Raw genomic sequence first — 144179 nt, forward strand, 5'->3', positions numbered from 1 at the left:
TAGGCAACCTCTCCAGAGCCCACACTTGATGCTTTCAGGGGCTCAGGGTGACATGGTAACAGGCCACTATGCAGAGGACAGACTGGCACTGACTCAGAGCTGGTCACCAGGCAAGATATAGACTCACCCTGTTCTACTCATGAATGTCATATATCTTGGAGCTTCCAAGGAAGGGGCCAACCCAGCTATGAGGAAAGTGAAGGTCAGTTCTAAATTACTGGCTTTAAAGCCAGGACGAAGGTCTGATGCAGCCAGCCAGTGGCAGGTTTACAGACTTGGTCACTCCCGGGCTCCCTCTACTCCATAAAGGGTGGCTCTGGCCCATCCCATAAAGTACCTGCTGGGACAGGGCAACTTGCCCAAACACTTACACCACATATCCAGGCCAACCAAGGCCCAACTACTCCACAGGGGTAAAGCCTGGAGCCCCTGTCTGCTGATAACTGTCTACCCAGGGAGGAGCTTGAACCACACCCAGAGACAATTCTGGCTGGTAGCCAGATCATCTTTGGCATCCAATGGATCTCAGAAGTCTTAAGTCTTCCCTAGGTATCGAATCGCAACGTTCATCTCCCTACGGGTAGTTTTCTTCCTATTGGCCACTTAGGTAAACTGACCTTCCTTTTGCCCGCGTCACCCAGGAGCCAGATTAATAGGTCAGTAGACAAGCTTCTCATTTGGGCTCCAGGTCCAACAATAAGAATAGGCCCTTCGGCTTTTAATTTAGGGGAAAGTCTCTGTGCAGATACGTGTGCCTCCGATGAGCACCAGTGTTGAGGACCGTTGATTCTCTAGGTGTGAGCCTTGGAACGGAAAGCATATCCCACTCAGACATTTGTTTCCAGGAGGATGGGACTGCCACTGCTGAGAGGAAGTGGAAGTGGGGAGCCAGCCTTGCTTCCTGGTCCCCCGACAGCTCCATCTCCTTCTCCATCTTCTTCCTTTAGAAGAAACATTGCAATGACCATGGCCATGCGCAGAGTGGGGAGAAATCTGTATTTGGAAACACACAGGAGTTGAGCGGGTGGTTCCCTGGGCTTATCAGGTGCCCACAGTACAGCAAGGCACAGAGCTGATGATCTTCTGTCTCCTCTGTGCTGGACTTGGCTTCGTCCTCACACGAGGGAGGAGGACCTTGCCCTCTTATGTCTGGGCTCAGCATCAGTTTGCTCTGTTGACCCTACAGGCTTTCATGCTACCAGCAGCTGTAATGAGGAGCTGGATGCTTTTCCAAGCCAGGGGTTAAAGGAGGGAAATAGGGGCAAAAGAAGACGGAGGTGCAGCTGGAGGAGGCTCTACACCCGTGTGATGTCAGAAGCACATCAAACAGCTCTGTCAGAACTCATTCACCTTCATATGCTAATCTCATTTCTCTCTGGTGGCACAATGGCCTTGACTTAGAGAGTCAAAGCAGTAAGTTCTTGGAGATGCTCTGTTTTCCACTGAGGATGGGGGGAGGGTCTTGGGTTGACGTGGATGACATGCTTCTGGCACTGGTTATGACATTGAGCAAGCTCTTTCTCCTCTCCAGAACTCCACTTTCCTCATTCTGTGAATCCAGCCCCACAGTGAATACCCACAACTCAGCAGAGATCCTGCTTAGAGTGCCTTCTCTCCGCTCTGCTGTCTCCTAATGTCACTAATTGCTGATCTGAATAAGGATGGCCCCACAGGCTCATATATATGAATCCTTAGTCCTAATAGTGGCTCTATTCGAAAGGATTCAAAGGATTAAAGGATTAGGAGGTGTGGTCTTGTTGGAGGAAGCATGTTATTGGGGGTGGGCTTACATTTCAGAGGCCCACACCGGGCCCAGTGTGTCTCTGCCTACAGATTGGGATGTAGCTCTCAGCGGCTGCCCCAGCACTGCCTGCATGTTGCCAGGCTCTCCACCATAACAGACTAAACCTCTGAAACTGTAGGCAAGCCCACAGTTAAATACTTCCTTTTATGAGGATTGCCTTGGTCACGGTGCCCGTTCACAGCAATAGAACATTGACTAAGACAGACCCTAATCCTTTGACACTCTTCTCTCCAAATATAAAAACTAACATATCTAGGGGGCTAGGTGGCTTGCTTATCTTTGTTCTCTTTTCCCCCATTTGAGGTGGGATCCTTGCTATTTCGACCAGATTGGTTTCCAGCTTCAAGGGTCAACTTATCTTCTCACCTGAGTCTTCTGGGTAGCAGGGGCTACAGGTGTGTACTGTTCCAGCCAGCGCAAGGTCTTGCCATGGAAGCCGAGGCTAGCCTCCTAAATGCTAGGATTACAGGTATGCACTACTTAGCCAGTGGCTCATTTTGGATGGATAAAGCCTGACTGAAGTGAAGGCACAAGACAGCTTCCCAGGTGCTACGTTTTCCATTTCATTCTTGACTTACTCTGGGGACAACCTTGTCAGAAGGGCACTAGACAAGACCAGGAAAAGTCCACATAGGGAACACTTGCTGTCCACCATCAGCTAATACCATGCTCAAGCCTGGCCAGGTTCTCAGATGGCTCTGGCTGAAATACTGGCTGCAACGTCTACTGAGATGCCAAGCAATGCTCTTGACTTTCAACCTCATAGAAACCGAGATATAGTAGCAAGTGTGCATCAAGTGTGGCAGTGGGGACAGCACGTGCATGTGAGTGTGTCAATGAGGGTGGAAGAACCTGGACCTACAGGCTATTGTGATCTTCCCAGAGTGGCAAGTACTCTTAAGGACAGAGCCATCTCTTCAGCCCCCTCCAGGGTGCATTGTTTTTTTTTTTTTTTTAATTATTTATTATATATAAGTACACTGTAGCTGTCTTCAGACACACCAGAAGAGGGCATCAGATCTCATTACAGATGGTTGTGAGCCACCACGTGGTTGCTGAGAATTGAACTCAGGACCTCTGGAAGAGCAGCCAGTGCTCTTAACCACTGAGCCATCTCTCCAGCCTGGTGCATTGTTTTAAACATCTACATTTTGGAGTGATTTATTACCTAGCATTAGGGGACACTAGGGTGTCCCTAGAACACTCAAGAGGTGGAGACAGGAGCATCATAAATATAGAAATAGATGGTGGTTGTGGGTCTCCTGTACGTGAAGATGAAACACAGCTGTAAGCTCTGGAAGCTGGGACAAGCAGGATGCATGGCAGGCCATTCTCTTAAGAGGAAGCCGCTCAACACACGGCCTCTGGACAGAGCCGAGCACAGCAGGGCGGCTGATCTGCCTACTCAGGTCACATCTCCGAGGTGGCAAACACACGTTTCCTGACAGTTCCCAGGGACACGAAGCATTATAAAAAGAGGCACTGTGTCATGAAGACGTCACTTTAAATAAACTTGGGCAGCAGAGAGAAAACAGTAAGAACAAACAAGGGTTATTTGTGAAGGGCATTCCCAACCCTTCTTCTTCTGCTTCTTACTGAAGGCCGGTGTGATGTCCACCCTGTTTCTGGAATGTCCATGCACATGCAAACACATGATATCAACTGTCTCTGTTCATTACAGATGGTGGCGTCTCTGCAGTATCTTTCAGTTAGCATGAGTTTTGATTTTTTTAAAGTTTTCCCTCATCTAAAGTTCTTTTTGAGGCAGCATGTTGCTCTGCAGCCCTGTCTGGTACCCCGCAGGCCATCTTGGCTCCTGAGTGCTGAGGACATGTGTGAGACCTCATGCTGGCTGAAGAGTCAAGGATTAAGTCACACATCCTACCACCAAGAAAGCACCTTTTTGGGGGCCAGTGAGACAGGGGTCTCTCTATAGCCCTGGCTGTCGTGGAACTCACTATGTAGACGAGGATGGCCTCAAAGTCACAGAGATCCACCTGTGAGTGCTAAGATTAAAGGTGTGGTAGCACATGTTAAAGACATGTTTTCTCCCCCTTATACATACAAATGTGTAGAATATATTAAATTTCAAGACAAAGTTGGCACCAGACGGTAGGAAAGACTTTTTCAAAAAATTTCCCCATTCTATACACAACCATTATACTGACATACACATAAGTGTTGTGTCTAAAAAGCATAGGTGGAGGGCTCGGCATTGTGTACACACCTTTAATCCCAGTAGATCTGTGAGTATGAGGCCAGAACAGTCTACATAGTGAATCCTAAGACAGCTAGTCTACAGAGAGACTCTGTGTCAAAAACAGAAAAGCAAAGAAACCAAAACCCCACCCTTCCCCCAACAAAATTCAATAGAAGTAAACATTAAAAAAAAAAAAAAAAAAAAAAGGGCAGCGGTATACTTAGCTGCCTGGTAACATAGGCCTGTGACCACAACACTTTGGAAAAGGAGGAAGATCTGGAGTTCAAAGTTGTTCTCAACTGTGGATCTTAGGCTAGTCTGGGCTCTACAACACTCAAAACCAAAACCAAAACAGGAGGAAGAGGAGGAGGAGGAGGAAGAGGAGGAGGAGGAGGAGGAAGAGGTGGCTGAATCAGCAGTCAGCCCAGTACTGATGTGGACTTGCTACCAGTCTGCATTAGCTGGTCACCAGAGCATCTCCAAGAAGGAAACCAAATAGGCATGTGAGCCTGTTCACAAGACATTTTTAAAAAAGGATTTATTTTTTTTATTTTATGTATGTGAGTACACTGTAGCTGTCTTCAGACACACCAGAAGAGGGCATCAGATCCCATTACAAATGGTTGTGAGTCACCATATGGTTGCTGGGAATTGAACTCAGGACCTCTGAAGAGCAGCTGGTGCTCTAAACCACTGAGCCATCTCTCCAGCCCCTGAAGACTTCTTTTAAAGAAATATTATTTTAATTATAAATGTGAAAATGTCTTTGGCTTATGTACATGTTATTAACCTATAACCAAGGTGACTAATGTTACCAATCACGAGTGATAAAAGAGAGTCTATTTTTGGCCCAGCACAGTTGAGTCCCTGTTTTTCTGGGGCTGAAATTAATGGTGCTGACTGAGGACAGGCTGGTAACTATGTCCTCAAGTACTGCTCAAGTTTAGCAAAATCTCACTTTAAATTCTTATTTTTGGGTGGCTACTTTATTACTACAACTTTATTATAAAGAACTTACAAACAAAAAGCATCACAGAGTGAAATTATTCAGATCCAAAGTTACACACTGATGATCTCCTATCGTGTTAGACTTTACTTAAGCTTTTGCTTTTGAGCCACGGTTTCACTTGCCCAGGCTGGACTTGAACTTGAGATCCTCTTGATTCAGTATCAGAGTGACACCCAATGATAGAGTTGTAGTATGCACTCAGCAGGGCGAGGTTACCGTGGTGAATGCAAATATCTTTCTCCAGTAGGGCCGGGTGGAGAAGGTACCTGGAAGGCTGGGAAAATGCAAGCCTGTGGTGGCTCGGCCAGTGCCTGTGTGGACGCCTGCAGATGCAGACCTGCTCTTGCAGGGCAGCCTCTAACAGCAGGCCGGGGGAGTGAATGAGAGGTTATTATTGGGCAAGTGTAGCAACACAAGCCAGAGGTCTCTGACTCAGTGGCAGAAGCGGTGAGCACAGGCCGGTTATGAAGGGCAAGTCAGAAGAACCAAGGCTCCCTCGCGGGCACAACTGGAAGCCCTGGCCACACTCTGATTCTCCTCTGCCCAGCAGTGCTCCTGAGGGGCATTTTTGTGCTCTATGGGAAATGACCTCCAGACACTTAAAGCTAGTTAGATAAAAAGAGAAGAGCATCTCCACAGCCCTGGGTAGCATTTGGTCTTTGCTCAATTAGTATTTCCTCTTGCTCTAGGCAGCTTCTGTCGTAATACCCTCCTATAGCCCAGCCCTGAGTTATCACATAGGCCACTTCCTGTGACAACCCAATCAGGCCTTTTCTGCCTCTCAAGTACCTGGTCACCTACCTGTTCATCTGGCTGTGGTTTCCAGGACTATGGAATGTAGAAACTGAGGCACCTAGCTTCTCTTTACAGTACTCACATGAAGTCAAGTAAGACCTTGCTTTGGCTCTGAACAGTGACTGGTTGCTGGCTTCTCAGTGCTAACAGGATCCTCACAGGCTGTTTCCTTAAGTCTGAGTTCCAGGGACTGGGTGCACCCTGGTTCTTTAGACCTAAGGTCCTGCCTTGATTCTGACATTAGCCTGCAGAAAATAAGGGGGGGGGGGTGCTGTTCTTGAAGCTTCATCTGGCTGGGGCTCCTACTGCTGCAGCCCTGTGCTCTAAGACACTGACAGGGACTGCAGCATCCCCAAGGCAGGACACTTCACCAGATGCTGCTGGGTTTGCGTCTTGAGGTTCTAGGTCTCACTTGTTGGCCTCAACTTGCCAGTGGCTTTTTCACCTCAAGGTAGCCTCGTACCTGAGCTGCCCAGTGAGTGGGAACAGGTCCAGCACTGCCCCATCCAGTCTGCTCAGCTCTGCAGTTAATTGAGCCATGCTTGCTCTTTGGCAAGTCTATGTGCATATACTCTCTTGCTCAATATTAACCTAAAGGTCAGATGGAGCCAAAAAGCTTTTATGTACACACTCTTAGGACTCAAAGCTATTTAAGAAATATTTTAAACAAAGCCCCTATCATACTTTATATGTGTGCAGGAGACCCATGTCCCGTATGTACGTGTGCGCGCGCGCGTGTGCGCGCACACACACACACACACAAATATGTATTGTTTTAATTAAAAATACAGGATAGTCTCACAATGTATATAAGTAGAGAAGCCTACAAACCTGAGAAACTCAGAAGGAAAAGAGCCTTACTCCTCCCTACCGTCTGTGGATTAGTTAAATTATATTTGGGACACATTCTTGGGTTTCCTTTCCTCAAATGACCCTTCTTTCAGCCAACATTTCCAGTACCAAGCAGGTAGACAGTAATGTCTGTCCTTGTTAGTTTGTAAATGACTTTGCAAGTTTTGCCTGTGCTTGCAACAAGTTGGCTGTATCTCCGCGTTCTGTCATAAAACTGGGGCCATCGACTCTGCCGTGCCACTCACTGCTGCACTCCACCCCTGTTACCCAACAGGGACAGCCAGGGACAGCACAGGACTTCCCAGAGCCCTAGCTTGGTGGGGACCTTCGCAGGCAACAGCCGAAGGAGGAGGTTTGTTTGGATCCTGTCTATGAAGAAAAGGCCCCTCCCTCCATGGGCGACAGCCTGGCTGGCACTCACTGGAGAAGCCCTAGCAATAGGGCTGGGCTGCTAATCTTTAAGGTTTTTAATTGAAAATAAATTTTGTCACACGATATATTTAGATTAAGTTTTTCTTTTCTTTCAGGACCCTCCAGACCTTCTTACTAACACAACTTTGTTCTTTCTCTTAAAAAACAAAACAAAAACAAGCAAAAAGAAACACTTGTACACCACCTCCTCCTAGAAAATAATAATTCAAATAATAAGCAAAAGAGACCAATAAGACAAAAATGTCCAAACCCAACAGGACCGGCAAATAGATGGACAGAGACTGAGGCAGTGTGCAAAGCCTGCACAGGTTAAAGCCAGATGGAGTCAGAGTATCAGCAAGGGGAAGTAGGCATGAGCTCCCAACCCTAACCTCAGTTTCTTCCAAGGTAGGAACTCTTCTGCAGTGTTGGGTATTGAACCTAGAGCTGTGCACATTTTAGGTACAGGCCCCACCGTTGACCTTTATCCCCAGTGTGTTCTTGTTCTCTCTGTCTGTCTGTCTCATCGTGCTATGCACTAGGAATATCAAAATGTACATTTTTAATTTAAATCAGAAATGGTTTTTAAGTTCCACATGGAAAGAAAACAGCACTATGATTGACTGGAGAGAATACTGAGTATTTAAACAATTCAAGGAGAATCTTATAGCTTAAAAACATGTTAAAGTTTCCTTTTTCTATTAGATTTAAAATTTTTATTTTTATGTATATGAATGTTTTGCCTGAATGTATATCTGTGCACCACATGTGCCTGGTGCCCTGGAGGTCATAAAAGGACACTGGCTCTCCTAGAGTTGTAGATGGAAGCCATGGAACCCAGGCCTCTGGTGCTCCAAACCACAGAGCCACCTCTCCAGCCCCTAGTAAGTTTAAATGTTAAGAAAACAGTGAGTGATAAATAACATTCAGGCTTGCTCTTACAATTCATGTCCTTTGCCCGCCCATTCCTATTCCAAATGTTTGCAGGGATGTTTGCATTTACCCAACACCAAGTTATGTGCCTTGGGTTCCAACAGAGCCCCGTGTTACGGGAGGAGAGCAGGAGGCACAGATGTGGAAGACCCACACTGGAGTTCTGACTCGGTGCCCTGTGTGCTGTGTTAGGAAACTGCAGTGTCTCTGAAGAACTGGCTCTATACCAGACATAACCTGATATCTGTACATTTTCCTGAACTTTAGACCGTACCTACTGTATCCAGTTCTAAGTCAAAAACTAAAATAACACTTAGAGGCAGTTCCCCCGACTAAACATGGACTCTGGATCACCTTACAGTCATCTCCTGGCAACAAACCTTCTTTGAAAACCAAGTTTACCACATTTTCTACAGCCAGCCCCCCACACGTAATCATTCTGCACTCCAACATGTGGTTAGACATTCTCTCAATATTCGCTTTAATAAGTATCTCCCCTCACCTTGAACTCTACAGTTACGTCTAGACCAAGCTACCTCTGCAGGTTTTAAAACAGCCTCCGAGCACCTCTGAAGCAGATACAGACTGTCTTGCTCTGCTGGTGTGAAGATCCAAGAGCTGAGGCTCCAGACAGACACAGCACAGCGCAGCGCACCTCCGCGTCCACCGTGCTTCATTCTGAGGAAGAAAATTTCTTTCAAATCAAAAGTCAGTGTTTTATCTAAACATACTTAGCTGTGGCTGGACTTGGCTCTTTTCTAAAAACAAAACAGAACTAAACAACTCACTCGAGCCACCTGGAAAGAAGCACAAAGCTGGAACCGCAAATTCTGGGGATCTGAATCCACGGTCAAACCCCCAGGACTTCTGGTCTATTTTCTACAAAATGGGATACGACCTTCTACTTTATGGGATACAAAGACCATGTAAACCATAGCCTTTGGTTTAGAGACAGAAAAGGGACAGTCACTATCAGGCACTTCCTTAGTAAAGAGAAGGAAGTGTTGCATTGTCACAAGCATGAACCTGGGCCCGGCTCCTGTTACTGTCCAGGTCCCTCTCTCCACAGGCATCACAACTGCTGTGGGTGGTACGTGTCCTGGTGAACTAGGCACTGCTAAAACAACACAGCTGAGGAACATTCTCATGAGAATAAGTAACGAAAGAAACGTCATCCAAGTTCCTCACAACCAACATGGTAATCTACAGTCTAAGAAAAAGAAGTAGCTCACAAGACCTTGAAACTGGATTGTTAGGCCAGTCACACCACCTAGTGGCCACAGAGAAAAATGCCAGTCTGGCCAAGATCATTTGCATAGAAGCGTAGGATCAGGTTTAAAAAGTAGTCTAGCTAAGATAGACCAAGACGAGAGCACAGGTAACGAACGGTCTGTGCTGCTTCATGGAAGCAGGCCTTTTGTCTGAAACACTGTTTCCCCACTGGGCTCTTTACTAGCTGAGGAAACAAGTCATTATGCCCAAGACTATCAATCTATTCTTCTCTGAAGTCCTCTGTTTTTGTAAGAGGTGATTATAGGAAAAGCTCCGATGAACTAGAACCTCCAGTTATTCTTACGGCTTCCTCTTGCACTCCATTTCTAGGACAAAGTAAGAAAAAATTCAAAATAAATTATTCACGTGAGGGATTTGGTTGGCAGCCTTTGAGGGTGTGATTTTTTTCTCTGAAGATAGGGCCTCACAGAGTTGAGCCTCCATGCCTCTACCTCCAAGTGCTGGTGTCTCTAGGGTGGGCTGTTTTAAGTAGATAAAGCCAGGACACAAATGACATCCATGTTATGATGGTTGACATACAGGAAATGTAACTGGGCAAGAACTAGAGGGGAAGGAAAAACCCAAGCTTAAGGGAGAGCCGAGAGCGTTCCCTTTCCTGCTGTCTCCTACGCCGCTGTTCGTGTGCTTTTAATGCTTGACTGTAGTGCAGAACCATGTCTTTTATTCCATCAGCATCCTTAGTCCACCATACCTAACCAAAGCAAAACAGTCTTACACACACACACACACACACACACACACACACACACACACACACACATGCAAATACATGTAGTACATGGTGCATATATGTCTATAAAATATTTTAAGACTGTTTACTATTGTAGCCTTGGCTATTCTGGAACTAACAGAGATCTATCTGCCTCTGTCTCCTGGGTACTGGAATTAAAGCCATGTGCCAGCGAACCCAGATGTATGTATGACCTTTTAACTAACGTGAAAATGAACTTATCTCAGAGGACAGTTTTACCACTTTACTGTTTCACATTAAGTTTGGCAGATCACAGTCTAAATGAAGAAACCACTTCTGAATGGAAACCTCATTATACCAAATGCATATATTTAAAATACTGTTTATTGTGATTTAACATTAATTAGCATAACATCTAAGAGCAATATCAGATAACTTTTACACATTTTTCCACAGGACACTGAGTTCACTGGCTCATTCATTATGTCAAAGCAAGTAAAGAGAAGCATTAGCAAAAAGGTGCAATAGTTTACTATTGTGTTTAAAAATATTTATGCACATTGCATTCATTTAGATATATATATATATTCTTTTAAAGTTATGGAAAAGGATAGTTCACAGGTTACTGTGTCTACACACATTGTAATACAACAAAAATGATGTAGAACATAAAACAATCTTTAGATACACAGTTCAGCAACTCAAAGTTTCCACTACGAGATGAACTGGTTCCAGTAGTTAGTGAGATTTAGGAGGATGTCTGCAGCATCACACGGTCAGACAGAACCAGCCAGAGAGCTGTGCGGTCAACGTCACATCCGCATGCCAACTCAGCCGCCAGGGCACGTGCTTTATTTTCACTCACTGAGAATTTTGGGATCATCCACTTACATTGATCTGTGACATTACTTGGGAAAATGGAGAAAACTATATTAAATCTAGGTTTAATTTGTATTTACAGTAGAAAGGAAGTTAAAAGAAAATTTAAGTTGGTAAAAAAAAAAAATCAAGATTAAGTCTGCAAAAATCAAGATGTGATAGTTTTCTCGCTGGTAGGATTGGACCTGCTGATTTATTCTAGAGCCACCTTCTAAAAGGATGTACACTTTTAGCTTCTTTTAAAACTCAAATGTCAACTAAGACATTGATTTTGGCAGGAAATAGAAATTTAGAAGTTTGGGTCTCATGTTCAGGAAGTCAGTCTCCATGTTCTACTGTGGACACACGTCCCCGACAACCTCTCTTCTTTTCCGTCCTGTCCCTTACTCTCCCTTCCCTTCACCTTGGTACCTTATGATATGCTCTTCATCCACCAGCAATACTAAGAGAAAAATAATTATACGGTTCAAATACGACTCCAGACCTTTATGTGCCCTGTGGATGCCATGCCCCTGGACTCTTGAATTACACTCAGGACAAAGAAGCCTCAGGCGTGCTTTACTCTTAACTGCTTGGCTAAAATGCACATGACACCTTACACTGAAGGCGTACAAATGTTTTAACATACAAAAATTGTTTTTTGCAAGAGTTAAACTAAATAACTCATATTATGTGTACAAAATCCCCTCTATAAAAAATAAGGGGCTTTCTAAACTAATAAAAAAAGGAAGTTCTTCAAAAATTATAGTTTATTAAAATGACTTATTATTATTATTATTATTTTTTTTTTGGCAAACAGTTACTTCAGGTAAGGGAGTTTCATACTATGAGTAAATTCCAAACAAATCTTTTCTTAAAACACTAAAAAAATTATGTGCCAATGTATACTAATGTTCTAGCTTCTTCTTATAGAAGCTTTTAAAGCATCCCACTAACACCCATGGAAACAATAGGGACCCAAAAGACACAGCCAATAACCATGACAAAATTATAGTCTGATTAGCAAGAGAAGCAGCTGCTGAGAAGTCAAAATTCTCCGTCGTTCACTAGTGATTTCTCTGCAGCAGATACGATGGAGGAGGCCTGAAGTAACAGGCAGCATCTGCTGAGGACCAACAACAGAAGCGCTCCATGAGCGTAGGGCTGAGTAAAACTGGCAACGGTTGAAAAGTTCACTCACTTTGGACATATAAAAAGAGATGAATTTCAAAGGTTTTCAATAATGTTTTTGTTTTAGTAAAACCTCTTTCCAGTTTTTAAAGTCCAGTTTGCTGCATACCCCAATCTGATCTACCACCGTATATTAACGATTAACTAAAATATGGTATTTAACTGTGCAATGCCACAATGTAATATACAAATTACAAAAGGACTACTTAGGCCTCAACTTTCTCCTTTTTTTTGTTCTTTTTGAGAAAAGAAGGTGTGCGGAATTTCTTCTTTTTCTTGGACGGTGACTTTGAAGGTGAGCCATCAGGTGACAGAACCTCTTCAGCTCTGTCTGGGGACTTAATGGTGATCTCGATGTTGTCTGTGGTGGAGCTTGTGGTCAGCCGACCGACTCGGTGAGCAAGCTCGTCGTCTACATCGTGCATCTCGTCCTTGCCATTCACAACCATGACAGGCACATCCATGAAGCTCTTGGAAAACAGCTCGTGGTTGTCTACAGAAGGGGAGGGTGTGGGGTGGAAGATTTTACTCAGTCATCATTTCTGTTTCGTTTGCAAAACTGAGAAGTTTTAGCAATGTCCTAAGACATTCATTGCTTTAATTTGATTGAGAATAGATTATTATTTTAATAACATATGTATCTATTAGCATGAAGCTAATTTTCTTAAATGACACAAGAGGAAGAGAAGACAAGTGTTAAACACTGTTACAAAAATTGTAGTTTGATGACCTGCCTCCTTTATAAATCAAATCATTGTAAGTGAACACGATGGCAGATAGAGTTTCCTCAGTTTGAGGGCCTTTTGACATTTAAGACTGTAAGGAACTTCATGCTATTGATTAGTAGGTGCATGATATGGCAAATCAATTTTAATTCCACAAATCCGTAAAACCATGGGTTGGCCCAAACCAGGCCAATGTCAGCATTAGCAACAGTGAGTAAGGCAGCACCTAGCTCCTACGTGGGACGCACTGACAGAGGGACTGTGAGCAAGTGTCCGATCCCTTCCCTGGGACATGACAGGACTTACGAGGTGACGACTGGGGAATTACATTGAATACCTTCTAATCTCTCAGGGACACTTTGCGGTGACTGAGTTTGAGACTGAATTTGTGAAACAGATGCAGCATCATCTGAGAGTGACTCCTGCTCAGCATCTGTTGAATAAGATGTTCAGTTAAAAGCCATGCAAACAAAACAAAGCTTACGGTTTCAGAGAGGTTAGTGCGCACATCTACTGCCCGCTCATCAGCTACGAGCTGAGCATGCCAACTGCCATCCCACGTCAGTCACGTGATACTGAGGAGGCCGTGAATAGTCATCTGCACACTGAGATATAAGAAGCATGGACACTGGCAGCCCAGATGAAGAATATGTTTGCTTTAGCTTTTGCTAGTACAGGAAACCAAAGTACACAGTCACATGAAAAGACTTGCTTGCTCCATGACCGAGGCAGAGGCTCCACTGAGTCCCTAGCAATTTCCGGTTAGTGATTCTGGTTAGAGCAGTATTAGTGAGCTTATGCAGGAACGTGAAGGGAACTAATTACAGAAGAGTATGTGAAAGGTGACATCACAGTATGGTATCTGTTACCTGGCATCATTAGGCTTTCAAAAATAAAAGAGATTAAATAAAAACATTTTATAAAGTATAGAAGATATTTCCTTCCATCTTATGCTAGAACAAACAAGGTCAATATGCCACTTAGAACTACTTTCTGTAAGAACATTAATGAGTAAGGCAACTTGCTTTTGTGCTAAAGGCACAAATATATTAATAAAAATGGTTTCTTGGCTGGCCAAGATGTCAGTGGCCATTAGCTATCAGGTAGCCATGTATCTAACACAGACAATTCTTACTGACTGTTCTCCTTAGGTAGAAATGCTGATGCACCAACGCAGAGGCTCTTAGTGGATCAGAGCCCTCTCTTCTCGAATCCTTCTTGGCCAGACATTGTTATACACAATTCACTGTGTTTCAGGTGGCTTAATGCCCCAGCCCAACACCCCAGCCCCAACACCCCAGCCCCAACACCCCAGCCCCAACACCCCAGTCCCAACACCCCAGTCCCAACACCCCAGTCCCAACGCGCTGCTAGGTCAATCCTTAATTCTAGAGCAAAAGCAGAGCTAGGACTCAAGCACTAGCACTTCTTACTAACAATTTATTATTATTATTATTATTATTATTATTATTATTATTATTATTATTATTGACAAGTTCTCCCACTTAGCTTAGGTACTCTTCAAAAATGCCTCCTGGTTCAGCTGCAGGTGCTGGGGTCATACGCCTCTCTGGTTGGCTCTTTATCATCAGTTCCTAAGTAACCTACTTATAAACTTACAAAGACTTTCAAAGACAGAATAACTCCACTGCATTAGAGCAGCCATGTGTCCAGGAAAGTCAGTTCAAATTCCTAGCAGTTTATGTTAAATGTTGATTTTGAAATGACTATATTGGCAACCTGACACACCAGAAACAGATTTCACAAACATTAAAATCATGTCCTGGAGAACCTGTGACCAAAAATCCACATACCACGCAATGTTCAAAGCAAGACATGTATTTACTGTGTCTGGAGAGTCTTTATTCCTCTGGGCCTTGGTGTTATAAATCGTATGATAACACAGCCCATGTTCTAATTACGTTCTGAGAACAACAGCTTCCTCTGTCTGAACTGCAGAGTGGTTCTCTGTACTTGAAAGGTCTAGAGCAGAGGAGCTACAAGAGAGCGCAAAGCCCTGCCTTCTGACCTCCAGCTCGGGTGCTCTGTGTTGTCAGTGAGCTAACCCCAGACCTAACCTAAGCATGAACTGACCGTCCAGGCCTTGATGCTTTCTCTCGATTGTCTTCGTATATTCTTCGAGTTCTCCTTCCAGGAGATGACTGAACGGGTTAGGAGGAGCTGGTGGGCCCTGGTCATCGTCTTCAAACCGCAAGGTCTTACAAAGGGAAATTCCAACAGGTCAGATTCATTACCAAGTGCTCTACATATCTTTACTTACCTGTTACCTACACACACACACTACATACTCATATAAATGTTTGTATTACCCACTTCACAGCAACTGTAAGAAATGACAAAGCCACATGCTTTTTAACTTTTAAAATACTTGTATCAGATTATAAACAGAGCTACCATATGACCCAAGTACACAACTCCTGGGTAAATCTCCCTGAAGCAGTCAAAGTCAGCACACAACCGAGTTGCAGGGAAAAGATGAACAGTGAAAGAAAATCACACACACAATGAGTATTTCTCACCACAACCTACAGAACCACACTGTCTAGGGTCCTCTGTACTTCCAGGTGAATTCTAGTTTTGTTTTCACTTTAATTTTAAAAAAGATTTACTTCATGTATATGAGTACAGTGTCGTTGTCCTCAGACACACCAGAAGAGGGCATCAGATCCCATTACAGATGGTTGTTGAGGATTGAACTCAGGACCTTTAGAAGGGTAATCAGTGTCTTAACCACTGAGCCATCTCTCCAGCCCATTTCCCACAGCATTTTTCACAGCAGTGTCACAACTCCGAGTCCTAAGTAAGGCCTTTGGTACATTTTGCATTGACTTCTGTGCAGCTGAGAAGTAGGGACCTAGTTTTAGCTCTCTACAAGTGGGTTAGCAGTTAATAAAAAATGTACTTTTTCTTGATAGATATCTTTGGTACTTTGTCTCAAGTGTCATGGATATCTGTGTCTGGGCTTATTCTGTGCTCTCTAGTGCACCCACTGATTTTCAAGCAGGGCTTTGTGCCAGTTTTTGTTACTATGGCTCAGTAGTGTAATTTGGAGTCACATATCGTAATACTTCCAACCTTTCCTTCCTCCTTTTCTCTTTCTCTCCCGTGTGTGTGTGTGTGTGTGTGTGTGTGTGCATGAGAGAGAGAGAGAGAGAGAGAGAGAGAGAGAGAGAGAGAGAGAGAGAGAGAGAGAGAGATACAGATAGAGATTGCTTTCAGTAATATTGCTATTTTCTGAATAAGGAAAAGTGAATCTCTTCTCTCCTGTGTCCTTCATTCTCTTGCTCACTGCGTACATTGTTACAGGTCCACTATACACTGTCTTTATTATGTTGGTGTATGGAATGTCAGTTTCTAATTTTTTTTTTAGGATTTTTGTCTTTTGGTTTTAGAGACAGGATTTTCAATGTAGCCCTGGCTGTCCAGGAACTTACCCTGTAGACCAGGCTGGTCTCAAACTCAGAGATCCACCTGCTTCTGCCTCTCAAGTGCTAGAATTAAAGGTTTGTGCCACAATGTTTGGCTTCTTCATGACTTTTATCACAAAGGTATGCTGAATTTTGTCAAAGGATGTTTCTTGCATTCATTAAGATGAACATGTATTTTTCAGTGTTTTATGATGTCTGTTTATGTGCTGTATGTCTATTTATGTAATATATGTGCACGGATTTGCAGATGTCCAACTAGCTTTACATTTCTACAATGAAAGCAACTAGGTCACAATGTGTGATCTTTCAATATCTTAAATTTAACCTGCAAATATTGTATTGAGGATTTATGCATCCATGTTCATCAAGAAAACTGGCCTATAGTTTCCCCCATGATAAGTGTATCTGGTGCTGTGATTGAGGCATTCCTACTGTCCATGCAGTGAAGGAAAGTGTACCTCTTCTATTTTATGAGCTAGTAGTTTGAGGAACAATGGTCTTCTACAAGGTCTGATAGAACCCAACAGTGATGCTCCAGGCCAAGGGTTTGTTTGTTGGGAGACTGTTACTGCTTTGCTGTTGACTTTTGTTACTGACCTGTTGAGTTGATTTTGTTTGTTTGTTTTTAAAATACTTGACCCGATTTTGATAAGCCAAGCGTATGTAGAAATTTATCGATTTATTCTAGATTTTCTAACTTACTAGATTATACATTTTCAGAGTACTCCCTAGGGACTGTCTGAATTTCATCCCTTTCAGTCCCACTGTATTCCTCAGGTGTCCTTCCTTGTCTGTTTGGAATGGCCTGTGTGGTCAGTCCCCATAGACGTAGCGGCTGTGTGTGCATTGTGCCCACTGTGACCCTACTCTCTCCCTCCTGAATTGAAGCTGGCTCGTTATTCTCAGGTGAGTCACTAAGGCCGTTTATTTGCATAGTCTTCTGTGTGAGGTTCTGAGGGTCACACTAAAGGTCTGCGGAGAGCTCTGGTGATGTAGCCTTAAACACCAGGCTAAAGCTAACTCAAGCCTGTAAGTGTGTAAGAAAGGAAAGAAATGTAATCATGGGAGACCCACCTGGCTCAACAGTAAACACATAATAACATAAACCCTAAAAGCAGATTTATTAACAAGCAAACAAAAAACAAAATATGACACTCCTCCTAAGAGGTGTGGGGAGAACCGGAAGTATTCTGTGATCAGGCTGAACTAAATGTTCATCCACAAAAGTGTCACACACTTCTTATTTTTAAGATGAACTTTACTCCATGTTTTACAATCACTGAAGTCAGGAATCGTAAATTGATTGGCAGCACTGTTCCTCGTTAAGTGAGAAAGAAAGAACACCTGACAGCTGGTAACTGAATCACGGTTGAAAACCTAGAAACCTAGAGAAAGCAGATAACATTTTCTAAGATGGGTGTCATGCTATGCTGCCTAGGCTGCCCTTGAACCCGCAGTCCTCCTTCCTTGTCCTCTAGAGAAGGAACAGTTAGTTCATCTTTGCCTCTGAAAATTGGGGATGAAATGTAGCATTTAAGTTTTATGGATTCTTTTGATTTTTTTTAAAAAAAACTTTTACTTACAGCACCTTCAGTAAGGAAGAAGAAGATTAAAAAGCAAAGCATTGCTGTGGAGGATGGAACCCTGAGACGCAGTGTTCAGACTTACAGAAGGTGGCTTGTCCACAACGATCCCTGCAAGCAGCTGAGACTGTGGCCCTGCTGTCTTCAGGTCATAGCGATTCTGTTCCCGAATCTGGATGGAAAGAACAAGTTCTTGGGGTGACCATGCAGGCAGCGTCTGCCTGCTCTTTTCCTGAAAGCTTGTTGTTTCACGTTCTCAAGTAAGAGTCTTTTACGTTTCATGTCCACGAGCCTTTTCCACCTTCTGAACATTAGCATGCACTAATGCCCACCCCCTTGGCGTGCTGTCTCCTACTGTCTTACCTGTGAGAGAATCCTACTTCCCACAAATACAGGGACTTTAAAGCACAAAGGTGTTGAATATTTTCTTCTCATAGACCTGTTCACTAATGACTAGCACAGAGCTGGAGGTATCCAATCAAGCTAAAATTAATGCATTTAACTCTTAGGTTCTCAAACTTCTAAGCTTGTGACCAGATGCCACCCCTGGCGATTTAACCACTGAACAGGGTAAAAATTGTAGTGAAAATTTTGGTTTCTTAAAAACCCAATTATGTTATGTGAATGTGATTTTGTTTTAACACCACGTGTGGGATATGGGGGCTGTTTCAGATTGTCCATAGCCACTGACTATGACTGTCTCCTGCTCTAGGTGGGGCGTGATTTTTCCCATTTGCAGATAGTTTAGAATTCTGGGGACTCTTGAGAGGGTATAAATGTGAGAGCCTCAAGAGGGCCTGGGGTGGCTGCTGCAGCAGGCTCCACCCTCCCCTGCTGCTGGTTGCTGTTTTTATGTTTGCTATTGATGGCTGGCTGGTTGGAGATGTCCTGATGATGGAGATTAGACATGCCCCAAGGTCCTCGATGCCCCTATCTGCAGGAGGTAATCTAAAGAGGTCTATGCCCCATTTCCCCTATAACCTTTTTTTTCTCCTACCTAGTGTTGGAGGCTTGGAAGGGATTGGGGTGGAATGAGGGTTGGAAAAGTGGTAGCCAATAGAACCCAATAAAATTGCCCACAAACGTCCGCCTACAGGAAGTATCTCCTATGACCCCAGAGCTGTGTCTTACCTTATTTCTCTTTTCTAGCACCTCAGTTGGGTTTGTGTTTAAAGGAACAAACTGATTGGGATCTTCAATTTTGATAGGTGTTCCACTGCTAACTTTAGAGGAGTCCTCTGCTTTCATCCACTAAAGAATACACAACAAAATCATTTTTAGAGTGAAGCTTTGCACTGAAGAAGTATTAGACTCTGAGTAGCTGTGTAGGATCTCATGGGGACATATTACTGCCAATCATCTTTTACTAAGCAATTTCTTAGTGGTTAACTCATACCATGCTAGTTAGAGAGGCCTCACAAAAACATTCACTTAAGATGAAGGCAAGACCATTATAGTGCACAAGAGTAATTAATTACACTTCTGACCAAAGCTCTCTCGACAGCTGAAAGCAGGATGTGGAAATGACTTCAGACAGACATGCACATGACTGTGCATTGGTTGGCGTTTGGAGTTCTGACTCCTGCAGTGAATCTCATGGGGTAACAACATCCAAGGAGTCATAGAAAGACTTGAGAAGTATCTTTAAGGTACATGCCTTTTAGTTTTGGTTGACATTAGGACAAGGCTTGACGCATGTCGTCTAATGAACTGCAGGGGTCGAGGACCTCCTAGATTTCCTCTTGCTCCACACTCTCACCCTTGGAGAAGGGTAATGTAAGACCACCGGTGGCTGCCCGGCAATCTCTAGTTATTAAATAAATTCTAGGAAACTTATGAATTTAATTATGTATCTTTTCCGGAAGAAACCTTATAGATAGGTAAAGTAAATGTCTAAACATTTCCATATTGAGTTTATTTACTTATGACAGTTTGAACTAATCTTAAATAGCTAAGGAAGTTTTGGTGGAGGTGCACATTAGAGTACAGCCTTTAATACCAGCACTCAAAAGGCAAAGATGGGCAGGTTTCTGTAAGTTCCAGGACAGCCAGGGCTACGCAATGAGACCTTCTCCCTTCTCCCAACCCTAAGTAAGTTTGGTGGTATGTACTCCAAAACCAAACCAAACCAAATGGGAACCAGAAAATTTAAAACAGATAAAGAAACCCAAGCTCTACTTACAGGATCATACCTAAAAAGAACTACATATCCTATATGAACTTGTGCCACTACGACACAGTTTGGCATTGCAAGTGTTCATCTTTTAATGCTCTGAGCTGCATGAGCTCCACAGCAGTGGGCACCAAGAAGGTTCAAGGTAGTGTTGTCATTCAAACTGTGATTTTACCCTAAAAACCAGTCAGCCTCTTGATTTTTCTCATCTAAAAAGGGAGGAAAAAAGTATCCACTTTGTATTAAGAGAAGAAAGTGAGATTATCCATGAATGAGGCTTAGCACAGAGCCTTACAGTTAACAGCTGATAAAAGACAGTGGCATTATCTTTATAGTACCTCCTCGCACTTTCCTAATAACGCAGACGTGGAACATTCAACTCATGAGAAATTAGGTAGAACCTTCTGAGAAGGTGATGCCATGCAGAAGAGAGGCGTACCGTGACTTTGGTCCTGGGACTGGTTTCCCCGTTCCGAGACTCCTCGGGCACATTCACTTTCATGTAAGTATTTGGTGAATTCAGCCATCTTGTTTTCTCACGCTGCTGTCTTTGTGCCATGTACTTGAGGGGAGAGAGTGGCGCACTATCATCTTCAAAGGAGAATGCAGTCACAGTTGCTGGGATCTCCACATCACTCTTGTGCCTAGGCTTCTCTCTAACCAGAGGATGCCTGTATGCATAGCCTGTTCTGTAGCCCTGTGGGAGGGAAAGGTCACATTGAAGCAACCAAGCCTGTTCCAACAAAGCACTTGGTGCTAAATCATTAAACAAATGACTCACAAATAGTCCCCTATAGAAAGACAGAAGGGAAAATACACTGCACTTAGCCTCCATGTGACACTGGAGCTGAAATGAAGCCAGTTCCAAGACACCATCGAAAGTGACTGCAGCTGGAAGGCCAACTCCCCGCTCCCCTGAGGAACTGACTTCTTCACATCAAAGTGGTTTGGGGAAAAGGAGCTGAGAGTCTTTCTTCCTAGGTCTGAAGAGAACCTGTCACCTGACCCTCCACTGAAGATGGTAAACAATCTAAGATGACATCTTCCATGCCATATATCTTATATCTGAGAAGCTAAGTAGAAACTACAAACAAAAACACCTATTAAAGAAACACAAGCAAAGGACCTGGGTCCTGCAAGCTAGAAATGTGTTTTAAAATCAAACAGAGATGAGATTTACTGTTCATGAAGCCATAGACATGAAATTCAAGTCTAGGTTTAACCTACCAAGTTGTCCAGGGTCCTCATCAGTCCTTCAAACTCAATCTCCCCAATCTTCCACTTCTGATGGGAACCCATATTTACACCGCCTCCTCCAGACATGGCGACTCCATGAGTGAAAGCTTTATATTTCTGAAGATCCAGTATGAGCAGATTGTCTACTCCCCCTGCCCCCGCCACTGCCTGCACCTGTAACCAGTGGGAAAGACAGATACACAGTGGGTAAGGACAGTAACAAAGTCACAGTTTCAATCTAGCCACAGCTCACAAGACTCAACACCATGCTGCTCAGAGACTTCCCATGGCTAGCTACTTAATGTTTTGTTGAAAGGTGTTCTTTAGAAGGAATATGGATATATGTTCACATTTAAGGAGGAGACGCTCTTTGTCTTTGTTAAGATTCTCATAGCCCCACTAGGAAAGGATCTTAATTGCAAAAGAGAATTTGGCCAAGAGAAGTCAGTAGACAGACAGCCTGGTAGCACATTGCTGAGACTCTAACTATGGCTATGTCAGAAGGATGCCAAGTCTGAGACCAGCGCTGGCTACACAGAGACACTATCTCCTCATGTTAGAAACGGCTTTTCTCGTCCCTTTTTTCTGGCCTTGAAATAAACTTACTGTTATTTACTTCATGTGAATCTGCTTGATTTTAAGATGGATATCAGAGCCTTTGAATATATTCAGCATCTCTAAGGAAAGTGTCCAATGTTACAGCACAGAGTGGGAAGGCTGACGGCATGAGCTCAGAAAACTTGTAGCCTTGGTCTTAGCTCTCTACACAACACACCCAGCTCTTGAACTGTAGAGGCCTGTTTCCTCTCAGTCAGTGCCATAACTAGAGAGAAAACCAAATAAGACTATGGCGAAATCATGTTCCTCAGCCCTAAGGTTGTGGGCCTGTGGGTTTTAATTTCTTTTCCTTTTTTTTAGTTCAGGGATAACTGAGCTGACAAGCTTTGTCAATGAAATAGAGTAGAATTTCTATTAAAAGATAAAACAATAAGCCATTGGTCAAAAGGACTTTGAAAATAAACAAAATCCAACTACTGGCAAATGTAGAGCAATAGAAAAGAGGTCATGACCAGCTCCTACCTGAATCTCACAGGCCATCTGTACATTAAAGATGTAGTGGAAAGCCTCCTCAAGTGTTTCTCCAAGAGCCACCACGCCATGGTTCCTGAGTACGAGCACCTAGAACAGAGGCCCGGGCGAGCCTTTAAATGACCAGATGGCTCACAATGCTCTACCAAATACTGCAGCACCAAAGAAAGCCCTGGAGATACAGACCACCACATACCTTACAGCTTGGACCCAGAACTTTCTGAAGTTCAATTCTTTCCTCCTCTTCATCAAGTGACCCCTGGTAGTCATAATAGGCTACATCTCCCAGGATGAGAGACTCTTGGGAAATTGGAAGGATCCCACACTTCATGGAGGACACCTATTGATTTGGGCCCAAGATTCCATATTTTAGTTTTTATACACAATCAACAGAACATGACTCTCCAGGCATCCCCAGGAAGCACTGGTGACACTCAGTGCTCGCCACTGTGGCCCACCTCCCACTCTATTTACTTCTTCTGGAAAGAAGGGGGGGGGGGCAAGTTAAAGGGATACAACACAATTCAAATGTCTGTCAAGTATTATTAAAGATATAATTTCATATTCTCAATGACCCAATTATGTAAGTGCTTAGTTTTTTTAATACACACTTATTTCTGTGGGTGTTCCCTAGAGAGGTAGCCTTTGATTCCAAGAACCTTTTTCTTTCGGTACATGCAGAAGGGTTAGCAGGGCGTGGCCCAATGTGTGCCGTGAAGCACTGTGTTGGGGACTTTGTGTCGTCACTGTGGTCTGGCACAGGCTCACTTACAGCTGCTGTTGCAAGGGTGTGGATGTGGATCACACACTTCACATCAGGACGTGTTGAATAGATTGCAGCGTGGGGACTGAATCCTGTGTGGTCAATTTTCAAGTCAGTACTCCCCTGGTCCACCACTTCTCCTATTATGTTCACTTTCACCTGGAAAAATTAGAAAGATATATTTCATTGGTATATATGTGCCAGATTTCATCTACTCTTAAAAGTAACCCAGGAACTGGCAAATCTGCCCAGATAAGTGTTTTGGATGTTATGGTCCTCTGTCACAGCAACTGGACCCATCTTGCAGAACAAAGGCAGCCAGAAATAATTTGTCAAAGAAGAGGTACAGTTTTGTTCCCATATTTTATCTCTAAAACAAGTACTATGTAAAAAAAATGTTAGCACTTAATAAGAAGCACAGCTTCCAGGGAACTAACTCAAGCTCTTCATCAGAGGTTCGAACTGCGGCTAGCATTTGCCGCAAGTGGTTGGCCACGTGCCACTTGCTGACACTGGCACTCGGGCTCCTGATTCCAGCTGTGTTCCATGCCCACGACAGTCGCATGTAATCATGGAGAAAAGACACAAGGCAGGGCCATCCTCATACCAACTAGACAGTTGACATTCAACTATGGACTACATTTTGACCTTGTTTAGAAAAATTTTGGTAAGTATAAAAGTTGGACAATAGTCAAAAGTTTTTCTTTAAAATCTAAGCAGGGCCAGGTGTGGTGGCACACACCTTTAATCCCACACTTGGCAGGCAGAGGCAGGTAGGATTCTGTGAATTTGATGCTAGTCTGGACTACTCAGTGAGACCCCTGTCTCAAGATAAGAAAAATAATTAGATATTTCCAAGTCCATTGATTAATGTTGTCATCAGTCACCCTATTTTTTCTTAAACTCTAATTTTTTTTTTTTACAAGAGTACCCAGAAAAAGTAACACAGAGAGAAGAACAATACCAAAGTGGAGGCTGTAGCTTCGGAAAAAGAGAGGCCTCTGGGAATTATTATAATGTGGTCTTGCTCCTTACTTATTCGTACCTGGAAGAAAGAAAAGTCAAGGGCTCAGAACAGGGCACTTGCATTTACAGCATAAATATGGCTAGGTTTATGTTGCCAATCAATAGGGGTTGGAGGGAAAAAAATCTGTGAGGGAATCGAAGTATCGATGAAGTGGGGAAACTGAGGAACAGCTACTGTGGGGCCTGAAACAGTATCCATTCCATTCCCACAGTGTCGTGATGGTTTTTATTCCAAACAGTGTCATCCTTCCAAGTGTGGCAAAGTAAAAGTAGATGGCAGTGAACAGAAAAAGTGCACTTATTACTTATGGGTTTATCAGATGACAGAGCATTGTGGTATTTTTCACACAAAATTGGTTTTGTTCTTTTTCCTCTCTGTCTTCCTTCCCCAGCCTCCCCTCCTGTGCCCCTCACCTTCAGCAGCCTGTCTTCTACTTGCCAGTTAGGACTTGGCCTCAGACAGGGAGAACCCGATGCTCCGTCATCTGCACTTCCTAACTTAAAGCTCGTCTGCATGCACATGAGGAAAAATGCCCTTCATGATTACAGCACAGGGAGGACCCTGCATCCTCTGCTCTCCCTGTCCCAGCCTTTTAATGCCACTGAGGCTGCTCAGCTATGGATCATGGGAAGGGGTGATCACTCATGATTTCTTTCTGGGAAATTACAGCTGGTCTCTGAAGGAACATCACAGATGAGAGAGGGAAGGGAAAGCTGGGGAATTAGTCTTTTCCTTGGAGATGAGGTCTAATTTATTTACATCTGAAAATTGGACTTTCCAGTAACGATGAGAGATCAATGTTGTCATCTAGTTAGAATTTCAGAAAAGGGAACCAAAGGTAAAGGCCTCACCGAGATGTACGTATTTGCCAGGTGTGCCCACCCAAACAAATCTGTGAGTCTGTACAGGCTGGCAAGTTTGCACCGAGTAAGCTTCTCTCCCTTCACATACGAGGAGGTGTCTGCACCAGGAAGGTCATTAATAGGTGTGACCATGCCAAGACCTAAATGGGGGGAAAAATGCAAGAGACTTGACTCAAGTAATCCTTTAGCCTAGCAGTTAGATGCTGGCAAGTAGTCCGTGTTCTGGTGAATTCCAGCTTTGTGAACAACTACCTGAAATTTATCAGCACATCCTATAGCTTAGTTCAATCTCCCTTCAGAGAAATGCAGTGAGAATAAAAACAAAAGGGTGCTGTCCTCACTAATGGCTTAGTGAGGTGTTTCACCTTGGACCTGTGAAAGAATGACTAAGTTACGTCACTCGGAAAGGATGGGCAGATGACCCCAAAGGTAAAAATGCCACTAAGAAGAACAGCTGTTTCTTATAATAAAAAAAATCAACTGAAAGATAACTTTCTAATATCTATTTTGACATAGTCAAACGTAAAAACATCTAAAATGGGAAAAATGCATGCGAACAACTGTCTGGATTCCGCCTTCTGGCCACCACGTCCCACTGTGACCGAGTGCACACAGCTTCTGCTCACCCTGTCTGCTGACCTCAGCGCTCCCTGCCTTCTCACCTACTCCACAGGGCTTCTCCCTCCTTCATGAACCTCTTACACTCTGGATGCTGCTAGTCTGTGAGGCTCTCTTCTCTGACCAGGCTCTCCTCCTCCATCTTGCTACTTATAAAGGCCCATGACAGAGTAACAGACATAATTCAAGTTCAAAGTGATTCCACTCTCACTTTTCTTGTTTTATTCTCTTTATTCCTATAATGCTGACATCACAACTTCTATAAGTCCAATTCTTAGCAATCTTTACTCACTATTTTTTGAATTTTATTTTTAAACCCCACCCCCCCCTCAACAGGGTCTTACTATGTAGCACTGGTTGGCCTGAACTTGCTATGTAGACCAGGCAAGCCTAGAGCTCAGGGATCTGCCTAACTCTGCCTTCTGAATGCTGGGATTAAAAGTGTGCTCCAATTTTTACTTTTTAACATCTCCTGGGTCACTAGTGCTAACATGTTTCACCTTTTGCACACGGTCTCTTACTTTTCCAAACTTGGGTCTGTGCCTTAACTCCCTTGTAGAGACTGCAGTAAATCTCTCCTGCTTCTTGCTCCTGCCCGTGGCACTGCTTAAACTGTAAAAACCTTTTAAAGAGAAACCCAACTGGGTGTGGGCAGTAGTCTATTCCTATAACCCTTGACTTGGGAGTGAAGAAAGCAAGATCACAAGTTTAAGATCATCTTTGACTAAACAATGAGTTCAAGGTCAGCTTGCACTACATGAGACCCTGTCTAAAAATAAAATAAATGGTAGGATGAAGAAATAAAACAAATGACATAGAGCCTTGGCAGGACCAAGGGCTTCTCCTCCCATTGATGCCCAACAAGGCCACCCTCTGCTGTGTGTGCAGCTGGAGCCATGGGTCCCTCCATGTGTGCTCTCTGGATAGTGGTTTAGTCCCTGGGAGCTCTGGTTGGTTGGTATTGTTCTTCTATAGGGTTGCAAACCCCTTCAGCTCCTTCAATTCTTTTTTTTTTAAAGATTTATTTATTCATTTTATGTATAACAAGTATGCTATAGCTGTCTTCAGACACACCATATCCCATTACAGATGGTTGTGAGCCACCATGTGGTCGCTGGGGATTGAACTCAGGACCTCTGGAAGAGCAGTCAGTGCTCTTAACCACTGAGCCATCTCTCCATCCCCTCAATTCTTTCTCTAATACCTTCATTGTGGAGCCCGTGCTCAGTCCAATGGTTGGCTGTGAGTGTCCATCTCTGTATTGGTCACGGTCTGGCAGAGCCTCTCAGGAGACAGCAATCTCAGGCTCCTGTCAGCAGGCACTTCTTGGCATCAGCAATATTGTCTGGATCCCCAGGTGGGGCAGTGTGTAGATGGCCTTTCCTTCAGTCTCTGCTCCAAACTTTGTATTTCCTCCTGAGCATATGTTTTTTCCCCCCATCTAAGAAGGACTGAAGCATCCAAACTTTGGTCTTCCTTCTTCTTGAGCTTCATGTTGTCTGTGAATTGTATCTTGGGTATTCTGAGCTTTTGGGTTAATATCCACTTATCAGTGAGCACATACCATGTGTGTTCTTTTGTGACTGGGTTACCTCACTCAGGATGATATTTTCTAGTTCCACTCATTTGCATAAGAATTTCATGAAGTCATTGTTTCTAATAGCTGAGTAGTACTCCATTGTGCAAATGTACATTTTCTGTATCCATTCCCCTGTTGAAGGACATCTGGGTTCTTTCCAGCTTCTGGCTATTATAAATAAGGCTGCTATGACTATAATGGAGCATGTGTCCTTGTTATATGTTGGAGTGACTTTTGGGAATACGCCTAAGAGTGGTATAGATGGGTACTCAGGTAGTACTATGTCCAATTCTCTGAGGAAATGTATGACTGATTTTCAGAGTGGTTGTAGAAGCTTGAAACCCCACCAACAGTGGAGGAGTGTTCTTTCTCCACATCCTGAAGACATCTGCTGTCACCTGAGTTTTTTTTTTTTTTTAATCTTAGCCATTCTGACTGGTGTGAGGTGGAATCTCAGGTTTGTTTTGATTTGCATTTCCCTGATAACTAAGGATGTTTAACATTTCTTTAGGTGCTTCTCAGCCATATATCCCCCAGTTGTGAATTGTTTAGCTCTATACCCCATTTTTTAATAGGGTTATTTGATTCTCTGGAGTCTAACTTCTTGAGTCCTTTGTTTATATTGGATATTAGCCTTCTATTGGATGTAAGATTGCTAAAGATCTTTTCCCATTCTGTTGGTTGCCGTTCTGTCTTCTTGACAGTGTCCTTTGCCTTACAGAAGTTTTGCAATTTTTATGAGGTCTTATTTTGAGGTCCCATTTGTCGATTCTTGATCTTAGAGCATAAGCCATTGGAATTCTGTTCAGGAAAATTTCCCCAGTGCTCAAGTGTTTGAGGCTCATCCCCACTTTCTCTTCTATTAGTTTGAGTGTATCTGGTTTTATGTGGAGGTCCTTAATCCACTTGGACTTGGGCTTTGTACAGGGCGATAAGAATGGATCGATTTGCATTCTTTTGCATGCTGACAGCCAGTTGAACCAGCACCATTTGTTGAGAATGCTATCTTTTTCCACTGGATGATTTTAGCTCCTTTGTCAAAGATCAAGTGACCACAGTTGTGTTTCCAATGGCTGGGGCATCTCGGCAACTCCAAGCAAACATGCCACAAGTTTCTTTAATTTCCCAACCCAAATTATATCTCAAACCCTGGTTCTTCCTAGTTTTCTTACTAATTCTATGAAATCTTCAAGTCCATTCTTGCACAGAAAATCTAGTGTGGCTTTAAAAATCATTCCAATTTAAACATGTCTTCCAACAAAGGTAGGAACAAGATGCCAACTTCCAAACCGGGCCACGAACACCACCATGACATTTAAGAATCTCGTTCCCTGCTGTGCTCTCATCCACCGTTCTGTCTGTCTCTTCAGAGAGCAGGCAGGCTGTCCTCGTCACTTTTGCTCCTTGACAAGCCCAATCGCATCTCCACTTTTTTCTCTACTTGGTACCTTTACCAGGTTCCTGGACTTGATATTTTCTCTCAATCTTAAGACTACACATCCTGCTTTTTGAGCATCAGGTGACACGGGGCCCTTCTCAGAGAGTACATCTTGTGTATGTACTGCCCAGACACTTCCAGCACATCGAAAACTGGAATTCTTTGCATGACAATGCCCTATGGTCTGATCATCTGCTTTATTTAGTCTATTTCCTAACTCCACGAGAAACAGAATCTTGCCTGTGTAGTTCTTGTCTCTAAAACAGTGTTTGGTACAAATGCCCACTGTTACTGAGTGCTTAAAATAGCTCAAGCTTTGAATTTTTTGTTTCTGCTGGTAGACTGGAAGCTAGGTGACTCACATGCCCGTCCCCAGTACATCAAGCCTGCCACTAAGCTCCCTAAGGTGCTCCGTGGTGTTCTCCTCTCTCATATACCCACAACCACAGAGCTAACACAGGCATGTAACCCTCTCTTTGAGCCTTTCAATGAGCTAACTTAGTTTCCTTTCCTTCCTGGCACTTACTCAAACCATCAGCTAATAATTCTCTCCTCATTTGGGTTTTCTCTTTCTATGCTGGCAGCTTCTTAGGTCTAGCAGTGAAGAGTCTTTTCAGTCTGACCCACTTCCTTTCCCTAGATTGCTATCCAGGACCCTCAGGCCCAAGGCAATGGTGCACTTGGAGTTGTACAAATAGCCTGCCTTGCACTCTCCTACTATTGGGTCTCAAGTGTTTGGAAAAGACTTGAATTCAATAAAATCTGACCTAGAAATCTCTGTCAACAAAAGAAAGAGAAGGGGACAAATAAAAGAAAGTAAAGCCCCTTATCTCCCGCATCTTCCATGAGGCAATGTCTGCTAGCCCTGTGTGGCCTCTGTACCTGCCCGTCACTGCAAAGATTCTGAATACAGTCTCAGCCAATGGATCTTAGCACGTACAGGGAGTGAGAGACACACGCTGCTGCTCTACAATGAGCTGTGCAATGAATAAAGCACCAGTCCTTTCCATGATGCTCTCACTACAATACCCTCCGAGTTCCCACGACCGGGCCCTCTTCTGTCATCAAGCTTTCTTTCATTCTGTTTCACATAATCCTCAACTCTACCTCTCAGCACGAGGACACAGGAAAAGGGAAACAATTTCTTGTGAGTGGCTTTTGAATGGTTTCTTCTACAGTTATTGTTATGGCTTGATTCTGAGATATTCACTAAAGGATTATATATGTTGAATGCTTGGTCTCCAGCTTTGAAAGTGGGGTAGCTGCTGAGAAGTAGGCCACAGGACAAGCACTCTCTCTTTGCTTCCTGTCTTAGGCTCTCACCTCATAGTCAGAACTGTTTTGCCTTTCCTGCTGGGATGCACTAGAACTACTCGGAAACTGTGAGCCAAAAGAAAGCACAAATTACCATACTGGTCTTCGGGATTACTTAAGACACATTTGTGTGTGTGATAGTGACCATGTCTTATAATATTTTAAGAAGGCTCACCAAGTCTACTAAGTGGCTGGCTGGTATGCTACTCTATGTATCAGATGATATTAGCTTTTAAGAGGTACTGGGGATTGAACCTATGGTCTTGTGCATAGTACTGGCTAGTGAACAACATCTCTAAACCTCTTGCTTACTTTTGAGGGTCTTTGTTAATTTTCCCAGGCTGGCCTTGGCTTTATATCTCTTTGCTTTCATTGCTGAGCAGTTAGTCCTGTAGACTGTGCCACCAGACCAGCTGAACAGGTAGCTAAGGAGGTACAGTATTCATTTCTTTAGTTGAGGAAATAAAGAATCACAACTGACATACTCAGGGGAGGTGACGAAAAGCCAGAGAAGGAGTTGGCCATGATGTAATCTGCAATCTGTTGTAACGCTAGTAAACCGGTTGGGTTGTGGCCTTTCTTCATCTGTTCTTGAATGAGGCATTCTAGGTCTTCCCGAAAGGCCTGCAATACACAAAACAACCACCTGAGCACAGACATCTTATGTGGAACGTGATGCTACATACTTGCCTGTATAAGCACTCTTTTTCTTCTGAGGATTTTAACTATGCTACTTACAATAAAATATGAGGCATAAAATAATAGGTAGCAAAAGCTCTTGAGGGAGAAAGAACATTAGATGTTCTTAATTTCAAAGAAATTAAGATATAGCATCTATGACAGACAGGCACAGCAATTTACCATGCGAGAGGCTGAAAAGAAAACATTCTCCAGATATTCTCACTGAATTTTTATGTAATTATAGAAAAAACTTGGACACATGGTAACCAGTCAATCTTTTCTTATAAAACTGTATCTTCCCTTTAAAACAAAACCATTATTTATTATTATTATTATTATTATTATTATTATTATTATTATTAATTTAATGTATACAAGTACACTGTAGCTGTCTTCAGACACACCAGAAGAGGGCATCAGTCCGATTACAGATGGTTGTGAGACACCATGTGGTTGCTGGGAATTGAACTCAGGACCTCTGGAAGAGCAGTCAGTGTTCTTAACCACTGAGCCATCTCTCCAGTCCCTAACAAAACCATCTTAAATGCTCAATTTGAAGCAGATATAATTAATATTCTTTGGTTAAGTTATTATACAATCTATGATGTATATCACTCATAGATCAGCTTGGGGGGGTAGTCTGTTACGCAGTGTCTTCCAATGAGATTTGAAGATAGTTTCCAACAAGAAAAGACAAGCTAATGTAAAACATAAATCCAAGGAGGCACGTAAGAACCATGAATGAGGTTAAGGTACTAAGTGTACACCATAAAGTTGGACATATTTCCTAGAAATGGGTTAAAATTTATCTAATCTCCCAGGGAACACACAAGTCAGGAAAAGCTGCTCAGTGTACTGATTTAATGGCTTCAAGATTAAACAGCAACTTGCTGCTTAGGAGAGTTCTAAGCATTTGTTAAAGTGATCAGAAATTTCTGCTAAATGAGATGATATATATTCACAAGGTTATTCAAAGTTACACAGGTAATGAATCTCAAGGGTAAGGACACAGACACAAGTTCTTTCTGTTGGTAAAAATATTCTCACTTCTATATAACCCACAATATAGTAAGAACCACCCTAAAGTTTGGCTTATCTAGGATGTCATGGGAGGGGGTGTAAAAGCCTCTCTGACATCAAGGATGGTTGTCCCTTTTAAGTCTAAATGGCTTCTATAGGTCACAAAAAAAAGCTTTTTTTTTTTTTTTTTTTTTTTTTTTTACTCTATCTGCATTTATTTTGTGCTGAATTTATTTCCATGCCATGAGCTTTTGTTTCTTCAGTTTCTTCTGGATATCTTTTTCTTTTGTGCAACCTCCTCTTCTGGCTTTGGAACAGTCTGCTCCTTCACAGTGAGGATCATCTCACTGTGGCAGGGGGAGCTCATGTATGGGTTAATCTTGCCATGAGCTCTGTAGGTTCATCGGCGCATCTTAGGTGCCTTGTTCACCTGGATGTGTTCAGTGACTAGAGAATCTGCATCTAAACCCTTAAGTTCAGCATCACTCTCTGCATTCTTAAGCATGTACAGCGAAAACTCAGCACTCTTTTTTGGCCACCGTCCCTGTGTCCAGCCCCACTGTTTGGCCTGGGCACACCTACCAACGCCACCATTATGACGCCGGAATGGCACACATTGCTTCTTTACAGTGACATCCTTCAGATACTTGGTGGCTTTGTGGATATGTACACCCTTGTTGGCCTGGGCAGTTTCCTGGGTGTTCTTAAATGAGGGAGAGCATGGTAAGTCTCTAGTGACAAACTGTGTCTGCCTCCTTACACACTTACACATGAGCATAACAAAGGAGGAACTGGAGATTGTGACAGTCTAGGAACAGTACAATTAAGCCAACATGCTCTCAGGGTGACAGTCTTTAAGGCCTTCAAAGACCAAAGTATAGTCCAAGAAATTATGACTATAATCTTCAAAGTACTGACTCAAAAACGTCCTGTGCTTTAATTTACCCATCTGTGGGCTAGCACTGTGTCCCACAGCTCCATTGCGTCCTTGTGTTTCCACAGCACATGTGTAAAGCAGTTTCCTTGTTCACAGTAAGGAAACTGAAGTGCAAGCTAGGTGAGTTTCCTACAGTGATGGGTCAGGTAAGTCTTGAACACCAATAGAAAACAAGCATTGCACACCAATGCACTATGTGGTACTTTAAAGAAAAGATTTAAAAAGAAGTAATGAACAAACACACTGGCTCTGTGGGACTTTGGGAAGTGCACAATGGACAAACTGCCTTGCAGTTCTCCTGGTTTTATCTGCCTGCTCCCACACCTAATGCCCAGGTCTAACCGTCAGCAACCTCTCATCACAACAAACATCTGTCCGCTTGCTCATCTACTTTGTCAGATGGAAGTGCTGGCTCCCACCACTGCTGTCTAAGGAATTCCTCCCTTTATCTGATATTTGCCTTATGTAACCTTCTTCTGGGAGTCCCCTCCCTAAACAGCCCAGTTGGGGGCAACCCCAGCATTTCCTCTCTTCTCTGTGCAGTCTGAACTCCAGATTTCCTTCCATGTGTCAGGTGCCTGTCTTACAGCTGTACTGCTGACCTCTCCTCCCGACGATGCCACGCCAGGATAGCTCACAACTACAACGGGGAGCCTTTCGTTCTCTGCATCCTCTATGTCCAGTCTACCTCAGGGACCAGAATGCTCACTCTCCATTTTCTTAGGTAAAAGGCGAAGAGTCGACTTGAGTAAAGGATGGCAAAATTCTCTAGCTGGGTATTACTTAGAAAACAGTCTTGTTGGTCTGTTACTTAAATGGAGGATTGATTTCTCCTGTGTAATAATTACATACAACCCGTCTATCCTCCACTCTATTAAAAAAAAAGGTTTCAATTTCATTGCATGTTACACATTTTAAAGAAGTAATTTAATGTTGCAACTTAAAATCCTACTTGAAAACTTAGTTTGCCTCCAAAGATGACAGTTTAAACAGCTCCCTTATCAAACACAGGTCTAAAATAATATAGCACATAACGCTTAGGTAAAAATGCCGAAGGAGTTGAGCTTATCTGAATCTTGCATCCTTTTATTTTCCTTCATTGTTGAGTAAGACTATAAAATATACATATAAATAAGCTAGAGAGAAAGCTTGGTCTGTAAAGTGTCTGCCACACAATCATGAAAACCTGAGTTCAATCTCATAGCTTATGAGAAGCTTAGTGTGTGCCATGGTGCTATAGTGACATGAACTGTCAGGAGTGTGACCAAATGCTTTCAATTTGTGTGTAATGTACAACAGTGGATGGGCCCACACTCATGTGTATATGGTCAGCACAAATTGGACTTGATGGGATCTATCTATCTACCTACCTACCTACCTACCTACCTATCTATCTATCTATCTATCTATCTATCTATCTATCTATCTATCTATGGAGAGGGAATACAATCAAGAAGGAGTAAGAGGAGTTAGGTTGACATGTGTTGGCTAAATATGATAAAAGATATTTTGTGTGTATGTGTGAAATTCTCAAAGAATTAATAAAATATTAAAACAACAACAGAAACAGGTGTGGTGGCACATGCTTGTAATCCTATTGCAAGGAAGTGGAGACAGGAGGATCTCTGGGTGTAGCTGGCTAGCCTGATTAGCCTAATTGGCCAGTTCTAGGTCACCCCACACACACAACCCCTCTGCCAAAAATAAGTGGGGAGTGAGCACTGTCTGCAGCTGTCTTTGGCTTCTGTGTACATGTGCACAGGCACTTACACACACAAGAGCACCTGCACACACAAACATGGATATACTAAAAGAACAATCTGAAGAGAACCTGACCTGATGAAATTATTTTAGATTATAGTTAATGCTATAAACAAACAGTGAAACAAACACACCGGGAGATTTACCAGTAATGTCTACCTTAGGGGACTTAGGTAACTGAATAGTGATTCATGCTAAAAACATCAGATGAACTCTAAATATCCACTTCATAATAACTAGTAGAAAGGAAACGTGTGTGTGTGTGTGTGTGTGTGTGTGTGTGTGTGTGTGTGTATAGGGTTGTAGACTTGCTTCCAAGGTACCATACAATTATGTGATGAGATTTCTCCTAAAGCAAGATAGAAGCACACCAACCCCTTAGAATTTCTCCTAAGAAATGTATTAACTTAGAAATAGATCTTCACTGGTTTTGTTGAGGAGAAAAAAACAAACCAAACTTTCTTCTGAATGGTCTTCCTCCTGCACGGATTTTACATGTCGGTTAGGGTTAGGATAATGACTTTCCTTCAGTTGGTATACAAATAGGGTTTGTAAGAACACTGTATTAACATTCCTAAGTGACCAGAAAGACTGGTGACTCTGACCAATTACTCTCATAAAGGCACACCATTAAGTTTCTTCTATGTTAGAAATAAGCTTCTGGCACAAGGAATTGCTCTGTGACTTTAAACACTATTTATGTTGGGTGTTTGAGCTACACTAACTATACTTCAAATATGAAAAAAAAACTGTGAAAAATCCTACAAAGAAGTAATATTTTTCTTGAAAATCAAAACAAGACAAATTCCTTTTTTCCTATACCCACAACATTTAGACAAGTTCTTTGTTCTTTCATTTCCGGTAAAAGAATAAAGTGCTATTTTTTGCATTTGCTTATTTGCATATGCAAAAAGTAAAATACTCACAATTGTATATACCCATAGTGTCTCATCTCTAAACATTCTCCCTGGGTTGGGCTGATTAACTTAAACAACAAATGTGAAGATGTAAAACAAGAGAGGTCTTGTGAACGGGCTCTTTCCTGTGTTGGAGGCTTTGGTAAATACAGTTTAACAGAATGACACCTGGGTTAAAATGCCTAGCCCAACATTTCACGAAGCTGGAAACATTCAGCCAGTTATTTAATGTCTCCATTTTCAATTTACTCATGTGTAAAGTAGGGATATCCATGTTTCCTGGAGTCGTTTGGAGGATCACCGACTGCAATACATTTGGAGCAGGTACCTGGTATGCAATATGAGTTTAATTAAAAGAGTGTGTTTTGTTTCTATTAGTTTCTCTGATTTTAAATTTTAAAAATCTGTTTCTTATAAACATAAATTTGTAATGCCTTTGCTTTAGACTTTTATTGATTATAAATTTGTCTAATTAAGTAGACTTCAATATATTCGAAGGTGACCAACAAAAATTTAAAAGAATTATAGAGGCAGAAACTGAAAGGAACAAGGTTGTACCAGCACTTGGGAGGTGGAGGCAGAGGCAGAGGCAGGAGGGAAGAACACACACACACACACACACACACACACACCATTCTTGAGCAGCCATAAAGAAAGGTGTATGTGACAGGGAACTATAGTCTTTTGCAAGGAGCTACAGGAGTGACTCATTTTAGCCCAGGTCAAACCCCTGATGACAGCAGCCTGGACAGGTGTACGGGCTGCAAGTTTATAGGAAAGCTGAAGTGAGCCCTGACCATTCAGCTAAACTGCTTCACCACCCCGACTTTCACAAACAGTGAGGTAATAAGCATGCTAGCTGTGTGGGCTGTTTGGGATGGGTTGCTATCTGGCAGGAGGAGCTTCCTTTAGTGGGACGTCTCTGAGCCCTTAAAGCAGTGCCTCTCAACCTTCCTGTGCCGACACCCTTTACTATACCTCCTCGCCTCCTGGTGACTCCCAGTCACAAGATTATTTCTGCTGTTTCGTAACTGTAATTTTGCTACTGATATGAATCATAATGTTAATATTTATAGAAAGGATATCTGATATGTGACACCCAAAAAGACCATAGGTTGAGAACCACTACTTTAAAGGAAAGGCGAAAACCACTGTCATAGTCATGGCAGAATGCAGACTTTATGTATGTCTTTCCAAATTTTCATGAACAAAATTTAAAATTCCTTAGGCAAAGTTTGAAGGGGAAAAATTCTATCATTCATTCATTCATTCATTCATTATTTAAATTTAGCCTCTTCATTCTTTTCTGAGTAAAAACTGCCCATTCTTTTGAGCAGATAAATGCCTGTTCTTTTCCATTAATAAAGTTAATTTTTAAAATTTGTTACAAATGGAAATATATGGCCAGCAGTGGTGGCGCATACCTTTAATCCTGGCACTTAAGTGGTAGGGGCAGGTGGATCTCTGTGACTTCAAGGCCAGCCTGATCTACAGAGTGAGTTCCAGGACAGCCAGGGCTATACAGAGAAAGCTTGTCTCAAAAAAGGGGGAAAATGTATATCCACATACATATAAAATATTCTCAAAGCTATGATATTTACTGGCCCTCTGGGGCATTTATCCAAAAAAAATGTCAGTATTTCACAGTCCTGAACAAAATATGGTCTTGATTTCATTCTCAGTTAACCACTGGGCTAGTAATCAGCTCCTCACTGAGTGCAGCAAGACACAGCCGTGCTCTCCGTCCTCAGCTCCATCTGAAAGGCTCATTTACACTGGCGCTGCACCTACAAAGTCTTCAAAGCTGGCACTGCTTTGTAACTTGTCTTTCAGTGCTCTCCTCAAAGCCACTGCTAAGGGAAATCACTCGGAATGGAATTCTCCTCTGGCTTTGGACTCAGCTCCTGTGATCACATCCGCACGGGCACACAACGCAATGACTGACCACATCGGGCAGCCTGGATGGCCTGTGCTTGTTTTAGCAGCTAAGCTGGAAACCTAACGTAACCCGAACCTACAAACCATGAGCCTAAGTGCTGGCTGTGCCTTAGGAGTCCTGTGCTCTGCACTATGCAGTGACCCTCTCACTGCCCATCACGTGATGTGACCTGAGACATTCCACTAAAGCAGTATCTCCTGTAGGTTGTGACCTCTTTGGGTTCACAAGGGTTGCCTAAGATTACTGGAAAACATAGAAATTTATATTATAATTCATAACAGTAGCAAAATTACAGTTATGAAGTAGCAACAAAGTTAATTTTATGGTTGGCGGTCACCACAACATAAAGAACTGTATTAAAGGGTCACAGCGTTAAGGAAGGTTGAGAACCACTGCACTAAACCACTGGAAAAAATTTAACAAATTACTTCAATATGACTTAAATCCACTACTGTGTTGACAAAATTTTCAGCTTAGGCTAAATTTATGATCCACTTTTAGCCTAGTTAATGTGGAGTATATTCATACACATATGCCTGCATGAGTTAATTTAATAATAGGTTACTAAAGCACAGAACTTCTCACAATCCTGAAGTCTTTCTATACTATTATGAATGTTGAACTTAAAGTCCAAAGGGACACAGAATGTGCACATGAATATACATACCCAGCTTGTTCTCAGGACTTGAGTGTACTTGCCTCTCTGCTCAGATAATGTCTTAATTGGCTGTCCTCAAACTCAGTAGAACCACCTGGCTTCCTTTAAATAAAATTACACCCAGAGAACACCCAGAGAGAACGCACATTATTAAAGTGATTGTTTGCTATGGGGCACGTGCTTTTATACGTGAGTCCACTCACTCTTTAAGCAGCCCTTCTTTACTGAAGAGGTTCAGCTATTTCACACCATCACATCAAGGGCTCCAAAGAGAAAGAAAGGTTCATAGTTACTTAACTCACAGGACTCTGCAGGATCTGAGTGACTCGCTTCCTCTGCTCCATCATATTGAAGTCCTGTCGTAGATCGGGAGACATGTTCCTCTCTCGAAGGTATTCCGGATCACTTTCATTGATTCGGTCAAAATACCTCTCTTTGTGAGGCATGCTGGGAGGAGGAGGAGTGGTGATCACGGCTTGGCTGCTGTCTGAGCTCATGTTTCAGGTCTTCTTCTCTACAGAGTAAACATATAGACACTCACTACAGCACCTTGGTAAATTCACTTTACAGGAGCCAAGTACAACTTTTAAACTTTCAGAAACAAACTTTCTTTTAAAAGTAGCTTCAGGGACTGGAGAGATGGTTCACTGGTTAAGAATATTGGCTGCTCTTCTAGAGAAGCTGGGTTCAATTCCCAACACCCACATGGAGGCTAACAACTGCCTGCTACTTCAGTCCCAGAGGACCCAACATCCTCTTCTGGCCTCTGCATCAGGCACATATGTGGTACATACATGTAGGCAAAACACCCACATATATACAATCAAAGTAAAATCTAAAAAAAGAAGAAATTGAAAAGTGGTTTCATGGAGAAAGGTTTTGTGGTAAGGCCCAATGGTTAGGGTTACCCTACTCATGGCCCTGAGCAGCTCTTACAAAATATAAAAAGACAGCTTCTCCAAAAATACAAGAAAAGTTTTTTATGTAGAAAAACATTTCTTAACAACAACAAAAGAAAAGACTTATCTTAGATTATAATGCTGTTAGAAATGACTATTTTCAGAGCTATAGCAAATTCATGTCTAAATACTTAAGTTTTAAAAAAATATATGATGCTACTTATTTTAAATTAATTTAAGGGACTGGAGAAATAGCTTGGTGATTAAGAACAGGTATTGCTCTTGCAAAGGACCCAGGTTTGGTTTCCAGTGCCCACACCAAATAGCTCACAAATGCCTCTAACAAAGACTTCTGGGGATCCCACAAAACACAAGCACTGGCCCATACATGCGCGCGCGCATGCACGCGCACACGCACACACGCACACACGTGCACACACACACACATTGCAGTAAATATTAGAAAGGAGGACTTATGGTTTTAACAGTCCCCAGTCTTACTCGACCGATGCCTCTCTAGCGTGGAGCCCAGCGCACAGACTCTCACATGGTCCAAAAGCCTCCCTTTCCACACAGTTTCCTTCTCGGGCAGTTCACTCCGCCACCCTGTTGTTTCTGTCCCAGGTGGATACCACTGCCCCTGAGTGTTCCTTTCCACTACCACCCAGCACAAACATTACTCCAAAGCCCAATTGCTTTTCATGGCAGGTTTATATATAAAATTCTCAATCCACAAACTCTCTCTACCCAATACGATTATATCCAATGGACAAAGATACAAACTGCCCTTCTATATGAGATAAAAGACCTATAGAATCCCTTAAAATATTCGTATCTACCTAACGCCAATTAAGTCCACCTGGATCCAGCTCATCCTTCTTGAGCTCCATCTTGGTTTTTTCTCCTTTCCCTCTGCCTCCCGCTTTGGTTTTCCTACCTTTGCTTTGCCTACCTCTCCACTGTCCAGTCATGTATCACCTGAACATCAATGTACATATCATCTTTTCTGTTTACTTTAAAGTCTTTACCTTTAAATGTAAGTTCTGTACAACTATTACCACTTGAAAATATTCTAACTAAAACCAAAAATAAATATTTTAAAATAAAACTAAGTTAATGTAAAATATACTCCAAGGCCAACTCATTTGGATTTGAGAAGGAAAACAAGTTTTTTAAAATTTGACCAAGACCATGGTAAAATTCGGGGGGGGGGGGGGAGCCAGTGTCATGTAGTTGAGATATTTTCTTTCTATTTTGATTTAAAGCCTATATATGGGCATCTTAATTTGCTCTAATGTTTCCTCAGAGAAGCTGCCTTATATTGCATCTAGAGGCTAAGAGCAGGGGAGTTGACAGGTCTTTATATCAGGAAGAGGAAACAGCTAAGCATCCTACTCTAGGCAGGGTACAGAGCAGGAATGTCACCTACACCTGTCTGGTACAGAACCAACCATGGGAAAAGATGCCGTCTGTCCTGTGTCATCTGTGGCACCTTCCAAGCTGACCAATATTTAGCAACTTAGGGGATAACAGACTGGCCTGTTCTTCCTTTTCAGCTTCCCCGTCCTCTTGTTGTGCTTGTTTTCTTGGTCAAACCGAGTTTTTAAATGAAGCAATGATCAAAACACCCCAGAGTAAACACTGTATGCTGACAGTGAGGTGCAAGTGGGCCTCCCCTGATGCATGCTTTATGTCAGACCAAACCTTTGCCCCATTCAAGGATCCTTTCCATTCCTTAGCAGGCATAATTTCCTGGTGTATGAAACACACAAGACTAGGTTTTTCAAAATGATTCAATAACTTCCCAAGAGAATGGCAGAATTGTGACAGTTGCTAGACTAACTGCCTCACTCAGGCAGACAGCACTTCATCTCCACAGAAGTCAAGGAGAAGCCTCAGAAATTCCATGAACAACTGACTCACTTATCTTGATTGCTACTGATACTGAGGATAACACTCAACTGGGCATATGACTATGTTTAAACACCAGGAACAATCTATCACCATCTCAGAAACAAGAAGACTCACCGTGCTTCAGCTTGTGCTCACTGGCTTGTAACAGGCAACGACTAACCATCAGGAAGCAACTGTCTGTTCTTGACAATGCTGACTGAATTAGAATCCCCATGTCAAGGATGCTGCTGCCTTTTATCACTGAAAGGCACTTACTGTGGTTTGTGCATAATATCAAAGAGTATATAACACTTTAAAAAAAGGTAATTGCAGTGGTTGCCTGCTGCATGATTCATTTACATAAAATTCCTCAAATGGCAGCATTTGTTCTCCAGAAGTGGAGAACAGAGTAGAGGATGATTTGTGAGAGAGGACAGTATGCTCAGGACAGAGTTAGGATACAATATATGCATTAAGTAAACATAAAAAACCTGAAGAGGGTCAGTGTCAACCCTGCTTGCTGAGCGGGTACTGTGACCCAGCTTTAGGTAAGTGTCTTAACTGAGAATGTCATGTGTGCATATGATGTTCTCCCACCAAGCCCACTCTGTTCTCTCCCTTCCAATCCTTTCCCTATCATTCCTTCCCCTCCATCATTTTCTCCCAATTTCATTTTTTTTTTTTTTAACGCCCATGGAATCTACTTCATAATGCCCAGAGTTTGCATGTGTTTTGGGCCATCTATTGGAGCAAGGGTACCCTCTCACAGGCCACATCCCTGTAGAAAACAGACTCTCATCCTCTCAGTAGCTAGGGCTGAGACTTAGTGACTACCTCCTCCATCCATGGTGGGAGTGTAAGTGGTCTGATCCTACTATCCATGTGAGCTTGTATGTGCAACTTTTCTATTGTGTCCGGAAAACACCGCTTCACTATAGTCATCCTCTGCTTCTGGCTCTTAGAGTCTTCCTGACCCGGTCTTGTGCAATGATCCCTCAGCTCTGGAGGGGTATGTGCTATATAGATGTACCACTGAGGGCTGAGCACTCGACCATCTCTTGTTCCTTGACCAGTTGTAGGTCTCAGTGCCATCTGCTGTCATCTACTACAAAAACGAGTTTCTCTGATGAGGGCTGTGAGATGTATTATGCCATGGGCATAAAGATACAAATGTAGAAGGAAGTTTATTTCTACATCCATTTAACAGAAAAATAGCAATAGGTTCTTTAGCACATATGACCTACCTAGCTACGGTTTCTTGACCCTGTCTATGGTGTCAGGCATGAGTTCATGAGATGAAGGCTATAAATGCATTCAGAAAGTGGCCAGTAGTCCCATAATCAATGTGTTGATAGGCATGACATTATTGTAGCTCTCAGGACTCACATCTGGGTGTGATTGATGATGCCTTTCCTCCTCTGATAGCATGGACAGCATCTTTTAGCACTAAGAGAGGTAGCCAGTAGGAATAACACTTCCATGTTGGTACCAGTCTGATTTCTCCAAGTTCTATGACTCAAATATATTATGTTTTCAGCAATAGGATTTTACCATCAAGATTTGTAGGGTAACCAAGGCAATGGCAAGATCCCCTAATGTCTTAGAGTCTATTGGACCAACAATTAAAAGAGATAAAACCCATTTCTAGCACAGGGCTACAGATTAGCCTATGGTGCCTGGGAGAGGCCCTTCCTTCTACCCACTATTATAGGGTGCGTCCTATTGTAGGTTAATTATATACGTAGGTGTATATGTTTGTAGGAAGCTTCTTCAAAGATCTTTAGTGTCTCTAATGGGGAAGTATCTGAAGGGCACACAGCATCCCTGTTGGTTCTTATAATTGCATGTGTAGCTATAATTGTCTGATGTTTAAATTTTAAAGTTTTTAAAGTTTAAATTTAAAAATTTTAATCTTAATAAAATTAAGATCCAGTAAGAGTAGAAAAAATGAATAGTTCTCATTTCCAGTGATGTAAGTTTATGATCAACTCTGCATAGGATGAAGTTTATACTATCCCTATCTTCAGACATTTTCAGTACCAGAAAGCATTTTGAAACAGTTTAACCAATATAACTAAATTGCATCTGAATAAAAACACATGGATTATAACACCTGGAATACAGTACCACAAATACTTCTCATGGTGATTCAAGGAGTTGTGAGATGTAAAATGTGGCCACATTAGCAGTTTTCTTACCCTAACCAAAGTTAATACAAACCCCTCTTGGACACAAAATGAAATGTAATATTAGGGAAAACAAGACATTTAGTAGCTAGTATTCAGATCTTAGTACCAGTCAAGAGACACACCCAAAGATGCAGCAGGTGTGATCTGGAGAAGAACTTGCTCTGCAGTCAGAGCAGTTTAAATATGATTACATTCTGTGAGACCTTTCACAAAGCAAAGTGTCATGGAAAGAAATGGTCTAGGAATTTCAGCTGATTATTAGCCTAAAAAACTTTAAATACATTCTGAAAGTTTCTATGTGTTCTTTCCAATCAAAAAGCAGTCTACCTACTACAGAGTACAGGACTATGGACAAAGAGACTTTCTTGTTTGTGCCAGCCACAGGGCTGAGGAATGCACACAGACTGGCTTGTTTACTAATTGTGATCTTAACTGTAGACATCATGTTCACATTACAGATGAGGAAATTAAGTAAAAAAGCTGCCAAGATTGATGGAGACTTCTGGCTAGGTCTCTTGAAGCCCTAGCCTATGATCCTAATCAATGAGGTGGGCAGGTAGTAGGTTCTTTCCCAATGTCAATTCATTATCAATGTTGGAAAGCCTTTCCATGCACACACACACACACACACACACACACACACACACACACACACACACACAGTGTGTGTGTGGTGCTTTGAATATGCTTGGCCCAAGGAAGTTGCACTATTAGGAGGTGTGGCATTACTGGAATAGGCGTGGCCTTGTTAGAGGACCTGTGTCATTGTGGGAGTGGGTTTTGAGGCTCCCCTCAGTGCAGATGACAGTCTCCTGCTGCTGCCTTTGGATCAAGATATAGAACAACTCTAGTTCTTCTAGCACCATGCCTGCCTGGATACTGCCATGCTTCCTGCATTGTGATAATGGACTGAACCTCTGAACCCGTAAGCCAGCCCCAAGTAAATGTTTTCTTTTATAGGAGTTGCCTTGGTCATGGTGTCTCTTCACAGCAATAAAACCCTAAGACACTGCTCTAGGATGAAAGGAACCCGTGCGTCAGTCATCTCTGGCCTCCCAGGGAAGGAACACTACAGAGATGGAGTCTCCACTTTTACCCCCAAACAATTCACTCAAAGCATAAATACTTCTGTATCCAGAAGATAACTGATAAATTTTAGCTCCATGGTGCCTTCTTTTTAAAGCAGACCACACCTTTTAAAATACCATACACATCTATCTAGGCATGCTTTTAGTACCTACCAGAAAAGTATACCTGAACTTAAAAATAGTATAAACTAGTGTAAACCAGGGCAAACTAGTATCCTATCTTTGAATAGTCAGCTGAAAAGTATATTTTTTAACATAATGTAAAGACTTCTGGCAGTTAACACTATAAACTTGTCAGCCCTGTGGGATTTCCTTTGGTACACTCTTTGGCTGTTCAGATTAGAAATAAAAACACTAGGAGTGTGGCCAGTGAAATGACTGCATGTGCAAAGACTCATGACATTTGACCTCTGGCTTCCATACATGTATACAAACACGTGTGTGTAACAAAGATTTGAAAAAGAACTATTAAGGGACGGGGATTTAGCTTAGTGGTAGAACACTTAGTGGTAAGTTGCAAAGAAGACTGAGGAGTGTGTGTGTGTGAGATAGAAGAAGATGTACCTTCTTCATTTTTTCCCCTGTGTATATGTGTGTATGGTTAGGTTCATGTGTGCATGAGTGCGTGCTGCTGCATATACATGTGTGTGTGGAAGCCAGAGGTTGACATGAGATGTATTCTGTGATTGGATCACTGGGCTTGCTGGCTGCAGCCTAGCTCCAGGTTCAGTAAGAGATCCTGCCTCAAGAGTAAGATATTGAAAGAACAGGCCTTCCAATATCCTTCTCTGGCTTCTGCATGAACACAGGTACATATATCCATGTACGAAGGTCTGCAGATGTCACACACACAAACTCCTCAGTCACAAAACAAACATAAAAATGAAGTACGGACATTCTACAACAGGTTGAATCTTGAAACTCTCTGAAAAGTAAAAGAAGCCAGTTATCTCAGACCACACATTTACATGAAATGTAAACAGGCAGGCCTGCATGAGGCAGAATCTGCATTGTTGGTTGTTTAAGGTTAGGAGAAAATAAGGGGTAGCTTCTAGTGAGATTTCTTATAGAAAATGATGAAATGTTAAAATAATGATGATGATAACCATTCAATTCTGTGACTACAAAGAAAAACACGCTGGGGTATAGCTCAACTGGCAGTGTTTACCTAGAATTCATGAAACCCTGGGTTGATATCCAGCGTCATATAAACCAAGTGTGGTGGTACAAGCCTATAATCCTAGGACTTGGGGGGTAAAGGCAGGAGGATCAAAAGTTCAAAGCCATCCTTGGCTACCTAGCAAGTTCCAGGTTAGGCTGGGCTACCTGAGAGCCTGCCTCAAAACAACAACAAAGCCCACCAAATCATACACTTTGAATAGGAAAAGTATATGGTGTTGTAATTTATATCCCTATAAAATTATTACCTTAAAAACTTCACTAGAGAAGTTCCTGACCTCTTGCAAATCTAGAGTGAGGCCTGTGGATAGAGCCCCCACAAGAGTAGGCACACTGGCTGCAGTTAACAGCTTAATTAACCTGCTCATAGGGCACCTACACATCAAACAATTTAAACAAAGTGACTACTTATAAAACATCTTTCCAAACTTCAAATTCTTGGTAGTTGTAACTGTTTTCCAATAAGGAGAGATGCTGTGCTTTCAAGTCTCAGCCTACTGGCCCACACTTGGAATAATAAACACATCAAGACTTCAAAGCAGCTCTTGGTTAAGAAACAAGTGCTGTCTATTGTGTTAGCTCTTCTGACGGTTCCTATGGAACAGTGAGCATATCTGAAGTTCTAGAAAACAAATGAGACCCTGCACAAAATGTGACAGACCATATCTTTAACCTCAGATTTTAAGTTTAAGTTGCTTTCATCTGCTAGACACAATTTAATATACAATTGATACAGCAGTCAGTAGATTTGAGAAAAAGATCAGAACATGTAGGTAAGAAAGAGAAACAAGTAAACCTGGCATCCAATAGTGCAGAGGCCCTTTCTACATCCCCCACAGAGGAAAACTTTAATTATCTGACAACACACTACACCTTTTTGCCATAGTGGCTGTTGGCACTATGCCAGTTCTCTTGGACTGTGTTGGATTTAAAGATCACAGTTTACAGATGACACCAAACCATACTTCAAGGTGGTAATTTTTTTTTTAAGTACAATGCTCGAGATACCATATATTGGTACAAAATCATAGTAATGACATTTATGAGTATTACATGTCACTTTCATGTTATTCTATGGTCTAAATTTACTTCTTCAATGAAATATAAATGAACAGGGCTATCATAAAATGCTTGTTTATAATTGACAAATGCTATTGGCGCATGAATAATGCTAAAAGGGAGGGCTACAGTTCAGGAGTTCCTGAACGGCCTTATTGGTTTATCAACTTAGTATGTACAAACAGATGTAAAGTGAGGTCATTATATGATGGTTTCATCTAAACACTGAAAAAACATGTTTTTTTTAAGTGCTGAATTATTAAAAATATGGAAGTATCATTAACATTTTATTATTATGCCATTTCACTTAATGTCTTTAAAAAGTTAGAAGCAAAAGTCAACTAGAGGATTAGCCCAAGTTTGTTTTTTTCCAGATCGCCTAACCGATGAAGAGGTATTAACGAAAGGATGTGCTTACACATGCTCACCCAGCATGAGCACGCTCAGTCCTCCAGGAGCAGGCTCTCCCACCACACCCTACACGTCCTCAAGGCCATACACCTTATATACTTGCTCTTTCTTTCTCCATTACTCTTGAATAAAACATGTAAATAAGCTTGTTACGAACAGGCACTATCAGGAGATGGGCAGACTAAGGAGTAAAACACCAGCCACTATAAATGGTATTATAAAGTACTACAAAATACTCCATGCAATTCTGAATGCTAAGCAAAAAGAAAAAGTGTTCCGAGTGAGGGGCCTTCAGTGGAAAGGTACAGAAGGCCACACAAATGTGGATTAGTGTTTTAGAAGTTGTAGGTGTTAATTGTATAGATAGCTGCTAATGTATCATTTACAGGCTATCAGCAAATGGGAGAATTTCATTTTACCTCTAAAACTAAGTAAGCATTAATTTGAAAGCTTGAGGGCTTTACCCAGAAACAAGCGTGGGAAAAGACTAGTTAGGATCTAAAGCATTAAGTACAATGCATCAAATGCACAAAGACAGACACTGAGAAAGCCAGGCAGGGGACAGACATTCCCCGCACTCAGGAGACAGAGGAAGCAGGGTGCGGAGTGAAAAGCCAGCCTGGTTAATACAGTGGGACCAGGACTCAAAACAAAGAACAACAACCAACCAATCAAACAAGCAAAAATGAAGAGAAAGAAAAAAGAAATAAAATGAAGGGAAAATGGCTCATAATATAATGGGTAATTGTGGAGTCTGGTGTGGTGGCTCATGCCTGTGATTTGAGCACTTGAGTTCAAGGCCAGCTTAGGTCACAATAAGTTCCAGATAAGTCTGACCTATAGTTTCTGACTGTGTCAAATAAGGAAAGTCAGGGAAGAGATTCCATGGCTCAAAAGACAGAAGTGCTTGCCCATAGGCCCAACAGCCTGATTATAACCCTGGGATCCTTCAAGGTGTCAGGAGAGAACAGATTCCCTAGAGTTGTCTTCTGACAGCGGGCCCCCCAACAACACCATGGGTGCAGATATAAACATGTATACTCATACATGCCAAAACGCTAATCAGTAATTCATTTTCTCATAACCAGATATTGTGTTCTACACAGATAATCTCATTCTGATAAACATTCTCTTTATGTTTACAGTCATAATTTATTGTCAACATGGAATATTTGGAAGTGAAATGAGGTGAGCGAGGCGAGACGCAAGTGTGCCCCTCCCAGGATAGATCTTGTTGTTGTGTCTCCTACTCAGTGAAACTTTAAAGTGAAATCGAGGAAACAATCCAGAGCATGACGTCTCATGATAAATGAGGGTTTATAAGGTGAGGAATCGCTGGAGATTCAGAGCTCAGAGAAAGACTCACCACTCAGCTTAGTTTCTAGCGATTCTTCAGATCTTTGGCTCATTACCATCTGGTACTCCTCCTGGGGACAAGGATCAGCTCCCACATACACCACAAACTTAAGTCTATTTAATTATTTGTGCAGGACTGAGTTTCAAAAATTCAAAACTCCTTGCTTTTGACATTTTCTTCAGTTACATTTGAAGTCAATTAACTTTTAAGAATTACAGCACACTACTCATACTCAGAAAAATATTTAAGTGAATATTAAAAATACAAGTGATACAGAAAACTTCCCAAAACTCCCATCTTACAGCTATTTCTTTTCTTTTTTTTTCAATGTTCAGTTTCCTTTAATGACCCCCATCTCCCTTAAAGGGTAGGTGCAGGCAGCGAGGCGACTGGCAAGATGTGTTCACTTGAAGATCTTGCCTTGACTGACGGCTTTGCCCACGTGCTGGAAGGCTATCTTCAAAATGTTTATCTAAACACCAGAAGAATGAAATGAAGGGCTTGGCACTTGGGAATTTTCATCAGATCAGTAATAAACAAACATCCCTGGTTACCTGCAAAATTCAGTGATCCACAAAGTGGAATCTAGACAACAATTATAATATTTAACTTCCCCAAAGATGATCCAAAGTATATAACAAGAACACATGCTCCACTATGTTCATAACAACCTTGTTTATAATATCAGAAGCTGGAAAGAACCCGGATGTCCTTCAACAGAGGAATGAATACAGAAAATGTGGTACATTTACACAATGGAGTACTACTCAGCTATTAAAAACAATGACTTCATGAAATTCTTAAGCCAATGAATGGAATTAGAAAATATCATCCCGAGTGAGGTAACCCAGTCACAAAAGAACACACACGGTATGTGCCCACTCATACATCATGTGAGTGGATGTAAGCTCAAGGAGAAGGTAGACCAAAGTGTGGATGCTTTAGTCCTTCTTAGAAGAGGGAACAAAATACTCAAGGGCAGAATACGGAGACAAAGTGTGGAGCAAAGACTGACAGAAAGGCCATCCAAAGACTGACCAACCTGGGGATCTATCACATATGCAGAGACCAAACCCAGACACTATTGTGGATGCCAAGCAGTGCTTACTGACAGGCACTGTCTCCTGAGAGACTCTGCCAGAGCCTTACTGATACAGAGGAGGATGCTTTCAGCTAACTGTTGGACTGGGCACGGAGTCCCCAATGGAGGAGTTAGGGGAAGGACTGAAGGAGCTGAAGGGGTTTGCAACCCTATAGGAAGAACAACAGTATCAACCAACTAACCCTCCCCCCCCCCCAAGAGCTTCCAGGGATTAAACCACCACCCAAAGAATACACATGGAGGGACCCATGGCTCCAGCCGCATATGTAGCAGAGGATGGCCTTGATGGACATCAATGGGAGGTTGAGGCCACAGTGTAGGGAAGTGCCAGGGCAGGGAGGGGGCGTGGGTGGGTGGGGGAACACCCTCACAGAAGCAGAGGGAGGGAGGATGAAATATAAATAAAATATTCAACTAACAAAAGGACGTTTCTAGATCTTGGTACCTAGATTACATATGCTCCATTCATTATTTTACCTAGGATGGTGTCAGACATGAACTGCTGTATAGATTTGCTGGTTCTTTAAAGAGATTTGGGTTCTGTCTGAACAGAAATAGAATTTAGCTTGGAAAGCTGACAAGAGTGGGAAACGTGAATGAGTGTGTGTCTTGGTGCTTCCTGGCCTGTGCCAGTCATCTTGTAGATGACTGTCTTGTCAAAAACAGATAGTGAGGAGATGGTGAGACGGTAGAGGCAGCCTGAATTTCCAATTTTTAATAAAAATAGAAAAATCAAAAAGGATTTTAGAAGTCTAATATCAAGCATATGGGGAAGAGATTTCATTAAACCCACTCATCATTTAATTCGTGGAAGTCCATTTAATAGACAGCAACAGAAATGCTGACTTTAGAAAATGAAGAATCATAAAGACACTGAGAAACAAACACTAATTTATGAATACTAGTAATTCCTACAAGAAATACTGTCTTCCCTATTACTTCCTAGTTAGAGCGAGTATTTTAAGTTTAAAAGAATATGAGGTATTACTGTTTTGTTTTAGCCTGTCATTTCTCCATTAATAAACAAGTCTGGAGAGATAGAGCCTACCTTTCCCAAATCCCTCTACTTAATCTTACTCTATTTTTATATTGTAAAGAAACACAGAATGTAGACTAGAGATCACGTGTGTGTGTATGTGTGTGTGTGTGTATGTGTGTGTGTGTGTATGTGTGTGTGTGTGTGTGTGTGTGTGTATACGCCAACATAAGAAGGTTGTGAAATATGAATAACACTTTTTAAAATTCCATAAAGGTTTTAAGATACTAAGGCTTAAGATACTAATTTTGAAACTAGTGGGCAATAAATAGCCTTTGAAAAAGTCATGTAATACCTTATGTCCCACTTCAAAGGGATTAATAAGCATGTATTCAGTGTTAAAAACAGGGCAAATTGGAGGTTTTTTCATAATAATTTGAAGCAGCACAATGTTCTTGAACTGAGCCTGTTTTCATGGTGACTCACTAGAGAGTAGTCGTGTCATTTTTGTGACACTCTCAGCCCTGAAGGATCCACTTCTATTGCTAGCTATCTTTAAATTCAGGTTCAAGCAGCACGCTTGTCTTTCTGTGGCTCACAAAGACTGGACTCACAGCCCACATCAAGTAAACTATTGTCAAAGAAAAAGCCATCTTCATGGCTTAGTAATTTAAGTAGTTCTCCAGCGTTTGGCAAACATGTTATGTCCACTTTGGATTTCAAGGAATAATGTCAAAGAATAAAGTTATACTCTTGTAAAAAGGCTACAAAGTTTTATTTGAAATATCTAAAGGCAGTGTGAACAGTACAGCTCTCACAGTTCTTGGCTGCTACTGAGAAGCACATGCCACTTGTCACAATTTTTTTCCCCCGGAATACAATTTCCATAGTCCCTCCCATTAAGGTAGAAAAGCATCTTGGAGTCCCATGTGTTAAAAAAAAAAAACAAAAAACAAACAACAACAACAACAACAAAAAAAAAACCCCACATAGCATAGCACAACAAAATAAAACAACAAACTTAGAAGGCTAGGGATGTAGCTCAGTCACCCCGCCCCCGCCCCCACCCCAGGGTTTAGTCCTCAGCTTAAGATACAGGTAGGGTGGCACACATGCTTGTAAGCCCAACACTTGGGAGGTAGAGACAGAAGTCTGAGGCCATTCTTGGCATTGTGTGTTCCAGGCCAGCCCCAGGCTGCATGAAACTGTCTCAAGACAAAAGAAACACAAAACATTAGGAATCATGGTGGCAGTGCTGATGTGATCTAAAATAACATGCAGGTCCTGAAAAATGGGCTTAAGAGACTTCAAAAGCCCGTCACTCTTAGGTTTAGTGGGAAGTGGCTTTTCTTCCAAAGGCTTGCCACATTTCTTACACATTTAGACTGCACTCCCCTCTTATCTTTACTATTTGGGTGTCAGTCTCTACCTTGAGATCTTATTCAAAGCCAATTCATTCCTCCCCAATAAAAATTAGCCTTCCTCCACTCCACTCCACTTCTCCTAACTATTTTGTCTCATCTGTCGAGCAACTTTATTACACACTTAAAAGTTACTCAATAGGGTCACTGACCCATAATTCTGCATTCTACCTACCTAAGGGTAAACCAAGACAGAGATGTAAATTGACCATGTGCCCATGGAGGTTGAGATAATAAATACTGTGACTACATTTGAAATGTATTGATTTGACTACAAAGTCATTTAAGAGAAGTGTGAAGTTATAAAAAGAGCAATTTTTAATTTTAAAGAACTATGCTTATTACACATACCAAGGTCAGAAACAATACTATAAAAATATCACCCTTTAAAAATGAAGATGGCTTAATGGGTAAAGTGTTCAGTAAAAATGAAGATGGCTTAATGGGTAAAGTGTTCAGTACAAGCACAAGGACCCCAGTTTGGACAACACATAGGAGCTGTTAGACTCAACCTGTAACTAAAACACTGTAGTGGGGAAGAGTGTATAGACAGGCAGATGGGTCAGCCAGGCCCCCATCAGTGAGCTCCAGGTTCAGTGTGAGACCGTTTCAAAAGATAAGGTGACAGTGACAGGAGAAGATACTTGATGCTGAACTCTACCCTATATTCACACACACACACACACACACACACACACACACACACACACACACACACACACACGGTGTTTCATTGTAAACTGAGGAACTGGCAGAGATGGCACTGATGCAGGTCTGCCATTTCAAGAGAGAACTGAATCTGAGGCTCTCCTGTGCTTTCATGATGTGTGTGAAAATTCAACAAAGGCTTTTGAGTGAACAGTTTTCACACCACAAGCATGGATTTGGAGTAATGGGCTCTTGTTGCTCCACACAGACAAGAACAGACTGAGCCTGCACAGGTCCCTCGTGATACTTCTGCGCCTTCTTTGCTTCGCTCTTGGTATCTATCATGACTTTTCTTATGTCCAGCAGTTACTGATGGTCCAATGTACTCTGAAGCTCGGCCAAAGCTTTTTTTAGAATACTCAAAACAAAGCAAATATTGGCTTAGTTATGACACGTGTTGTTCTAAAATGTTAATAGCCTATTGTTCACTGTGGTTGTCTCAACAAGATAATACATTGAAAATCAGCATTTCCTGATGGGAAGTGAATTCCCACTCTGTGTCACAGGACTCCAGGCAAACACTGGGCTCCCAGGAGTTTGGCGTCAGAGCTGAGAGGTGATGCGTCTGTTTCTATCCCCCCAACCCTCTCTCTCCTTTCCTTTCTCCTCCTCTTCTATATCCCTCTCCTTTAAAATGGATTTCTGCTTCAGCTCAAACCGTTATCTATCTGTCCATTTTGCTCTCGGTGAATTGTTTTCCTAAAACAACTTCAAATGTTTAAGCAAAGTTTGTTCAACATCCTGTAGACAGCAGCATCCTGTATACTCCCAACCATGGAGAACTTCCTCCATCGAAAATGCCACAATAGATGAATTGACAAAGAAGCCACCAGAGTGTGTCCTCAAAACACAGCACCATCATTTCTAAGTCTCAATTTCATATAAGCAATGGTTTAAAGAAATCACATAGGAAGCCTTCCTATCGTACAAATATTTCAATAGGGAAAACTGAGGTTTAACTTATTAGTTCAAGTACTATAACGCTTTAATTCACTTGGAGTTTGATTAGTAAAGCACAGCCTCTAGCAGATCCACAAACAGAAGAGTGTCGTGACTGACACAGCTCTAACAGCCTTCTTTCAAATTTTAACAAGGTTTTATTTTTGTTTTTTGTTTTTGCAAATATCCACAAGCCAGTTGACAATCCGAAAACAACAGAGAAATAGGAGTCAGGCATGGTGCCACATGCCTATGATCCCAGTTTCTGTGATAGTGAAACAGGAGGATTATGGATTTCAGTCAGGCCTTGTCTGTGCAGTGAGACCGGGTCTCAAGAATGAAGAAAGAGGAATAGGAATAGGTAGAAGATTACAGTGAGGCCACCTCAGTCACCAGGGTGCACCTGCAGGACAGTGATACACCTGCGTATGTATTCTGGTCAGAAAAATAGCAGTAGTTACTCACCATTGCTTGTGTAAAGAGCAGACTCAGATCTTAAGGTTCATTTATTTCAGGTATAGCAGGCCTTCTGCTGAGAGGCCAGTGTAACAAGCACACAAACACAGACTCCCAGCTACCAGGCCTTCAGAGATGGCTTAGCATGCATCTGTGACTACAAGTGCGGTTCCTGTTGATGTTTGCTTCTGGAACAGCCACCGTCCAACCCAAGTACAAGATCTAAACAGAAGCGGGCAACGCTGAACACCTTGTGTGATGCAGCAAAGCCCCCAGGCCTTGTTACCTTTTGACCTGAGTGGCAGGATGACCTTGTACAGGTCACTTCCGAGCCTGCTTCCTCAGCACTAAAGTACAAAACCGATCGTGTCAAGTAAGTAGTGCCAATCTCAGCATTCAAGAGACAGGGGAGAATGAGAGGGCTAAAGTGTAAAGGATTTTAAACAAAATGCCCAAAGTGTGGGGCGCTGCCTGCACATTCTCCATTACAAGATGGCGCTGACATCCGGCTGGAGTTAGCAGTAAACAAGTCATGTGCGCACGTGCTGGGTAACTTTCCACTCCTTGAGCTCTGCCTCTCCCGTGGCGTCATAGGGCCTGATGAGTTTCAACCAATCAGGGGGCTCCACGTCCAAGGCGAGGACTGATTCCTATATAAGGGGACGGGCTAGATAGTTCGTGGTCTTCGCTTCTACTTGATGTAAGCTTATGCTCTGCCTCTCGAGAGCATTAAAGCCGCAGAAGAATCCTATTTTGTGTGCCGCGTCGTTCTTGCAGGCGAGATGGTTGCGCGGGACACCAAAACCCACTTGTAATGTTGCAAGTCCCAATTGTTCATCTGTGAGTGTGTGCACTCCTGTGCAAGTGAGGAGGTCTGGGGATAATCTTGTGGAAGGTGCTTTTCTCTTCCCATTATGTGGGTCCTGGAAACTGAACTTAGGCCATGCTTTGCTCTAAGTGCCCTCTAAGCCACCTTACTGGCCCTTAGAGCCATTTTTTTTTAAAAGCCCTAGGATTATCTCTTAAAGGCTATACTCACTGAAATTATCAAGACCCACTTAAAAGCAAATATCATTTTATATTTTTTTCTCTCAACATTTGACCAAAAGATGTGATATTACTTCTTGAATGGGCTTTACAATACTGAAAAAAAAAAAAACCATCAGAAAAAGATGCTTCTGTGACACACAGAATAATACCCCACTGCTCTCTTACAGCTTTACACTTTTAGATAGCCTAGACCATGTTCAGATAAAGTACAGATGATATGATATATAAGAGATATTAAATTTCATAACAGAATTAATATAATTTGGGTCCTATAAGTTAAATCAACATTACAACAAAAGACTACATAAATATCAAAGTTGGAAGGAGGATTGAAACTCTTCTATCCAACCTCTCAATTTACAAATGACAAAAGAAAGGATAAAAAGAAGTGACCTGGTACCTCTAATCCCATAACCTCACATTCAAGTTACCAGGCTTCCAGTCCAGCCTTCTTTCACTATGGAGCAGTTCCCATCCTCCCATGCGTGGCTAGGGACGAGGCCTACCCTTGGCTGTCCAATCAGATGAGGAAGGTGGGTGGGGTCTCTGCTCTCAAACTGGAGGCACTGAAGCAAGAGCACATCCAACAGAGGGAATCTATGGGAAGCAATGTAGACGGGTCCAGATACCAACACAACAAGAACAATCAGCCGAGAGCCCATCTGAGCATATACTGAAGTACAACACAGTATTTACTAAACAGCCTGTCACCAAGTAGGAGCTAAACACATAATATGTATGTATAGCCCATTTTACATGGAATTTAGAAAGTCATCCAAGTATTTGAGCAGATACAGACATATTTATATATGCATATTTACTGGAAATTCTAGAGAAATAGAGAAGAAATTACTCTATGGGGAGTAAAGTTTAGAGGACTAGGGTAATAAAAAGACTGTCAAATATGCTTTTATATGCTTCATCTTTTTACAAGTTTGATCAATATAAACAAATCCAAGGTGTGCAACAACAACAGAAGGGCAGGAGCAGCAGCAGCAGCAACAACAACAAGGTACGCTGGAACGGAGAGGAACTGTAATGCCCCGGCAGCAACTTCTTGGTGAGGAAGAGGAAGGGAATCTCCAGCCCACACCTAGTCATACTTGCCCATCACAGCTCCTCCTCCAGAGAAGCCTTCCAGCCTCCCCTTGTTGTGGTGTGTGTGTATGTGTGTGTGTGTGTGTGTATGTGTGTGTGTGTGTATGTATGTGTGTGTGTGTGTGTGTGTGTCCGTTCTCCTGAACGAGGTATGGCACAAACCAGGAGAACTGTGCTCAGCGTTCTACAGCAAACGGGAAAGGTCTGGGGACAGCACTATAGGGCCTGATAAAAATAGTCACTCTATTCTTTCCTGATATTATATAATCTTAGAAAAAATAAGAATATTAGTAAACATATTAACTATTAATTTTTTAAAAAAGTTCAAAATAAAAACAGAATTTAAAATAGTCTAATTTCACAATTAACAACAAACTGGCTGTCAAGCTCTGCTTTGGCACAACTGAAAGCCTAAGTCCAGTTCCCTTCCCACAGGTAAGGGCACAGCAGAGTGGCTCAGTAGACTAAAGTCAACATTTTCCAAAATGAAACAGAAAACACATTGTTTTCTGTATTACATGAGACGCTAATTGCCAAGATAAAGTGATACGCATGTGGTTGGGTCTTGATGCAAAATGCACTGAAGGAAAGTTTAAAAGTGACTTTAGTCAAGTCTTCAGATAACAACGGCAGGCTGAGTCCAGAAGGTATGGAGGAAGGTAAACAGCTGGTCAGACAAGCTGGCTGCAGTTCCATTTGGAATCTATTTTCTGGACGAGATGATATATAGAATCTCAGATACTAGAACACAAATGTCTTAAATTCCTGTAGCCACATCTAATGCAGAGCTTTAGTTTTCTTGTCACTTAAAGAATAAACTTTAATCGTGAGCTAAATAATCTTTGCTCAGTTCTAAAATATTCTCTATTGATGGTTCTGCATAAGTGTATTTTGTTACAAGGAGATTTAGAGCCCTCTAAACCTGGAAAGTATCTAGGAGGGCTACCTTGGATTCCTAATTTCATAGGTGAAGAACATAATGTCCAAAGTAAGCTTATCTCAATTGCCTTCTCCAGGGACAGCAGACACACTCTACTCTTCCCTCTGCTACCTTACAAACAAGTGACAGAGGAAGCTGAAGCAAGGTCCTGGCAGGAAGCTTAAGAACAAAAGAGATGACACAATGTCACCCCAAAAGTGCTACAGAAATCTGCCGGTTTCAGCATTTGAGTATGATTCCAACAGGGCAGGCTATGAACCTGCCTGCACTGAGTGGGCGTGTCTACCTTGCAAGAGTACATAATGGACAAACAGCACAGAGCACATCACAAACCTCAGCTGCTCTCAACATGCCCACTTTGGTCTGTACATAATTGAATACTTTATAGGCTTAAACCAGCTACAAACAAAACCCAGACTTCTGACAAGAGAGGCTGAAAAAAATTGCTCAACACAGGCCTCACTGAACAATAATTCTCCTACAGTTCAACTTACCATTCACGTCACAGATTCTAGAGAGAACACAGAGCCAACGGAACCAACAGAACTGCCCAGGCATGGAACAGAACTCTGGGCTGCAGCCTGCCCCAACTCTTCCAACAAATACCCAACAGCAATAGGACAAAGCATCATTATGACAGAAATAAAGGCCCTTTAGAGGCTGCCTTTTTTTAATTCAATGAACCCACTCTTACACACAAAGTTCATGCCACGATGTCTCGAAATGCAGTATTGCCCAATTATGCTGTAAAAGTGACTAATAAATTCAGTACAAAACCCTTCTTTTAACACTTTAACGTTAGGAGACTTGCACACTTGGTAGACTACTAGTATTTTCCTTCCTTTTAACAGTCAATGATAACCACAGTTTAAAAACAAGAACAAGTAAATTAATAGCATAAAAAGATAAAATAGATAAAAATAGATAAAAAAAGAAAAAGCAGACAAATGACCAAAAATAAAATAATCAGTTGAGCAAGAAGCCACATCTTACTTCCAAAGACAAGCACTGCATGCAGCTAGTGACTGGCACAGGACCAACCACCTCAGCTTTGTTCCCACCTAAGCTACGAGCTATTGGTAATAAAACACACAAGCCACTACTTACAAAACTCCCGAAGGCTCTGCACATTTCTTAAACTTGTTTTCGTGTGGCAATTCTGATGCAATGCTGCCCTAAAAATGATCTTTGTTTTAAGCAGCAAGATATCCACACAGTGTGGTTAGTGCAAGGGTGGAGCCCACTCTGGGGGAAACAACACACCCAGACAGATTTCAGTCAGAGCAAACTGCACATTAATATTGCCACAGCATTTTCCAGGGCCCCAGAGTCAAAATTCATTGGTTAATTCTTTTCAAAGAGACAGAGGAAAAGTCCATGTCTGTAGATCAGCTTTCCTGCCATGGCATAAACTGCAGGCTCATTTCTCTCTGAGAAGAGATAGACTCATTAGGCAGTCCATGCAGCTCAGCCCACACACGGGTAGGTGGAAGTGGACTGTTAAGGAAGTCCAGCCGTGCCAGCTTCTAAGTTTAGCAACAGCAGTTTTTTCATATCTCAAGGTGTTGCAAACATTGCTTGCTCTACAATATTACTTCAGGGACTTGAACACAACACAAACTATCCATTTTTTCCTCCTCACCAAACCTCTACTTCTAGCAATACCAAAACAAAAAGGCATTACATTTCCAATTAGCAAGAGTCCTCTTTAAAACAAGGATGTCAGGGTGAGTAGATAGCTTCCTGGGCAGGGTCACTTGCTGCTAAAAAGTCTGAAGACCTTAGTTTAATTCCCAGAACACACATGGTAGACAGAGATAACTGACTTGTACAAGTACACACACACACACACACACACACACACACACACACACACACACACACACACACTATATAAAGAAAAAAGAATGTGATTCATGGACTTTCTTTGGTATGTCAGTAAATGTGTACATAAAAGTAAAAGTAATTTTGTTGATGATCACTAAAATAAATTATACTTCAAGATTTTTCACAATAATCTACTGACATATTTTATAAAAATTTTAGTTTAAAATTTTATGACTTATTCCCAATTAAGATATTCTATACAAGTGTTATATAAGTCTTTTAAAAATAATTTTCAGTATTAAATTTATTATTAAACAATAATTGTTTAAATTGATTTTGATCAAATACCACTTTCTGCACATGTATACTCAGAGATGCAAATTAAGTTCTCATTCTATAATTATACAATTAAGTATGTTTCTCTTATTAAAATATCCAAGCATGTTTTTTTAAACATTGCCATGAATTTTTTTTTACATATAATGTAAAACTAACAACAGAAAAGGTTTTGAGAGAAACCTGGGAAAATGTTTAATGATAATGATAAATTTAATGATAAATGTCTTATTACCCTCCTCCACTGTTATACCCTCATATTGAAAGAACAAATCACTATGGGATACTAGACATTTACTATTCTGAGAGATGGGCTGGAATACCCTCTTTAAGGACATTATGAGGGGCATATTCACTAACCTAGCCTTTCTAGGATTATGAGGTCACCCCTGAAATGAAAAGGTAACCATTAGGAAGCTCTTTTCAAGGTGCAGGTGCCTGGTTAGTTACTTCCCACCATCTGTAATTATGAGTCACCTGCTACCAACCTCTCCCTCATCACATCACCCAGTACTGAAGAGCCCAAAGGTGCCTCTTATTGCTTATTAGAAGAATCTTTTCTTAATACTTTTTGGATTCATGCTGCTGAAAATGTCTGTTTTCCAATCAAAATTCACTTTCACAGCTGCAAAGGAAATGACAGGAGAAGAAAAACACAGCCAATACATATCAGCAATTAATTCCATCCACAGCTGCCTAGCTGTTTGTGCGTGGAAAAATCAGTCTGTTTCCTTTTGGGGCTTTCAACTACTGAAAACCGATACTGCACATAGAGCTGCTTGTGACATGTCAGGAATGTGCCTAAGATCACACAGTCAGCAGACAAAATGAAATCCACATTCTGTTTTCTTGAGGCTTGTCATTATTATTTTATAGTTTTAAAAACTCAAAAACCCCCCAATCACAGAGAGAAGAACATTTTAAAAATTCTCATTTCTGAGTGTTACCATTCCAACAGAGAGAAAAATCTGCCAATGACATCAGATTTAGTAACAAGAATAGAAACACCGATTTATTGGCACAGACAAGGTGTGACATTCTTAGTAACCCACATGGCCCTAGTATGTTAAATAAGGCTAATACTTATTTGAAACATGCTTTCGCGCATGCACACACACACACACACACACACACACACACACACACACACACACACACACACACACACACACGGTCAATGTAAAAGCTCTCAGGAAATGGTACTTATACCACAACTATGCAGTAAAGCAAGTTTTTCTCGTTAGTTCAGACATTATTTGACATACACATATGTCTGTCATTTCAAAGATTAACATATTTACAGATCCAATCTTCTAGGGTAATGGTCAAGGAGTGACATTTTCCTTCCTTCCGCTCATCAGCTTTGTGGATTTTAAGTGAAAGCATCTTGAGTGCCTGAGGGCTTAACAGCCAGTGCCGATCATCTAACTCTAAAGGGAGCCTGACCTCAGGGTTGGGGAGATGGCTCAGCACATAAGAGGACTGACTGACTGGTCTTTCACAGGACCTGGGTTCAATTCCCGGCACTTGCATGACAACTCACTGCTGTCTGTAACTCCAAGATCTGACACTCTCACACAGCCATACATGGAGGCAAGTCACCAATGCATAAAACAAAGAAATTAAAAAGAAAAAGAGCCTATGCCTTCTCTCTGCCCTTCAACTCACATTTTATCTTAAAATGTTTGTCATTTAAATCTTGTAAAATACCACTGTTACACTATATTTTCATGTATAAAATAAATTCACTTTTCAGTAGACAAAATGGCTATGACTAGTTATTATGAAAGTTAAAAGAAAAGGATAGCATGAAAAACTAAAATGTCTTTTGTTGTTTTTGCTTTTTAATGAAATGAGAAACTGCCTATCTCTGGCTGAATTCTTAATCCTAAGGACATTCACCTTTCTGCTTTGTTCACCAGCCAAGGTTGGCTGCGTAAGAGTTCAGGCACACTCTCAAACATAATATAGATGGGACATTCATTTTGCCCCACCACCCCCATCAGGGTCTGGTAGCAGAACTCAGCCCGGCATAATAAATTGTCTTAACTTAAGTCCTGAAGCCTGTAGCTTCATTTGTTAAATAAATGCACTTAAAATATGTGGTAGACTGAAAATAGAATACACTACCCAAAATAGGCCTTTTTCCTTCCCAGTAAATGTCATCTTGTTGAAAACATACAGGGGATATTACCTCTAGAAGTATGGTATAACCATTAGCAACTAAACCTTTGTCTGGCAAGAGCCAGCTCTGTGGAACACTCAGTCTAGCTTAAAATACCCAGGGGAAGGAACTTCCCCAACTACAAGATGGCTGAGAAAAGGTGGTTCTGTGTAAGCTGTTTATCAGACTAAACTAATGACAGCCTATAGGCTGGGGTAGCATTAACATGAAGGCCTTTGAAAGGAAATTTAAAAATGAATTTCCAGTAATTAGCTTATTAGAATTTTTATTTCTATTATTTTACTTTTGTGTGTGTTTGTATGTGTGTATGTACATATGTGTGCAGGTGCCTGTGGAGGACAGGTCTCTAAATTTCCTGGAGCTGGATTTACAGATGATTGATGTAACCAGACTAGAGCAGCCTTCTGGAAGAGCAGAATATGCTCTTAACTGTTGAGCCATCTCTTTAGTCCCTCATACTTTAATTACACCTTTACTACTTCATTGTAAAAACTAACCAAGGTGGAACACTCAGCAAGAAGGCCAAGTGCCAAAAGATGAAAAGTAAGAAGATAGCAGGGTGTAGTGACAGGCCTGGCACAGAAGTAAGCACACAGGATGTCATTAGAGGAATGCCACTGAAATAAGGGAGATTGTCGTGTGCTTAACATACAACCCTACCGATGAGACTGAGAACAGAGAGGTTAAGCAAGTAAGGTTGTGCAATCAGTAGAATTGAGATAAAAAAAAAAAAAAAAGAAGAAGAAATAGAGAGAAAGACCATTTGGAAAACAATGCAGGTCTCCCACCTTTCTGGTTTTCCATTTACCCCACTGTAGTCTCAAGACTTACTTGTGAGGGAGGCAATCCAGGAATGTATAAGCCACTTCTTCAGACCATAAGCCAATACTATAAATGCATCATTAGGTTCTCTGTTCCAGTGTAGGATTCATCACAAACTGCCCACCCACAGACTCTTGAGCAGATGGTTGGTGCATTATGGTACTAAGTTTTAGAGTGACTTTGTAAAGGTAAGAAACTGACATAGTTACTGTGCTTGAGTTGCCGGACGTTGTCTCACTTCACTTACAAGTAAGGCAGCCATTCATTATCATCTCTATCTTAGGATAACTAACTTGTTCAGGTCAGTGCTTATGTTAATGATGGAGCAAAGATGAAAACCAGGTCTGCCAGAATCTGGAGTCTAGTTCTTGCTATTGTCTATGTTGACTTTGTGATAACCTTTACCATCTGACCATATCTTAAATTTTAAACTGCTTACTTCTGTAAAAGGACCAGTCATACACATGGACTTGTTAGGTGTCTATGCTTGCTTCAATAAAAGATTACAAATCTCTGAAAAAAAAAAAGATGAAAAATAGTGTCTGCAAGTGGAGAGCTTGCTGCCCAGCCTCCTGACTTGAGTTTGATCCCTAGGACCTCAGGGCAGAAGGACAGAACCAACTTCTACAAGTTGTTCTCTGGTCTTTGACACCCCCCCCCACACACATAAAACCTATAATAAAAAAAAAAAAACTTTTAAGTATCTTCTTAATCATAGGCAATTTTTACAATAGACCTATTTTATATTTAGTGTAGAGACTCTTGGTTAAAGAAAGCTCAGTTTGAAGGGCAAAGAATTGTACAAGAGACTTAGATAGGGAGTAAAATTCAAAAGGTAACCAAAGCCAGTGGCTGATAGTGGTGTGCTCCAGGTAGGGGTCAGCTTCACAGAGCAGTCTGCTGCCCAACGGCTCCAGTTAGAGATGCTTCTGAATATGTGAGGGCTCAGGAGAAGCTTTTATTTTTCTCAGGGTTTCAGTTTCTCAGGAAGGGTGATACCACAAGGCAACCCTTGGTAACTTAGACAGACCAGCTACCTCTCTGGGCTTGTGAATCACAACTCCTGTCTGACACACCTCTGCTATGTCCTCTAATCTCTCATCTGGGAAGACGGGTTTTACTTACTTGTCCTGTAGATGGGCTGCAAAGGAAAGCAGCCGCTCTACAGTTTAAGGCCTCACAGCCCTCTGCTCACCCAGGTATCACTAAGGTATCAACTTGCTCTATGGTAAATCTACATCGTACCTATCAAGTGGCCACTCTGACTCTATAAGCTTAAAACTTACGTTTAAAGGCCAACTTGGTAAATCAATTCACCAATAAAATATCTTTCCTACATTCTGTTTGAATTAATTTATTCCACTAACAACAATTTATTGCACACCTACTATGCATCAGTCTCATGGTACAGACTGTAAAAAACACAAAATGAGAGTGCTCCTGATCCTAAAATGTTATCAACCTAGTGTATACAAAGAGTTAACTTTTTTTAATAGAAAAAACACTAAGTTTTTTTTCCTTTTTTAAAAAAATCTATTTGTTGTTTATTTTTTCTTTATTGGATATATTCTATTTACATTTCAAATGTTATTCCCTTTCCCAGTTTCTCCTCCATAAATGCCCTCTCCCCCGCTCCCTGCTTCTAAGAGTGTGCCCTACTACCCAACCAACCCCTCTTGCCACCCCACCCTGACATTCCTCTACACTGGGGAATCGAGCCTTGGCAGGACCAAGGGCTTCTCTTCCCACTGACGCCCAACAAGGCCATCCTCTGCTACACAGGCGGATGGAGCCATGGGTCCAGCCCATATGTACTCTCTGGATAGTGGTTTAGTTCCTGGGAGCTCTAGTTGGTTGATATTTTTGTTCTTATGGGGCTGCAAACCCCTTCAGCTCCTTCAATTCTTAGGAGGTAACTTCTTAAACAGTAGTAATAGTGTATTGTGGTACCAATCATGTATCAGAGATTCCAAGAGAAGACCCAATGGGAAAGGTTCCAGGGATCCTACATTGGAACTTGATTTAAAAAGCATATATGCTATGAGGGGGGAGGAAAAAGCCATGCAAAGACAATGTACTTCTTAAAGTTGTATTTTATATACAGCATTATTTTACACTAAAATATGAGCTACTGCAATTGATGCTAAGGAAACTGTCACTGGCTAACAGTGAACAGTGGTTTGTATACTTTCACTTACAAGGAGCCTATGCTCTATTAGGCACCTACACAATTCTGTGTCATATGCTTATACTGTCACTTTAACCTTTGACCTGTATGCTAAGAAAAGAAACCCATTTACACACTTGCTAGGAACAATCCATGTTTTTACCCTGAGCTAAACAATGACACACAAATGACTCAGACAATGAATTACTTGTTATTAGTTAATTAACTAAGCAAGTGAAACTATAGTCTGCCACATTGTCATCATTTCAGAAAGAGGCACTGGAAGGCTCCAGGTGGGTCCCAAGGTCAGGAGACTAAGGCATACTCAATGCAGGGAAGCAGACACAGTCAATGGGCTGAAAACCTTACAGGTATCAAGCATAAGAAGGGAAAAGATGCTGATGACAGTTATTTAACAAAACACCTAAGCAATGAACTTTTGTGGGCTGGGAAATGAACATCTGGAGAGGACTGGGAAAGTGGCTGACAGGCGCAGCCCCAGGAGAGCCTTCATTCGACACTGAGCTCTGGAAACAAAGATGAAGGATAAAAGGAAGAATAGGAATCTTTTGTAAAGGTGAAAAGAATTATGCCAAATTACTGATGATTAAATATTTTGATCAAGTTACTTTTGATATAAAAAATCATAGTTATGTTCATATATGCTCCCCCATTTTAATGAATTCAGAGAACACAGTGATCATTTGCAGCACATCTTCATGAGAAAATTTATTTAAAAATAACTAATATCTCTACAAAAGAGAAATTAAGGTAGAGTTATTGACATTATATGAATTCTTTAGAGTCTTTGTCAGGTTCTTTTAAATATAACCTCTCCTGCATTTAATCATTATAATGGGACACAGCCAAATCTGGGGAAGTAGTTTACATAAGCAAAAGCCATTCATAAATGCCTTATATTTATGAATTCCTACCTGTGCTATGTAAGCTCTAACAAGGGGAAAAACTATTTTGCCTTTTGAAATGTTCACACAAAAAAGTTTAATTCTGGGGCAGGAATTTCTCAATGACAATGTATCTTTAAGACATCCTGTAAGTAACTTCCTCAGAATATACAGAAGAAGGGAAGGAAAAACAGGCCACAAAAACAACTGCCTCTGGGGCGTCTACAAACTGGGTGGAGTAAGAAAAGCACAGAGAGGGCTAAGAGCACCAGGGTGGCGCAGGAGATAAGAAGATCAAGTGTGGTGGGCCACACCCACAGGGAGCTGGGCGGCTAACTTCAAGGGGTGGGACTTTGAGCAAGTGAACAATTTTGGTTTTGTTTAGCTGAAAGGTTGCACAATTCTACAAGTAAAAGAGGGAAAGAGAAGGGATGTTTTTAACATAGAACACGTTGAGATGTATAAGCAGCTATCTCTTTAAAAGAATGTTAAAAATGAATAAATCATAGAACTAGGATAAAGGGAGTTGAAGCAGATATAACAGCATTTTTAGCATTTCAGAAAGGCAGTATGTACATCTCATAGAGAAAAACGAAAAAACCGAGAACTTGGAGGAAAAGTAGAAGTCCATGTTACTTCAGGACATTATTATTTTATGAAAATAAAACCTGAAATAACAAGACCCAAATAAGTCACACTGACAATAATTTGGGGGTGTCTGGATAAGCACAACTTTTTGTTATTCTGGTTTTAAACTTGGCAGCTTATAGAAACAAGTCTCAATGGCTGGGCATTTAAAACGTATTTCAAGATAAGCAGGACTTGGTTCTGCTGGGTTCCAAGCTGCCAAGCCATTAATCTGCATCAGCTCTTGACTCCTTTAAATGGATCCCCACGGCTCCAATATAGCATGTGACAAAGCTGAGGGTGGGTAGAAAAGGCCCAAGCTACCTTTGGAGTTGGTTTTAAACTTGAAGCTCATTGTTCTACAGTTCTACTTAGTATGTCTGAGGCCATATGCTTGAGAAGAGGAATGAAAACACACACACGCGCGCACACACACACACACACACACCATCCCCAACTAAACAACCAACCTGTGAATGGGAAGCAATCGTTACTACACTTTTTTTCAACTGTGTGGCTAGAAGCCACAAGACAGATTTTAGAAAGGACTTCTGTAGGAAGCAAATGACTTTTTTTTTTTTTTTTTTTTCAGTTTCAACTTTAATAGTTATTCCCTTTGCTATACCCTCAGAAAGGAGAGTTAATGAAAGTGAACACCTTGGGCTCTGTGTCACTGAAAGGTTGCATAATCCTTTCCAATGAGGAGGTACTTCAAGCTTTTAGTGAGATATTTCTTGTAGATGATTTGCTACATTAATTAACTCTGTTCACTCTTGTAAGCATTAATTTCTATTCATCTACAGAACTGGAGAAAGGGCATCATCCATTCAACACTGTTTGTCTTTCCTGTGACACAGAAGTCAAGATGTGCCTGATAAGGGGAACACAGTTGGTGCACTTTCTAACGAGGAACAGAAGCAGCTCTTCCACTAACATTCTGCTCAGATTAAAAACAAAATTTGTAGCTAATGCTGAAAAGCAGACTCTGACCTCTTCTGGTGTCAAGTCAGGCAGAGTGCTTTTTGTTTGGTTCGGTTTGATTTGGTGAGCAGTGCTGGAAATGGAAGCAGGCAAAGTACTCCACCACAGAGCAGCCCAGCTCTGAAGGTAAGTCTGACTAGAGAGTCATTTCCAGAAATATTAGACATTTAACTGCATCCCAATATAAACTGCCTAAATCGTAGAAAGGATAATGACTCAGGCACAGTCAGGAACTGGAAGCCTTATCTAACAAATGGAGAATGCAGAAATTCATTCTTTCTTCATGTGTGTTTCAGATCATTTGTATGTTAACTAAAAACAATTTTTAAAATTAACTAATAATTAAGGGTTAAAAAAGATGACACTACTAGTTAACAATGAATAAAGCCCCAAGAAAGCTGAGGCAGGAGCATCTCAAGTCCCAGGTAGGCCTGATTTTACAATGTGAGATTATGTCTGACATACTTAGACAACAATGCCATATGTCTACTAACACAGGGACAAAGGAAACGTTAAAACAAACAGGCAAACATGTGAAACAGAGGCAGACATGGCAGTACATACCTCTCTACTCTTAAGATGGGGCATGGCTGAGGCAGGAAGACATTGAGGCCATCTTGGGTTAGAACAGCAAAACTGTTCAGACAGAACACTTTAAACACATACCCTGCAAAAGGGAAGTAGTCTCCTTTCTACGAGAGTGCTGTGCTCAAAACAGACTGGTCCTAACTAGAACAGGGGCAGACCATTTGCTTAGCAGATGGTGGTCTTGGGTTCCATCTTCAGTAATGGAAATTAAAAATTAATAGCAAATAAATACATAGCTTAAGAATTCCCACAGCTAGAACCCGGTAGACTTCAGAAATCAGAATGACAAAGAACACAAGTACGGATAAACAAGGCCCAGAGGAACAACAAAACACCGCCCTCCTCTCTAAGAACTGCATCAATGGAAGAATTAAGCAGAAAATGAAATAGAGAGTGTAACTCCAAAAGAACAGAGGGGATGAAGGAAAACATGGCTGGGAATAAACTAGAAACTCAGAGGCACGTCTCACCTACAAGAGACTGACACACCTATAGCAGACTTCAAAATAAGACTAAAGAGGTATAACAAAAGTTTCCAACTTCTGTGAATTGTCAGTTTAGAACTATGTCTAACAAAACAATCTGGTGAATGGGGAAGAAGGTAAGAGTGAGGAAGAGCTGTTATCAGAGTTATAAACTAGTAAATAGCAGTGTTAAAAACACCACATAAAAGGGCTAGAGAGATGATGGCTCAGCAGTTAAGACCACTGGCTGCTCTTCTAGAGGACCTGGGTACATTGTCCAGCACACACAGCAGCTCACAACTGTTTGCAACTTTAAGACCCTCTTCTGTCCTCTGTGGGTACCAGGCACAAATGTGATATAGATATACAATGCAGGCAAAACATCCATACACACACATGCAAAACAAAAAAAATGACATAAAACATAAATAATGTAGGCATGGAAGTCCATGTATGTAGTAGCCTAACCTAAAGCATCCATATACTTTTGAGACTTAGTCTTCAAATTTTATTCTAAGACTCAAGTGGTGGCTCATACCTTTAATCCCTGCACTTGGGACACAGAGATAGTTAGATCTCTATGAGTTGAAGGCTAGCTTAGTCTACATACTGAGTTCCAGGACAGCCATGGTTATATAGTGAGACCCTGTGTTTTGAGAGGGAGGGGAGGAGAGAGAGGGGGAGAGGGAGAAAAATACATTCATACCTCAGAGGCAGAGGCAGGTAGATCTCCAAATTTGAGGCTAACCTGGTCTATAGAGAAAATTCCAAGATGGCCAGGGCTATACAGAGAAACGTTTTCTTGAAAATGAAGAAAGAACATTCAGTAGAGAGGGCTCAGCAGTTAAGAGCACTGGCTGGCCTTACAGAGGCCCCAGGTTTAGTCCCCAGCATCCACTGGGTAGCTCACAACCATGTACAACTCCAGTTCCAGAGATGTTCATGCCCGCTCTGACCTCCACTGGAACTTCACCCATGTGGTGCTCAAATGTACATGCAGGAAAAACACACGTATGTTTAAAAATGATATGTAAATTAATTTTTAAGACCAGCCATGGAATTAATCTTTAATTCCAGCACTCAGGAGGCAGAAGCAGGTAGATTTCTGAGATCCAGGACAGCTTGGTCTACAAAAGTCTAGAAAACTAAAACCAACACACACACACACACACATTCACACACACACTTACTTCTGGGGCCCTTCTCCTTGTCATTCAAGCTTAACAACACACAATCCCCATTTTAAATTCACTGTGTGCCTACAATCTAGTATTTAGCTGTTGTTTATAGTAACATCTGTCTGGGCACATAGCCAACCTCTTGCTTCATGAAACACTGGAGGAATAAACTTAATGTATTAGGCAATCAGAAAAACTAAATGAACAGAGGGGAAGCAAATACATTTTCACACCAAGCACAGGATACAGCTGTGATCTGTCAAGCTTACAGGCCTCTCTTTAGCTAACAGCAAAGTTACACGACTTTCTTCTCAGCTGAACAGGAAGCAGCAATCTGAAAATACAAATGTTCCCAAGCTCCAGCTCTACTGTCCTCACTTCCTGTTTCCAGCACACACCTCTGACCTGGGCCTGTGCAGTGAGCCCATGCAAGCCTCTCTGATGAAGTATCTGTGAGTCTATGAATGGCAATCTTTTGGGGAGTCCACAGGTAGCCTTTAGTTACCATGTTCCCAAGGGTCTGATGTGTTTGCTGTACTATTAAAACAAACAGGCTGTAGCAAGCATGGCCAGCTAGCTTTAGCTCCTGAATGCATGCCCATGCACACAATACAGGTTACGTCTTCTGAAAGTTTCCGTGGCAACAAGCATAACTTAGAATCCGAATTTTCCTTTTGCCCTTCACAGAACATGATGTAACTCACAGACAAAGCACTTAATCCAGATCCCAAGCAGTAGAGGCCAAAAGGGAGTATGTGGAATTAAAATACTTTGTAACTCATGTGTCCTACACACTGTAAATTAAAAAGAGAAGTTAGTCAAGCAAAGAAACACTGACAGTGTTCTAGGCATTAGAGCAACATGTACAAAAAGCGGCCCACTTTGGGCCAGTGATAACCAACAGTAATATGAAAAGTATTCCCTCAGCCCACACTTTGGAATGAATTTAGAATACTAGAAATCTGTTTAGATGCATAAAGACCCCCAGGCTCATGGGTAAGAGTATGTGATTAAACATATACAAACAAGACATGCTCCAAACAAAGGAAAGGAAACACTTACATGCTCAAATGGGCATGCTTAGAAGACAGGGAATTGCAGGCATTTCAAAAGAAAATGCCATGGAATTACATTTGAATTGATCCTTCTTTTTGATGTGTTTTCCCAGCTCCTTTTTGGCAGCAGAGGCAGCAGACCAGCACTGCCATAGAGTCCTCGCAGTGGCTCCGCCGTGAGTCTGATCCACACAGCTAGCTCTGAAGCTCGAAGCCACACACATGCATGAAGGAGCAGCAGCGTGGGACACATGGCAGGAAGAAGAGACTGTTCCAAGAGCCTCCCTTCCCACAGCAAGTGCCAGAACTGCTGGGAAATTTCCTTTTCATAGGAAATGATAACTTCTTAATTCATATCAAAGTGGAAATGACCAAAAGAAAAAAAAAAAGGACACTGTATATAAAAATAAGTTTTCTGAAGGAGGAGACAGAACAGACTTTAAAGGAAACATCCCATATACACACCAAACAAGCAGGAAAAGCCTCTTCAGGAGGTAACAGAACTAACTGCAGTTTGCCTCAGTGGGAGGATCATTTCATCTCAGTGGGCTCTCTATCTCAAGTACAAATAAAGGGAATAAACCATTAATCCACTTTATAATCATGCATGGATTTTTATGTATTTTAAAGTCTTTGATAATTTCATATATGTACATAATGATACCTTTAATCATACACAACCCTATTGTCCTCTTATTTCCCTCCTATTCCCTTCATCTCTTTTTGTAAACGTGAAACACTGTATTTTACATCTTATCTAGCGAGTGTGGGTGTTTGCTGTCATGCATGGCTGTGTGCCCTGTGTGTGCCTGGTGCCCAGCAGGCAGACTCTACAGGAAGTTGTGAGCCAGCACGTGGCTGCTGGACACTGAGCCCAGACCATGTAGAAGAGGCCAGTGTGCTCTTAGAGGAGGTGTCTTTCCAGCCCCAATCTATACCTTTTAAAAATAATTCTACAGATTCAAATTTTCTATACATGATACATATATTCCATCACTACTTTAGCCTTAGTTCAGATTATTTTAAAACGATTTAAATTATTCATTTTAGCAAGAATGTTTATTCTGCCAATTTTCTTTAGAATGGCAGCAACACCATTTTGTGTGGGAGGCATACTGGGGATTGAACCCTCATCCTTCACAGAGCTTGTTTTCTTTCATGTGATCACTTTGTTTGACTCATTAGAGCAGCTTCCAAACTTTAATGAAAATGCAGATAACAATCTCAAAAACAAAAGTTCCACTGCTGTAGCCATCATTGAAATGAAAATCTTGGGGTTTACACAGAGTACAGCTTCAGTTTACTGTACTCTGATTTACTTTTGATTTTTTGTTTTTTTTCAAGATAAAAGTTTCTTTCTGTAGTCCCAGTTGTCCTGGAACTCACTCTGTAGACCAGGCTGGTCTCAAACTCATTGATCCATCTGCCTCTGTCTCCCAAGTTCTGGGACTAAATGCATGTGTCAGTTTTTTAAGCTTCTGGTTTTACCACAAAAAAAAAAAAAACTTACACCGAGTCCCAGAGCACAGTGCCCAATTTCAGGAAACACATAATTAAAACATCCTCTCCATTTTCCTGATCTCACCAAACAAAAGGAAAGAGGTTCATTGATGCAGGACAGTGTTCTGAGTGTGTCAGTGAGTCACTTGCTATTCACAACAGCAACTATTCTTCCCCGGCTGTGGCTCAAGCACATCCTCTGTGCAGGGCCAGGAAGCTTGCCCTTTCTGCTGCTGTGTGTAGCATCTGGTGTTCTCAAAGGGATGACAGAATACTCATTTGGGGACATGTTGGCACGAATGAAGTATATACTTCCATAATGTAGAAATTAGGACATAACAAGTTTTTAAAATTCTGCTCATTAAAACTACATTTTTATGCAATAGTAACTTTAATCTATGAAATTGTCACCAAGGCTTACTGCCTCCATTTGCTAACCTGGACTTAGTTTGGGAAGCTTCTAGCTCTGTACCTCAATATCTAGAACTACAATGTTTGCAGCCTCTGAGACTTACTGCTGAATAGCCTCACCCTTTCTAGTTCTGAGCTTTGGCTGACTGGTTCAACTCAGCTGTTATGGCTCAATCTCCTCTCCAAGTTGACTGATTCAATCTGGCTTCTCTCAGTCTCTGACTTTCTGCTCTGTTTGGCCTCAAAAGAACTTTGTTTGGCAATACGTTCTAATCCTCTGGCTCATTCACCTGTGTCTAGATTGTTCTCTCTTCATCCTGTCGGTAACTCCCCCAGAAGAGCTGCTCCTATATCCTCTCTCTGTGTACTACTCTCTTAAGTAGCTTCCCTTTCCTCTTCTGAGAGAGTTGGGCATCTCACAAATCTCTTCATTTTGTCTGCCCCTCAATTAGACACCACTTTCAAACTTGAGTGCTTCCTTCTACAGACTAAACTTTACCTTCATTGTTTGGCATTAAAACTGTGCACTGAGGTGTGTCTGTATTCCAGCCAAAGAGATTAAAGGTGTGTGCTAAGGGCTAAGCCATACCACAACGAGAAGCAGTTTGTTTTTTCAGTAAGTAATACAATCTCAGGATTCACAGTGTGAGCAAATATCCTGCAACATTTTTAGCCTTAGGTAGGAATTAAAAAAAAAAAAAAAACCAAACACAAATCAAACTGTTTTGCTGTGATGGGAAGAATGCAGGCAAAATAGGGGATTAGCAACCAAAAGACTTCATTCAGTCTATTCCCCAGGACCCAACGAATGGAGAGAGACTTCAAGTTGTGCTCCACACATTCACCGTGGCATACAGGTGTCCACGTAGGTCCATGAGAATGTGCAATGCAAACACAACTGTAAATTTAAAGTCTTTTAAAGTCATTAGGAACCTTTCAGTCCCAAAGTAAATAGTAGTAATAATATTAAAATTAAAGGGTACAAACCCAAAAGTTAAGTATTTTATAAGGCAAAATTATCTTCTTAAATTCTATATTTCCATAGATGTTTAAAAAGAAATTTAAATTTATTATTATTTTACTGTATTTGTGTGGATGTTTTGCCTACATGTATGTTTGTGCACCACATATGTGCCTGATTCAAAAGGATACCAAAAAAAAGAAGGTTCAGATCCCATGAATTGGAGTTATAGACAGTTGTGAGTTACCATGTGGGTACTGGGAAATGAACCCTGGTCCTTTGAACAAGCAGCTAGGGCTCTTAACTGCCAGAGTCAAGAGTATCTCATTTAAATAAAAGTGTTGAATTCACATAACTCTAAAGGCTGCTGTGTCAGACAAACCTGATGTGACAGGGAGCCTGTCAGTGTCACCATGCTCTATCAGATAGAATAAAATGACGAATACTTACATCATGTGTGCTAATGGTCATTATGCTGTTTCCAGTACATACTGTCAGAGAATATTCTAAATACTTTATACCTCATCCAATTCTAAGATAGCTAAGAGTCTTCATTATAGTATACTGCTAACCAAATAATATACTCCAAGTCTTAAGACATGTTATATATGTTCAACTCACGTTACAAAGACACTCCTTTTAAGTTTGAGGAATATATTTATTTAACCTATGAACCTGGGGATTAAAAGATCTGGTAGCAAAAACAAAAGTACCTCTTCAGTAGTAAAATAGCTTTCCCCCATCATTTTAAAAGGAGAATTTCCTAGAGCAACCACTGAGGGAAGTTACTGGTAATTATTCCAACAGTGTAATATACTGCACGTCCAGACAGGTTAGCTGCTACAGGATGTCCAACTGCAAAGTATGGTGTGGGTACTGAAGGGGCTGAAGGGAGACGTGAGACTCAAAAGGAGTGCCTGTCATAAATGGAGGAAACACAATCACTAACCCACACTCCACCTCCATCAGCAAAGGTATCAGAACATGTATACAACCAAAGAAACTCTTGGGGAAAGAATTGGGAATTGTTAATAGTCTAGTGTTTTCTTACACCACTGACCACTGGAATCCAATAATTGTAGTAAAGACACATGTCTGGAAAGTCTCAGATTGAACATACTAGAATTATCATTTTCTAAATACACCCTGAAAAAAGAGCCCAAGTTCCCTCTCAGCTCTGGGTGCATGGTGAAGACATTGTGGAAGGCGGGCTACAAAGAACACTGTATTTGACAAAGGCTGGCCTTTGGGATTTTGGAATGTAAAACTGTGTAAATAGTTTCGAACTGCACATTCTCAAAATTTACTCGTGTTGCTCCAAAATACCTGATGTGTTGTTTCCTGTGTGTCTGTTAACTCTTGGTCGGTGAATTAATGAAACTAACTTTTCACATTCCATTTCAAATTCCTTGACTATTTTGCAAAATATCTATTTCCTCCTTAAGCATAGGTGAGGATATTTGTTTGCTTCTAAAATGTATATCCACTGTCTCCTGGGATGGGAGTGCTTGTTTAGCTGGGCAGTCATCTCCACATACTGACATTACTCCTTAATACTGCAGCGTTCGTGTCCTACCTCACCCTTCAGTACGGTGTTTGAATTCTTCCTCCTCAATACTGCAGCACTAATGTCTAATATCGTTCTACAATACTGTGAATTTTCCATCTTCGCTGGTTCTCACTCACACTTTACTGTTTTTTGTAAGTATTACCAGTCACATCCAAAAGTGTTCAATAAAGGAATCAACTGATAGAAACAGGCCATTCTATGAGAGTGGATGAAGTTCCAGGTCATGCGTATTGTTGACATAAGCACAGCCATGTCAAGGACCCTCCTACCTCAGACCCAGGGAAGAGTATGACCTTTCTGTGCTCCTAGTACAAAGGTCATAGTGTACAAAGGACCAACCACAATTTCTGCATTTCAAAGTAATTTGAGGCTGCTTCCCAATAGACCCCAACGGAGATTAGCTAAGCCACACCTTGTCCTTGACTCTTTCCCCACAACGCCAGCTTCTCTCCTCCTCCCTCTCTCCCCTCCTCTGTGTGTGTGTGTGTGTGTGTGTGTGTGTGTGTGTGTGTGTGTGTGTTGTTTCTTCATTCTCCATTCTAGTCAAGTTGATCCCAAAGCTTTTCAGGAAGTCACACTATTCAATTCAGAAACAAAACATCTGCACATACAAACTGGAAGTTAGCAACCTATATGGGATGTATCCACAGAAATAAAGACATATGTGCGTGTGGACTATTAAAACCTTTGTGGATTGTGTTGGCTTGAGTAGTAAGGATTCCCTGAACTTTGGACCTGAGGAAGAGGCTGCAGTGAAGCAGCCAATCATCTCATTAGTAATAACACTTGCGACTGAGGTGATTTTTGCATTGATGTCTTTGGTGACCTGCAACACCTTCAATCCCAATATTTGTGCATCTCTTGAGTTTGAGCCCAGCCTAATCTATATAGGAAGATCCTGTCTCACAAAACAAGGCAGGCTGGGACCAGTCTGCAATCAAGTAACCTTTAGGTTATAAACTCATATGTATGCCAGCACAAACATTATATATCAGTATGCATCATTAGCTAAGCCAAAATATTATATAGTGGCTAGAATGGATTTACAGTAAATCCCATCTTTATCATTACTGTCTTTTTCCTTTAAGAAAACTGACACAATGAGCTTCTATGTCTTCCAACGAGATAAAACATATGATGCAAAAAAAGTCTAAATGCAAAGGATTAATTACATGGCTCCTATCTGCATGGAGCCTCCAGCCTTTCATATCTATTACTTCACTTTATGTATAGCACATCTTCACGGACTAAGGTTATCTATGGATTAGGGATATCAAGTCAGCAAACAGCAGGTCAGGCCAGGAAACCGAGTCTCCCGAGGCCTGTTTTTTGGTAGATATACCTTTAATCTTTTTAATATGAGCATTTCTACGCTATAGAATATGAAGACTCAAGAAAGAAACAAGTTACTAACACTGTACAGGTCATGAATGGTTTGAACCTGAGAAAATACCATCCGTCTAACAACTTAAGTCTGAAATCTGGCAGATCATCTTCCTTCAACTCTACCAAATGCAGAACTGCATCCTCAGTCCAAAATATATGTTTTATCTTTTTTTCAGAGCTGAGGACCAAAATTATATGTATTTTGAAGCATCTAATATTCAGAAAATATATATCGTTTCTGAAATTAAGAGCAATAAGCAGCCAAGCAGTTTATAGAAGGCCTTAATTTACCATTATATTCTATGTTTACACATAATTCAGAACACCTGGGCAGAAAGTTCAGCAGTTCAATCAAATGTTGTGAAAACATCTGCCTGGATGTTTTATCGGCATAACTTATTCCTTTTTTTCCACGCTGGAATATTTCCCAGTTTGACATCATGTCAGTCAAAATATTTCAGAAGCATAATAACAGCTATGTTATCAGGCACCTACTAGATGCTAAGCATTGTGCAAAGTACTTTAATGAATTTCACCAGAACACTGGCTCTCCCTCAAAGCCAGCTACTTCTAACTCAATGCTGTGCTCCATCTACTACACAGACAGCAGCAACCTCATCTACCCAATTAAGATATACGTGACTAAGAATTCAAGCTTTATGCAATGGTTTTGATTTCCTAAAGTATTAGTAAATCATAAACACAATACTTATTATTATATACCACCACCCCAAAGTAAATTTTAATCATGTTTGCTACTTTTAGTAAATACAAACAGAAACATTCTTATTCACATTTCAAAAACAATACCCTAACCCACCTCGCCCCAAAATGGAGGAAAAAAACCCTAAAACAATCAGGTAGTGCACCGTGCAGTCTACAATTTAAATTTCAAAATTAGTAATATACAATGGACATTTTATCATCAGTCAGTCTGCCCAAAATGAGCCCATTCTTCAGTGTTCATAGCACATGGTTAATTAGAGCATTATTAACTCGGTTATAACACACATCTTTGTACATATCACTCGGCCAGTTTTTTAAAAAATATATATAAAATGTAAAGCAAATTTCTATAAATGTAATTGATGAAGCAGGTGTTAGAAATATTTAACCAACTTTGATAAATACTGACAAACTGCCTTATGTGACAGTCAAACTTGTAAAAACAGATATATTAGAATTAAGGCTTCATTTTAACATCTGTTCTGGATTATTTCACTTGTTTTTATTTTGGGCACATTGATTAAAAGAACTGAATAAGAACAGCTCCTACAGGTTCATATATATGAATACTTAGTCATCAGGGAGTGGCTCTACTTGAAAGGATTAGGAGGTGTAACCTTGTTGGACGAGGTGTGGCCCTGTCTAGGAAACTGTATCACTGGGGTTGGTACTTGAGGTCTCAAAAGCCCAAGCTAGGCCCAGTGGTTCTCTCTCTTTCTGCTGCCTGAGAATCCAAATATAGAGCTCTCAGCCACTTGTCTCGCGCTGGGCCTGCCTTCCACCATGCTCCCTTGCCTTAATGATAATGGACTGAACCTCTGAAACGGTAAGCAAGCCCCAATTAAATCCTTATCAAATTTGCCATGGTCATGGTGTCATTTCACAACAATGGGCCACTGATCAGGACAACAGTATAATACAGATTTTACTATTTTAACTTTCTACATAAAAACAGTATGACAAGAGAGCACATGTGCTATAGTCTATTGGAGTGTTTTTAGAAACGCAGATTAACCTAACACCTAAATGACCTTGTAGAATCCAGATAAACAAGTCTAAAGTAACAACCATACGCTATACAAAAATGCTCACTGAAAAATGCAAAGCTACTTCATTACCATCTGTCACAACAAGGGATGCATCTACACTGTAAACAAGGGAAAAGCAGAAAGTGGATCAAGACGATTCTTTTTATTATTGAAATGTAAAAACTGAAGAAGAATCACTACAGTAAATTGCCAGGGTTATTTTTTTCCCTCTTCTGCTATAATCTTTTTTAAAAATATTTTAAAAATATTTACGTATTTTATATATATATATGTACACTGTAGCTGTCAGACACCATCAGAACCCATTACAGATGGTTGTGAGCCACCATGTGGTTGCTGGGATTTGAACTCAGGTCCTCTGGAAGAGCAGTCAGTGCTCTTAACCGCTGAGCCATCTCTCCAGCCCTTCTGCTATAATCTTAATGCTCTCAGCTATCTGGTCTCTATTTACTATACATTTATAATAATCAAGTCACAAATTTCAAAAACTTCTTTTGCAACAAATAAAGTCATAAAGTTTTAAAAGAAGTGAATTTATTTATATTTAAAATTTTGTTTTCAAGTTTTAAAAAGATTTTATTACTATTTAATGTGTGTGCATATTTTACCTGCTTATATGAGTATGCTCTACATGTGTAGGTGCTGTCCTCGGAGGCTGGAAGCAGGCACTAGATGCCCTGGAACCCCTGGAACGAGTCACGGAAATCAAGCCCTCATCCTCTACGAAAGCAGCCAGAGTTCTGATCCTCATCTTCCCAGTGCTATTTTTTTTCATTTTTTTTTGACACAAAGTCTTGCTATATAGGCCAGGCCATCTTTAAACTCATGATCTTTCTTTCTTAGCCTCCCAAGAGCTGTGAGTAAAGATGTTTGCAACTACTAGTGGAAATAAGAAATAAGGAATTTCTTCATATAGGGTCCACAGGAGCCCCAAAATGGATAAAGTTCAGAAAACTCAATTTGAATTCTCTCAAAGGGGGAAACTATCCATGGATTTTTCTGGAGAGTATCCATAGCTTTCATCAATTTTCAAAGGAGATCTGTGGCCCCAAGAGTTGAAGAAATTGTCTAGAGACTGAGCAGAGTTGGATGGTGTGCCCTGAGTGAGTGGCAGTGGAGTGCGGGCCCCTGATGAGACGTGCACAACCGCATAGCCAGGGACGCACGTAAGGGAGGGCAGAAAGAACGTAAAAACCACAGGATGGGAGATGTACAGCAAGAAGAGTCTTCCAGAAGACATGAGACAGCTGCTGCACTCGTGGGCTCACGTGTGAGAATATGCTCAAGACTGAAGCTCATCAATGGGGGAAGCTCCATCCTTCTGCAAAGGACTGCATTAATTTGTAGCTAATGGTTGCTAAAGGAAGAGGTGCCATTTCTTCCTAGTGTAGTCATGATAAGTCCATGTTCTAGCAATCCCCCTCTCCAAGCTTGGGGAAACAATTCTAAGTAGACTCAGTGAGTCACACACAAAAAGAAGACATCAAAGGAAGGAGACGTGGGAGGAAGAGTTTTATCTGGAGGGATGGCTGAGAGAGGTGCATGGAGTAAAAATTACTAAATACATTATACACATGCGTAAAACTGTTAAAGAACGTTGGGGGGGGGCTCAAGACAGGGTCTCTCTGTGTAACAGAGCCCTGGCTGTCCTAGATTTGATTTGTAGACCAGGCTGACCTCAACTGCGGCTTGTCCCTGCCTCTGGAGTGCAGGGATCTAAGGTGTGCCCCACTGTGTCAACTGTGAGAGAGCTTCTATACGCTCACCTGACATTTCACTAGTCCGGACTTTCCAGATGGGCAGGATCAAGGCTAAGTAACTTGCTGCTGATTGAGTACTTATTTGTGAGGACCTGCTTTTTGAAGTACATAAAACAGGTGCAAGGTTATCTTTGGTAGAACAACACCCTTATTTGCAGATGTTCTTAAATGATAGATGCCACAACTGTAGGAACTGCCCACAATTAATGAGGGCATGGAAGTAGGGTGGTTCTGATGCATCATGAATATCCTATACTAAATCAGTCCAGCAGAAAATGCTTCAGAACCACCCTACCTCCATGCTATAGACAAGAAACATGGGCTTAGAGACAGACTTCATTTCTGCAACTCAGTCGGGCTAAAGATGAAATGGGCTTAGTCTGGGCTATGGTTATGAAGAAAGGAGATTTTATGCAGTGTTCTGTGACAGAGTTCCATCCTTGGTGTCACTCTGCACTCATCTGGACAACCTCCATTTCTCCTGCCAAGGTCTGACGGATCTGTGTTTCTAGCTCCTGTTTTAGTTCCTATTCCTATGCCTGCCCCAGTATTTTGACCTCTTACTGGTCACGGATTGTAGGTGAGAGGGCAGACAGGAAGGGAAGCGGGGTGAGGATGGGAGAAGGACAAGTCTGAATGTCTGCCCGAGGAGTCTTTTTCCAAGCCTGAGTCAGGCAGGACCTCTTTAACCTGACCTCCCCTTGCCCTTCCCCTCCCACATTCTTCTGACTTTACCATTTTTCCTCTTAAGCTAGTTTTCCCTTACCCATTCTTGATTTATTTCATGCCTTAATTCTTTCTCACTGGGATACTACAGTGATCTTTTTACCTTTTCCTGTAAACCTCTCCAGCTACTCTCAATACCACTGCCAAAAGAAGGTATTAAAAACACAAACCTGACCACATTACTCCACTTCCTATAAATCTTTCAATGCCTTCCCATTTCACACAGAATATAGTCCAAAGAACACAGCATACAAATGTTTCACTGACATAATCTTTGATATAAATCTATTATCTGTTTTATATTATAATAGGACAGTGCATAGTTAAATATGGAATTAAGTAGTCCTTATATAGTAGGTGATAATCATAAAAATTTACTGTACAATCACACATAAATTAACAGATTCTACTATATGTGTGCTGTGTGATCCTGAACTGTCCATTTGTTCACTGATGACCTTTTTGTCTTGACAACTTTTACAACACCAAGCTGGAAATGGAGGTGCACCTCTTTATTCCCAGTAACTCAGGAAGCAGAGACAGACAGATCTGTGTGACTTCTAGGTTATCCAGGTCTACATAGCAAGCTCCAAGCCAGCCAGAGATGCATGCTAAGACAGACCAACAAACAAGAAACAGTTTATACAATCTGTCTTCACTAGGTTGGGAAGAAAACCACTTCACATTTCCCACTAAATACTCTCTATATTCTCACCTACTCAAGGTAGCCATGTCTAACACACCTTTTAAATATGACCGGATGTGCAAATCTGTAGATCATGTTCCTCATTTCTGTGACTAAATACTTGGCAAAGTGACTGGAAGGTGAAAGGGCTCATCTGGGCTCGGCTGGAGGTACGGTGTGTGGGAAAGGTACGGTGTGCGGGAAAGGTACGGTGTGTGGGAAAGGTACGGTGTGCGGGAAAGGTACGGTGTGCGGGAAAGGTACGGTGTGCGGGAAAGGTACGGTGTGCGGGAAAGGTACGGTGTGCGGGAAAGGTACGGTGTGCGGGAAAGGTACGGTGTGTGGGAAAGGTACGGTGTGTGGGAAAGGTATGGCAGCAGACAATGAGCCAATCTGCTCACTTGTGTCCACAGCCATGGAGCAGAGAGAGATAAAACGGTGCTCAGATTACTTTCTTATTTTACTCAGTCTGACACATATGTCCCTAAGAAGATACTGACCAGCACGGGTACACCCTCCTCAGCTAAATTTTCTAGAAATACCTTCCATAGATGCATTCAGTATGTTTCCGTGGCGATTCTAAGCCCAATCAGGTTGACAGTGAAGATTAACCCCCACTGACAGCCAACAGTAGTACAAGTCAGGAAGTTCTAAGGTGTCCCTCTGTCCCCTCTCTGTACTCACAGTCTGTGTAGTCTTCACACATCACCATCAAGGACAGCACAGGATGGGCCTGTGCAAGACTGGGTTATTAAACACATTCCCAAGGATCCCTTCCTCTCTGTATCCCTTCACTTGCTCCAAGGAAAGGCAGAAGCTGCATCTTAAGGACGCTGAGCAGCAGCAGGAGTGAAACCTGGGCTCTGCTTTAAAGACTTAAAAACAAAACAATCAACTAAAAATTGATTAAAGACTCTAAGACTGGAAACTATGAAACTACTATTAGAAAACCTAAGAAAAACACTTTTTTCTTTGTGACACACAAACAGGAGGGGGAGGGGGAAGACCCAAAAACACAGGAGCAAAACCAAAAATAAGCATAGTAAAAGCTCTGGCCCAAAAAGCAGTCATTTCACAGCATGGGGGAGGGAGTGAGAAACTTATGTGACAGGACTTGAATAGGCAGAAGCCATAGACAAGTAATTTGGCTTATTTAAAAGGGTGTACCAGACCTAAATAGACAGTTCTAAAGATGCACACACAGATACACACACACACACACACACACACACACCTCTCTCTCTCTCTCTCTCTCTCTCTCTCTCTCTCTCTCTCTCTCTCTCTCTCTCTCTCTCTCTCTCTCTCTCTCTCTCGACCAACAAGCAAGCTAACTCCCTGATCGCCTACAATTCCCTTAAAGCACTGACTGCTGGTGGGTGGGGTTAGAGATACACAGCAGGTTGGGGTGAGGAGTGGGATGATGGGCGCACTGGACAAATGAGACAGTATGGGTGATCACCTAAGGGAGCACCACAGCTACAGAGAGACCTAATGTTTCAGTAAGAAAGATTCCTGTCCTCAGCGTTCCACTCAGCGTCTGAGGGCTTAGTCCTAAATACTGCCTTGCATTTAAACACCACCGTTAGTTATTCGGCAAATGTAAGCCAGAGCCACACACACCATTTCCTAAGGACAAGGAAAATAAGACACCATCTCAGTATTTGGTGTGGTGGATAATCTTCTGGTAGAAGTCAGTTATAAACCACACGTCTCAGAAGCTGACAAATAGGGTTTTTTTTTTTTGTTTAACCTACTTACTTTATACACTGGTTTACACTTAGCTTATCTATATTTAGGATTTTCTATTACTCACAAAAGTGACACAAGGTCAGCCCTGAAATGATTCAGGATCCAAATTTAGCTCTTAAGTTAAAACCAACCAACCAACAAAAATATATCACTCTTACGTCATAAAAATTCATGGAAAGCAAAATGCTTAAAGTCTTTGATGTATATACTCAGGTTAGAGACTCTAAGTAATAAGCTTTGCTATGTATGTGTGATTTGAACATCCTTTGGAGTCCATTGTCTAGAAAGAACCTCAAAACTTCACTTAATGTAATTGATTATAAAGCAGTATTTTAGAACACTGAAATCTTTAATTTTCCTTTCAATTCAAAATAAAACAATCTTAACACAGAATTGCTCCTGTCTACAGGAAATGCAGGGACAAACAGTGGAGCAGAGACTGGGAGAGGCCATCCAGAGACCGCCCACTTAGCGATCTGTCCCATCTGTAGACACCACATCCTGACACTATGGCAGACATCAAGCAGTGCTTGCTGACCAAAGCCTGGTATGGTTGTCCTCTGAGAGGCTCTGCCAGAGCCTTGTTGATACAGATGCAGATGCTCTCAGCCAACCATTGCACTGAGCATGGGGACTCCAATGGAAGGGTTAGGGGAAGGACTGAAGAAGCTGAAGGGGTTTGCAACCCCATAGAAAGAACAACAACTAACCACCCAGAGCTTCTAGGAATTAAACCACCAACCAAAGAGCACACATAGAGGGACCCATGGCTCCAGCCACACTTGTAGCCGAAGATGGTCTTATCAGTAGGAAGGGAGGCCCTTGGTCCTGTGGAGACTCAATGCCCCAAAGTAGGAAAATGCTGGGGATGGGGGTGAGGTGGGGAGAGGAGAGCCCTCATGGAAGCAGGGGGAGGGTGATGGGATAGGGAGGTTACGGGGAGAAACAGGGAAGGGGGATAACATTTGAAAGTAAACAAGTGGAGCCAAGGGTTACCGTTACTGTGCAGACATGACCAAATCCAAGAAGCACAACACACACAACCAGCCCTGAAAATGGCACAGAAATGGCATCAAGAAACTCTGGTCACAAAGATACAAATCTCTTAAGTGGGGTGACTCCAAGTTCCTGAGGAACATGGGCTTTGCCAAGAAGCACAACAAGAAAGGCCTGAAGAAGATGCAGGCCCACAGTGCAAAGGCAGTGAGCACACACGCGGAGGCCACCAAGGCCTTTGTGAAGTCTCAGGCCATCAAGCCCAAGATGCCAAGACACCAGCTGCAAACTCAGCCGTCTGACTCTCATCGCTCACCCCAAGCTTGGGAAGAGGATTCGAAGCTACATGACCAAGGGTCATAGGCTCTGCCAACCAAAGCCCAAGGTTCAAACCAAGGCAGAGGCCAAAACTCCAGCTAAGGTCCAGGCTTCGGCTCCAGCTCAGGCTCCAAAAGGTGCCCAGGCCCCTGTGAAGGCTCCATAGAAAAGGCCCCTGCCAAAGTGTAGACAGACAGACTGCTGTGATACACCTACCTACACACTAGTGCAGATGACCAGTGTCCGGTGCTGTTTGTACAAATAAACTTGAGACAAGAAAAAATGTAAATAAATAACCAATAAAAAAATAAAACAATCAGTCTAGTTTAAAAAGCATTACCATGCCTTAATGTAATTATTAAATTTAAAACAGCTATATTTTATCCTATGATATACATACTTTTGTGAAAGAGACTGTTAGGAAAAAGAGCCTGTTACATGATCAGAAGTAAATGTTACTTTTAAGCAAAAGGAAAACTGTTTGTAAAAAGCATCAAAATACATCCAAATGAGGATATATCCAATATATTATATATAATATATAGTAATTCAAAGGCATTCTCTGTAGAATCTACATTTCATAGAAAATAAATTAATATTTGTATGTAAAATGGCCTTTGAAATACTGATGTAAGTAACAACTATATCTTCTGCGTGGATTTTCAAGGAAAAGAGTAATCACAAAAACAAATCCTGAGACCTGGAAGTTAAACTGTTTCTCCAACACATGTTCCAAAAATAAGAGTTTCACTTTTTTTTTTAAGATGTTGATTTCTGTGCTGTAGTCACTGAAGAAAACACTGGATTTGAACAGATGTCCACCATAAGCACACTTCTCAGTCTGTGCTAAGCTAAGGTGCATTGTGAACCTTCAAAGAAGGTGCAAAGGAAGTAGTTTTCCCAACATGCTTGGACCTACTCTGCTGAGAAATCTTTGAGACTGATGAGGTACAGAGCATGTGGCAGGACATGATGCTCGGGTGTAAGGTGGAGAGGGGGCGGTGTGTCCTGTACTCTGCAGGGCTCACCTCATGGTATAGAGCCCACAGTGGTGAAGCTCCAGTCTTCATCTGAGATCATTTCACCTGTACCAAGTGGTATCAGGTGCTTAACCACCCACAAGAACACGACTACAACTTCTCTACACAGAAAACTAGCTCCTATTACTATTACTAGGTTTGAGCTGTCTGCACTTCGGCATCTGTCTTGTTCATAGTCTTAGAAGCCAGCTATTATCCTAGAAACTAAAAGTAAAAATTAAACCAACTGAGGGTAGCTCATGAATTTATTTCCCCATGTTTTTCTTTTTCTGTAAGCTTCTATCAGTAAGAATACAACATGAGCATGAAGTATTTCTACTATATTTTTAATGCCTGTACTGTCTTTCTATTAATATAGCATTTGAGAATTTTAAAATTATAAACCAACCAACTTTAAGGTAATTATACTGCACGAACACTGCTTCCACTAGGAATCCCAGTCTCCAGAATGGAGCACTTCTGACCTGCCAGCTGGATAGATCCCAAGTAAATTTTAGACCGGCACTTGGCGAAACACCCCTTAGACACACAGCACTTTACATAGACTGTCCTGAATACCAAACAATTGCATCATACACAAATGCATTTTTCCACCTTTAAATTTGGAGTTTAAACTGGATGAGCAGTTTAAATGATACTCCAATCCTGTGCATTGTGCTTTAACTCTGCACACATCTAGTCTGTTATTAGCCTGTTGGCATCTAACACTGGATTGGGAAAGCCTGCCATCTGGTAGTTATAGCAACCCTTCTCTAACTTGGTTAGAAGCTGAAGATCATGAGTCACCCAGAAATGCAAACCAAGCTTATTACTATGAATATATCCAAATCTTTTCTTTCAAAATAGCCATTCAACAGAGCTTTTCACTCAGAACATCATGCACACAAACATTATATAACTGATGTACAAAAACAAATCAATTTTACAGGGGATAAAGGGATGAGTGATTGAATTAGGTAAGTCATTAAGCTCACATTCACCTCACCCACAAGGCGGCCACTGTCTCTTTTATAAAGCCTAGGGATGCGAGCCAAATTAGTCCTAGTTAATTTGTCCGTTCAGTTGAACTCTCACTTCTCTGACTCATAATATGGATGTTCCTTGGTGCATATTGCTTTCCTTTGGATGAAATTTCAGGTAGATGACACTTCAGATAAATAATAAACAATATAAAAACAACACATATGTAGTATATGAGCAAGAACAACATGAATTTAAACCTGTTATGATCTCAGTCATGAAGGAAAGACTGAGTAGGGGAGACAATCGCAGAACCTGAGCATCTCAGACTCTACAGTTCCCTAAAGTTACCCGGAACAATACTGTCAGACGTAAGAAAATTAAATCCCCACTACCTAGTCAGGAATGCACTTTTAAGCTTTGCACTTCCTGCAGTTTGTGCTTCCCGCACCATCGCTCCTTCTTCAAACTCACTCTGAAACCCATGCAAGCCATGAATCCTGAATCCTCCTGCCTCAGCTGCTCAGTGCTGAGACTGCATGAGTAGCAGTCTGCTTGGCTGTGCTCTGCTCTTAACATTGCTCCCCTCTCTAGTTCTGCTTTATTTTAAAATATTCTGTTCTTCCTTTTCTTTCCAAGTCAGTAAGAGATACTTGAACCTGAGTGCGGGCAGCAGGGGGTGAGCAAAGACAGCACCCAGCCCTGCACAGCACTCAGATCATAATCACAGCCAGGATAATTTAGCAGCTAACATGCCAGCACTCTGACATTTCTGCTTGCTCATTCTTAGTGCAACAATGTCAAGGACACAATCATTAAGACATGGGCTAGGATTATGCAAGGCTTATCCAGCTCAATACACTTATTTTATCCCTTTGTTTTACTTCAACACTCTGTTATAAAATAAAATAAAAAGGCTCTTTCTTATATGGTTGGTATCCGAAGCTTAAGATTTGATATTCCTGGCATTTAGAAGAGACTCTTTGTCCTTCAACAGAGGAATACAGAAACAATGGATACAGAAAATGTGGTACATCTACACAATGGGGTACTACTCAGCTCAGGCAAATGGTGGATGGATCTAGAAAATATCATCCTGAGAAAGGTAACCTAATCTCTCTCTCTCTCTCTCTCTCTCTCTCTCTCTCTCACACACACACACACACACACACACACACACACACACACACACACACACATACACACACACAACCACAAAAAACCCACCCATGGTATGCACTCATTGTTAAGTGGCTATTAGCCCAAAAACTCCGAATACCCAAGATACAATTCAGACCACATAAAGCTCCAGAAGCAGGATGACCAAAGTTTGGATGCTTCAGTCCTTCTTAGATGGGGGAAAAAACATATGCTCAGGAGGAAATACAAAGTTTGGAGCAGAGACTGAAGGAAAGGCCATCTACACACTGCCCCACCTGGGGATCCAGACAATATTGCTGATGCCAAGAAGTGCCTGCTGACAGGAGCCTGAGATAGCTGTCTCCTGAGAGGCTCTGCCAGATCATGACAAAAACAGAGACACATACAGCCAACTAGAAAAGGGTCCACAATGGAGGAGTTAGAGAAAGAATTGAAGGAGTTAAAGGGGCTTGCAACTCCATAAGAACAACAAAGCCAATCAACCAGAGCTCCCAGGGACTAAACCACTATCCAAAGACATGGACAGACCCATGGTTCCAGTTGCACACATAGCAGAGGGTGGCCTTGTTGGAAGGGCATCAATGGGAGGAGAAGCCCTTGGTGCTGCCAAAGCTCGATGCCCCAGAGTATAGGAATGTCAGGATGGGGAGGTGGGAGAGCATGGGTGGGTGGTGAACACATTCATAGAAGCAGGGGGGGGGGCGATTTGATAGGAAGTATGGAGGGGAATCTGGGAAAGGGGATAACACTTGAAATGTAAATAAAATATATCCAATAAAAAAGGGGGGTGGGGATTCTTCCTGGATCTATTCCTGAAAGCTTCTGGGACTTTCAGCGATGGGTTTCAACATGAGAAGACCCCCTTTTATTTTTCTTTTTTTTTGATGAGCTTCTGATGTTTCACACTGCTCAAAAGGCTGTTAGTAACCTGAAGTCTCTTGAAAACATCTGAAGAAGTAGACTGTAGTGTTCTCACCACAAAAAGTAAGCATATAGCTGGGTAGTAGTAGTGGCAAATGTCTTTAGTCCCAGCACTCAGGAGACAGAGGCCAGAGGATCTCTGTGAGTTCAAGGCCAGCCTGATCTACAGAGCTAGTTCCAGGTCAGCCAGAGTTATATAGTGAGACCCTATCTCAAGAAGTAAAATAAAAAATAAATAGTTAATTTAGCTGCTCTGCAATACTGTTTTAAAATATGTTGTACAGAGTAGCATAAGTTTCCTCAATTAAAAATTTAAAAAGAAAACTTCATTACTGTTTGAGGTACTCACCAGGTGCCCAGGTGGGTAGAGGGTAGCCTAGAGGAGACAGTACAAGGTGATAATTGGTCAGGATCTGTTGGCAAGAGACTCCTTTACCTACTGCGATGTGCCTCACACCAAAGCACATAAAAAATTAAACTATAATGTGTACAACATAATACTAGCACAGCCAGTACTCGGTTGAAGGTTTTGTGTAATGTATGTACATGACAGGTGCCCAAAGAACATTAGCTGTGCTGGCTAGTCATATGTCAACTTGACACAAGGTAGAGCTATCTGAAAGGAGGGAACCTCAATTGAGAAAATGACTCCATAGTATCTGGCTATAGGACATTTTCTTAATTAATGACTGATGGCAGAGGACCCAGCCTGTGGTGGGTAGAGCTATCCCTGGCTGGTGGTCCTGGGTTCTATAAGAAAACAAGCTGAACAAACCATGGAGAGCAAGCCAGTAAGCAGCACCCCTCCATGGCCTCTGTATCAGCTCCACCTTCCAAGTTCCTGCCCTGCTTGAGTTCCTGTCCTGACTTTCTTCGATGATGAACAGGGATATGGAAGTATAAGCCAAAGAAACCCTTTCCTCCTCAACTTGTTTTTTGGTGGTGTTTGTTGCAGCAATAGGAGCTAAGACAGTAGCTATAAATTTATTTTTGTCACCTGTCTTCAAGCAGGCTGGTTAAGAGTCAGCAAGCACCCACTAGAGTAGAACCACTTCCTGTTTCTAACCTTACCCTGGGAAGGCTACAAAACAAAGGCAGTAGCAGCATGTCAAACTCCTCCAAAACAGAAACAGCACTTGTTACACAAGTCGGCCAAGCATGTAGGCTAGAGTCCTTGCAGCTAGAGAAACCGAGAAAGCCTTTCCCAGATTTCTGCCACCACCCACCTGTAAGGAGCACAGCATGAACCCTTCCCTTTATGGTAGCATTGTTCAACAGAAATAAGATGTGAGCCACAGATGCATATCTACACCTCTAAGTTTTCTAGTAGGCATATCAAAAGTAAACAGGAAGACCTGCAGTGCAAGGTGATGTGTGCTTATAACCCTGGTACTTGGAAGGTAGGAGTATCACCGTAAATTCAAGGCTAATCTGTGATATATAGAGGTCCATTAAAAAAAAAAAAAAAAAGCAAAAACAATTGCTTAAGGTTTGGGGTGCAATATGTGATGTAGGTGCAGGTGTGCCTGCACAGTGAGGCATGTGGGGGCCAGAGGTTAATATGAAGATGTCATTTCTCAATGGCTTCTCCACCTTATGTAATTATTTTTGAGGCAGAGTCTCTCACTGAACCCAGAACTTACTGCTTTGCTTAGACTGGCTGGCTGATGAGATTTCTGTCTGTCTCTATCACTGAACTCCCTCTCCATGACTGGGGTTATAAGCTCACAATCTAATTTTAATATACCTTGTTTAATGAAACATTGAAAGTTCACTTCAACATATAATATTAAAATTGAGGATTTAACATCCTTTCTCTGTAAATAGTTTAAAATCTATTATATATTTAAACATTTCAGGTGGCCACGGTCACATGTACATGGCTAGTGGCTGCATTTTGAACAGTGGAGTCCTATAATTTGGCAGCAAGCCTGGGCCTATTCCAAGGAATCTCTCCTACCTAGTAAGTTTTGGCTGGACCAGATTCTAGCAATTTATAATCATTTCACAGCCCCCATTTATACTACAAAAAGACTTATTGCCTTGAGTACTGCAATGGAACAACATTGTCACAGTCTGCAATGACACACACACACACACACACACACACACACACACACACACACACAAAACACTACTGCCACTGCCACCACCAACAACGACACAGCATTAACAACAGTTGCTGGAGCTTAGAAACTGATGAAGGGATATTGGCCAATCACTTTGATCAACACCATTCTTGACTGCTCACTAGTGGAACACATTCCAATCAGGTTTACCCTAAATTCTACACATCTAAAAGAACATTAAACAGCTTTGCATCAGTAAAGAGAACTCTGTCCATATGGCTTGCTTTTCTTCAAGAATATGTTCAAAGTGTGTAAAGTATAACCAGATGGTGTTGGCAAACAACTGGGTTTTCAAACATGACTGATCACTAGTAACAACACCAGAGATGAGGTCTCTCTGCATACTGGTGAGGGTAACATTTTGAAGAGTTCACAGTTAATTCAACAATCATCTATCTGGAACTCTCCAAACGTGCACACATTTCAGTATTTTAGATTTTTAAATAAAATTCACAAAGTACACAGCATAATCATAAATATAAGTAGTTGAAAACACCTCCTAGATAGATTCAGAACACATCATACAGCTAATGTCATAAAAAGTCAGCAATCTAAGAATACAGCTGATGTTAAAAGTTGAGTAAAAACAAAACACCACATTTAGGTTAACAAAAGTCATCAAATGGCTGCTTTTCTTCCTTTTAGAGAAGTTTTCCTCTGTTCAAATTACTGCACAAGTTTATAATTATCACAACAATCTAGTACTCTATGAACAGTACTCTATGAACTAGTTTGAAAGGAACAGAATACAATGTACTTGTATCCTAGCTAAGAAAAAAAATGAAAAGTTTTGGAAACTAATATTTTTGTCTTCAACACTTGAAACAAATTTAGGAACAAACAGATGTTATTGATTAATGGGATAAATGTACTGAGATTAAGTTAAAATCAGTTTCTTACTATATGCAGAGTATGAACAATTTCACACAATTTCTTTCTAAACCTGCCCTTTTGTAGTTCTGACTATAATTAAGCCAGATGTTGTGGTACACACCTTTAATCCCAACACTTGGGAGGCAGTGGCAGGCAAAGCTCTGTGAGTTCATATAGTGAATTCCGTGCCAGCCAAGGGTATTCTTGGAAACCCTGTATCAAACAAACAAACAAAGCCACCTCAGTTAACCACAAGGCTTACTTTGTTCTTCTGGTCACTGATAAGCAATTTGGGAATGGGCCAATTTTAGTAAATACCCTACCCTCATTTCATACTTGTTACTTCGTTCTTCCTTTCTCACTAGGAATTATACATAGCAAGCAGGAAACATGTAATCAATACATATTTATTGATCAACTATGTACTGATACTATACTTGTGATATTATTTAATGCCATGTCATGTTATGTCACCTTCAAAGCAAGGTGAGACATCTTCTTTTTCCCAGTTCTCCATCTGCAGATGACAGGAAGGCTCACAGATCTTTTTTTTTTTTTTCAATTTTATTGGATGTTCTCTGTATTTACTTTTCAAATGTTATACCCATACCCCGCACTCCTCTCCCTCCTCCCTCTCAACTTGTTTCCTTGAAGGTGCTCCCTCTCCCAATCATCCTCTCCACTTCAGTGCCTTGGTTGGTTAATGATGTTCTTCCCATGAGGTTGCAAACCTTTCAGCTATTTTAGTCCTTTCTCTGGCTCTTTCACTGGGGTCCCCGTGTTCAGTCTGATGGTTGGCTGCAAGCACAGATATCTAGACAAAGGACAGCAGCAATGGAAATCAGAGCTAATGTCAACAGCTGTCTCTTAGCCAGACTTGACAGCTCCCACCTCTATCCCAACATCCAGGAAGCTGAAGGAGGCTCCCTCCCTGCCTGCGCTGCACAGTGAGACCTATCTGAAACCTGGTGCCAGGTCCTGTACTCGGGTGAGCACGCCTACGGGAAAGCACTTCACAGTCTGAGCCGTTGCCTAGTCTCAAATATGTCAATAACTAAATCATTTCTGATAGATAAGCTTAACTACAGAACTAGATTTTAAGACACTGACACTTCTAATGAGACAGATTTCTTTCTTTACCATGTCTTACGTAATAGCTCATTTATCGGAAATAATGGAAAACTGGGGTCAAAAGTTCTGTAATCCATTTCACTCAAACACATGTTCTAGACCTTTTCCTTCACTTTGGAAAGGTGCAAGTGTTTCTCATTTAAATATGGTCCTTGAAAAAAAAGTCAAGGCGGCCAAATCATCCAGTTTGGATTTTCAATATAATATTCCTAAACATGTCAGAAACATTTACCATATACACATACATGGCTTGGTTCCGTGGTGCACATACTAAATTGAAACAATACGCAGAAGATCAGCACGGTTTTTTGTTAAGAAAACAAGAAAGTTCATGACGTGTTCCAGATTTGAAGGGAAAAAATCTCCAATTCAATGAAAGCTTTAAAAAACGAAGAGAATACTAAGTACTATTTCCTGAAAGAAAGAAAAGAATGCATCCCAAGCATCTGAGGTCTCTCACCTGTACAAAGCCTGCTCTGGGGAGGGTCAAGTGGAGTTTCAGATGAATTCTGCACAGCACTGAACAAGGGATTCCCTGAGGTAGGACAGAGCGCTGGATCCCAGCAGCGAGACAGCACCGCGGCAGGCACAGTCTCAAGTGTCCCTTCAGAATCTGAGGCCTCTGTCAGAAACAGGAAGAGGCTTGGAATTCTAGACTCTCCTTTCTTCCTTCTCCAACTTTGAAAGTTTCAATTCCTGCTCCTGTCACTTTAAAACCCAAGTAAAAGGTAAAACATCAGCAGACTAGAAAGACCCCCCCCCCAGACATCAACTGGCCAGCAGCTCTGAAGATTACCCACCCCTACACTACCAAAGCATCTGCCCAACTTGGGTTCAGGGCTCCTCCAAATGTCAAGTCATGAGGCCTCACTTTAAAATAATGGCCAGAGGTCTGTGCCCTGCCTTATCTCCAGAAGCGTGAAGATTTAAACCTAATTATTGCTGGGAAACATAGACCTTAATAAATTTTTTTTTTAAATCAGTGAATACAGGTTAGTATTTAGAGTGAATGCAAAGTAGCTACAGGAAATTCCTGCTTCCTCACCTCTCTGCCTAGAGAGGAAGGGAAGGCAGGAGGGACAGGAGGGTGTGTCAGCAGAGACAGGAGGGGGGGGTGCCACATTGTGACTTCCCCAGGCTGTTCTGTTCTGGGACTACATTTAGCTTTACTTCTTATGTAGCAATATATGGATAGGTATAGGCAGGAAAAGTCTTGTTTCAGAAATCCTAAAATAAACACTTCTAGAAAAATGTACAAGAGATATTTGAGCCATTTAATGGTGAAATAATTTTCCATATTTAACTCTGTGCCTTATACACTTTGTCCTATTTCTTAGTCAAAAATAATTTTAAAGACTTCGAAATGATATTTTATAGAAATTTGGTTAAAACACTAAGTCTAATATAAACTTAAATAAATTTTAGTCTTGAAACACTTGGGGTACCTTCTATACTTCTGATTTATTTTCATTATATTTTATGCTCATAAAACATCTTACATTTTATGAAGAATGTTTCTGGATAGACAAGTTATGTCAAACATTATTTTTTTAGATTTATTTTACTTATGTGAGTATTTTGCCTCCAAGTAAATTTATGCACATGTATGCCTGTGGAGGCCAGAAGGCACCAGAACCCTTGGAACTGGAATAACGGATGGTCTGCAGGCCATGTGGGTAGCAGGAATTGAACTCAGGCCTTCTGCATGTGCTCTTGACTATGAGGCTATCTCTTGGCACCCCTCCCAAACATTATTTAATGTTTAAAGCGTTTAGCTGGGCTGAGGTGGCTCCCATCTTTAATCCCAGCAGAGGCAGGCAGATCTCTGTGAGTTCTAGGCCAGCCTGGTCTACAGAACAAGTTCCAGGACAGCCAGGGAGGGATACACACAGAGAAACTCTGTCTTGAGAAACCAAAAAACTTTCAAACACTAAAGCAAGTTTTAAAAATAATTTACAAGTTAATTTTGTGAATTCAGTAAGTTTTTCAGAGTCAGAAAAATCAGTGTCCTATTATATAAGTTTTTCTACATGTCTTATCATAAAGATACATACCAATGCCCAATCATACCCATAACAGAACTATCGAAACATCAGAGGAGCCAAATCTTATGCTAATTGCAGATTGTGAGGTTTTGCTGTATCCAAGCCTCCATTCTATTTACAAAACAAGAGTGACCCTGCAGGTGATTACTGATACCCCCACTCAGCTTCTTACATAATCTGCCATTTGTCAGCTTCTCAAATAACCCACATTTGGTTACTCTTAAGCTTCCATGAGGAACCACTAACTGTAATCAAAGAAAATCTTAACAATGGTACAATGACTGAGACGCCCAGACATGGTATTGCAACAGTTATGGCCCTCAATTATTTCCTTTTTGTTATTTCACTTCACAGAAGTTTAACTTGAAGCACAAAAGCATACATAACACAGGGATGCAATTTCCCCTGGAAACAAAAAGATCAGTACTAGGCCAAGATGGTGACTACTTATTTGTTTCTAAATACACAAATAAAAACAATCTTGAAGGCTGTCAGTGAGAATAGCTGACAAGTAGTCAAACAGATTAATAGTCACGTTTCTAAAGTATATCTTGGAAGGAAAATATTGCCAAGACTTGCAAAGTCTCCGCATTTCCAGCAGGACAGATGGTGTCAAGCAATAGTGGTGGAAATGAAAGATCATTAACTTTCCATCCACAGGGATCTTTAGCAAGTTGCATGAAGTTTTCCTTCAAATCTCCTGTTCCAATGTGTTGTTATCCATGAGGGTCTCTGAACCACAGAAAAGATGATGTTTATATATTTTTATTCTCATACTTCTGGAGATTTTGAGAAATCTATATCCAGAAGTTGAAAGATGTGGTGTTTGGTGAGAGCCAGATTTTTTGTTCACAGCTGATTAACTGCTTCATCTCATGTAGGAGGGGTAAGGGAGTTCCCTGAGGTCCCTTTTGTAAGGCAGTGATCCCATTCTTGTGGACTTCGCCCAAAAGCCCATCAAAACAATACCATATTTAAGATGCTTTCAATATGAGTTGGGCTGAAGCCAGACAATTTAGCACTCCCTTTCCTGTCCCAAAGCCACTGCTTGGGTTCCCCCGCTTATCTCTAAAGACCCAGCCCTGACTCTGCCAGCACTCATCCTTCACTACCACGGCATTTTAATGCCAAGTCTCTGACACATCTGATTATGGCTTTCATCAACTAAAACAGGTGCCACAGAATAAAATCTAAATGCCATGAAATACCACCCAGGGTGATACAGAAGTGCCCTCCCCTTACTGTTCCTACGTCTCTCCTACCACACCCTCCCCAGTGGCTTTGGAATTCCATTACCATGGCTGATAATTCACCTTCCTCCTTAGTAGCTAAAACCTAATGGACCTGTTGGGTCCAAATCAAGTACCACATCCTCCCTGACTAGCCAGGATACACATGCCCTCTTCCTGTTATCCCTCTGCCTTCTTTCCTTTACTTGGATATGACACTGCAACTTAGGCTGGCCTGCAACTTCTTATGTAGCCAGGTAACCTGTAACTTGTAGCAGTCCCCCTGCCTCAGCACTCTAAGAACTGAATAACAGGTGTAAGCTATCATTTACACTCGGTATGGAGTCACAGCCATCAAATAAATTATCCCTCTTTTCTAGAAAATTTCATTCTAATAAAGATTTTTTTCTAACATAAATTTAAGTAGTTAATTTTATGCTATATAAATTATACCTTGGCAAAACAAAAGAAAAGAAAACATGAGATGGCATACATCTGTGATCTTATTATAGGGCCAGGGAGCACTGAGATTGTAACTCCATTGGTAGAGTACTTGCCAAGTGTGATGAATGAATCCCTAGGTTCAGTCCCAGCACCACACAGAACTGTGTGCACCCCTTTAATCTAGAGACAGGAAAATAAATTCAAGGTCATCCTCAACTAAATAATAAGTTGGAGGCCAACCCGGGCTCTATGACATGCTAAAAGAACCAAAAATAGTAGTGGTGGGTGGCAGTAGTAATGGTAATCATAATAAAAATTAAATAAATATTAAGGTAGATGGCATATGACAATTCAATTAAAGCACCCTTTCTTGTACTTCCTAAACAGGTAATCTTCAGTGGTAATATATTTCAGTAGTTAAATATCATCTTGGGCTTGTCAAAATACTGTAAATTGAGTGCTCCATGTTCTTAAATTGTAGGTATGGAAACACAGCTCACCTTTATTGACTTAAGACCTCACAAACTTATTTAAAAACTGACTCTGCTTCCTGAAACCCAAAGAACTGAAAATAATACAGGGTCTTCTTTTGCTTATCTAGGCCATCCTCTAGAAAATTCTTCAGGTATTAAATAGACTCAATCGCCGTGACTTCCCAAGAGCCTCTTGATTACTGTCTATATGAACTAAGCATCTTAACCTCTTGAAGCAAAGCAAGATGAACCAGGTTGGGTGCGGTAACTTTTGGTTCATTCAACATGTTCCTGGAACAGCAGTGCTGTTTCAGAAATAAGTCACATCGATAGCTTGTTTCTTAGGAATAGATAAATGCATACAATACATATGCATTTTCCTGATACTTTCTTATGAACTAAGGCATAATCCCTATAGCGTCAAGTTTATTCTTTCAAACTATTTCAGTGACACAGTCACAACACCATAGCTCTCAGCACTCCATACTTCCCAAACCTTATCGCCCTGAAAGGAAACCTTCCTGTGCACCAGCTGACAGCAACGGTTCACCTCTTCCCATCTCTACACACTTGTCTGCTAAAGCATCCCGTAAGGGAAAGGACAGCAGGCATCCTTCCATGCCTGCTTCTTCAGTTGCATAGGTCTGTCTGTCTGTCTGTCTGTCTGTCTGCGCACTTCATTCTATCTTGATATGCTCAGTTGCCACTCTTTGGCATATAAACACTGCTGAACAATTTTTTTGTGGAAACGTGTTTGTGCTCTCTTGAATATATAGCTGTCAGAATCATTGGGTGATAATAACTGTTACTATTTTTAACTATGTTAACTAAGAAACAGCCAGGCTACTCCATTTACAGCCACACACATTCTTAAATGACAATAATGTTAATTTCTGTTTTTACATTTTAATTAAAAGTAAATTATTCTACAAAAAAAGATTTCTTTAGGTACCAAGTGTCATTAGAAGTTAAAATAAATGTATGGTTTGAGTAAGATAAATTAAAAGCCTTGAAAGCAGTAAGGATGTATACTAATATTTCAGGCCCTAATAGCAAAATTTTGCTTCTGGTCATCCAATTTCTTCTGGATTGAGTATGCCTTCCTTAAAAAAAAAGAAAAGAAAAAAAGAAAAAGAAAAAAAAAAAAAAAGGAAGAAAACCATAACAACTCTCAAGCTTATAGCTAAGCACTGATCTCCACTCACAGCAGCTTCCAAACAGAATGTGCCTCTGATTAGTCAACTCCCTTTCTCCAAACTTTAGTATAGACTTTGCTTGGGACCAAAAGTTTAGGATCAAGCTTAGTTCTCTCTCATTTATATCCCGCAAACCAGTTATAAAATCCTGTTGGCCCAGAATCCAACCCAGTCTCACCTCTTGTAGCTGATGTATTTATTATTCCTTGTCAGGTCACTGAATCAGACCTAGACTTAAGCAGCCTCCCCACAGCCACATTTGCCTCCCATATGCTACTCTCAAAACACAGCCCAAAGCATCCTTAAAGAATACATGTCAGTGTATCCTACCCTACGGTTATGTAGCTTGGTGTTCTTGTGGAATTCCTAACTGTGGGAGCAGAGACTGACTCTGACTCTTTTGCCTGCCTTTGGGAACCTGTTCCTCCTATGGAGTTGCTTTGCCCAGCCTTGGTATAAGATTGTGTGCCTGGTCTTACTGTTGCTTGTTATACTGTATTTAGTTGAAGCCCCTGAAAGGCCTGTTCTTTTCTGAGAGGGAGGTGAGGAAGGGTGGATCCAGGGAAGAGAGGAAGCGGTAGGAGGAAAGATTGGGGGAGAGGAGGGAGAGGAAACTGTAATCCAGATGAAATATATATGAAAGAAAAAATAATAAAAAGGAAAGAAATACATGCCAGACTGCTACATCTCTGCTCCAAACCATCCTGGGCTTCCTGTTTCCTCTTCCCCCATTCTGTTCCATCCTCAGCTAACTGGGCATGGAGGGCTCTGGCCTCGTTTCCACTGCCTGCCATGTTTTTTCTCATATACTCACACACAGAATCCTTTCCTGTCTCACCTCTCTGTTCCCATGCCACCTGCTCAGTGAGGTCTTGTCCTGTCATTCTATTTAGACTGACAACTATCTCCCAAAGTTGTGTTTATTTTCTTTCCTGTTCTATATTTCTGCATGACATGACATATAATATATTCATTTATTTATTTCTATTTATTCTCTCAAATATCAACTCCATTAGATCAGAAGGGTTTGTGTGTTTTGCTTATTAAATCCTTAGTACTTACAACAGAGCAAGCATACTACTAACTGCATAATAAACATTTGCTGAATGAATAAAGTAACAAATGAAAGGAAGAAGCTGGAAAAGAAAATCTAAACAGAGGCCACAGAAACACTGGTAAGGAAATAACAGTCCTAAGCACAACACAATCAGGATGAGAGCTGAAATCACTACTTCTGGAAAAGTATACCACAGTGTTTGTGCAGTTTGCTTTAGGAAAGCTGCCCTCCTGGCTTGTGTTGTTGTTACTGTAAAGGACCTGCTGCGGCCAAAGGCCTGGGCTTCTAAAGAATTCTAACTCCAGAGCTAACAAGCTCCTAGAGTGATGCTATCTATTCTCTTAGCTGGCACACAGACACACAGACCAAGACATGTATGGCATGTCCTTCTATGACACCATTTCCCATGTCTCCAGACCACACCATCAGAGGTGTCTTAGCTACTCTGCAACCAAAACCATTAATATGAGACTCTTTTTACAGGGAAAAAACTGGAAGCATGGCCAAGTCCAAGTTCACAACTGAGACATTCTAGAACAAATAATAAAAAAGAGACTATGAGTCACACCCCAAAATTACCTCCATCATGCTGTAGAAAAAAATCATGGACAGAAATCTCTCCCACACATTCTTTCTGTCCTCTTTAACTAGTAAAATCCTAATTTCCTGTTGGGCCCACTCTTATCCCTCTTTCTAAGTACTCTATGCAGTGTACTTTTCTATGGAATCTGTTTTCTGAGCCTGTCATCTGGCATTCAATACATATGAGCACTTAATGACTTTTTACTGTTGCTGCTGACTTTTCCTATCGCTAACAGCAGAGGGAGAGCCCCAAGGAATTATGCTCTTCATAATCTACAGGTTTGTAGAAACTGTATGACACAGTGTAATTTCCTTACCATGAAAGCAAAAAGTCAGCTCTCAAATGGGGACTACTGATGAACTACATTGTTAGAAGCTTTCATGAGGAGCAGTAGAAATGGCTCAGTAGTTTAAAAGTTCAGTTCCCAGCACCCATATAAGACAGCTCAAAACTGCCTATAATTTTGGCTGCAGAGGATCTGATACCCTCTGTTGGCATCAGTTGGTACTACATGGATGTGGACAAATCCACACACAAATAGACACATTTTTCCCCCAAGGAAGCTTTTAGTTATATCAAAACAATGACCTTTAGCTTTCTAAATTTAGAAGGATGTCAATTAAGGGTAAATTATATAACATAAACAACAACAGCATACAAGGGTAAGAAAGTCATTTTTCCATTTGTTTTACCTTGTTTTGTTTTTTGAGACAGGGTCCTATGTTGTAGCCCTGCCTTGCCAGGAACCCTAGATGTAGACCAGGGTATTCTTGAACTAGTCACAATTCTGTTTCAAAATCTCAACTACCGAAGTGCTGGTGTTCCAAGTATAAGCCACCACACACACAATTATAAATCTCTTCATTGAATGGCTCCATGAATTCAATAAAATATTTTTACAGATGATGTACAGTATATCATATTTCATGATGTGCAGAGTGTACTTGGTGTGCACATGATGTTGAGGTTTCCCTCAGGATCTCAGATTGGCATGCAGTTGAATTTTATTGTGCTATGGACATGGGCTATCATGACCCTACAGCAAGTCCTACTGCTTAAAGACATTTAGGAAAAAATAAGGAGCTGGAGAGATGGCTCAGCATTTAATAGAACATGCTGTTGTTGTAGAAAACCCCAATTCAACTTCCAGTACCCACATCAGGCAACTACCTGTATCACAACTGCCTTTAACTCCAGTTCTGGGGGAATCTGATGCCTATCTCTGGCCTCCTGAGACATCTGTATTTACACAGATGGATGGACAGATGGACACGCATGCACAAACCCTAGAAGTTATATATTTTAGGAACAACAGCTATAGCATGGGAAACAACTCACTTTCTGGCAAATAAACTCTTCATGCTGGCTTAAATTAATAAAAAACCAAAAAGAACACACAATGCAGAAGAACCTTCTTTGTCACAAATACTTCCTTATTCTAGCGTTAATACTTCCTTATTCTAGTTGTTATTTCAATCCTGTTTACCCATCTGCTCACCCATCTAAAAGAAAATAATTCTAATGAAGACAGGAATATTCTAATCTTGGTTCAAACCTTCTGTGCAGTCATCAACATGAGTAAGCCTACGGACATCCCAGCATGGTGTTTAGAAATAACTTTAAATCATTAAAATAAACTCTTGACTGTATGTTCATCTGAAAGTTTCACTAAACCAGATGAATGTAATACTTTATTTAACATGATTCTGGCCGTTTTTAAGGGCTAATAAGAATGGCTACCTAATTAGTTACATAACGAATGTAGAACAATCAAGGGCATTCTTACAGTAACAATTAGTTATATAATGAATGGAGAACAGTCAAGGGGAGCCTTAGAGTAACAATTTCAAAGCTTCTTTTCAGTTCTTACTGCCAAAGTTCCTTCTCATCTGGCTATGACAGGTTTGTTCCAGATGGCCTCTACTGACCTATAACAGTTTTTACTAACTCCAGGTGTATCGACTCCTGCTACTACCATTTCAGGAAGACAAAACCAAAACCCAAACCCAGATGATAACTAGGATACATCAAAAAACAAAAACCACTACGAATCAGTGTGTCCACTCATGGAGAAAAAGAAAAAGCACAAGGAAGAAAAACTTCATTCCTGTTTGCTGGAGCCATCAATAACCAGACCTAGGAATAAAAGTATCTCAAAAAACAATTTGTTTACCACCTAGTTTATTAACGTCATCAGGGCTAGACTGTTTTTAATATCAATCCAACAACTTCTTAAGGTTTCTTCTTTCCCAGGCATTCCAACAGGCGCTGAATTAGTTCTTCATTGTGTAGTCAGGCCTCCTGCTGGGAGACATAATTAAAATGAAGCAGGCAACAATTCCACTTGGTACTAAGAGCCTTTCAAATCCTCCAAATGAGTCAAGGCCTGGTTTCTCCAGAAACTGCCTGAATCTTGCAAGAAAAACTTAGACCCTGCTCCACTGGATGCTGGCCATTCAGTAGATGGCACTCTTCTCTTTGGGGTCAAATTAAACAAGTTCTAAGAAGTACTGCTGTGACATTCAGGTGTGACAGATGCAGAGCAGGGATTCCTTCCTCAAAGTACTTAACTGATAATCAAATTCCTCCAGAAATGCATTCATCAAAGCAGATGGCTCAGACCAGAAACCTTAATATAGCCCAAGGGCACTCTCCTAACATCTGAAAAGCCTGGATCTCTGCCTAGAAAAGAGCCCAGAAAAGTTGAGATTATTATATACATCAAATGCAACATGCAACCAGTAACTCAACTGACCACCAAGTAATTAGTTTCTCAGAGCCTTTACTATAGCAAGCACGAATAATTTTCTTATTCAGGCATTAAACGCTTCGCCATGGCATTTAGTGATAACCATGACAATATTCACATGGCTGATGACTATGTCTATAATGCATTTTCATTAGGGTAACTAATGGTTGCAGAGTATTTAGAGAACTTTGATTTCATCCTTATCACCATTCATTAAGAGAAAGAATACACTAGTTTCAACACTAATTGAAAATTAGCTGGAGGGACTTTGGGGGATGGAGAAAGATTTTTAGGAGCACTGGTTGCTCTTCCAGAGGACCTGGGTTCAATTCTCATCACCCACATGGCTACTCACAACTGTCTGTAACTCCACTTCTAGGGGATCTGACATCCTCTCACAGATATACATGCAGGCAAAACACCAATACACATAAAAGAAATAAATCATCTTTTTTAAAAGAAAAAAAAATAAGTTTTAGTATCCACTTTAATAGATCAAACATTTTGATACAAAATCACTGCAGATCTAGGTTTATAAAAATAGTATGTGTTTAAAGCAAAGAGGATTTCTCATTCACTGCTGGTATGTATTTTACTCTAATAAAGAATGGCTGAGGGCTGGAGAGATGGCTCAGCGGTTAAGAGCACTGACTGCTCTTCCAGAGGTGCTGAGTTTAAGTCCCAGCAACCACATGGTGGCTCACAACCATCTGTCATGGGATCTGATGCCCTCTTCTGGTGTGTCTGAAGACAACTACAGTGTACTTATAAATAAATAAATAAATCTTTAAAAAAAAATAATAAAAAAAGAATGGCTAAACCCTCTGAAAGCTACAGAGAAGACTCTCCTGGGGTGATGACTTGCTTTATTTACCTAGGGCTCTTTCCATGTCTTAGTTGGATGTCCCTGAAATGGACACAGGCTGTGCCATTGTGCCAGAAACACTTTGTTATCTTTTATGTTGTTGCTGTTGCTGTTAAACTATAACATGTGACTCCTTTTATTATTTTTTGTTTGTTTGCTTGAATGCTTTAAGGAAATCTTTTAAGTCTGTGGATCTGCTGATGTACATACAGTGCCTTTGCTGCTATGGGTCAAAATCAAGAACTGCAGATAAACTGTATTGTATAGGTAAAAAAATCATTTAATTTCAAACTAGAAATGGGTGGATGCTGCAAGCTGAAATGGACTGCCATTGACGTTCGTGTGGTAGCAAAAGAAAAAATAGTGTCTTAAGTGATTAGTGTTTGATGTCATTAACAGTTTCATAAAACTCTATAGTGTAGAAAGATTTTAATACTAAACTGTACATTGTGCATAGTTCTAACACACTGCATTGGCCACCAGTACTTCTATGATGGTAGATTGTTTGTGCATTCAGACTTTTAAGCATTAAACATTAAAAAAAAGAAAGAAAGAATGGCTGGCACTGGAGAGTTGGCTCAGTGGTTAAGGACACTTGTAAAGGCTCTGGGTTAAATTCCCAGCACCCACATGAAGGCTTACCACTTCCTAGGGTGCCAGATGTGGTACACAGATGTGTCATTCATATCCATAAAATAATAAAGGACCATTAAAATAAAAAATGCCTTGTAGGGCTGGGATGGCTCAGTAGGCAAAGCTGCTACAGAGTATGAGGGTCTGAGTTCAATCTTCGGCACCCACAGGAGAAGCTTCCCCCTGGGGGTGCACACTTATAACCCCAGGCTCCAGAAGATGGAGACAAGAAAATCCTTGGGGCTCACAGGAATATGAATGTGCTGTGTACACACATGTGGGTGTGTGTACATGCACACACACACAAGCAGTTCCCAACCATCAGATGATAAGTGAGGTTTTCACACTTCTGTTTTCAGAGATCTTTCTGTGAGATTTAAAAAGCAAGTCAACTATGGAAATGGAAGAAACTCCTTCCAGTATCACCTCCTTTCAAAAGCTAATTTTCAGAAATGACACAGGAATCAATCTGAAAATAAGAGTCACCTTTCCCTAAGAGAGAGAATATTATCCTGACGATAAAAGTTGTAAATGAACAGCAAGACAGGGACAACACACTAGTCTATTGCTTAAGAAAAGGAAAGCGTATGGCAGAAGAGCGGCACGCTGGCATCATGGCCAGTCTCAGACTCATAAGCAGCAGTGAAGTCCCAGGCATCAACGTCCAACGCCCAATCACAACTCCACTAACGCTTTTTCCCTTCCACCTCCTCAGCTAGTACAAGACTGACCCTATGGAGTCCTTTTCCTCTTAGAAAGTGAAAATCGAAGAGCTGTGCAGCTAACAGTCGTTGGGCTCATTTCCAAAGAATTAAAAGTAGGATTTTCAAAGTTCCACAGTGTGGGGACCCTGTAGCATATCAAATAAACCATGTCCCCACCGTCCCAACAGAACAAAAGATGAGAATGTTGCCTGGAAGAAAAAGAAAGAAATGCTATCCTTACACAGAATGAGTGGACCTACTATGAGAATGTCACACTAAGTCATAACCCAATCTCCAAGATCTCAGAAGTTTCAGAATTCCAGCCACTATAAGAGCGAGTCTTGAGAGTTGAGCGGAGTGAGCGGACTCAGATCTGTGTGGCCTTTTCCATTGTCACCTAAGGATAGTTCCTGGTGAAAGGCAGGGAATAAAATGTCACAAACTAAATTTCAGGGGGATGTCTAAAACAATAAAAGAACAAGTTTATGCATATTATGCAGTGGTGAGTTGTGTTTGTGACTCGATGCTTGATATCTGTCTTAATGCATAATGTAAGCATTAGCATTATTATACAGGGGGCTAAGGACATCACTCAGTAAAATGTTTGCCATCAAGTATAAGAACCTGAGTTTGATCCTTAGCACCCATGGAAAAGGCCAGCAAGGTGATTCAGTGGGTAAGGGTACCTGCCTCTAAGCCTGGCAACCAGAGATTGATCTCTGAAACCCACGCAGTGGAAAGAGAAAACTGACAACCCCAAGCTGTCCTCTGATTTCCACATCACACCCCATGACACAATGCACCTGACTGCACAAGTGCATACAAAGAAATAAATATGTATAATTTTAAAAACTAAAAAGTAAATTAAAAAAGAAAAAGCCAAGAATGGAGCCATGTGCCTGGAATTGAAGCGTTGGTAAAGTGGTGAAAGATGTTTGCCTGGGCTTGTCGGCCAGCCAGTTAACCTAAAGGCCAGCAGCCTCAAGTCCCTGCCAGCAGTGGTCAGAGAAGATATGGAAGCACAGACCTTCATAGTCAGCACTCAAGAGACAAAGGGCTGCCTAATCTCTGATTCTGAGGTCAGTCTAATCTACTTAGGAAGTTCTGCAGAGCTATACAGTGAGACTTGTCTCAACACAAACAACTAAGTAAACAAAGAAAAAAAACAAATAAAACAGAGCAGATCACTCCTGAGAAATGATATCCAAGGTTGACCTCTGATCTCCACATGCATGGTATGTGCACCCAAACCCTGAGTCAGAGCATGTGTGCACACTTGAACACACACATTCACACAAAAGTAAAATAGTCAACATGCACATATGTTTTATATATATATAATATACATCTATATATGATATATACATGATATATATCATATATATACAACACACATATATATATACATACACACACTTGAGACACTGGTTTTAATGACTCTATGTGCTACTGCCTTACATTTCTCAAATATATAATTACCCTCAGCTGGTTATGGGAATATCAGGTATGTCTACTGCCCCTTCAAAAACAAAGAGCTTTAACCTGACATCCAAGCTATTGCCTTGTATGAGGAAGTATCACTCCTGAATGTTAGGAACATGTTTCCTACACACCAGTATCTTCACTACCAGTGTCAGAGAATCTGACACCCAGAATTCAAAGTTCACCTTCCATCAGTAAGTCTTCACACTTCCAGCTAAGCTTTAACCAAAGCTGACCTTGAAGAAGGTGTAGAAGTATAAGGTAATGCCTGGGTCCTTTCGAATGGCTCAGTTTAGACCCAGCCTCTATTTGAGGCTATATGCTGAGTCCATCATTCATTTTTATTTTAGCACAGCTAAATAATCTATGCTATGCTTTCAAGATGCAAACTTTCAAACACTGTTTTTAAAGTCAAAGAGTAGGGCTAGCCATGTGCCTCACTTGGGGGAGTACTTGCCTAATAATCACAACCCTTGGTATAAACCCCAGCACCACACAAAACTTCATGGGGTGGTGTGCACCTCTGATCCCAGCACTCCACAGGTGGAGGCAGAGAATCTTGTGTTCAAGAATGTCACCCTCAGATGTGTAGTGGATTTGAGGCCAGTCAGGGTTACATGAGACTGTGTCTCAGAAAGATTAAGTTTTGTCCATTTTATACTTTTTGATTATGTGAAAGCCAGAATCATTCTTCAAAGCTTCTAGGATGTTCTTCTATAAATGTAGTAAATAATGTCCTAGAAGGATGAAAGGGGTTTTCTCATTGAGATGTTCAATCAAAATAGTTGAAGGAAACAAGTCTCTGAGTCTCAAACATGAAATAAACAAAATAATCTACAAAACCCTTTTGCTTAACACTTTGTAATTTTTGGTACTCAGTAAACATTTAATGAATGAAAACCAGGCAAATACATTAATTTTACCTGAAAAATAACAGAATCCCAAATAGACATACACATACAAACACATATACCCCTATAATTCACCATCTCTAAAAGAAGTAATTACTAGGCTCTTTCCTAGTCTAGAGGAATACATTTCAAGACTCCAGTAAAAGTCTGAAACCACTGTATATGTATTCTATATTTTTTAATAATATTTTATTTATAAATTAGGCACAACAGGAATACAATAACCAAGAAAACATATAATATACTGTTATAAAGTTACTTAAAACTTATGAATTGCTTATTTCTGGAATTTTTCCATTTAATTTTTTTAAACTGCATTTGACCAGCCACCACTAAAATTCTGAAAGCAAGACTGCAAATAACCAGGGATTATTCCATATGCAAATAACCTAGAACTATTCTATATGAAAATAACTAAGGACTATTCTATATGCATCTAGTAGGTAACAACCCTTCTCCTTCCACATCATAGAGTATTCTAACTTGTGTACTTCAGAGATGATTTAACACAGGCAACCATTACAGTAAATCTGAAACTGCCTTGGCTTTCAGCCAAGGGAATTAAACCAATGACAAAACCCCAAAGATCTCCTAACAACTGCAGCTACAAATATTTGGCATAAACCCCAAGTTCGGAGGAGAGCACATTAATGTTAGAGACATGAGATAAAGTGTTTAAGCATTAATTTTGAATCTCGGTTACCTGACTAAATTTGTGATTGTTCTGCAACTGTCAAATTGGACTTGAACAATTTCATAGGAGCTTATGTTTAAAAGGAAAGACAGCACTGTTGGTTAGACATGTTAAGTTCTCCTATTTTATTCTACATGGCTAATTTTTCCAAAGGAATGTGAACTAGCTAGCACTAAATATTAATTATAGCAAAAATGTTTAAGGTGAGAAAGGGCTTAGCAACTTGTGCCTGTTTTTCAGACAGACATATTCCTTTACTTAATGTATTTATTTTAGCATTTTCCCTGACTTTACACTTCACTCAGTCATCAGAAAGGAGCATGTCAGCTATCTCTAAGACTTCTGAGCAGAGCTTTGAGGAGCTGCTCATTTATAACTGACCTGCTTGCTATCATATAACTTGCTATCGACCACAATGAAGTAGGTTATAAAAAGCACTGCATATCACTGAACACAAACTCACACTCATTCCAGAAAAATGTAACTGACAAAACGGTAAGCAAGAATGAAGTGAACAGCACAACTTCTCACTCATCTCTAACCACTGACTACATATTATATTCTTAAAGTCATGCAACCTATTTTCAGGGATCATGTAATCATCTGCCATATGCCAAAACTATCAAACACTTCCTACTATCCCATATGCAAAAATGTCTCGCTGTATTAACATCTCTTAACCAAATATCTAAAGAGTTCCTTAAATTATGTTTAACATTCTAAATAGGTAATAAATTGCTAGGTTTTTTTTTTTTCCTTTAAAGCAACTAAGTTAGCAAAGATTAAATTCTATCCTTAATAAGGTGGGAGAACTGTAGAAAGTGTCCCTCTACTTCTCATCACTAAAACTAATCTGATCAATTTTAGAAAACAAACAAACATGTTCCCCTGCAAGTTAAGTACGATGCAAAGGAGATTTAATGCTCCAAAAGAAACAATTCTGTCACCGAGTCAGCCTTGTACTTCAAACACACAGGTCATTCTATTGGCCAGATAACTTTTCATTTTAAAAGGACATATTACACTGTACTCTTACTAGGATCTGCTAAAACCCAAATCAGTACATGTACAGCACGCTGAGGATGGAATCCATTCTAAGAAAGGCAATCATTTCATATTGCTAACTCTAAAATTTCTATAATTTTATAATAACTCACTGTAAAGAACTCACACATGTTTATGTAGCTCATCCCAAGCCCCAGAGTCTTATCAATTCCTTCCTGAGCCTTGCTCCTAATCCTCACTCAAAGCCTCTTGGCTGAGCTAAATCCCACAGCACTCTAGCAAAGTCAATTCCAAGAGCACATGTGCCAAGGATATTTAGTGGTTTTCCTTACACTCCCACTTTAAACGGGCATCTACTTGCAATTAAATCTCTGCAACAAAAAAGTTCACCTGAGGCCATTCTTGTCATTTTAATAGAGGCCTGGTTTAATAGTGGCCTTGCCTCAGCCATTACATACCTCCAAAGAGGTTGGAAGTGCCCCAAACACCAGCAAACCAAACCTGCTGCCAACTCCGCTATCACCCCGCAAAGAAGAATAAAGTAACAGGAACGCTTGAAGCGAGTGGGGTGTGGGGTGTGTAGTGTGTGTGTTGTGTGTGCGTGTATGCGCGCGCTTTTAGTGAGTGTGCTGGGGAGGGTCACACTGATTAGATAAAGTGGTTGAACAATTTCAACTTGTGACTGAAGTTTCTTAAGCCATGAGGGGGTTGGGGGGAAAAACAACAACAAATCAACACAGTCTTCTTCCACCTTCTCCAAGCGCGGGAACCTCCCACCGTCCCCGCGCGCACCTTTGGGGTCAGCAAGGCTCCGGGGCAGAACAGGATTCTGCAACCCCACTGCCTCGCGGGGGGAGCCTGGGACGCCCGGGTGAGTCGCGGCCCACTCAGCGGCGCCCGAGACCCGACCTCGAGCCGCCGCACCCCGACTCCTCGCCTCCAGGTCTGCTCTCCGCCGCCCCGTGGGGCTCGCGTTCCCGCCCCAGGCACGGTTCACCTGAGGCCGCGCGGCCAGCCAGCCACAAGCCCCCTCGCGTGGGAAATGCGGCGGGACCCCGGCCCTCCGTTCCCGCAGGATTACCTCGCAGTACAGCCGGCTTTGTGCCCCCTCCTTGGCCACCGCCGGGCTGCAGTGGCCGCCCGGTCCGCCGCAGCCGCCTCTTAACCTCCCTCAGCTCCGGAGGAGAGGGCCGGGAAGGGAGGGGGCGTGGGGACGAAGGACCCGGACGCCGAGCCCCCGACAGCAGGAAGCGGCGACACCTAGTCGGCGACGCGTCTGGCTCTCGCTGCCTCAAAACATCACTTAAAGCCCTTTCCTCTGCCTCCAGCCCCTCGCCCGGACGACCGTTACCGGCGGGCGCCTCGCGCTCTGGCGGGACCAGCCGAACTACCCACGAACGTCCTCTGCCCCGCCCCCTTGGGCCCCGCCTCTACAGGGTCCGTGACTCCGCCCCTACAGGCTTAGTCCCTCTTAGCACCCCGAAGGACCCGCCCCACAGGCCCGAGCACCTTAGCCCCGCCTACCGTAGGCCACGCCCCAGAGCCCTTGATTCCGCCCTCTACAGGCCTGACCCTTCTAGCACCCCGGCTTCAATGCTCCGCCCCACGTGGCCCGAGAGCTCTGGCCCCGCCTTTTACAGTCCACGCTCCAGCGCTCTTCGCTCCGCCCAGTACGGGCTGAGCTCTTGTAACTCAAGAGCGTGCTCCTGGCTCCGCCCTTCGCCAGACCAGCGTTCTAGCTCTGGTCTCAATAGGCCACGCCCCCAACAGGCTCTCACAGTCCAGGCCCCGCCTCTGCTGCCCCTTGCGATCTCTGGCCCCGCCCCTCAAGGCCCCCTTGGAGCTGCAAGCTCAGTATCTGTGCAGCTGCGGCAGCGGGGGCCTACGTGCTCCGCAGGCGGAGGGCCTGTTGCAGGGCGCCTGCCTGGCGCCTCTGCAAGGTCTTCCTCCCTCCGTGCAGCTCCGATCCGCTGCCGGAGAAGGAAACGACCCCGAGAGAAACCCGATTGAAAGTGGGAGGGTGACGCCACGGAAACATCTGCCTCCCCAGTCCCAAAGAGCTTTCCCCACCCAGTGAATCTCAGCTGAGCTGTAGCTTTCAGATTGAGCTTCTGCGGCCCACAGAGACTGCTGGGCTTTTTGGGGAGAGGCCACAGCAGTTGGACTTCGGCACGGCCCCCACAGGAGGGGCCTCGATTTTCTTCTCAGCACATTTGCGTTTGGGGGAGCCCCCCTCCCCCGCCTTCACTCACTTCCACGGAGAGACGGGGCAAGGGCCTTTACATTCATTTGGACCAGCCCAAACTGCACTCTTACTTTGGCTAATTGCCTCTCAAACCTGAGAGCTGACCTCTTGGGAAATGAAAAGTCTGGGCTCCGCCAGCAGCCTTCAAAATCGGTCTAAGGCCAGGCAAACTTTGCAACACTCATTTGCAGACTCGGGGATTCCTCCACAGGTGACACTGGGCTGCCCACCCCCGCCTCCCAGACGTGTTTCTCACCCCAACCTATTCTCAAAATAGACCTCCAGGCACACGCTGCTCTCCTCCACCACCCACGACTTGCACACCGCTCCGGTACACATGCCCTCTCTCTCCACTGCACGAATTTACCCTCAAGCACACTCCTCCCAGCGCCATTCTAGTGATTCATGGTCCTTGGGGTTAACCCCACCCTAACACACACAGCAAACTTCATTCCACACCCTTATCTCCCGTCCTTTCCAAGGAACTGGCGACAGGCCACTTCATTTCCTTCCTCATCTGCAGGCTCTCTTCCCCCTCAAATACTTCGCGCCAGCCTCTCATCTTCATCCCCCTTTCCCCAAAAATGTGTTAATCAAAATGTAGTTTCCTCTTCCCACATACGAAGTGTGTGGCAAATGAATAGCGTTCTTGGCACACACTGCAATCCATTTATCCTCCTTTTCTCTCTCCATTGGACTAAAGCTATATAAATTTTAGTCTACCACTATCGCCCATTTGGGGGAAAAAAAAAAAAAAGACCATGCCTTCTTATTTTTAAACACTCCTCAACAATCGTGGGGGAAGACTTGCTAAGCCTTAAGGGGAAAACGATATCTAGGAAGCGCTCAGCCCGTCATTTTATTTGCCATTTAAAAATATCTGCAGTGTTTGAGAGCGAGATTGGGAGTGGCTGTGTTTTCTGCATTTAAAAAGAAAAAGAAAAATGCCTCGCACGCATTAAGGTTAGCCTTTTTAATGCATAGCAAGGGGGGGAAACTACTGTAGGGGCACACATCATATAATAGTCTCCACTGCACAGGACGCGTTTGTGCCAGACAGAACTGTAGCCCCCAACCCACCTCCAAAGGACAACAGATTCACATAACGTTTTAAGCATGGCTGATGGGTGCATTCCGCGACCATTGCCTTTCCCACGCGTTCCGAACAAAATGGGAAAGATGTGCTTACCTGCAGGCGATCCAAAGCTTCTTTGCGAGCAGGGGAGCCGACGCGTGTCCGTCTTCCCCGGCTAGGTGTGGATTCTGCAGTGCTGCACGGGAGCCCACTGCAGCCGCGGAGCAGCGGCGCCTGCTTTTCCCAATGCTGAGTTGTAAAGTGTGTGACTTAGAGACTCCACGGTTGCCGTGAGGCGCTGGCTTAGAAGAGAGGAGGCGGAATCTTTCTTAAGGGAATGGGTTTGGTTTTTCCTCTCCGCTGTTGCTTCAGCAGATGTAAAGGGGCGGGGGAGGGGGATGGAACCAGGAAATTTTTTTTTTAGATTGAGCAAAGCAGTACAGTTGTGGGAGGTCAAGGTTAAAATTAACTGGGTGAAGTGAGCGAGTCAATGAGAAATGCTAGAAGCACTAATTTTAAAGAGCCCTCTCTTCTAACATTGGGGTTAACTGCCAAAATAAAGCGGTGTGCCTTGAAACGGATCAGCAACGTGTGCTAATCTTTCACTTCCAACCACTGTCCCAAATGACCATAGAAAGAGAGGCTATTTAGTATTTACTGCAGATATGAAAGGACTAATTACATAAACTTCATGTGAGTGCTAACACCTATAAATCCATAGCTAAAACTTCTGATATAAGTTTATATTTACATTTGTATATTTACATATATTTATGCTGCATATTATATATGTATATATAATCTGGGAGGTATTTGTATTTTTGAGATAGGGTCTTTGCCATGTAGCCGTGGCTGGCCTAGAGCTGGCTATATAGAGCAGGCTAGCCTCAAACTCATAGAAATCTGCCTGCCTCTGCTTCCGAACTTCTGTGACTACAGGAGTTCTCTGCTATACCCAGTTCTCATATATTTTTTTGATATTGGCACTTGGTACCAGAAAATATATTATGGATAGATTTTAATGTTTATGTCTATGTTATAAAAATCTATTATATCCAGAATGAAATATAACTAAGTTAATTTTAGAAAATTATAGTAGGGTATACTAGTCTTTTGAGCGAAAATTATAAAAATTGGGAAATTCAAGTGGTTTTGTTTATTTTAGGTGCTTCTAAAATCTACTATTTAGATTATTAAAATATGCTCTGCCCATCAGAAGTCTGCATTATAGCCTCAAATTTTGTTTTTAATATTTATTTAAGCACAGAGAAGCGATTACCCTTTTCATTTTATTAAGTGTGGAGACATGGTCTCCAAGTAAGAATATATAAAAACATGGAAAATATTCTGCCATTGTTTTTTCTTCCCATGGCTTTAGCTAACGACCTGTGTGGTATTGAATAAGTAGCTAACAACATTTGACCCTTAGGTCTCCATTTTGTAAAATGTGAGATTTGGGCTCAAATTTCTACAAAGAGAATGCTAAAAGAGCCATTCCCAATTCTGAATAAAGATGGCTTGGTGGCATACCTGTATTTTTGTTGTTTAATGAGCTGAGTTCCATTTTAAATTACATCTCCTTGAAGTGTGAGTCGGGCTAAAACCTGAGAGGTGGGAATGAGGCCAGTGGAACAGTGCTTGAATAACACCCCAAAATCCTGGGCTTGATCCCCGGGGTTGAAGGGGTGGCTAGTAAGCTGTCATTTTCAACGTGTTTGGAATTGATTTGCTATCCCGAAATTAATTTTGCTAGTCACGCGATTATTTTGTGAAGAGAATGAGCAAGTTCAACTGTGCTAGAATTGTATGCCCACCTATGACCAATCTTTCGGAAGCACAGCCCTTCTGTTACGGGTCCCCGATGACAGAGTACTCTCACACACGTTATGTCTGCTGGTCCTTGGTGCTTCTGTGTGACTTGAATCATCGTGAATAACTTCTGTGAGCTGAGCACCAACTTCAGGTGAGCATACCATCACTGAAAGCACCGAGTCTTGCTAGATTGTCCTTCTGCCTCCGCACCCAGGGGACCTGGACTTATAGGTAGGTGCCACTTCACCTATAGCGGACATGCTATCTGCGCCTGGCTTTCATTTAAAAGCTGGAGCCTCATCTGGTGCATTAGAACAGATTTTAGAGCTCACCTGTCATTTTCAGAGGTGGGCAGCATGGAAATCCATTCTGGACCAAAACTTGAGTTAAGTGCCCGTTCTTCACGTGCGAAATAGGACACTTTTGATAAAAGTCAACAAAGGGGAAAAAACCCCACCCTCTCAGTAGCAAACTCTTGTTTATCTTGTAGAACCTTCCAGGCCTTGGTGTTTCCGTGGGCACACTGGTGCCTTTGCTTTGGTCTGCATCCTCAAACATGCCTGCCACAAGGGAAAGGTTTTCTTTTCTCTTTTTTTAGGAATGGATTTCTAGTCTTTGGAGAAGCTTTGGGGATACTGAAGGCCTTGGGCAGAAGATTAGTGTATATTTCTCCAGTCTTGAGCCAGGGATCCTGGTGGAGAATCTGGCACCAATCTAAGCCCAGCCCCCCATGTTTCAAGGAAGCATTAGCGTTGTAATATACTTTATGTTAGGTGACACTGTGACTTTGGCTCTCTGAGTACCTAGAGTTTCTATCACACTGATGCAACAACGACAAAGACAATGACAACAACATGTTTCTTACCAGGACAGAGTTGAAGGAAATCCGGTTTTCCAGTTTCTCCCATCATCTGTTTCTGTTTATACTTCTTTTCTGCTGGAAAGTCTTTTCATCTATGAGTTGGTAGTGAACAATGAATAGAACAGTGATTATCTGCATAATTCAAAGCACACACAAACACACACAAACCCCAAATTTAAATACTTTCTCTTTGTATCTTCCCAAAAATGCTGAGCACAGTATCTTATAGAAAGGTACTTAATAGATCCTTTAAAAAAGATGAATGCACAATTTAGTGAATGAATTGCCCCTCAAATGCCCTGGAACTGATCACAGAGTGTTTTTGTTTGTGTTTTAATTTGCATTGTCTGAAAGAACTGAGTCTATTCTCTGTTCCCCTTCCTGACACAGTCCTGATCTCAAAGACACAGCTTTCTTTCTACAGCGTGCTTTAAGCATGCCTGATCTGTATTCTCCGATTAAATGGTAGCCACAGACCTCCACATGAGCTCTGAGCCGATCAAGCTGTGACAGAGACACTTTCTGCCGAGAAAACGTAGGCCTGAGTTTCCAAATCTTGGTGTTCTGGTTTTGTGACACCAACTGGTTATACGACCTCAAACAAGTTTCTTGATATCCTGGGCCTCAGGTGAGCCAAGTAGTGGAGGTGGCCTGAAGTGCTCACACTGATTTTATAGGCTTCTTCTGAAGCTCAAATGAAATTTATAAACGAGGAAATGCTTTGAACTTCTCAAAGCACTATAAAAATATAAGGTGTTATTATAGGGAAATGCATTTTAAATCAGCTATCTAGTTCAAAAGACTTTCCCTAAATGACCGCTTCTGTCACTTACTGCTTCAGAAAGAAAATAGCACCCTCAAACACACACACACACACACACACACACACACACACACACACACACATGAGCACACACATGCCAAGACATGCAAGCATGCACACACACGTGCACACGTAAACATGCACGTTCACACGCACATACACATATGCACCCGTGCGAGCACACAACCCCGCTGTTTCGAATTTAACAACTTCTCAGCTTTGAGAATGTTTCCGGGTTGGGAAATAGGATCTGCAGTAGAATGTGAAACGCTAAACGTGTGTGGAGAGCTCGCTCCATAGCCCAATCATCCAAATTTACTTTTTTTTTTAAGTACTCAGACAGAAAGGTAAACTTAATGAAGCGTAGCAACCTTCCAGTACTATGTGATGTCATGTGTGCAGTCAGAGGGGTAAAAGAGCCATTGACTTGCAACTTGATCATACTGTGTACATTCCAATCACCCCTTTGTGCCAAACCTGTCTAGAAATTGAGGAACAAGGACTGGCAAGGAGTTCATGCTAATGAGTTTTCCATCCCCCAAGGAGACGTAATCAGGGCACAATACTCAAGGATCCCTCGGCACGTTTTATTAGCACTATGTGACCTATATGGTTGATTTCAAATGATCTAGCTTAGCTAACATCTGACAGACAACTGTTCGAGTAATCAGGCTTGATAAGTCCTGAGGTTCCTCTTCTTTTTTTTTAAAAAAAAGTATTTATATTTACTTTGTGGTAAGCTAAAATCATCATGACCAACAACCACTACAAATAAGAATGGCCTATTGAGAGGCCCACTCATCGACAGCACATTCAAATTCACATGAACCCAATGTAGGAGACAGTAGGTCTGACCCTGCGCCTGGCCACAACTCCTCCTCCCAGGAAAATGCATCTGGGACAGGAGAAAGGTGGAAAGCTCTGGGTGGGGACTGCTCTGGCCACCCACAGGCTCTTTTTTTTTTTTTTTTTAATTTATTTATTTAATGTACATGAATGAATAGCACGGTAGCTGTCTTCAGACACACCAGAAGAGGGCATCAGATCCCATTACAGATGGTTGTGAGCCACCATGTGGTTGCTGGGATTTGAACTCAGAACCTCTGGAAGAACAGTCAATGCTCTTAAGAGCTGAGCCATCCTCCAGCCCCCACTCACGGGCTCTTAAAGTCTTCTGGTCTTCAAGGGGAGGGGAGTGTGAAGGGAACGTGAGGGTGATGTGATCGATTGGAGGTGCCTGAGTTAGTGCTGTTAATTGTCTTAAGTACATGTATTTAAAATAATTATATATTTGTATTCACTTGCCAGCTCCTCTGTTCACAAACTGACATGTTTTTCATTTTTATTTACACACACACACACACACACACACATTTTTCAGAAAATAAACACCATCATGTTTAAAACAGTATCTCAGCCTATGAGGTGGACCTATGGGTCAAACAACCCTTTCATGGGGGTCACATATCAAATATCCTGCATATCGGATATTTACGTTATGATTCATAACAGAAGGAAATTATAGTTATGGAGTAGCCACAAAATAATTTTATGGTTAGGGGTTCACTGCAACATAAACTCTATTAAAAGGTTACAGCATTAGGAAGGCTGAGAACCATAGGCTTAAAAAGAAACAGACATCAGGCATTTTCAGGAGAGTGACATCGTCTTTATATCTTGCCTGGCAGTCCCTGGTACACTCACCACTGCAATGCCCAGGGAAGATGGGGTGACTTGGAAACGCAAGGACTTCCATAAAATTGTCAAACCTCTGAGGGTTATCCAAAAATGTTTCTTTGGGAAGACAGACAATGTAGGCCCCAAGTAAATACAACAGACCTGCATGTCCCCTGGAAGGGATGCAATCTGACTCTGGAGAAACTATCGCCATATATGCAGGGCATGTGGGCTTCACCAAGGAGGACCTCACTGAGATCAAGGGCTTGCTGCTGGCCAATCAGGTGCATCTGGGGCTATTGCCTTTCATGAAGTCAGTGTGCCAACCCGGAACACTGGACTGGAGCTCAAGAAGATCTCCTTCTTCCAGGCTTTGAACCTCACCACTGAACTCTCCAGAGGCACATCTGACATTCTGATGGTGTGCAGAGGATAAGGCTGTGGAGAGAGGGTGCTTGTGATGAGTCAGCACAAGCTCATCATGAAAGATGCTTAACGGCTCGTTTCCTTCTTCTCTGGGCTGGTGTTTGACAACAGAGGGCTTGACTTCATAGAGAAAATTGCATTCTCAGCTCCTTTTATGTGTGTGTGGGTGTGTGGGTGTGTGGGTGTGTAGGGGAGGGGGTGTATCCATCCACAATGTCACCCATGTTTTACCTGAAGACCTTTGTCTAAACGCCACATTCCGGACTACATCGTCAAAGAGTTCAGGTGGGCCCTGGCTTGGTCTGTGGAGTCTGAGTCCACCTTCCCACTCACCGAAAAGCTCAGAGATGTCCATCAGCAGCCGTGGCTGCTGTCACTGTAGCAACTGACATCACTGCTGCCGCCGCTGCCGTTCCAGCTAAGGTTGATGCCAAAGAAGAGATGGAGGAATCAGATGAGGATTTAGATCTGGGGCCTGTCTGAGTCCTCAAAACAACCCACTCTGCCATTTTTTAATTTAGAAAACATGTAAAGACCTCACTTCCCTTTAAGAAAAAGGAAAAAAGAAAGAAAGAAAGAAAGAAAACGTACAGAGAAGCTGTTGAGTGAATGCAAATGAGGCAATTGTTGTGTAAAACCTAAAATACACCCATTGTGCAGACATCTTCTCATCATATGGTCCTGACCTGTCAGCTGTTCATCTTCAACACGTCTGTGAAAGTGAGCCGTCTTGACAGCCCTGCCTATTTCGCTTTCTTTGGTTGGTTTTTGTGTATGAATGCACACGTCACAATGTGGAGGCGCACACACGTGTCACAATGCACGTGGAGGTCAGGGGACAATTTTCAGGAGCTGCTTCTCTCTTTCTATGTGACTCCCAGGGATTGACCTCAGATCTTCGGGCTTGTCAAATGGGGTCTTTAATTTCTGAGTTCCCTCCGCAGCCCATGACCGTATGTACAGGATAGGGTCAGACACACCACCTGCAATGGGATCACAGTACTTCCTAAATTACTGATCCCTAGGCACTACCTCAAATATGCTGAATTAGAATTTTTAACCTTTGGGCTGTAGACTGAATCACCTCAGAGGAGTCTCACATATAACCCTTAGACTGTGTGCTGTGTGCATAGTGTCTCTGAGGCATGGTTAAGTAAAGCTCACACCCTCCAGGCTCTTTCTCCATTAGGTGAAAAGGATACAGATAGAGACTAACCTGGCCACACCTTTATTATTCTGGAAACTTGTCCAAGATACAGCCCCTCTCTGAGCCCTGGTACCTTCACCCTTAAGATGATACCGGATTGATAGGTGAATTGAATTAGCTCAACTCATTAATTGAATTGAATGATTCAATTTATGGAGAGCTCCTATTCTGATGTCGGACACAAACTGTAACTGGAGTGTGTGTTTGTTCCCTTCTTCTGTGCCTGGAGGAAGAGCCTTGTTTGCTTTCCCTTTGTTCCCTGCCTTGTTCGTTGTAGAGTAAACATAAGCTAGAAACGGAAGGATGGTTGACATTTTTGAGCTTCTTTTTAGATTTGTTTTATGTATATGGGTATCTGGGCTGCGTGTATGTCTATGAACCACATGCGTGCCTGGTGCCTGCAGAAGCCAGAAGAGGGTATCAGGTTCTCTTGAAACTGGAGTCAAAGACAGTTTTTAGCAGTCATATGACAGCTGGGAACCAAACCTGGGTTCTCAAGAGATGCTCTTAGTAACTGAACCATCTCTCTAGCTCGTATTTTGAGTTTTCAAACTATGCCAGTCCTGGGCTAGGGATGTTGATAGGGCCCCAGGCCCCGAGGTTCAGTCTCCCTCTCTTAACAAAATAAAGCGTGCCGGTTCTGAGTGTTGTCTACGCTCAATTTCATGCTCCAAATAAGCGTAAAGCTCAGTACTCGTGGTTTTGTTTGTAGCGGAAGAGGTAAGGGCCTTATTGTGACCTCTGCAACGATCCCTGGGCCTCAAAGCAAATAGTTGGCAGAGCTGGGATTCAGACCTAGGTTTTCTGACTCCAGAACTTGCTGTCCACTGTGCTTCGTGTTCTGTGTGTCCTTTAGAGTCCAACAAAGAGGCCTGTCTCCTGGGAGAATGAAACTGCAAAAGTGCAGTTTATAAACATGCCAGAAATGCTGACGAGTCAGTGCCATAATTTCCTTCTTTATTCATCTGTGATTTGAGAGGGGGTGCAGAAGATTGTATCCTGGACCTCACACATGCTAAGCACATGTTTTACCACTGGGCTTTGCCTGCAGAGCCCTGAATTTCCTCTTTAGAAGATGTACTAGTTACCTGTAGCATAGCTTACCACACGGTGGGTGCTCACACACATGTTTTGAATGAGTGGAAGGCAGGGCTTGAACCAGCACAGTACTTTAGCACCAAGTATAACCAACCCATGCTTTTAAACAAAACTTGCATAGCAACTGATCTGGTGTTTTAAATCAGCTAATGCTCTGACATAATTCAAATCTCTGAACCTCAGAGCCTTTACACATAATTACAAATAGTTCTTGAGCCCTTGTTATGAGCAATAGATTCATCTGGCATATACAGCCTGTCTGGTTGGGAAATAAAACATAAGTGTATGAAGTAACTAGATTGCAAAATCACCCCATCTGAGATAATAAACGTGAAACTTCTAGCAAACGATAAACATGTAGTAAAGTGTTGCCATGTTACGGGCAATATTTTCTATTAATAATTATTATGATCCAGCTATAGTTTTATTAATAACAAGACAAATAACTGTCACGGCCAGTGCATCATGAATGTGCTGCTCTGTAGTGAGCACTGGGAGTTCTGAGTGTGTTTAGTCACACAGCAATTCTGCATTGTCGGTATCATGAATCCTCTTGTTTGCACGAGAAAACCAAGGCCCAAAGAAGGTAAATAACATCCCCAGCACACACACATACACACGAGTCATGAAATACACAAATGGAAGCAAAGAGAAAGGATCTGGGCCCGGTGGCACAGGACTGTCACCTTATCTACTTTAGAGGCTGAGACAAGAGGTTGACAAGTTCAAGGCCATCCTGAAGTACAGTGTGAGCCAAGGCCATCCTGCACAACATTGTGAGATTCTGTCCCCAAATAAAATACCTTGAAGGGGTGAACAAAATAGTTCAGTGGTAGAGAACTTGCATTCACAGGTCAACCCCTGAGTGCAGAGGGGGATCAGTTGAGCTAGAGAAAGCAGGAAGGGGTCTCTGCGTAGGAAGAGTAACCAGGGTGATATGAACATTTGCAATCTACAACTAGAAAGTTTTTGAGACAAGTCCTGCCTGGGAGCAGCAATACCCTGACCTAAATTTTCACTAAAATGTAAATGTCTGGTTCAATAATGGTCTTTTGATGGTGGAGAAAGTAGAGCACAGGGGTGCATGTACTCTGTAGGTCAGGTCCCCCCAGAATTATGCTCTGGAATGTATGCATGGGGAATGCTCGAGTCAGGTCTCTGCCCTGAAGAGGGACAGGAAAAGAGAGGGGAAGGAGGTAGGCCTGTAAAACAACAAGAAATGTTTGTCCGTGGAGTGTTGACTTAGCAAAGAGAGAAGTGGGAATTTATGTATTCTATAACCCATATCCCTGCCCTTGATCTTAGCCAAAAGGCCCAGAAGCATTAACCATATAATTCCAAAGAGGTTTCCTTTACTGACAACCTAAATGACCCATCTCCAGGACTTTCTGTTAATCTACTCCAGTATCTCCACTCCCCAGGGTGACAGAACAGGCTGACTTGCTATGACGTGCCAGCTCCTTTTCTGGTCCTGGGGACAGAGCAGTGAGCAAAATAAAGATCTCTTCACTGTAACATTTGTATGGTGGTGAGAAGGCACAGATGTCAGAGTAGAAATTATGTTAAAGGGGAGGAGCCGTACTGGTCAGACATGATGGGGTGAAGCGCACTTCTGGATGGTGAATGTGGTGGGCGGGCTCTACTCTTGTTAGTGTGAGATGAGACCCAAATGGTCCGTGGACAGGAAGCTGGAGGGACAAGAGTTCAGAGTTCATCAAGCTGGGTCAGCTTGGTGTGCTAGAGGAAGAAGGGAAGGGTGGGGTGGCCAAGCTCTGTGACGAAGGGGAGGGAGGCTGCTGCCATGAGGGTGTTCAGGGGCTGGATCATGTATACTTGATAGATCCCATGAGGGGCCTACTTGACCCCAGAAGGCTTCAGGCCAAGGAAGAGTCTCATTTCTACTTGAAATCTCAGTTTGGCTGCTGTACAGAGGACAAAGGATACATAGATAACTGGCTGGACATTTTAAAGCCAGTTAGAAAGCAGTTAGCATCACAAGCACGAGAGGACCTGGGGTCTGGTCGCTGAGGTCGCTGTGGTTAAGAGCAGAGGTGGATAGATGCTCTGGCATTGCTGCTGGAGGCAGAGCTCACATGACTTGTATGGGTCATGCGATGTCATGTATGGGTGGGTGAGAGGAATGAGAGATTGAGACTCCAGGACTTTGGCCTGAGTACCTTCCAGAAACAGTGGTACCGATATCTGGAACAGACAAGACAAGAGTCAGCGGTTTGACAAGCCAAAGTGAACACTCTCTTAGGATTGGGAATGTTCTTTTCTTCTTCCTGAGAACTTATTCCATCCTATAATTATCTTGTTGCCTTTTAAAACACTATTTATAAGTCATTTCCTCCCCTTAAGTCTTAGACGAGCAGGCACTTAGTTTGTCGTGTTCCTTGTAGCCTTTGAGTCGACACCACTGAAAGAAGCTCAGCAAACACTTGGAAATTCCTTTTAATCTGGGTCAGTAGTTCTCAAAGCTAAGTGACAGCAAAATCTGGTCAGCTTACTTAATATTTAAAAACAGTCCTCACCTTAACCCAGCCCTACAAAACTCTGTTTTTATGAGTCTGGGGCTGCACTTAGAAAATTGTAGGACCAGCACTTTGTGTGGCCGAGAACTGCAAGCTAGCCAAGCAGTTTAGCTATGGCGGTGTCCACAAATGTTTACCTCAGAAACCACATTTCAGTGGCATCCCAAAAATACTTGAATTCTTAGTGATACCTTTAGCCCTAATTCTGAGCCCTTGAGGTGGAAATATCATGAGTTCAAGGCCAACCTATACATACACACATATATATACATATATACATACATATATATATCACACACACATACATATATATGCAGTTACAACATAATCTCTTGGCTATTGAGAAGAAAAACAACCAGTGAAAGAATCCTGAAATTTATTCTATTTTATTTGACTTATATGAGGTCCCTGGAGACCAGAATAGGGTCATTTCGAAGGGGCTGACATACGAAGGAAATTGGTTGCCTAGGTGCTGGAACACCTAAAATGACCTCGTATATAGGGGTGTATAGGGATCCATGAAATTCCCTTGGTGGCTGCAGCCAATGCATTGTTGTTTGCATGATATCCATTCCTTTCTTGAGTGCCCCAACCCTGCCCTTTTCTGTGATGGGTCCTAAGCTTGGACCAAGCAGATGCTCTCTCCCTGGCGTGTGAACCGGGAGGCGAGTGATACAAAGGCTTAAGATCAGAATCCCGCTCAGGGGAGGTCCCTGAAGAGAATGTGATTAGATAAGACTTCAAAGATCTCCCAGAACCTACCTGGCACCCTGTCCTCCCCAGGGCAGCTTATGCAGTGTTTTCCACAGGATAAGCAGAGTCTTACTCTTGCAGTAAATTCCTGTCTTACTTATGCAAAGTGGTCTCACTTGCTTGTCCTATAAGCTATCACCCAGTGATGTAAATCTTGCAATTTGCCATTAGAGACAGAGATTTCACAACAAGTCTTTCCGGGGAGCCGCCACACCCTGAGTTTCACCCAAGTGTAAATGTCCGAGAGCAGAGCTGGAAAAGGCCCTGTGGACTGACATCCCACAGCTCTATAGACTGACAACAGTCACACCACTCAAGAAGGAAGGAAAAGAAGGGCTGGGGTTTAGTCCTTGGATCCCATTTCACAATTGCCCTGTGTTTACACATCAGATAGAAACCTCCCTGGAAACTCAGCACTTAACAGTTTCTATGCAGCTGTCTTAACTAGAGTGTCTACCTTTGGGTTATACATTCAGGGACAGGCTCGTCCAAAGCAGGGCATAACCTAAGACATCAAGTTGTGAGCCTGAGAACTTGTAATGTAAACTTTAGCTCTCATTTCCTTCAGTGGCCCTCAAGGGAAAATAAAACATCCTGCCCTTTTAATTATTTGGTTAAAGTCTCTTCATTTGATGACCTCCCCCCTATATTTCTTAAGGACCCGTAACTTGGAGACTCTAAGAAATTAATAACTGCAAGAAATTAGTAACAAGAGAACGAGGCAAGTTTCTCACCATCTCACTCTTCGTGTTAGCTGAAATAGGATGCCAAGCAAAGCCAGCAGCATTCTGAGTGTAAACCACACCCAGGGAGAGATAACAGGCGTGTTACAGTTTAACAGGAGTAATAAAAATGAAAGCTGATCACTCGCAGATTGCTTGCAGCATTTGCAGAGGTCGGCTGTTAAAGCCACTCTAATGAACTTCTCCTTCTGTGTTTTTAGGAGTGGTTGCTATTTGCGAAAAAAGCAAACAGAACAATAACATCCAGATATGAAACCAGATGATTCTGTATGCCCAGTTGTCTCATTTCAGATTCGAGCAGCAGGAGCTTGTCACCCTTATCTTTAAAACATGGAGTGCTTTTACTAACCTTTGCTGGGGATTTGTCTTGTCTGGGAACTATTGTAGGCTTCTTATTTTATTACCCATTTAACCCTTAGCTTTCTATCAGACTACCCAATTATGCCTACTTAGAAACAATGGAACGGGGTCGGGGGATTCGGGTGAGGGTGGGAATGAGCAATTTGCCTGAGATCAAAGAGCCAGGGAGTAGCAGATGTTGGATTTTGAATCCCTGCAACACGGTGGCCCCAGAGTTCTGAACCTCAACCCCTTTTATTCCACTTTTTAAACACAGCTTGGCCATTGAGTCAGAACTGAGCCTTTCCATTACCTATCCTTGAGGTTCTCTTTGCCTGTTTAAAGCTACATTAAAAAAAGAAAATCTCCCTGAACTAGGTAGTCAATGGAGTGGACTCTCTGGGGTTCAGATTGCTTGGATGTTAATTGTTAACTGAACTGCAAGGTTCTTACCTCAGCCTTTATAGCAATGTATGCACCGGGGTTTTACCCTAAGTTACAATGTACTCACCCGGGGTTTACACTCAGTTACAGTATCTAATCTAACTCCAGCCTCCAGACTCAAGAACAAGGCCCTCAGTTTTCAAATCAAATTTATCTCTTGTTACAGAGATCTGGGGATGAGGAGTGGGTCCTTTTTTTTTCTGAGAGGTGGTTTAATTTCTCTTTCAGGAAGGTAACTCTGAGACCAGAGGACCTCTCATATGGAGTGTACTTAGGACGGAATAAGGAAGGGGGGGTGTCTACAGCAAGCCACCTACTTTCAAACACACAGGGCCACTTCAGCCAAAGGATGGCTCTTCTGAGCCAGTTTCCTTGAAGTCTTTCCATGGCACAGCATGCTGCAACCCCGTGGTGATTTTTTTACTTTCTTCCTCCCTCCCTTCCTCCCTCCCTCCTTCCCTTCCTCCCTCCCTCCCTCCTTCCCTCCCTTCTTCCCTTCCTCCCTCCCTCCCTCCTTCCCTTCCTCCCTCCCTCCTTTCTTTCTTTTTGGTATTTTGAGACAGGGCTTCTTTATGTAGCTCTGGCTGCCCTAGAACTTGCTCTGTAGACCAGGCTGGCCTCAAACTCACAGAGATCTGCCTGCCTCTATCTCCTGAGTGTTGGGATTAAGGGTGTCTGCTAACCCTGTCCATTCAGCCTTCACCCCTCCAACCAGAGGGTCAGGTTTTCTTAAAGATCTTCTTAGTCTCGTCTTCTTCTCAAGGGGCTGGGGGAATTGTTCCGTCCAAGAGTGCTCCTCAGAAGACCAGCAGAATTCTTACAGGGTATGCCTTTGGTTGGGCTTGGCTCTTTTTTTTTCTTTTTATGTATTTCCTGGGACTTTTCCAGCTCTCCGCTTTTCTTATGCTGCAGCCTTAAGCTTATCAAGACTTTCGTGATGAATTGAAATCCAGACACTGAAAAGGTAGGATGTTACAAGATGTCTTAGATCCTTTCTTAGGCCTTTATTTCTGTGAAAGTCAGGAGCAGAAAAAAAGCATACAGCCCAGGACAGCCAGTTACAAATAAACTAACATGGGAATCAGCATTTTCATCGTTATGTATGCATACAGATCTGTGGTTTTGTTTATGTCAAAATGTGCTTATAAATTTGGAGGCCTGGGTCAGCTGGTGGCCAGGTAAGTAGGAGAGTCACCATGTTCTGTGCCAGTTAGCTGTGGGCCGGAGAACATCTCTTCATTACTCTGTATGTCTCTCTTTCTGTGTAAAACGAGTACAGAAGGAAGAGGGTCTGAAAGTTTATTGATCCAGTATCAACTGCAGAATTTCATCTATAATATTCATTTCTTAACTTGCCCTGTTTTTAGTCTTTTGACAGTTTGTTTTTTTGGCTTTTTCTTTTGTCCTCTCTCTCTCTCTCTCTCTCTCTCTCTCTCTCTCTCTCTCTCTCTCTCTCTCTCTTACATAAGATCTCATGAAAACCAGATTGGTCTCTAACTCCAAGATAGTTGAGGATGATCTTGAACTTCTGATCCACTTCCCAAGCTCTGGGATTACATGCACCACCATATCTAGTTTTATGATGTGCTGAGAATAGAGCCCAGGCCTTTCTGCATGCCAGGCAAGTGCTCTACCAACTGTGCTACATTCTTAACACCTCATTTACAATGTGCTTTGACAGGTGACCTGTTAACCGCTTTTTCACGGGGGGGGGGGGGGGGGGGGACCCCACTTATCTCAGTATGCCCCCATGGTTGAGCCAAGCTCCACATCAGTCAGCGTAGCCATTTGCATGAAGGTCTGAGTCAATTACTTGGGTGGAAAAACAGACAATGCAGCTACAGGAAAGAAAATCAGGTGAACTTGAGTCAACTCAAGCACTTCATTGGCTGTAAAACCTTGAGTGAATCTCGTGAGATTTCTGAGTCTATCTCCTTGTCTGTCCAGTAGGGATATTGCAAACCACGTAGAAATTTTATTGGGAAGATTAGAAATAATTTCTATAAAAGTTTCTTGACATAAGGGTGCTTGATAGATGTATGAAGAAGATTCTTTTTCTTAGCATTCCACAAAGTCAGTGTTTAGGAAGCTTGAAATGTATGGCATGGTTTCGGATATTTTATTTTGTTTTATTAAGTCAGGGTCTCACTATGTAGTTCTGGCTGGTCTGGAACTCACTATATAGACCAGGCTGACTTCAAACTCACAGAGATCTGCCTGTCTCTGCCTCCAAAGGGCTGTGTCACCACACAGATGTTTCAGGTTCTTGCTTCAGCAGTATCTTCTGCAATTTAACAACCTTTCCCTTGCACCAGTCTTAAACATAGTGACTTTCTATACATTTTCTGGTCTTCCCTTCCTTTTCAACCCACAGGCTACTTTTGTTTGTGCAATTGAAAAAGGTCTGATGGGAACTTGGACTTGAGCTTAGTGAAGTTAGGTGTGTGTGTGCACTGGCCAAGGAAAAATTATATGTAGTGGCAATGCTGGTTCATCTTTTATTTGGGGTATTAGAGGTTTTTTTTTTTTTAAGTTTTCCCTGCAAATAATTAATATCCTTCTGAAATAAAGGATAGTTTAAGCAGAAGCTAAAATATCCCTTGAGGGGAAAAGATGGCAAAAATTTTTTTGAGGGGGATTTTGTAAGTGTGGGGAGTGTAATACTCAGGAACTATGGATCTCAGCTGGTTGAAACTTTATGAAAAATGTCCTCAAGAACAAAGCTTCAAAATGGCCACTCTGGAATGTGTCCATAACTCCTGACCATCAAAACAGGGCTTTTTGACCTAGTGAACTCATGTAAAAGGAGCTATAATACAGAAATCCTAACATGAGTGTCTTAGTCTGGGTTTCATTGCTATGAAGAGACACCGTGACTACAGCAACTCTTAAAAAGGAAAGCATTTCATTTGGTGCTGGCTTACAGTTTAGGGGTTCAGTCCATTACTGTCATGGCAGAAAGCATGCATAGCAGCAGGGCATAGACAGGCAAGGTGCTGGAGGAGATGAGACTTCTACATCTTGATCTGAAGGGAGCAGGAGACTGTGCCACTCTGGGGATAGCTTGAACGTAGAAGACCTCATGCCCAGCCTCGCAGTGACAGACTTCCTCCAACACAGCCATACCTAATAGTACCATTCCCCATGGGCCAAGCATTCAGACACATGAGTCTAGGGGGCCATACCTACTCAAACCACCACAATGACCATTTTGACAAGACAGTCACAAGGCTGATTGTTGCCTAGTGGTTTCCAAGAGCAAAATAAAGAAATAATATGAAGCTTTCAGTCAGAGAACAGTAAAAAGCAACCATAATGGACTCACCAAAGGGAACGCCACGCACTACTAATGAAGCATGGTTTTGATCTATGTAATGTGCATGGCATATTGACAAGAAAGAAAATGGTACAGGAGGATCCTGCATCTGCCTATCTGATTGGATCTGCTTTTATGAGGTTATACATACACATGGATTCAGCTGTATGGTGGACATATTTACAAAAGCTTTGGAAACTAAGTAATTTGGAAAGTGATGGTAATGTTAATTTTCTTTATATATACATATGTGTGTGTGTATTGTTGTTGTTGTTGTTGTTTTTGTTGTTTTAGATGGGTCCCTCTTCCTATTCCTGGCTGTCTTGGAACTTGCTGTGTTGGCCAGGCTAGCCTTGAACTCACAGAAATCCCCCTGCCTCTGCTTCCCAAGAGCTGGGATTAAAGGCAAGCATCACCATGCCTAGCTTTCCTTTTCCACCCCTACTTTAAATATTTATATATTTAAATATGTTTAAATGTGAATAGTCTTTGTATAATTTTTTAAAGCGATAATTTGAGAATAACTAAATTCAGAAACATGTTTAAACATTTGGTTATCTTATTGTCTCTTAAATATTAGGAGACTTTCCTTGAAGAATACCTTTAATTTTTTCCCCACGTTTAATTAATTAATTAACTGAGGGGCGCATGTGTGTGCTGCAACATGAGCAAGGATTTCAGAGGACAACTGGGGAGAGCTGGGGAACTCTCTTTCCACCACGTGGATTCCAGAGATGGAAGTCAGGTCGCCAAGCTTGGCAAAGGCAATAGCTCATACCAGTGGAGCCATCTTGCTGGCCTGAGAAAACCTTTTTAAAGAGAACAGACTTAATCTATTTCCTTGAATAAGAAGAATCTCAGATCTGAAAAACAGTCTGGTTTGGCCCTCTGTAAAAACAACCCACTATCCAAGCCTGCGGGAGAAGAGATTTATCTGGAATTCCTGAGCCCCAGGGCTCCTTCCTACCTTTGCACTGCTTCCTTCGAGTCTGGAATGAAATAAAATGTCAAGACTGGAGTATGACTCTTGTGTTGTCCTGGCTGGAGGAGAGATCGAGCATCAGATAATGTCCTACAAAGAGCCTGTAGGCACCTGAGGCTAAGCACTGGATCCTCGGTGACCCAGGAGTTACCCATCCCAGCCTGACACTGGGTACGCGCGCCATCTCTCATGTGCTAGATGTTTTTTCAGCTGGTTAAAGAGCAGCAGGTAATGAGTACCTGGGGGTAACCTTTTCCAAAAGGGAAACCTTACATGAAGAAACATCCTTCAATGATCATACTGGGTCACTAACTTCAGCCACCTGCTTCTTGAATTTTTGGTTTTTGTTAGTTGTAGAATACAGTTTGTTAAATTCACTCCTTTGTTCCTTCATGTGTACACTGATTACTTCATCCAGCTGTTAGTAGTAAGGCATGGAAGTTAGTAGCCTACTAAAGGTTAAGGAATCAGGAATGTGTGTGTTTGAATTTCTAGGCAAACACTTATTGTCTATAAGATTTTGACAAGTTACATAACCTGCCCAAGTCTCTGATTCAATAAACAGCCAACAGTGATAAACAGTTGCAAAGAAGATTTAAGACATTGGCATTAGTTATTTAAAGTAGTTAGGCTACTTTTTCCTAGCTCTTCGGAGATAGAGGTGGGCAGACATTTGTGAGTTCAAGGCTAGCCAGAGATGATTAGATCCTGTCTAAAACAAGCAAGCAAGCACACACGCAAAAAAAAAAAAAAAAAAAGGAAAGAAATCTGAGTTACAGGTCAGCTTGATCTACATAGAGAGTTCCAGGAAAGTCATAAAACAAACAAACATGCAATAAAAAACCCAAGATGATACTTGGCACATATGATGAGCTCAATAAAACTACTGTCACTTATGAGTTTGTCATTCAAAAATATTTATTTAGTGAGTGAAGCTCAGTCACTGAAGCACTTGCTGCAGAAGCTTGAAGACCTGAGTTCGAGCCTCAGCACCGATGTAAAAAAGCCAGGCATGGTGCTGATGCATTCCTGTAATCTCAGTGCTAGAGTGGCCCAGACAGGAGGATTCCTGTAAAGACTGGATGGCACTGGAGGAACGTGGAAGGCTCTCTTTTGGACTCCATGTATGCACATATGTCTACACATGTGCATCTGTGTACTCATGTGTACACAGGAACAATTGTGCACACAAGCACACACACATACACACACTAAGTTTTTGAGCATATGCATATGAATTGTTGCACAGAGTTGGGGGGTTGCATATCATATTTTATGCCAAATTCTGAATTTTAGTATTGTGATGGTTTGAATAAGAATGGCCCACGCAGGCTCTTATACTTGAAAATTTGGTCCCCAGTTGGTGGAACCATCTGGCAAAGATTGGAAGGCGGGGCCAGTTGGAGGAGGTGTATCATTAGGGGTAGACTTTGAGGTTTCAGAAGACTCCTGTGATTCGAAACCTCTCCTCTCGCCTCATGGATGTGCATCAACAGCTCTCATCTGTTCTTCCACTCCACTGTCACGGATTCTATCCATCTAAAACGTAAGCGAAATTAAACCGTTTTTCTTTTATGAGTTGCCCTGGTCATGCCACTTTATCATAGCAATAGAAAGATAAGTAAGAAAATTCGCTTCGATGAGATTCCCTGCTTTTAAGGAGTTTAAATGGAGAGAATTATGGGACTTCTTGAACTTGGATGAAGGAGGGAGAAAATGATTATTTTTTAATAACCTCTGTCTAGGGAGGAATATGCCTAGAACCCCAGCACTTTGAAGGCTAAGTAAGGAAGGAGAAGGATGAGCAGAGGCCAGCCTGTTTTATATAGCAAGACCCTATCCAAAAAAGGGGAGTGGGGGCTCTGAGTGTAATCCTAACACTCAAAAGACCAAGAAAGGTCTCTTGACCTTGGTGAGTTTGAGGCCATCCTAAGCTACATAGTGATAGATTGTCTCAAAAACTAAAAGAAACAAAACCAAAACCACAATGAAGCAAACAAAGACAGCAACAAGATAAAACCCTCTGTAATTAAAATGTGACCTTCTATCAATTATGACAATATTTAATACATCACAAAAGTGTTCGAGTGTATATGACTCCATAACTAACTGAAATCATAAATACTCTCATAGCAAGTTGTAGCTTGGCTGGAATTTTGAAATTTCACTTATGCACATTATTATTTTGAAACATATATTTATTTTTAGACCCACTGCTATACCTAGGAATTTGATTAATAGAGAAACTCAGACACAGCTATATCTCAAATCATGCCTTTTATTTTGAAAACTAAATTTAAGACTTTGATGACACAGACACCCAGAAATCCTCTGGAATAAGTTTGGACATGTGCTACATTCATGTGGATGTTCATAACAGCCCTATTCACCAAAGCAGAAGCAGAAAACAAGGAGAACGAAGAGATCAGCAGAGCTGGGTTGATACAATGAAACGTCACCCAGAGATGAGACTGAATAGACAATCACTACATTCAGAAACATGGGTGAATCTTAACCCTAAGGTTGAACAATGAAACTAGACAGGAAAGGGAACACAGTACAGAACCCAACTGACAACATGTTTAAAAGCAGACCTTTAGAAAATAGTTTCTGGGGTTAAAAACCAAGGTTTTTCAAAACAGATTTGTTTATTTTTAGGATGAATGTTTTGCCTGATCGTATGAGAGTGTGTCACGTGTGTGCCTAGTGTCTGGAGAGGTCCGAAGAGGGGTTTAGACTCCCTAGAACTGGAACTAGGGAAGTTATGAGCTGCCATGTGGGTTCTGGGAACTGAACCCAGGTTGTCTGTAAAGATCAGCCAGTGTGGCCTATAACAGCTTGGTTTCGTGGGGCTTCGTGTTTTATTTACTGTCTATTCTTATTTTTCAATTAATTTACTTATTTTTGGTAGGCATCTTCTCTCACTTGTGTAAGCAAACAAGGCGTGATTTGTTGTGTTTAGTGATGGATTGTAGCCATGTAAGTCTGAAGAGGGCGAGAAGCATGTCCAATCTACATGTTAGAAAAACCAATCTCAACTTTGAGGAGTGTGGAGTGGAAAGAGAGACTCGTGAAGGGAGCTAGAGAAATCATATACGTGGAAGAACACAAAGGCCTGGATACATAAGAGGTGGACAAATCATCTCTAGAGAAGCTACTCAAAACATGTTCGGACTTCAGCATCTTTCTAACACAAAGAGCTGTGTAAATGCACAGACTCCAGGCTGTATGATTGACCGCTGCATTAGTTTGGGTGCTTTTCAAGACCTAAATGAAACAAAGTTATAAACCTCTAAGAGTCTATTGTCATAGACAGTGAGGGCGAAACAGGCCAAGAGGCCTGTACAATGTGGACAATTGAAGTTTTTCCCCCTGGGACCATAGTGGCCTTAAATGTTATTGGAAAGGTTTGGCAGCTATTTTTTCCTAAGACATTCTTGAGTAGTAGAGTTTCAATATGAAATTCAGGGCAGCTAAAAGTAAGACAAAACTCGGACAGAGAAGACAATAGGGGCTAGGAAAGATTTTAGCAGAAAGGAAGAAAGTGGAAGTGAGGGTTCACCAGAACACAGTTTAATCTTGTTTCTCAGATGAAAATATTAACGTCTCTGAAACCACTCCAGAGGAAAGGACAGCTATGGGACTGAGAGTGGCACATCTGTTTTCCCCTGGGAGCAGGGAGGGATGCTGTCTATCTGACGGCAGTGGATTTAATCTGGAGGAGAAGGCCTTGAGAGCAAACACAGGACTTCAGCTCATTTCCAGCCAGGTGCTTTGCTCTTCTGCTGCAGTGACTTCTCTCTCCATCACTCCTGTGGACCACCTCATAGCTCTTTTCAGACTGTGTGCTGTTACTCTTTCAACACCACATCCTTGGGATGACCTTAGACTACAATCTGGAGACTCGTCTCCCGTTCAATAGTTAAACCCTGCAGATTAGAGCTCTATAAATATTTGTTGACACGGAATGCTATCTTTGCCAAATCTAAAATAGAAGTTAGGGAACCGGATGTGAATGAGAATTAAGGAATGAGTATGTGTGTGTGTTTGTGTGTGTGTGTGAGCTGTTGCTTTGTTTGATCCATGGACAACTCTGAGATAGAGTAAATTATACCCATTTTATATCAGAGAAAACTGAGGTTGCCACCTTTTTTTCTTTCTTTTTTGAGATAGGGTCTCACCAGAAGGTTTCACTCTGAAGCCCTTCTTGGGTTGGAACTCACTATATAGATCAGGCTGGTTTCAAACTCTGAGATCCACCTGCCTCTGCCTCCTGAGTGCTGGGACTAAAGACGTGTGCACCACGTCTGGCCTCAAAACAACTTTTTGAAGTAACACAGCTAGGAGTGGTCAGACCAACAGTTGCAGTCCCATCCTTGTTGGCCACAAAGGTCCATGGGGAATAACTGAGGTATTTAAAGTGCAGTTTTAGGGCTGGAGAGATGGCTCAGTGGCTAAGAACACTGGCTGCTCTTTTAGAGGACCCGGGTTCAATCCCCAGCACCTACATGGCAGCTCACAACTGTTCTATCATTCTGCTTTAAAAGATCTGGCACCTCAGTAGGCCTTTGGACTTGAGGGTGACCTTCTTTACCTTCTGATTATGTCTCCCAAATTCTGGGATTACAGATATGTACTGCCATGCTTGGTTTATTCACATACATGTGCGTGTGTGTTCATAGGTACACATGCCTGTGCACAGGAGCGTTTTCCTGTTTTATCCTTCCTTCTTTCCTTCCTTTCTTTCTTTTCTTTTCTTTTCTTTTTTTTCTTTTCTTTTTTTTTTTTTTTTTTTTTTTTTTTTTTTTTTTTTTTTTGAGGCAGAGTCTCTAACTGATTAGCTAGACTGGCTGGTTTGAGAGTCACTGAGATGCTCCTGTCTCTGCCTCTGAAGGCTGGAGCTACAGGTGGACTTCACAAAGGCCAGGCTTTTTTGCAGAGATGCTCAGGATCCGACCTCGGGTACTCACACTCCCACAGCAAGTGCTTCTCCCACCGAGCCATCTCCACAGCCCCCACCAAGATACATTTTTAAATGATAGATGTTTATTCCTTCGTAACAAAAGCAAACACATTGATTTGATGACATAAAATAAAGTTCTAGCATACTGGATACATTTTGATGAGAGACATAAGGGACAGGGAAATTTTGAAGCAAAGAAATGGGATGAGGGGGTGGGGAGAGCAAGAGCCAGGTACTGTGGTGTCTTGCCTGTAATTTCAACACTTAGGTGGTCAAAGCAAGAGGACCAGAAGTTTAAGACCATCCTTCTTAGTTCCATGTCTCTCCACACGTACTCAAGCTAGAGTGGGGGGCAGGAGGATTGAGAAAAGCACCATCTGCGAGATGAATGAAGGTCTTGGGTTTTGCTTGGTGTGAGGCTTGAACCCAGATGTCCGTCAACAGAGGAATGGATACAGAAAATGCGGTACATATACACAATGGAGTACTACTACTCAGCTATTAGCAACCACGAGTTCATGAAATTCTTAGGCAAATGGATGGATCTAGAAAATGTCATCCTAGGTACTACACGGCAAGCTGGGCCTCCTCAAATGTCTGTTACTCCAGCTGTAACGGATCTGACACCCTTTACTGGCCTCTGTGTGCACACAGGCGCACACTCACATAAATGAAACAATTTTTTTTTCTAAAAATGACCTATGAAACTACATGTGTACTATAAAATCTATTGCCATAGATCTTTCTAGATCTCTGATCTAGATCCATGTAATTCGGTATTATCAATTCGATCCATGCTTTTCCTATGAAACCATTTCCCCATACCCACCTCTCCCGCCCCTTGCTGACAACCATCCTGCCCTCTATTTCTATGAATTTGTCTACGAGAGTTATCTCGTTAAGCGGAGTTACCCAGCATCTGCCTTTTTGTTTGAGACTTGGTTTACTTGGCTTAATATCCTCAAGGTTCATTCTACTGGAGACTGTATGTTTCGTTCTATATACTGTTCTTTCTATATTCGCTACATTAACATTTGTCATTGCCGTTTGACATGCACGAGCGTTTACCTGCACGCATGTATGTGCTCACCACCCGCGTGCCTGCTGCAGGAAGCTGTCAGAAGATGGTGTCAGATTCCCCTGGAACCGGAGTTACTCAGGACTGTGAGCTGGTGTGGTGCTGGAAGTCAGGCTCTCTGCAAGTGTTCTTGGGTGCTGAGCCATCTCTCTAGACCCAATTTTTGTTGACATTTTCATTCAATTAAACGGTATTCGGTTTCGTCTATCTCTTGGCTGTAGCAAATGACACTGTTAGTGAGCATGCGCATGCGCATGCCAATACAAAGCCCTGCTTTCAACCCATTTAGGTAAGAACCCAGAAGGGGAATTGCTGAATCATAGGGTCGTTTTCATATGGTTTCAACCTTTTGAAGTGCCACCGAACTCTTCCAGGGCTTCTCAATTGTGCTATTATGTTCAGTTAGAAAGACAGAAGGCAAGAAGGTGGCCGATACCCAGTACATAAATCTCACAGACCCCAAGGAAGTAACCTTGCTGTTGGTATAACCAAGGGGCTTAACGGGCTGCGTGACACCCAACGCAGATGCAGGAGCGGGCTTCAGGCAGTTTTCCTGAGAAGAGGGTAGGAGAAACCATCACTGACTAAACTACATACTAAGGAACCAAGTATTCTCTACTGGGAAATCTTTATCTGTTTAGAGTTGCAAGTTGTAGGGAGTGTCCTCATTAGAGAACAGCTGCGGTTCCAGGAGAACTTGGAAGAATCTCCATGGTGATGGGGAGTGACCCATTTTTAAAGTGTAAGGCCTATTGTGAGTGGAGCTTTGAAAGATTCTTCGAGAAGAGCTTTGCTTTCATTTTTGCCTTGGACATCAGATATGAAATAAAACAGCCCTGCTATCATATCTGCTCTCCCCCTGAGAAGCCTGGTGAACCCGTGAGGACCCTGAGTTGCCTTCCGAGTCCACTCTTGGCTCGACACCTTCCTGGTTGAGTGACTGAAGAGGCCCTAACTCCTTCAGCTCAGAGGAGACTCAGAGTCCCCAAACCTTCATTTTTGGATGACTTTCCTATACGATTATCTTGGCCACTTTTTGTTTAGTGTCCTTTTTCTCTGAAGCTTGGCTGTCCAGCAAGTTCACCTAGTAGGACCCAGAGGAGAACTGGCCAAGGGATGCCAACAGGCAAACGCATTATCGAGGCCGTGTGTCCACGGAGTTGCTGGAACTCCTTCCCCTGCTCAGCTTACACTTCCACTGCAAGGCAGGGAGCTGATCCCTGTCCGAGCATCTCTCTACCATTGTTCATTTTTACTTCCTCATTTGTCCCCTCCTTCACCTCTCACCCCTTTTCCAGTGGCTCCTCCTGATGCTGTGAACAAGCCGTCTTGTTGTGCTCTGAAGAAAACCCAGTGAGTGCGATAATGTTGAATCTCCATTTGACAGGCTGACTTGCGGCCCTCAGTGTTCAGGGGGTTGAGGCAGAAGGTTGGCAGGTTCCAGCCTGAAAACCTTAGTGAGACATTGTCTCAAAATGAAAAGTAAAAGGAGGGCTAACCGGCTGGTGGGATGGCTCAGTGGGCAAGAGATCTGTCTGTTCTTCCAGAGGTTCTGAGTTCAATTCCCAGCAACCACTCGGTGGCTCACAGCCATCTATAAAGGGATCTGATGTCCTTGTCTGGCATGTAGGTGTACACACAGACAGAGCACTTCTACATTAAAAAGAAAAATAAACCAGAAATAAAAAGGAGGGATAAGCTCAAAAGTAGGAGGGCTTGCTTAGCATGAGAAGGGCCCTGGGCTCGATCCCTGATACTAAAAAATAAAAAAAATAGGAAGGTTTTAAAGATACAACCAGTCTGTAAGATCGTCTGAATTATCTATAAATGCCTCCCTTCACTATCCAAAGAAATGTTAACATTATTTCTGAGGCACTTCCCTCTGCTCACTTATCCTGTGCAGGGCTTGAATCAATGTTGGAAAGCTGGGATTTTGGGGACTTCCTGTCCTCTGCTACATTTCTCCTGCCAAACAGAACTCTAATTGTCAGCCTTGACTCTACTGCTTGTCAGTGTCATAATTAAAATGATTTTAAACAGCATTTCCCCTCCACAGACAGAACACCTTTCTGTTCACATTTGTTCTTTCTGCCTCTCGCTAACAAGCAGAAGACTAAATGAACAGAGTTCTCCTGACATCTCCTTTCTGCCCTGGATGGATGGCTGGTGCAGGGCTTTGGAATGCAGTAGTGCGGGCCTGGGTTAAGGGAAATCCATACAAATCGACGCAACTCTAATGAGAATGGGACGTTGCTAGTGCTGTCTGTATTTTTTGTGAATCCTGGTGGGAGGGGAGAGGAATCCTTAAGCAAGATGCCAGTGGAAGAGACTAAGAGCTTGGTCATCTAAGAAGGTTTGTCCCATAGGTCCTGAGGATAAATGCACATTAGGAGGGGTCGTAATCGTAACAGGAAGGATCAGAGCAAAGATGAATAATGATCACGGTGATTATTACACTAATGCTCATAATACTAAGGATGCCACTTGGGTGGGAAGATGGGAAGTTGGGTGGAAGGTAATTGCTGTTTAATCGTGAGGCTGTGAGTTCAAATCCCCAGTGCCTCCATAAAAAGCCAGGTGTGGTTGTGAGCCTGTCACCCCAGAGCTTTGGGAAGATGGAAGCAGGGAGATCTCTGGGACTTACTGTCTGCCAGCCTCAATCTAGGTTGGGTGAGAAACTCTGTCCCAAGGGAGTAAGGTGGAGAATGATAGGACAGAACACCTGATGTCCTCCGGTAGCCCCTGCATACATACAAGGACATGTGCCCCCCACACCGTGCCCTAGCATGTGCACATGTATACAAAAATAATGTTGGTCTGTATTAAGAGTTTGGTTTGCCCATCATGTGTCAGAGTCCTAATTATTTTATATAAATTATCTTATTTAATCTCAGTAACTTCAGATAAGTACTATTATGGTACTATTTTTTTTATGTTATCATTTAGATAAATAATTTCCATCAATAGAGTATAATAATCTATATCTGTGGATGATAGTTCAATCAAGATATTTCTTGTGGATAGTTTATAGTGAGGGGAAATTGAGACCGAGATGTTAAGGAACTTACTTGTATATACATCCTTGGCAATGACTCATTATATTTGATTAATGAATTTTTTTTTTGTTCTGCCGGGAATTGAACTCAGGGTCTTATGTATGAAAGGCAACATTCTATCACTGTGCAGCAACCCTGCCTCTGGTCCATGCTATTAACACATCAGTGAGTATGGTTTGAGCCCAAGGAATGAGGCTCAGTTGGAGAGTGAAGGCCCCTCCCAATTCTTGTGTAATGGCTCAGATCTTAAGCCAAGCGAACAAGGAAAGAACATACTAGGGTGGTCCCCAGGGGTAAAGCCCAGCATAGGAGAGAGAAGCAAAGTGGCCTAAGAAGTCATATGATGGCCACACCCTGTCCTTGGCTTCTTCTCTCGGCCTTCCTAATTTTAAGACAATGAAATTGCATAATTTGCATATAACAGCCAGAGATAATTTTCTGTTTAAAACAATTAGTCATATTTTAGATTGGATCTCAAGTGAGCAATTTATTCCGTTAGTGCGAAGACATCCTTGCGTGTAATGGGTCAAGTGCTTTTCCAAAGATAGGGACCCCTAGCCTTACCTGGTCCTGCCCCAAAATCACGTACCCTCAGCACAAAGTCCCCTCTGAGTTCCGCTGCTGTGTACCAGTGCAATGTTTACGAAGTGTCTTTTATTTTGTGCTTTGTTACTCCCTAATAAATGACTCATCAATTCTCGAAAAATATTGTTTTAAATGCATCCAGAACATTCTTCTTTTCTTTTTGTTATTTGCTTTGAACAGCAGCTCAGAAGCCAAAAGCCAGTAAGAGCTAAACCCTTAGCCTTTCTCTGAGAAGATCCCCGTGGTTCCTTCGAAGAGCCGAGCCACGGAAACAGCCAAGTGCTGACCCACCAGCAAGGCGTCAGTTACCAGGCTTCCCAAAACATCGTCCAGCAAACCTTTATGAAGACATTCTGGGAAGGCTTAAGAATGATAATGACAAAGAGGAACTTTAGGGACAATCCCAGTTCTCTTCGTAATTCGTGAGATGCTTTGGGGACCTTTCCATGTGAATTCAAGCAAGGAAACCGACTGGAGCCTCCATAAATCCATGGCTGGGTCCACTACCCCTCCCCCACTCCCTCCCAGACTCTAGTCAAACACTCGATGCCAAACTGTTTCCTGACATCCAAGAGTGGCCAAAGAGGCCAAGGGTAAGAGTTGTGAGAATTCATCAGGTTTTTCACAGAAGCATTCCAGTAAACTGAAAAAACAACCTGTGTAAGAACGGGAGGGAAAAAAAATGGAGTGGAGGTGGGGTGGGCTTGTGGTGCTGGTTGGTTAGAGCGCCCCCATGTGTCTCGACACCTTCACACCATGAGTCCACCAGCAAAGACCTCTTTCTTTTTTCTGAACACCAATACCACCCAGTAGCCTGCTCTGTCTCCTTCACATTTAATTTTAGAAGCACACACGAAACTCCTTTATTTTTTAAAAATATGTATGTATGTATGTATGTATGTATGTATGTATGTATGTATGTATGTGTATGTATGCATGTATGTATGTATGTGTATATGTATGTATGTATGTGTGTGTGTATGTGTGTATGTATATATATATGTATGTATGTGTATATGTATGTATGTATTGTGTATAAGTGTGTGTACCCATGGAGCCCCCTTCCTTCCATCATGTAGGTCCAATGCTTGGCTACAAATGCCTTCTCTCTCTGAACCATCACATCGGCCCAAGCTTTTTCTTCCTTCAGTGGCTGTTAGTTTGAACTTGAGGAGTGATCATATTTTATAAAAAGCTGAAAACATAAAACATCTCATTTTCTAGAGTCTCTTGGTAGGCAGGCTCAATAAATGCTCGCTTATTGAAATTTCAGTGTCTTGCTCAAATTGGAAATAGCTCAAATACCTCCAACCAATCAATGAATTAATAAACAGACCGTTGCCAGCCAAGGGCTCAGGGCCAAAGGGAACAGAAAACTTTCCAAGGACCTTCAAGCCTTCTGAATCTCATCTGATGCCCAGTACCTGACTGTGCATAGAACTCAAGACTCATAAAACCAGTATGTCAATAAGTAAAACCGTCTTTGAGAAGTCACGGAGGGGCTAGAGAGACAGCGCCGTGGTTAAGAGTGTTGGCTGCTTTTGCTGAGGACACGGGTTTAACCCCATATGACAGTTCATAATCGTCCATAGCTCTAGTTTAAGGGGACCCAACCCCCTCTTATAAGCTCCCTGAACGCCAGGAATGCATATGATACAGGACCTGCGCACAAGCCAAATATTCATGTCCATAACATAACAACAAATCATGTAAAAATTATGGTAATGTATATTTTTAAAAGGCGAGGTTTACTATATACATCTCAATAAACTTTGTAAGACATTTTCAGACTTGTGAAGACATAACCCTTCCAGGTTACCTTCTTGGCCTCCTTTTTACCTCCCAGTAAAGCAGACACCCAGTGAACTCCGGCAGAGTCTGCAAGATCAGCTCAATACAAGGCCCCAGGGGAATGGGGGTGGCCAACTGCATTCCAAACAGCCTGCTCCGCCTCTGCCCTTCTGGGACAGGGACACAGAGCCTCTGGTATTTGGACAGTGAAAAAGAACAACATCAAAGTTCCAGAACAGTACTAGCCCTTCCTCCTCCTGTCAGCATGAGTACTGCCCCTGAGTCAGGCGATGGCATCTGGACCCTGCACAGTCATACTGCCTTTGTGGAAGACGGTAGCCCTCCTGGGGAGAGCCTGGACTCTGTACCGCCAGCCCAGGCAGGAACTTCAGGACAGAGTCTCCGCCCTGGGGCCTGAACCTGGGGATGGGTTCTGGCAAACAACTTTAGTTCCCACAGCTCTTAACGTGTTCTTTGTTCTTAATGCTGGTGACCTATAAACAAGGATCCAGGCCAGTGGTTCTTAACCTTCCAGGGCTCAGGAGTCCCCTGAAGAATGTATTTCTTCTCTCTCTCTCCCTCCCTCCCTCCCTCCCTCCCTCCCTCCCTCCCTCCTTCCCTCCCTCCCTCCCTCCCTCCCTCCCTCCCTCTCTCTCTCTCTCTCTCTCTCTCTCCTTTGTCAGTTTTGCAACTTCATTTGACATTCGGCAGGTTAGTTCTCATCCACATTGACTGTCTGTAGAGTTTTGAATGTGGTAACAGGCACGTAAGCTACCAATGTGTGGAGCTTGTTTGGTGAATCCCCATTACGTTTCCTGGACAAACGTACTCGGATGCGATATGAAACATTCCTTATTCCCTCGGTCCATGGCAGGGCTTTATTGAGCCTGGTGTCAGTGCGCACATCTGGAGTCCCTAGTTTCTTCATGGCAAATTTCCGAATTTCTTTAAGTGCCTGAGGAGCACGCTTCTTGAAGCCCACTCCACGGATGCGCTTGTGAGTGTTGATGGTGGATTCTTGGGTCACCACCTCGTGGATGGCAGAACGGCCCTTCTCGCCACCCTTCTTTGCCGGAGCCATTCTGCCGGGCGCGAGGAATTGTGGGATGGAAAGTCCTAGGAGTGTGTTTCTAAATGTCTGTCCCCAGTGCCCACTTGTACCTTGAGATTCTAGTAGGAGTGGTCTAAGCATACTTCAGAGATACACTTTAAGAAATGATGTGGGCTAGGAAGATAGTGCAGTGGATTATTTGCCAGCAAACATAAAGACTTGAGTTCAGATCATCCTTTCTTATGTAAAAAGACAGGTGTATGTACGTGTTATCTGGGATGTGCGCTTGGTATTGCGTAACCCACCCAGTGCTCTCTGGAGGACTGTTTCTTTACTCAGCATTTCTTAGTTCTTTGTGTAGATGAGGCCTCCTGAGCTGCCCCCTTACAAGTTAGCATGTCTGATGTCGGTGTTCTTGCTCAGCTCATGTTTCGGCAGGCAGAGCAGGCTGTACGTATATAGTTAGAAATATATAGGAACGCGCGCGCGCGCGCGCGCGCGCACACACACACACACACACACACGTGCGGCACCACCAACAACCAATGGAAAAAAACGCTATGAGTTTGAAAGCACAAAGAAGGATGTATGTGAGGGTTTGGAGGGAGTAAAGGGAAAAGGAGAAAATAATGTAATTATAGTCTCAAAACAGAAGAAATTAATTTTTTACAAATGTGTAGTGGTACATTTGTGGTAGTATCACCACTTTGGAGGCAGAGGCAGAAGCAGGAGGATCTCTGTGAGTTCCTGGCCAACCTGCTCCATGTAGTAAGTTCCAGCGAGACCCTGTCTATCTTCAACAAACACCAGGTAGAGCATCAGTTGCCTGGAATTCTGCTGTGGGGAGATGGACCCAGGACCCTGGGGACTTGCTGGCCAGCCATTCCAGCAGAACCTGTGAAGTTCACTGTCTCAGACCATATGAGGGGCCACCTAGTATCAAACTCTGGCCTCTATGAGTGTGTATTCAAATTACAGATAGAATAAACCACCTAGGGACAAGAGATTGTCAGTTTCTTCACTGGAAGCACCCGACGCACCAAGCAGCTGAGTGGTACAGTGACGGGAGTGGAGCTCACAGGTTCAAAGCTCACCTCCACCTCTTTTCCCGGAGTCTTAGACAGCTCATGTAACTGCTCCACGGTGCGTTTATTCCAGGAAGTAAGATCAAATAAACTAACCCTTATAGAGCTCTTACAGTAAGTGCCCAAGAGCATTAGATAAATACCATTATCATTCTGTCTGGATCAATAAAGACTGAAGGGAATATTGCAAACCACGAACTTCAAAGAGCTTTTCATTTAAATCTGAGACATCTCTAAAGACGTCAAGTGGGGGAGGGAAACATAACCGCTTTCTGTGTGCCAGCCTCCCTGCATTCCAAGTAGCTTTGTCCTATTTAAACATTAAGATAAAACTAAAAAAAAAAAAAAGCTGGGCTTAACTGTACCCCATTTTGATTGATGGATAAGCCTATGACAACTCACATATATAAGCCAGATCATCTTTATAAGCTATCCTTAATCTTTGGTGATTCTTAAACAAAACTGCAAACCAGAATCACATGTGTAGCCTTTGGAAAGCACACACTGGTTTGGTAAGAGATTAGGGGGAGGCTGGAGGAGCTAAATTTGTTTGAAGTTTCCTCTGTGTTTTGCCTGTACACTGTGGGCAGAGAAGTGCCCCTTCAGATAAAAGCTAGTGTCGCCTACCTGTTTAAAAGACTCGTGAAACCAGTTGGGCATAGTGAATGTTTGTAGTGCCAGCTGTTTGGGGGGCAGAGGCAGAAAAGCTAGTGCAGTACAGTAGTTTTGAGACCAGCCTGTGAAACACATTGACAATGTGTCTTCAAAACAAAACACACCCTCCCCACCACACACACAAAACTCTTAAGAAGCAGGGACCAATTGTGTTAAATAACTTGGTCAAATTCATTTAGCAAATCATTTGCAGAGGCAAGAGTTGGACTTTTTATTGATACACTTAGAAAAACAAAACAACCCAACCCCCAAACAACCACATCGGTTTCTGCGCAGAGCACACAGATTTCTTGTCACCATTTCTTAAGTGATATAGGCTGCTCAGCTGATTATATTGTATTGGGTATCATAGGCAATCCAAGGATGACTTAAAATGTGTGGAAGGTGTGTGTAGCTCATATGCAAATATTACACAATTGTATGCACAGGGCTTTAGTACCTGTAGACCTTGGTACCCTTTGCTGATAGTCAGGAACGGCCGTGATTATAAGGGTACAGCCTTTCCATTACAGTTTATATAGTGTAAATCACTTGTGCAGGCCAAGATAAATATTGTGAATGTCTTCCTCCTTATTTGTTTATGAAATAATAGTGTGGCTGGGGAGCTATAAACGTTCGACTGGAGCTGCTGGTTTGGGATTCTGAGTTCTTCTCAGAGTCTCCTCTTTCTTCCTGTCCACACATTGCTGTTGACTGAGTTTTGCCATCGAATACCTCATAGTATAAGGACTTTCCTCTGGAGTCTGGATCAGACCCCTGTGGGGTCATGCATTTGAAGGCTTGTTCTCCATTCTGAGAGCAAAAGAACCTTCAGGGGCCATATAGTTCCATCGCCAAAACAATCCGAGATAAACCAGCATATGCAACTGGGAAAACGAGACTCCCATTAGACCATGAGTCTAGGAATATCGTCCTGTAAGTCAGACATGACTGAGGACTACCCAAGGCCTGTAAGGCAGTAGCATTTAGATAACCTGTGGGTGGAAATTCTTGTGGATTCCTTTTTAATCCTAAAATATGTGTAACCTATAGAGTCTCTTAGGATCCATTTTCCTTAATGTATAATCGGAGAAGAAAAATCTGTCAAACTAAAGCCTGTCATGGGTGGATGGGGAGGGACAGTACCTAGGGCTCACAAGATTATTCTGCTGAACTTGAGCGGGGGGGGGGGGGGGGGGGGGGGGGGGGGGGGATGAGGACCAGTATCACAGGCAAAATGGCCCAGCAGGCTGGAATTCCTGCCTGAGGGCCCTCGCAATCCGCTGGCCTGCTCAGAAAGCAGACATTATGGCACCCACTGGCCCCTTCCCTCCCAGATTCCCTGCAGGTCATTTTCCCTGATATTTCTTTCACCTTTGCATTCTCCTCTGGGTTTTGCAAAATTCGTTTCTCTTTCTTTTTAAAGCTCCCTTTAAATCAGATAGCTCCTGCTGGCCTGAGATGTCTGAGGCATTCCTTTCAGTGGACTCCGGCCTATGCTGTATTACCTTGGCAACAAGATTTCAAGGCAGAGCCCTGGCCTTGAGCTTGTCAGAGTCTCCAACGAGGAGGGCTCAACACATCTCACTCACCAGCACATCGAGTTGTCATGCCAACCATTAACGATGAAAACCCATCTCTCTCTTCTAGGGTTTTAATTTAATAACTTTCCAAATTGGTTCCTTCTGTAATTCAATTGGGTTGGAAATGTAATATAGGAGTATATGTGGATGAATGCGTGTTTTTAACCA

General features: G+C 42.1%; 2 protein-coding genes across 5 annotated transcripts; both read right to left on the bottom strand.

Moving 5' to 3' along the window:
- Positions 1 to 10375: 10375 nt before the first annotated feature.
- On the bottom strand, positions 10376 to 111399 carry ADD3 (adducin 3). 4 transcript variants are annotated; one of them, XM_080913146.1, is made up of 15 exons: positions 108911 to 109170; positions 38110 to 38321; positions 30380 to 30518; positions 24934 to 25085; positions 24020 to 24100; positions 23065 to 23214; positions 22489 to 22632; positions 22284 to 22382; positions 21195 to 21377; positions 20407 to 20664; positions 18926 to 19045; positions 17880 to 17966; positions 14857 to 14980; positions 13100 to 13195; positions 10376 to 12530 (listed from the first exon to the last, which is right to left on the bottom strand). In XM_080913146.1, the coding sequence occupies exons 2-15, from the start codon at positions 38302 to 38304 to the stop codon at positions 12244 to 12246; spliced, it is 2115 nt and encodes a 704-aa protein (XP_080769272.1). In that variant the 5' UTR covers positions 38305 to 38321; positions 108911 to 109170; the 3' UTR covers positions 10376 to 12243. The 4 variants fall into 4 exon arrangements, with proteins under 4 accessions (XP_080769272.1, XP_080769270.1, XP_080769269.1 ...); XM_080913144.1 differs by lacking the exons at positions 13100 to 13195; positions 108911 to 109170 and adding an exon at positions 111264 to 111399; XM_080913143.1 differs by lacking the exon at positions 13100 to 13195.
- A 28951-nt stretch (positions 111400 to 140350) lies between these two features.
- LOC308417299 (large ribosomal subunit protein eL31-like) lies at positions 140351 to 140722 on the bottom strand (the record flags this gene model as incomplete). The annotated part of the gene is made up of 1 exon (XM_080912503.1): positions 140351 to 140722. Exon 1 carries the CDS (start codon positions 140717 to 140719, stop codon positions 140351 to 140353), a length of 369 nt encoding a protein of 122 aa, XP_080768629.1. The 5' UTR covers positions 140720 to 140722.
- Positions 140723 to 144179: the final 3457 nt, after the last annotated feature.

This window comes from Micromys minutus (genome assembly GCF_963924665.1).
Source record: "Micromys minutus genome assembly, chromosome: 2".
In the NCBI taxonomy this organism is placed as follows: Eukaryota; Metazoa; Chordata; class Mammalia; order Rodentia; family Muridae; genus Micromys; species Micromys minutus.

Excerpts from the sequence above, each read along its gene's own strand:
- ADD3 (XM_080913146.1), bottom strand. The coding sequence starts at position 38,304 with ATGAGCTCAGACAGCAGCCAAGCCGTGATCACCACTCCTCCTCCTCCC. Across the intron at positions 24,101-24,933 it reads TGGCAAATACGTACATCTCG|GTACGAATAAGTAAGGAGCA; the intron begins GTGAGGCCTTTA and ends TCTTTCTTCCAG. Across the intron at positions 19,046-20,406 it reads GTCCCAGGACCAAAGTCACG|TGGATGAAAGCAGAGGACTC; the intron begins GTACGCCTCTCT and ends TGTATTCTTTAG.